We start from the raw sequence: 101,179 nt of genomic DNA, 5'->3' as shown, positions 1-101,179 counted from the left end.
CCCCCACGGCATCAATGTGGGAGAATCCCTCCTTGCAATCTGCTTGGAAAATAGATCCCAAGGGCTGATGGCCAAAGAGATAGACTAAATGAATGCAAACTTGAAAGTATCCTCCTTGTAAGGCACTTAAAGCAGACAGGATGTTGCTATCAGGGCTGGGAAAATCCTTTGGGAGCATTTCCTCTCCCCAGGTAGGTCCCAGAGGACACCGAGGGCAGAGGAAGCGGCCTCAGACACGTATGCAAACATTATTCACAGCAGGCAGGGAGCTGTGAGTCAGTCCTTGCTCAGCAGCAGTGGAGGAGCATGCCTGGGCACAGTTCCTCTGACATCACTGCTGGGGATGCAGTGAGCAGCACCCCGGTGCTGGGAGGCGGATGGAGGCTGCAGGGGAGCAGGAATGGTCTGAGCTGGGGGGTGAAATGGGGCTTTGGGCACTTTGGTGTCATGGAGTCACACAACCTGAGCCCATAGCAAAGAAGGTGCGCCAAGAAACCCCCTGTTGGGTTGGGTTGCTGAAGAGAAGTCTGTGCTCTGAACTGCTTTGAATGCACTCATATGGGAGAGTTTGCTAAAGGTGGGGTACAAAATGTCACCAACAGACCACCGAAACCATGGTGGCTGCAGGAATGGAGCAGAGCTCCTGGCCCACAGCGCTGCTTCAGAGTCTGGTGGTGCTGGAAGGTGCAATGAGACACAGATTGATGGGATCACAGTGTGCCATTGGATGGATCCACGTAGGGGGAAGCAGCAGAAGGGCTCAGGCAGATGGGCCCCTTTGTGCCATCTGATGATGGCACAATGACACACTGCTACTCTTCAAGGCACCAGGATCCCAAGCTCTACAAAAGCCTCAATTTCTGCCCACCCTGATAATGAGGGGACTGAGATCACCGCGACCGTTCTTTGGCAGTGCTTCCATGCCTCAGCACAAAGCCCCTTTGACCAGTGCTCCCAGCAAAGGGCCCTTCGTGCCCCACAGCCCTCCTGCCCTGCAAAGCACAGCACCCCAAGGAGCAGCTGGGGCTGAGCCCAGCCCCCATGGGGCACAAAAAGAATCGTCCCCCTCCTCAACACCCCTCAACCTTGAGAACACCCCGAAGAGGTGTGAAATGGAGAAGCAGAGCTCCACGTTCTCTTAGTGCATCACTAAGGATAGGTGCAGGGTGCTCCAGTGGGGACCAAAGCACGAAACAACACCACAAGTATCCAGGCCCTCCTCAGCACGATTCAGATCTGCAGGATTTTTTGTTATCTCTGCTAACAAGCTTTTTTGTTTCAAGGGGGGGAACGTGAAGGCTCTTAATGAAACGCTCACGCTCCAGCAGAAGTCTAAATGAGCCCAGTGTTCGGCTGAATGGCGTTTATATTCCAGCGAAGGCTGTTTTCCCATCAGCTCTTTGAAGTGCCCAATTAAGTGATTTTATAACTAATAGGATTTTCCCAGGAAAGAAAGACAAGAATGACAAAACGCTGAATGCTTGATTAACTCTGCCCCTAAAAGAACTTGGATCGTGTTAATTGACTGTTTCCCTGCCATATACAGCCCTTGTTTGCTCCATTTATGAAGGCATTTTGATGAGACACCGGACCCAGCAGAGTGGAAATAGAGTCCCAGCGAGCACAAATTGCAGATCAGACAGGCCCTAAAACAAGGCTGCATACTGGAAATATTCCTGGAGCTATGAATTGTTTGCTTCATTCAGCCCCTCACTCATTTTCATCCAAGATTGTTTTTAGCCCCATTCATAGTCATTAACGTAATTGCTTCACTGACTTTCCATCAGCAGCTCAGCAGCTTTGTGCTGTTACTTTTTTTCAGCTGGCAGCAAAGGGGCTCATTGTTCCTCGTGCTTCTGTACCTGGCTGTGTGTTTGGGTGGTTATTTACTGGCTGCTCACGGGGTGCCAAATTCCCCTTAGATGAGGAGGACTCCAAGGACGGGGCCACTGCCACCAGCAGAGCCTGGTGCTGCCAGGAGGGCTGAAGCACAGATCTGCAGGCACAGCTCTGGGCCTTTTTAGATCCTCTTTACCTTCTTGCAAAGGGGAAGATCAATCCAGAAGGTCCACAGCCTCCTGTCTCAGTCCAGCCCTTCCTCGCACACAGGAGAAGCTTCCCATTGGGGTGGCAGAGGAGGACAGGGACTGCTCCAACCTTCTGTGTGCCAGCATTCCTTACGGGCATCCAGAAGCATGCAGTGTGGGTTGGTGGTGCACAGAGAAGTCGATGACCCTCGTCACCTCCTCCCAGCAGACAACACACACACACAGCACTGCTGATGGAGGCTGCCTTTCTGCACCAGCCGTGGGCTTGCCTGGAATCCACCAGGAGCACAGGCTGGTCCTTTACAGCCACGCATGCTCCTACGGAGGGCAGCTGACTCACAGTGCCTGCTTTCAGAGCCCTGGCTCAGCACAGCACCAAAGCAACCAGCACAGCAGCAGTGGCTGCACTCATCATGCCCTGACGTGGAGCCCCAAAGCCCGGCTCTGCAGGACCAGCCCTCTTCAGCAGTGCCTCACCGTGTGCCAGCATCTCCTCACTCGTGCCACACGTTGCAGTGCAGGCAGGCAGGCTGCACAGTGACTCAGCTGCTGCAGAGCAGAGCAGTTGTGTGCACAACATCCTACAAAGCCGGCGTGACAGCTGTCAAGGAGAGGCTCAGTTACACTTTCCTTTTCACACGTCAGTCCCACCAGCAGCAGCTCACCCCTGGTCTGATATGAGCATGAGCTGATACGAGTGTGGGCGCACCATGCTGAGGTGGAGCTCAGCCCAGCCCCACCACAGGAGGAGGACAAGAGCTGGGAGTTTGCTGGTATTCATATAAATCCTTTTCCTTTTGGTTTCCTGGCTAGTTTCTTCTCTATGAATCCATATGGAGCCCAGGAAAGGTGATTTGTAGAATTTGGAGGTGCTGTCAGTAGTGAAGCAGTGCCCCATGCTTCACCTGCCAGCAGTGACCCTGTGCAGAATCCTCCCTGTCCTCCTGTAACAAAAATGAGTTTTGTAGACAACCAACATGCATGAAAAGGAGCAGGAGAGAAAAGAGGTGATGAAATAGCATGAAAACCTGACAGCCTCCATAGAATTGGTCAAAAACCTCTCCACCAATTCATGTCCAAACACCACAGTGCAGCAGAACTGCTCACAGCAGTGCAGGTGAGCCCTCAGCTCCAGAGCAGGACGTGTAGCCTGGATACCAGAATAAGCACTGACAGGAGCAGCGGCACACCACACCTGAACCCCATCTTCAGCTGTGGCAACCTCCTCCCAGAGAGCTTATAGTAGTCACACATGAGAAGCCCATCAATTCCCCACTCGGCAGCACCAGGAAGCATTGAGGCCGGGCTGCAGCAGAGATAACGCTCCTCACTCACAGCTGGTGGCAGCGATCTCCCAGCCAGCAGGAACGTGGCACCCAGGGTGACAGAGTGACAGCGTGCCCCACCCTGATACTGCTGCTCCACCCTGATACTGCTGCTCACCAAGCTGGCACGGACAAGGATGGAGGTGCAATGCTGGGCAGCTCCTCTGCTGCTGGCAGTGCTCGCGGGCCCAGAGGAGGAACGTGGGTCTGGTTGTCGTGGGATGAATCCCAGGGCAGCACGTGGGGTAACGGTGCTGAAAGCAGAAGGTGGCTGTGGAGGATGGATGCTCTCCTTGAAGGATTTCCTCCCTAAAAGCAAGCAACCCAAACCAGACAGCTACAATCGCTTTAAGGACCAAACGGAATCGAGTCAGCGTGAAGATTTGTTCAACTAATAGTTATGTCAGCTTCTAAATTATTAAATAAGAGATGAATGAATCACTTGGGAGCATAGCGTTCTTACCGCACAGACTATCTGATGTTTGCCTGGATCTGCTGTTTATTGCAGTCTGTGTTTGTTTGACCAGCAACAGAACATAACCAACAGCAGTGCCAGGGAACACAGAAGAGCCTGGGTGAAACTTCATGACCGAAATACCCAAACGGCATTTCTAGGAAGTCAGGAGGGTTCCTGCAAAGGCCACCACAGCTGGGATGCTCATGGGGTTCAACAAATCAAAGTGCAAAACGCACCCGGCTTACTGCAACACAACCCGTGTGAGCTGGGGTGCAAGGATGGAGCAGAGCCCCGCTGCGAGCAGCCAGGGCAGCGCTGTGCAGCAGCTGGACATGAGGCAGCCTGAGGAACCCCTCCAAGAGAGGAGCAGCTGAGAGCTGGGGCTGTGCAGCCCGGGGGACAGAAGGCTGTGGGGAGAGCTGAGAGCGGCCTTCAGTGCCCAAAGGAGAGGGTTCTACAGTCAAACCTGAGCTACCAGAATCCCGTTTCTCCCCTCGTTTGGTTTAGGAGGCTGTTGCTGCAGTTGTGTGTCCCAGCAGGATGCCTTGTGACAGCGAGCCTGCCTTGAGGACACGGCGTCTGCGGTGTGATGTGAGTGTGGGCACGGGGACACTGATCACAGCCAGCAGAAACGGGAGGAAATGGGGCAAACTGGAAACGGACGTCATGGGGCGTCACACGAGGCGCTGTGGCAGCCTGTGGTCACATGGGGACAGCAGCGATCTGCTCAGGAACGGCAGGGAGAGGAGAGAAGCACTCCTGGCACCGGAAGGTCAACACAAAAACCTCCCGGTTAATTTAATATCAGATTGATGATGATGATGATTTTCAGTGCTCTCCACCACGCTGCTCCCAGTCCTGTTACCCTCTTACAGAAGGGAACTGGAAGGCTGAAATCCCAGAATGCATCGTTGCATTAAAAACGACACTTGCCACTTAAGCCCTATGAGGAGGACTGCACACAGCTCTCATTTACCCCTTTCTTATCTCTCTCTAGAAGCTGCTGATTTTGTTTCTATCTAAACCCCTCCCATCAGTCCAAAGCAGTGGTATGCTCCATGGAAACCACCACTTCCATATATGTATGAAGCAGCAGTTCTGATCCAACTTCCTCATTCGAGCAAGCAGTAAGATATGAAGTCAACCACCTGAAACTGAGATATTTCCAGTTCTGCCATCTCTTGTGTGCAAAACCCACAACCTGCTGCTCCAGAGCATGCACTGTCTGCAGTGCTTCACAGTGCTTTCCCTCCTTTCCCCTCGGTTGTGGAAAATACTGAAGCAGGACACCAGCAGAGAGGCTAACTGCCAGGCAATGAGAGCTTCAACCCTTCCCCAAATGAAACCCTGGGAGAAGCACACATTAAACAAGGGAACCGAGCTGTGTGTGGCACAAGATGCCATCCCAGCCCGCGGCTGGACACGAACACAGATAACCCCACGGGAGAGATGGGCTGCCAACCTTCTGTGACCAAACCCAAACTGAAGAGCGGCTGTTTGCCTTTAGGGTGTGAGCAGCACAACAGCGGGAGCAGCCCGACCTCTGCTGGGGGCAGGGAGCGCACAGCACTCAGCCGCAGCCCAGCGCCTGCTGCCCCCTGCGCGCTGCTGCTGCCCTGAAGGGAACCAACCAACCACACATCCCTGAACCGCAGGGCTGCAGGTCAGCCTTCAACTTCCACCTGAGATGCAGCAGTCGTTCTCCACCACCAGCACAGCCCTGCGCAGTGGAACCATCACACCAAATTAAATTCCTCACAAAGCCAAACACGGACCCGTTTAATTCTGAAGGTCCCTACCATCCACGTGTAAAATGATTTCTGCATAACCCACAGCTTCTCTGCAGACACAACGCTGCTCCTTCAGCAAAACTCCCAGGTGAGATTAACTGAACAGCTGCAAAACAAAACCAAAAAACACCTCACATCAGCAGCCAAGGTCTCCCCGATGCCACTGACAGCCATCAGTTGTGCAGCACACAAATTACAGGACCTCCTTCTATCACAGCCCTGCGCTCCAGCCTGCTGCCATCCTGCCCCCAGCCGGACATCAGGGCTGTTAGGTGTGATGGATTGAATCCAGGTGCACACTGAGAACTGCTGGGTACAGGCAGATGCCAGGCTGTGTGGGAGCTCTCATTTCAGCCACGCCATGGCTTTACACTTCAACTGAAGTCTTCATGCAAAGCTTACAGATCAGCACTTTCAGAACTGCTGCTACAAATACCTCAAGATCACCAACCCACATCTAGGCTGTGAAAATAACAAACTTCCAAACCTCCAGCTGTGCTTCTCTACAGCTCACCTTTTGCCTACAGGCCAACCTGGCATTTCCCACTAAGCTAACCCTGCTTTCATACACGTGTTGGAGACAAGAAGTCCTGCCCCAGAGGTAAACTGGTAGGTGAACAGAGGTGAAGTAGGCAGCTTTGAGGTTAAAGATGGTCTGAAAGTGGAACAGCACTTTAACACTTCTCTGTTACACTGAGTGATGTAAGCTCTCTCCCCTGGAATCAAGTAACACCATAAGGTTAAACTGCGTTCTGTAGTGCTGATGTATGCGGCAGGCACTGGAGTTAAACGCTGAACAACAAGTTGTAACCAAAACTTTAATCCCAAGGATCTCACAAAAGACATTTTACAAGTGACATGAAAATTCTTGTACAGTAAAGAAATGTTTAATTCACAACTTTTACAATGTACCATTACACAGTCAACACATCCACTCCAGTCGTCAGTTCTGCTGTATATTTGGTCTATTCAGAGGTCCTGGAATAGATGGTCAAGCTATCAGCTATTTACGAAGCACTCTAGTCACATGAAGTATAAAATTAACTGACCCTACAAGCTAGAAAACTGTAGATCACAACACAAAGCAGCTCTGTTCCAGTAATGGAAGTCAGAACTAGAGCTGTGCTAACAGCAGCTCACAGTTCCCTTTAGCTCTGCTGGCTCGATGTGACTGCTGGTAACGAAGCACCTCCACACCTTGCTCTGCACCACCACCACCCTGCAACAAACAGCTCTGCTGCAGCTCCCCTCCACAAGCTGAACCCCAGCAATCACTGCAGAATGTCAAGACCAGAAACATCATCTACGCAAGACAAACTGGTATCCATTCAACACAGACAATTAAGTATAAGGGTACATTGTAAAAAGTGAGTAATATTACAATTCATATGATCTGCTTAGAACCATATACAGATTCACATCTTTACATTTGCCACCTGTTACAAGATACAAGGAACAAAGCAAGTTCAACAGCTAAAACATTTTAAAAATGCACCAAGCTTTATGAAATTCCAAAACAAAACAATGTTCTGTACATACTCCCCCCGTACTCAGATCTGAGGACTTCCTGTACACAGCTCCTTCTCAAAGTCTTATTTCCTCTCATTTGACCTGGAGCGACTGGAAAAAGCAAACCAAGCACACATCAGTTTGAGCATTGAGGGCAGCACATCCTGCTTCAAACCTCCCACCCCAACCCAGCACGTGGTAGACAAGCATTTCAAAATACTGTTCCAAATATTAAAACAGCATTTAATTCCAAGGTAAATGCCCTCAGAAGAGGCTGAAGATTGCCCTCCCCCACTGCACGTCTCAGTGTTACAAAGATGACTGTGAGCCACCTACCTGCGAGACCTGGAGAAGGAACGAGAAGGCTTATGGTTCCTCTCCCGTGAGAGTGATCTCTCTCTTCTTCTGTCTCTGGAGAGGGACCTGTTAGAGATGGCAACACAAGAGGGTTGTAACACCAGAACGAAGCTGAACTCCTTAAGATGACATGGCTGCCTCAAGAGATTGCCTTTAGGACGTTCAGGTTTCAGCGAGGGAAAACCTTTCCAAGGCTATGAGAATAACCAGCTTGTGCCATCCAGTACAAACCAAGCTGATGTGAACAGGCTATGCTTTACTCCACAGCAGACAAAATCTGCCCAGTCAGTTCCAACTAACAGTACCTCAGCTAGCTCACTGCATCAGTATGTGCTTAAGCATCCTTTACTACACCTTATCTAATGCTACAGAAAAAAAAAACACCACATAAACCCACTGTGCCTTCACTGCTTCACACACACACAGCAGCATGTGAGAGCTTTGCTCCTCATCACCTGTGTTTGCAGCACAGCACCTGAAAGAACTGGAAGGGACTCCAGTAACATGAAGTATATTAAGAGTGGAAACACTAAGCTGTCAACTGATAACTGTGGAATCTCCTGTAGCTGAATAAGGTCAAGCAAACCCGTTTCTCCTGTGTGCTGAGTTACAGTGATTATCTGGCATCTCTGCCCAGATTCAACTCCAATGTGAAGCCGCCTGCTGATCTCTTCCTTCATCTCAGAGCAGCCCACGGCCAGTGACAGATCCACACGTACCTGCTGCGGCTCCGAGAGAAGCTCCTCCTTCGCGGTGATCTAAAACCAGAAAGAGAATGTGAGGCTTTTTATCAATCCTTCCAGCATTAACGGGGTGAGGCATTTCCCAACTTGTCAAACTCACTGTTGGGCCCTGGGAACGTGCCAAGAATAACTGGCATCCATCATCCAGTAAAAGGCATGGAAAGATTAGGCAGTAAACAAAGCTCAGTGTCAACAGCACATTTCCAATCACCGTTTCACTTATAGCTAAGAATGCTTCATAGCAGAGTTGTCCAATGCAACACTTCCATTTCAACTAAATACACTGCCCAAAACACCACACCAAAGTCCCACAAGTGGTTCCAAAAAATAGCACAGACCAAATGTTTTGGAACCCATGCAAGCCAAAAAGGTCCATGACAAGACATAAAGAGATACCAAGTGGAAAAAAGTGAAAATGCGCTCAGTGTCAATATTGATAACGCCATTAAGTGCTACATTAGAACTGCATATCTGTGATTGTCATTCTTAATGCCATAGTGTGTTTAGACTACTTTTAAAAAGTAAATAACCTTAGCTCGGCCCAGTTCATCCCAAAAAGTAATTGTTTTAAGTTCTGAAAACTGTTAGTAAAACCGTTTAAAGGTGATAGGATTTTTATTTATTTTTTTTTTTTTGCAAGGAAAAGCTAAGTTTGTTAGAGCTTTATTAAAATTTAGCTTGGCATCTCACATGCAAATAGACTTGTTTGTATGTTATTTACAGTAAGACTTTCCATATCACCCTTAAAAGTTTCCTCAAGCAACATAGGTACGTTACCATTCAATTATGCACAGCCAGCCTTTGATTGAGAAAAGTAATTACTTATAAGCCGCTTACTCCTTATTTTAACCAGCAGTAAACTGTATAAGCAGGAAAAACTTACTAGTTTTTGGTTTCAACAAGCTAGAAATGGTGAGGTGAGGCTGCCGGACTGACTGCCAAGAAGAATTTGCTGAAAAGGTTTTGCCAGATGTTGCGTTGTATTTAGTTGGTTGGCGAAGGGGGTGTTGTGGATTTTTCCTGCTTTTTTGTTAGCCGAAGGCTGCTGCTGTAGTTGTTGTGAAGACATTTGGTAAATAAACAGCTGAGCTGATTGGCCGGGAATGTGTGGGCGGTCGAGGTGGCTGCTGCCGATTTGGTTAAGGTTGGAGAGAAGGCTGAGAGAAAACAGCATGCTCGGGAACCAAAGGGCGGTGCAACCTGACGACTGGCCATGCCTGGGTCATGTGAAACGACACCAGCCAAGCTGAATGGGGCGCGCTGGTCACATGACGCTGAAAGGGCTAGTTGGCTGGCTAATGCAGACTCAGAGGGTGGTGAGAAGAGACATGATGGTGACTCTGTAACGGGTTCATTTTTATTAATAGATGGACCAAAAAGCATAAAAAAAATGAAAAACAAGCCATCAGTACAACCGTCTATTAGCTAACAAATACTCCTACTGTGTTATTTTTCAACAGCAAAAGGGTAAGCTCGAAACCCTGACTCATGAGGACTTCACTCACCTGCAACAGGCAAATTCAGTCCTGCAAAAACCACGCTGCAGACTTAAGCACCAGACAGACTAGTCTGGGACCAAGAACGTCTCAGTTACCAAAAACGCTGCTACATTCTAGAGCTGGGTTTGCAAATCTCAAGGGACAGAATTGCCACACGATGCTTTAATTTCAAACCGACGCTAAGTGCAAAGGTTCTAGATGTTCAGAGCAACTGTTACTCCATCTATTATTAAACAGCTGCCTACTTATTAAGTATTTAAACTGCGCAAACAAAGCGGAGAAACACATCTGCATGAAAATGCTTAGCTGCTGTATGTCATGTTTTGCCATTATGGAATAAAGGAAAGGAACAACCTAAGTTGAAGTATGGGGAAGAAAGGGAAAATGTGACTAGAAGATGAGCAGATTTTAAGAGGAGCGAGGATAAATCCGGGACAGAGGGCGCTGACTACCAACTTGCATAGTGACCTAAGGACAAAAGCCAACATTCAACACAACTTCTGTTCACCTCCATTTTTGTTCCCCCCCTTTTTTTTTAATTAAAAAAAAGCATTTGGCATCTCCAATCTGTGATCAAATAGATGAATGTTTTCAACATGCTTTTTAAAAGCCTGCTCCTATGATGCTAAGTGCCAAGAGCTCTACAAGTGTACTTCGACCCCGGGTACCTGCGGCGGGGAGGAGGACTCCTCCTGCGATAGTCATCTCGAGGGCGCCGGCCCCACGATGGAGGTGGGCCGCGGTTCCGACTCCGTTTTTCACCGTTGGAGAGTTCAACTCTGACACGACACCCACACAGGGTTCTGGGAAGAGAGGTTGACATTGGTTACATTTCCACCAACAACTATCTGCAAGAAACAAGAAAGACAAACTACAGAATCAGATGGAGAAAAAGGAATAAACAATAAGGGTTAACATTGCAGAGAAGGACTCTGGTGCCCCTGTGGCCAACGGTACCCTGGAGTGAGGGAGGTTCTCCTCCCCTCTGCTCAAACAAGCTGCCCACACAGGTGGCAAAGTCTCCATCTTTGGAGATATTCAAAACCCACCTCGGTGTTCTGCTGGGCAACCTGCTCTAAAGAACCTGCTGGGGAGCAGAACTGGACTGAGGGATTGCCAGAAGTTCCCTCCAACCCCTACGGGTCTGGGATTCTGCAATAAGCAAAGTATGCAGAATTCAAAGGAGACTACAGCTTAACAGATAAGAAGTCTGACCACTTCTGAAAGGTCACCATGCTCTTCAAGCAGGCAGAGCAGGAACCAGGCAGAGTCTCACTGAGTTCTGCCGCTTTAGTAAGAAACAGTCCTGAATTTTAACTAAGTTGAAGTCGCATCTAACTGCAGTTCCACTCTAAAACATAAAACTAACCATCCCAGTGCTATTTCTGGACCACTAAATAGTCCTATTCTATATCATTGCTCAAATAAATACTGCAGAATGGATATGCTGCCAGCTGAAGCTTTCCAACCATCACAAGCCACATTCTCATTTTCACCAGATAAGCCCAACACACATTAAGCGCGTTTTACCTTCCATCAAGTTCTCTTACAGCATCAGCTGCATCACGTGGATCTTCAAATTCCACAAAGGCAAAACCGGGAGGATTCCTGGCCACCCACACACTGCGCAGTGGTCCATAGTAGCCAAACGCTCGCTCTAGTTCAGTTTTGTTGCCATTGTTCCCAAGGTTACCCACATAAACCTTGCAGTCCAGCGGACAAGAGTCACGATGCATGGCTAAGACAAGAAACAGGGAAAAAACTCACAGTTAGCAACATAAAATGTTGTTAAGGAAGGAATAATTCAGTTGCTCTTCTCGGGAGCTTTAACAGCGATATGGTAAAAACGTCATCCTCTGAATGCGGTGAGGGAAAGCAGGGATAAAACAAAAAAAGCTAGCTGATATCACGATAACTGAAGCTTATTATTACAGGGATATGGGTTTACTTCCGTGCTCCCTACTGCGGAAGAGGACGCGGCCCCGCTCCCAGCCCCGGAGCCGGGCCTGCAGGGGGAGCGCCGCGCGGGATAAGCGCTCCATTGTTCTCGGAGCGGGGAGAGCCGCCCGCGCCGCGGGGCCAGCAGCGCCGATCCCGGCCGCAGCCACGCGGAGCGCCCGGCCGATCCATCCGCACCTCGGCTCAGCGCTCCGCGTGCGGCGGGGAGAAGCGCCGCGCACCCCGGGACTCCCGCCCGGCCACGCCTCGCCTCACCGGCCGCAGCCGTGGAGAGAAAGAGCTGAGCGGGCTCCAACGCCGACCCGCGGCCTACCCGCCCTCTCCCCGCCCGGCTTCTCTCAGCGCAGCGCCGGCCCAGCTTTACAAAATGGCGGCGGCTCTTTGTTTGCCGCCGCCGGGCCCCGCCGCTTCCATCCGCCCTCCTGGGGAAACGGACTGCGGGCGCCGCTCCCAGCCCGCCCTCCGAGGATGACGGTCCTCACCGATGCTAAAAGGGAGGGCGCGCGAAGGGAGCCCGCGCTAAATTCGCAGCCGACTCGACCCTCAACGAGGCTCCCGTTCCGTTTTTCCTCACTGGACAAAATGGCGGCTGGCGCCCGCCCCGCCCGCCATTATATACAGGCGGTCCCTCCCACATGACGCCGCGCTGAGGCGAATCAGAGGGCGTCGTTCTTTTGATTGACAGGTCGCCGTGTGCCGCCCTCACTGAACGCTCTTGTTCCCGCCGTCCAGTCCAAAATGGCGGCAGGCGGGATTTTCCTCAGCGCTGGGGGCGCTGCCTAAGGAGATTTCCCGCCGCTCACCCCAAAATTCAGTTTTGGGTGCTGGTTATTGAGGGAAGGCTGCAGACACAGAATTAGGAAAAAGGCAACACAGCCAGGAAGTCTATTTCATCGGCTAAAAGGGACAGTATTTATTTCCTGGTTTTCTTTCCATAAGATACATTCAGGTCGTGCTTTTTAGGATGTTCCCCTCATAATTTGGGTTTTGCACCAAGGAAGAGCCATCGCTTTACGAGGGCAGAGACCCTAAATAAATGTACTGAGCAAACTGGTGTCTTTTTGGTATAGCTCTGTTATTAACTTCAGCACACAGTGTTTTATTTACTTCCTAAAACGTCACTTGGCAGCCATATCTGTAGGCTGTATTTAGTCCAGACTTGCTAAATGAGATAAATATATCTGGCACAAGTGCAATTAATAGTTTTCTGAGTAACGATGGGTGTAATAAAGCCTCCTGAACGCGTTAAAGCGTAAGCGGTGTGTTTCCAAGCGAGATTTACGCAATCCTCCTCCACCTGCTAGCACCGTACCAGCACGACAGAATTGCGCGGGTTAAGGACAGACAGCACGTCCAATTCGCTTCAATGTTCGGAAGCCCATTTGCAGCATCTCCTAAGAGCTTCTTGTCCGCAGAACGCCCCCAGGGCTCTGAAGCGCTCCCTGAGCCGACGCCAGCAGCAGAGGGCGGCATTCCCCGCTGCTGGGAACCTCCGCGCTGGGAGGCATTGGGCGATCCCCCTTCCTTTATGTTTTGTTTTCGCTTTGGGTGCAGGGCGAAGCTGAACAGATGTGACAGAGGTGGCACAAGGGACTGGAGGCTTTGTTTGGGCTTTTGTTTGTTTTGCAAGCAGAAAATACTTCATTTTGGGGAAGGGGAATCAGCCCTCGGTGTGGCTCCAGGGGAGGATGTGCAGGACACAACTGCCAGCCTTGCTGCTGTGTGTCTGATGCTTCTCCAGCTCTGGCTTGAAATCTCTAAATGGAAAGTTAACCTCTGAGCCCAACGAACTGCTGTTCGACTCGTGTTTTAATCCCCTGGAAGATGGGAGCGCTCTCTGGCATGATGTAATGGATTCGGCGATGAGATTTACAGCAGCCCACACAGTCCAGAGGATTGCACGTGGGATTCCTTTCCTCTCCGTCCCCTCTGGGTTGCACAGAATTCCCCACAGCCAGCAGAAAGAAGGAAGCCTGCAGCCCACTTTCATGACTCTCACCTCCCTCCAGCAGTTACCAGGGATGCTGCTCCATCCTCCTGGGGCAGAGGGATGGCGGCGGCTGCAGGTTGTGGGGGTGCAAAGATCTCTGTGGCCCCCGGGTTTGCTGCCAGGTGTTATTTCCTCTGATCTCTCAATGAAGAAGGCCAGGAAGGGAGAGCAGCCATTCATTAGCAGCTGCCTCACCAGCAGCTTGGGGGAACTATATTTACCATCCGACTGTGGTCAGGCTGTTTCCTCTAAGCAGGGCGGTGCCTTTCGTTCCACACACCGCAGTGAGCAGCTCGGGTGAATTTCAGCCTGGTAGGCTAAAGAGAGCACAGAGAAAGTGGATTTTTACACGACAGAAGCAGCAAGGCTTCTTCTATTGCTGGTGAATCATAGAAAATTGCACATGGGAAAGATGCACCTGACCTCTGTCCACCTCCCTGAAGACACAGGGTTCCTCCTGCAGTATTGAATTAAGTTTTAAAGCCCAGGCCCGGGTCCCCTCTTGCTCTTTGCACATTCTCTTTGTTTTCTGTTCCCTCTCCCCAGCTGGACCTTCAGCCTTTCTCTTTCCCCTTTCATGTTCCCTTCCTCCCGCACCTGCTGCCCTGCGAAAGGGCCTGAACAAAACAAAAGAATCCCTCATGGGGAAACTACAATTTGCACAGCTCTCCTCACCCAAAGCTCACGCTGCAAAAGGTGGCTGAGCAGCAAAGGCAGCGGCCAATGCAAAGCCAGGCCTGGAAATGCCATAAGGTGGGAGCAGAGGCCTCTGAAGCTGAAAGTAAAGTCTGCAGGGTGCCCTGAGGCCAGAGGGAACTGTATTGTCATCAGCTGGTAATTCTGTTTGCAATTTGTGGTTGTGGAATTAACGTTTCCATCATGATCAGAAATATTAGTGTGTGTGGCTGTGGTGTAAGCTGTGCGATCAAGGCATCTCATGTTTTGCTTAGAAATGGTGCAAACCATGGAATGAATCCCTGCAAGCATCTTCACTCACTGCGCTGTTCGTGCCAGTGTGTTTGCACTGAATGTTTGTGAAAACCTCACCGCTCCTGCAGTGCAGTCTGTTCTCAGACACCTCTCAGGGAGCTGGTAGGAAGGCACACAGGTTAATTTCTCTTCTTTGAGTCTTTGGATGGAAACAAACGTCAAATGCAGGCACGTAGCCACAGCAATGCACTTTGGCCGTTACAGAATGCTTCAAGTGCCCATTTACTGAGCCTGGCAGCGTCTCTGACCCACCTGCAGGCATTTGGCTTAACGCAGTGCCTGTTCTCCCACTGCAGACACCAGTAAGTGCAGTCAATGGGAGCCCATTATGTGACAGAGACTCAAAAAGTTCAGGGACAAATTAGACCAGATGTTTCAGTCCTGACTTCAGTCCCGACTTTGGCCAATGCTCATTAATCCTTGAGGATGTAACTACGAAACTTTGCCTCCATGGGCAGATAATTCAGTGACACTGCAGGCTACCCTGGAAACTTAAGATGAGAAGCAGGCCTCTGCTTTAGCCACATTTAACAAATGTCATTTGTAATTGGTGACACACTTCATACCCTTTAATGAGTGACACTAACAATTGAGACTCACGTCATCAAGAACGCTTATTTGATTGCAGGGCTCCCAACAAGCTGTCACAAGGAATGTAATAAAGAGCACCTGATGTCCACAGAAGCTGCGAGAATGAATGAGAAGGTGAGAGCGCTGCTGGCAGGGCCTGGCCTGTCTGTGTTATCAGAGAATGCATTTCCACTCACCTGACACTGAATTCAATGGGATGGTGAGGCGGTGCCTATGGGAAACGAACGAGTAGCTTATGGTTACACCAAGCAAATGGTATCCTCAGTTTTTCCAGGGATTCTTTTCTCACAGGAGACAAATACATTCACTTTCATTTGCTTGGAGAAATAGGGTCTGGTCCTCTAGAACAGATTTAGTGGTTCAGCCTGATGCTCCAATCCATCCATATCCTCAGTCCCCAAACTGTACTGAGCTACCTGACTAGATATCATAAAGTGAGTAACCAGACTTGCATCTCACTGAGTCCTATGGTTTCACATCAGAATTTGGCTTCTTGCCTGAGCTACTGCTCGCGTTTTTATCATCCACTAAGTCGATAAGGCCTCTCCATATCTCCCCACTTCGTAAAATCAAAAACAAAAACATCTTACTGTGCAAGCAATTTCAATGAGATTTGTGCTGAGCATTAAAATCCAGCGGGATCTTATTCACAAACCCCTCATGTTTTCTGCCAGTAACTCTCCGTTCACACTGCATGGAGATTTGCACTACAGACTTAAGGCACTGCTGATTCAGATTCCACCTGAACAAACACTGCGACCTATTCACAAGTCCAAGAACACAGCAAAGCATACCAGGGAACTTTTTCACGATCACCAGTGGAACAAGTTTGAACATCCCTTCTTCCATCACCTCGGGGCACAGTAACACTGCGTCAGAATGAAGGCCTTTAAAAAAAACCCAACACCCAAACAACAACAGAACAGGAGACAGCAGAAGAAAAACACCCTTCCCGCAATCTCGTCATCTTTTCCTTAGTCACAGCTGAACGCTTTAGAATCCGAGATTTGTTCTCATTGGAAATAGCCAGCTCTCTCCTTTCACTGACACGAGAGGAAAGGTCTTAGTCACAAAGTGCTGAAGTGATTATTGGTTCTGTGGTTCCTGGGCAGGTATAAAAGAAGGCGAAAGGCGCTCGCTGTCATTGCGACTGGAGCGTCACGAGAGGTTGGCAAGGAGAGGCAGCCGTGCAGACAGAGCCTTCACTGCCATCTCCGCGAGACCAGCGGTGAGTAGATGTCAGCCCTGCAACTCAGGGGTGCTCTGTAGTTATTACATGATTTTCTGTTCATCACAGTCTGTAAGCACAGCTTAACCGTCGTGTGTGAGCAGATCTACGTTTGCACAGCTAAGATATCATGCAGGATGTAAGCACGTTTGTACCTCTTATGTATCGCTATGTACTTTAATGGGAAATAGCATGTGTTCTTTCGTGCCTAGTTTAATGTGAACAAATTGTCCAAGGAAATCGCTCAGAAAGTAATTCTCTCAGATGAAAATAACCTCTGTACACTTTGCAGTTGCTTCTCTTAAGCCAGAACTCCACTTCCTTACAGACAAAATATCCACTATCAAACTAATCGGATCCTCACGTGCAGTGGCTGATTTGGATGTCCACAGCAGCACTTGTGTTGCTCATGGAAAAGGCTGCATTACTCAGCTCCAAACCCCAGGGCTGTGTCTGCATTTTCACTTTGATTTGCACGGTCCAGCCTTAAACTCTTTTTGAGTGTTGTGAGATGTTTTAAGCACCAATCCTAATCCTTTTGTTACATTTCTGCTAGGTTTTTATCTTTCCAGCTCCACACGAAAAAGTCTGTGCCTGCAAATGCATAAGAGTTGGAAGCAGTACATTGAGATGTGGGAGAGGGAAAGGAGATTTAGGATTCTCAGCAAAGAAATGCATAAATTTACCACAAAATCTCCTCATCTTTTACTGTTCTACAAGTCCACATGTCTGATGTTCTGGGAGGTTCTGGGGTGATGTATCACTTAATTGCTCCACTTTTACTCGTGCTTGAAGGCTGAAATTCATTTTATCAGGTGAATGAATGACGAGAGAAGGAAAGACTTTTGGTCATACCTTCAGCTTCTTGTCCTGTTGATCAGATTTGAAGAAGAGAGAAAATGTTCCTGCCCCAGAGATCTCTGCAGATGGTTACATTTTTTGCAATCTTTCTTCTTGCCTGTTTTGCAACTTGTCAAGACACTGAAAAGTAAGCAATATCACCCTTTTACTTAATATCATAAGCAGACTGCTTGCTTTTGATTTAAGAGGCTGTATTCTTCACTGTCATTAATTCAGGCGTAGCAGAAGAAAAAATGCATACATTTTACTGCTTTTATGAAGTACAGAATCATACCAATTGCATTTTCAGATGCATGGATTATACTATATCCAGTGCCTTTCTGCTGATGCTTTTGAGAATAGTGTAGCAAAGCATGCAGAGGTGTGCAAGGCAAGTCACAGAAATGGCACATACTACAATTCCATAATGAGGCTCCCACTCAGATCCAAATCTGTAGCTGCAGCCTAGAGCTGCAATGGCTCATGTGCAACGCCGATTTGGATGCCAGTAACAGCACTTGTATTGTTCATGGAAAGGGTTTTACTATTAAAGGTCTAATTTCCACCTTCAGGATCTGACTGCCTGCTGCCTTGCACTGCAGAGCGGGCTCTCATGGGTCAGGCTGCTGACTCTGAGCGTGGCATCAGGGCTGCCCTCCATATCCTACGCAGACCAGATCTCCTTCCTCAGCATAGAGAATCTAAGATTGATGGATGCAAAGCAGTGATTTTGAAATAGGAACAGAAAACCAGCTGTGCTTGTTTGCTAACTGAACCCTTTTTGCTGTTGCAGTAGAAGAGCAGTGACGGAGCACCAGCTCATGCATGATAAGGGGAGGGCATTTCAAGGGCTGAAGCGCCTGATGTGGCTCCACAACGCCCTGGGTAGTGTGCACACAGCCAGCAGCAGGGATATTTCCCTTTCAAATGCCATATGGGATTCACAGAAGACCAGAGATCCCTCAGATCTCTACAACAGCATCAGCAGTGATGAGACCTCAAACCCAATGAAGCAGCTCCTGAAACTGCTGGAAGATGAGCAAAGCTTCCCCGCACTGAAGAAGCAGTCTTTGCTGCAGAATCTGAAGACCCCAGAGGGTAACTGGAACCCACAAGATGGTTTTGATCTCCTTCAAATCAAAGAGTTTGGCAGAAAGAGAAATCCTAGCAACCAGCCACAGAACTTTTCCCACTAGCCCCCTTCCAGCTCAGCCTGTGCACAGCTTTAGATACGTGATGTTATAAGGAAAAGCACTCCTGCAAAGGTGAGCTGAAAAATAGTGTCTATTTGTTCCATTACCTATTTGTGAGTGTCGAACAGAAGTCTTTTAAGGACCTGGGTTCCCTCCCAAGCAGGCTGTGACTATTATGACTGTGAGATGCAGTGATTTTTAAGAGGCCAGAAATCTTCCTTTTCATGGCAAGGCCCTCCCTGTCTGTTAGCAGTAACTTGCAGGGCTGTGGCAGATTTCTGTAGCCCAGCCCAGGCAAAGCAGGACGTTCAGTTCATTAACTTGCACGTTCACAGCTTCACTTGAAGTTTTATGTTTTGTCTCCTAAGAAAGCCATTACCTCCTAATAACATTTTATTTCACACCTGCCTGCAGCTCTGCCCCTGCTCTGTAGTAGTAATGATGCTCCTTATGCTTTAGGTCCAAAGGTGGTGTTTGTTTTTTCAATCTATCTCATCTTTCAGCTTTACCATCAGAGTAGCAAACTTTTTGCAATGCCACAGGCAGATCCACCACTCCCCACCAAAGCACTGCACATTACCCCCCTGCTGGTGAAAAAGATGAGAATCACCCTCCAGACTCCATAGTTGAGCCTTTTATTACAAGAATTTCTACCTTTTCTGTGTTCCTGTGAGCCCACACAATGCATTTTCTGAGCAGAAAACCAACTTAATGAGGCCAGTTGTGTTTCCTCAAATAGAAGCAGATCGCTCACGATTGAGTTTTGTTATTCACCTTCAAGCTGATCAGCTCTAAGCAAAGCAACACCAGATTTAACTGCAAAATCAGTCTTTCAGAAATGAAATGTCAGTCGTGATACGAATATATCCGCATTTCCACCACGTGGGTCCCCATGCCTGGCATTTTAAATCCTGACATTCCTCTGCTGCCGACAGATTTCAACTGCGCGTGCAAGGAGTGCTCTGCAGTGCTAGATTCAAACCCCAGTAACTCAGTGTTGTAATAAAAACCGTCCCACCCTCTGAACCGCTTGTGTTCCTCTGTACAAATGTAAGTGAAATTACCATTTGCCAATCTCTGTGCGTTCGGGATGAACATGGAATCACCCACTAAAAGAGGCCATCCCAGCTAGTCCAACACATCCCCGTGCAGATGAGGAAAAAACAGCCCTCCTTGTAGCACACAGCGCTGTGAGACCACGCAGCGCCATTTTGGAGAGGTGAGGAGGAGGATGGAGCTCCCCGCGGCTGTACTGCAGACACCTCACGCTTACAGCTCTAACGCACAGGGCTGAGCCCAAAAGAGAGCAAGGTTAATTTCGAACAGAATTCGTGCATTTTATCGTTAGGAAGACTAAAACCAACAAACAACGCACCGCCCCGCACCACCCTCAGGACACGCGCCTCACACCCGCCCAACCGCCAGGCGACAGCGCGCATGCGCCGCCTCAAGCAGGGCGGGAGCAGAGATAGCCCCGCCCCTCAGGCCACGGGGGCGAGGCCGGGGGTGGTGGTGGCGCATGCGCAGTGCCACGGCGGTACTTAGGGTGCTCGGCCCGTGTGGGGGGCGGTGGGTGCGGCGTTGGGGGGTCCGCCGGCTCTCGAGGGGGCGCGCTCCGCTCGGCTTCGCTGACGTCCCGTCCCCTGGCCACCGGGTCCCTGCGCCGCGATCGCAGTGCTGCGGTCCGCTTTTCACCGCCCCCTTCCCGAGGGGGGACTCTGGTAAGAGCCGCCGTCCGCCGCTTTCGTGCCCGTGTGCGGGGCTGGGGGTGGCAGCGGGGCGGGCGGGGCCCTTTGTCCGCTCCGCGCTGCGGGAGCACCTGGCGGCACTTCTCCTTTCTCCTCCTTTATTTTTACCCTTCCCCCCTCCCACCTGCGGCTCCTGAATCGCTCCCGCTCCGCTCCATGGGAAGGGAAACCAAGCGGTGCTCGGGCTCCCAAATGGAGCGCCGTGCCGTCAATGGGAGCAGCGCTCGCAACGCTCCCCGAAGGCTGAATTTTTTGCCTCAAATCTCCGCGTTTTGCTGCATTTCGGTGAGCAGAGCGATGCAGCCCGGTGTGCGCCGAGGTGTTGCCTAAAAAGAGTCCCGGCTGCGGCTGTTGTTACGTTGAAGGACGTGGGTTAGGGAGTACTACTGGGGATGGGGGATGGCTGGACTGGATGCTCTTGAGGGTCTTTTCCAACCTTGGTGGTGCTGTGATTCTGTGTGAAGCAAAGTGCTGTGGGTGTTCAACCCGCTGGATCTGTGGGGATTCCAATGTAAATGGAGAGTTCTTTAAAGCAGCGTTGCCCCTCTCCCTCCTTGGTTGGCTTTTGGGAGTTGGATGAGATCACAGCGAGGGCACAGGAGCTCCTCAGTTAGCAGAGGAACGCTGAGAACCCATTGGGAACAATGCCTGCTTTCAGTGCTGCCTGAAATTGTGGTTTCTGGGGCACCGTGTTTCTTAAGTTTCCTTCCCTCTTATTCTCAGGTCAAAAATGTGCAAAACAGGAAGCTTGACTTTACCTTTATTTTGTAAGACTTTTTCCCTGCTCAATCTGAGCTCAGGCAGCTGTGCTGTTTGTGTCTCATTCACGTCCTCTCAGCTCCCTGAGATTCAGCATCTCCCTCCTGAGCACCTCTCTGCTTTGAGGGTTGTGTGCTGCTCCTGTCACCTGTTCCTCCTGTCCTCACAGCCATGGCCATGACCGGCCCCACGCCGTGCTCCTCTATGAGCAACCACACCAAGGAGCGGGTGACGATGACGAAGGTGACGCTGGAGAACTTCTACAGCAACCTCATAGCACAGCACGAAGAGCGAGAGATGAGGTAACGGCACGCAGGGATGGGGCTGCGAGCGAGCTTGAAATCATAGCATATCATAGAAATTATTGAGTTGGAAGGGACCTGCAGCAGTCAGCTGGTCCTGCTCCCTGCAGTGCACAGGGACACAGACCCCGTGTCCATCAGGTCAGGTTATGGGACTGAGTAGAAGACGTGCTTGGGTTGGTTGCAGGGTGGTTTGGAGGTAGAAAGCCCACGTCTTTCTGTTGTTCCTTTGCTGAGAGGGCTGTGAGGCTGTGGCACAGTGCTGAGACTGCACCACCATCACCTGTCACTGCTGTCACCCAGTGCTGCCTTTGTGTGTGTGAGTTAACTGAGTTAACTGTCGCACCCCCTTAAGCTGGTTGGCCATAATATACCAAGTCATTGCACTGACAAGTGTTAATTTTGTTTTCCTTTGGCTAGAAGCCTCTAATTTGCTGGGTACCCTCGAGTTGTAGCGCAGGGATGTCTGCAGTGCTCCCAGCTTGCCATGCAGCCTATAATCAGAATTTTCTAAGAGGTTCAGTGGTTATTTGCCTGCAGACTCGCTGCCAACATCTGAGCTCAATCCAAGAGGGCTGCTTGGTGATGACAGTAACTGCAGAAACGTGGAAGCAATTTAGAGATATTGTCTTCTGTATGCGTTTTCTTCTAAGCTTCACATTAAGGAGAGATTGACGTCTAATCCAAACAGAAAATATCACTGATTAAATTCCTGGCTTTCTATTATGAGTGCTGTTGTCTGCTCCCAAAACCATAATGAGGCTTTTTTTCTGTTTAACTCAACATTTTGAAAAAGCATCGTTCAGAAGTTCTGTGTTTGCTTTTCTTCCCACAACTGATGTGTGGATGCGCAGGTTGGAGCTGAAGCGCGGCTGGGATCTGCTGAGGTGCTCAGGGGGATTTCAGCATCGCTTCGTTGTGCTGAGCCTTCTTTATTCGAGGGTGAAGCAGCTGAAATGTGCCTGATGGTGGGAGCAATAGCCCAGAATGTTATGGCATCACAGCAGCTGTGCAGTGGCACAGGGATCAGAAAGGGATCTTATCAGGAATGACTTGCACGAAGTCAGGGAATTCAGCACATCTGTTGTGTTGCACTGAAGGGAATTTGCACAGGACAGGAGAAACCGAACCGAAGAAAACCCCAAAACTCCCAACCCCAGTTCAGCCAGCTGTAAATGTGCTCAGTATTGGGAAGGAGCTCCCAATAATCGCAGCATGTGTTCCCTGAGCTCCTTCTCTCTGAAATCTCGTTTCCTTCTCTGCTCCCAGTTGCTATCTGATTTTCCTTAGGTGGGAAGATACATTCTGGCAAGTTTCCTTTTCTCAAATATTTGCAGTATCAGGAAATAAAGAGTGATGTTTGGCATTGGTGCATCTGAGATGCAGAGAAGCTGTGGCACAGATCCACAGATGCATCCCTGGAAGAAGTGAGACTTTGGTGCTTAAGTGTTCATGTGGTCTCAGAGCACTTGTCCAGATAGGAGCAGGGACTGACCTCAGATCTCCTCGGTCTGTGTTCCATACAGTGAAAATGTGCACCTGAATCAGACACGTGAAAGGCAGGTTTGGATTATCAGAAGCAGAGATGTAAATTGCTGTAGAAGGGTAAAGCAGCAGTAGTAGTTCCTCAGAATTACTTCTGTATCTGATTCTGTTCTGGATCACACACGTTTGTTACTCCTTTCACAGCAGGCAGAGACCAGAGCTGTGTTGGGTATGTGCATGTGATTAAGGGAAAACGTTCAAGAATTCAACTTCTTTCTTCTGACATCTGTTTTTCCTTCAGACAAAAGAAGCTAGAACAAATGATGGAAGAAGAAGGCTTGAAAGATGAGGAGGTAATTAATATGGGAAGATCATTTTAATGGTGAAGTGATAGCAGTGAATTTTGTACAAATGGCAATCTAGCATCCTTCCATGGAATTGCTGTGACTGTCACAACTGCAGAGCTGTGTTTTCTTCTCCCTGAACTCCAGAAAAGGATCAGGAGGTCGGCGCATGCACAGAAAGAGACCGAGTTCCTTCGCCTGAAGAGAACAAGGCTCGGCCTGGAGGACTTCGAGTCTTTAAAAGTCATAGGCAGAGGAGCATTTGGAGAGGTGGGTCCAGGAAGGATGGCTACAAGCTTCTTCACGTGCCACTGCTGTTTGCTGAAGGCTTATGTAGTTTACACAAGTTGGAGGCTGTTAAAATGACTTAATCTCTCGGAATTAACAGAACTGCCTTGCTGTTGCCACGCGCTGTGTAGTGATTTGGGTTTGGGGAGTCTGGTACAACTGAATGAAATGGGAGCTGAGACCCAGATCTGTGGAGAGGTGTGGTGGCAGTGCTGTGTCTGAGTCAAGCTCTGTGTGCTTTCTAGGTGCGTCTTGTCCAGAAGAAAGACACGGGCCACGTTTATGCCATGAAAATCCTGCGTAAAGCTGATATGCTGGAGAAAGAGCAGGTGAATAGCTGCCTTAATGAGCAGTGCCACATCTGTGCCTTGGGTGACTTTGGGAGGTAATTGTGACGTGTGGAGGGCAGCGATGGGCATCTTAGGGTTACTGGCTAAAGCAGTGACGTGGTTTTTTCTTCCCTATTTTGCATGGAGGAAATGGGAATGCTGTCAGGCAGTCGTTTCTTGTTCAGCACTGCGATGAATCTGGGAGGTGCTGTGTGGTCATAAAACCAGGAACTGGATTCAGTGTCTGAACAGACTTGTACCAAACCCAGCAGCACTGTGCTTGCTTGGTGCAGCGCTGCTGAGCGGTGCTCTGCTTCCAGGCTGTTGGAAGGAGCTGAAGCAAGGGCCTGAAGGACATGCTGGCTGCTTAGAAAAGAGCTGGTTCTCAAGGTGCCCAGTTGTGAGAGATCTTCATAAACATGGAGATACTTCTGTATATACGACTCACTTGCTTATATAATCAACCATGTGTTTCCCCTTCTGAATTTTCCCATGGCAATACGTTGGGTTTTGGAGTGCTCTGTTATTGAAGTAGTTCTAAGATGATTGTTTTTAGCAGTATCCTTTACTGCACGTTGCACTTCTGACTTGAAGGCAACCCGAATCCCTTCAGGCTTGAAAATTAAAATGTAGTGTCCCTTTCTATAAGGGTTGGTTTACATTTCTCTTGCTTGTATCCTTGCTTAATAATGGGGTTAGTGCTGTCTTGCCCTCCTGTGTATGTGTTAGTGCTTGGCAGTAATTCAGGTACAAATGTCCAAAGGCAGCAGTCCTTGAAAGCTTTCCAGTGGGAACTTCTCTGAATATAAAAGGGTCTCACGCATCTTCCTGCTGAAGGCCAATGTGGAGTTGGTGCTCAATAGGATTCCCAGACTGGGGAAGAGCATGCAGGAATACAGCAGCATCAGTGTCATACTTGAATTTCCCGTGGCATTAAAGCATTAATAAAACAGGGGCTTGTAGTGAATGAAATGCATACATGTTTCCAGGTTGGCCACATCCGTGCTGAGCGGGACATCCTTGTGGAAGCAGACAGCTTGTGGGTCGTGAAGATGTTCTATAGTTTTCAGGATAAGCTGAACCTCTACCTTATCATGGAGTTCCTGCCTGGAGGTAACTGCATGAAGTCAAAAGGCTGCTTTCCTTCCCTCTGAGGGTTTCTAATCTCACAGTTATGACTGTGATCAGGGACTGAGGGTTGTGGATTTGTTCTTTTTACCTTTGCTGTTTTGTGGGGGGGTGTTGCTTCTAGGTGATATGATGACACTCTTGATGAAAAAAGACACGCTAACAGAAGAAGAGACACAGTTCTATATAGCTGAGACTGTGCTTGCCATTGATTCTATTCATCAGCTGGGCTTTATCCATCGAGATATCAAACCAGACAACCTTCTTCTGGACAGCAAGGTATGCACTGACAGCTTGCCAGGGGCTTGGTGGTAGGAGTACTGCTTGCTTCATAGCCTGGCCTTCACCATGTTGCTGGGGGGAGGAAAAGCCAATAAATCCATCCTCTGTTTTATCCATACCTCACTTAGGAGCTGCCTTGTGACTGTTGTTCAGCTGTTCTTGGTTATTTCAGCTGCAATTTGAAATACAGTTTCAGTTCTTCACTCTTGGTCAAAGATGTTTCCTTTCTGTCTCGCTTCTGTTATGCTCACCCTTGCCAGCTATTGGGCAGATGATCATATCAAATGTGAAGCATCTAACTGCTCTGTTAGTGAGACTGAAAGTGGAGATATTATCTCCCTCAGAATCAGGATGTCTTTCTGAAGGCTCGTCCTGTTATCAGTTTGCTTCTCAGTGGTTACTGCAGGCACTCTGCAGAAAGCTTGCTTGTCTTGCCACTCTGTTGCCTGCTGCAAGTTGCCCTAAGATTTAGCTAGTTTGTTAGTGTGCCAACAGTAAATTACATTTTGCCACCAGGCAGCTAATAGCATGCTGCTGGAATCAGTGCTGCAATTCAGTGTGTCCACATCCAGACGCAGATAAACTCAGGGCTTTGAAAAGGATTTGGGTTTTAGTTGCAGAAGGAAAAATAATGGCACCCAGTGGAGGTGGTGGTGAGTGCTGGGGGGATCCGAGGTGCCTTCCTGATCCAGCGGTGGAGGGGCTGCAGCTCCCTCTGGGGATGTTTGCTCTCACTCTGAAGCAGAGGGCTTGCAGGAGCGGGGGGCTCTTGAGCTCAATTGCTGCTGGACAAAGGGCTTTGTCTGGATAGTGGTGATGAAAACATGAACAGCTCAGTGCTGTGTATCGTCCAGTCAGGTTAAAACAAGGAGTGTACAAAGAGCACATCTGCTCCTTACCAAAGTAAAGGCACTGTAAGAAGTGTCGAGCTTCACTTGCCGTGATAATTCTCACACTGTTGGGTGTTTTTGTTTCTAGGGCCACGTGAAACTGTCAGATTTCGGTCTGTGCACTGGACTGAAGAAAGCCCATAGAACAGAGTTCTATAGGAACCTGAACCATTCCCTTCCCAGTGACTTCAGTAAGTGATCTGGCTTCAGAGTGGTGTCTGTGGTATCTGACTGGCTCTTGGTGCCCATTTCAATGTCAACTTAGAGAGCTGCTGCTTGGGTCTAATAACCAACATTGCATCTCAAAGTGTGGTTTTGAATGTCTGCAGAACTACTTCATAAAAACAGTGTCAGTTACTTTAATAGACATCTTCATTTCCAGGAGTTCATATTTCAGGTAGGCACTGCTGTAGCCTTTCTTAGCATGTGCAGTAAAACAAATGAGAGCTCAGTGTAACCTGTAGATGCTAGGTGTTATCTCAGATTAATAAATGTTTATCTCAGATTAATAAATGTGCATGCAGTCTCCTTGAGCATTTAATCACTTGCTGAGGCAGGCTGATGGCTTTGTGGCCCGGGGGTCTTTATCCTGTGTGAGCTGAATTCAGTGTGCACCCACCAATAAATTGGTGATAAACTTTGGCCATAGGGGACGGAGGTGAGCAGGTGGGGATGGTCGGAACCTTAGGGCACAGCTGAATGCAATGTGGTGTTGGAAAGGAGACTTTTAGCATCATGGTTTTGGAGTAAAAACTGCCTGTTGGGTGATCAGTAGGATTGAAACATCCCAATTCCCTTCAGCCTTCCAGAACATGAATTCCAAACGGAAAGCAGAGACGTGGAAGAGAAACAGACGGCAGTTGGTGAGTGCAACGCTTACCTGTTTGGAGCTGTTCTCTTTGGAGCTGCTGCTCTCAGATAGCACACCCTTGTACATGGCAGGCATTCATCCACGTGTGAACAACGTGTGAGATGAGATTGGTGGTGTTTCTTTCAAAAAGGAATGATTCCTGTTTGTCCTTCTGCCAGGCAGTTGTGACTGAGATAGCACTGCCCTGCTGGCTGCTGCCTGCTGGCTGAAACCATTGTCAGGCAAACAAAGGGTTAATGATGATGTGTAGACAGAGGGACCTCCCCACTTTCCCCAATGGTATTTTAAGACTCCTTCATGTAAATGATTCAATTTTTTTCTTTGCATATCTTGACAGAAAGCCTTTAACCAACTTTGTGAAGGCTCAGTTAGTCAGTCTGGTGTCTCCCTTGAAATCACTGCTGTTGCTCAAGTTGCGTATCAGCAAGTTCTATCTAAGATGTGTAATTTGTGGCATCCATTTCAGGCTTTTTCTACTGTGGGGACTCCAGATTACATTGCTCCTGAAGTTTTCATGCAGACGGGCTACAACAAACTCTGTGACTGGTGGTCGCTGGGGGTCATCATGTATGAGATGCTGATCGGTAAGAACTGAGCACAGCCAGGAGTGGTGCAGGGCATCAGCTGTGTCTGCGTGCTGGGGGTCAGGCTCTCAAAGCATCTCCTGCTTGCATGGCTTCTAAGCTGCATTCTGGTGCAGTGTAAATAGTTGATAACTAAAGGAATTATTTTTGCTTTACACAAGATGTTTTCTTCCTTTCCCCCCTCAGGTTATCCACCTTTCTGTTCTGAGACTCCTCAAGAAACTTACAAGAAAGTAATGAATTGGAAAGAGACCCTCACGTTTCCTCCAGAAGTCCCAATATCTGACAAAGCCAAGGACCTTATTTTAAGGTGCCTGTTACACAGTTTGCCTGTTCATACAGCACTAACTTTGTCTTGTAAGCTTACTATAAAGCTTCCATAGCCAGCTTCACATGGGGAAAAAGCCCTCATGACTGCTGCACAGTTTGTTATGCCCTTGTATCAAATGCTGAACTCCCTCATCAGATGCATTTCTTTCAGAGCTCTCAGTGGAGCACTGACTGCACTGTGCTTGAAAAGCACCGCGCTGTGTTCCCATGGCAGTGGGAATGTTTCTGCTTCCTATTTTGTTTGGAAGTGACTTTATCTCTTGGCCAGAACTAGCTAGGGAACATAGCAAGGTTCATGGCATGGATGTGCTGGAGCATGCAGCATCCCAACGCCTGCTGACTCCTTCATTTGTATGTGAACACCTGATATTTTCAATCACTTATCCATTTTAAGGACAAAAATATCCATGTTTAGCTTTCAGGCTCTGTATGTTTTCTTGCTCTCCACTTCTGTTATGGAAGGGTATCACATCTGAACTGCAGCATTTGATGTGATGTTGCTGAGCGTAACTTCATGTGTTGTCTTTGAAATGGGAGTCTTTAGCTCTCTCCATTTTATACGTGGGGAAACTGTGGTGCTGTCAGTTTGGAAAGCTGTTCCATTTCTGGATGGGATGCTTTCATTTTGCCTTCATTTTCATTCTTCCTTTCATCCCAGATTTTGCTGTGAATGGGAGCACAGAATTGGAGCATCTGGTGTGGAGGAAATAAAGAGTAATCCATTCTTTGAAGGGGTTGATTGGGAGCACATAAGGTAAGATGCTTTACAGAAGAACTCGCTGCTAGTCCTGCTGAGCATCACTGCAGCTTGGCTGGCATTTCTCATGCCTAGGTGTGGGTGAGAGTATTCTGGGCTGTGTCTGAAGCTTGCTAAGGTCTAAGTACCTTTGGTCCTTGATTGTGTTAAGAAATGAGAAGTGTCTGAATCCTGCTTTCTTCTGCCTTTGAAACCTTAACGCTCAATCTGTTCTTCTTGGCAGGGAGAGACCTGCAGCAATTCCAATAGAAATTAAAAGCATTGATGATACCTCAAACTTTGATGAATTTCCAGAATCTGATATCCTTAAGCCAACAGGTAAATGCTTGCTTTGTCCATGTGAGAGATTTGTTCCACGTGTTTAAAAAACACACAACTAAGAATGGAATTGACTGCTTAACCTGCATCTGTTTCTTCAGCAGCATCCTATCTTACCTGCAGTGTTTGGTGTGTGTGCTGGGGAGGGGGAAATACTGCAGTTTCCAAATGATAATTTGTTTTTCTTTTGTCTCATCAGTGGCAACAAGCAACCACCCAGAGACAGACTACAAGAACAAGGACTGGGTTTTCATCAATTACACCTATAAGCGTTTTGAGGGCCTGACAGCCCGAGGAGCAATCCCATCCTATATGAAAGCAGGAAAGTGATGAACCTTTTACCTGGGACAGCTTCTGAGCCGTGGAATTCATTTTGTACCCTGGGTTTTTACCCATAAATGAACTTTTTTTTAAGGAAAAAAAAAAAAAAATAAATGTTTTTTATTTTGTATTTTTTGAAGAAAACTTGAGGGCTATTACCTCTTGGAGAAGACTTCAGGATGCTGTTTTGTTACACACTCTGGCTGTTACTAAGGATTTGTTCTTTTTCTTGCACCATTGCAAACTTCCACAAACTGCCATCACTGCTGCAAGCACGTTCTGCTGCTTTGGGAGCAAGAGATACAGTTTTCTTTCTAAATTCCTCAGCAGACTGTGCAAACCTTTGGATCAGAGCGAGCCTCCATGTGACTCTGCAGTGTGTGATGTTCATGGAGGCCCTTCGCCAGCCCTGCATTAAGAGATACACTGCATCTGCCAGCTCTACCAGCAGTGTTTCCTGGTGGCAAAGGACTTCAGTACAGAGGAGACAAAGCAATAATTAAAGCTTGAGGCAGACAAATGTGTGGTAAAACTATCTAGGAGGAGACAACTTGTATTGCCTTAACTTTAGTTTGTAGTGATGGGTTTTCTTTTATTTTATGATGCTACTTGGAAGCCTCTTCAGCAGCATTTCTCAGCTCCGTAGCAGTGGCCTCAAGTTGCAGTGCACTTTACTTTTGGTACTGAAGCAGTGACCCCTCAAAGCCATTAAAAACAATTGCGCACTTTTGGTTTTGTTTCCCCAGACAGTGCTAAGAGAAACGGGCCGCTTCTCCCACCAGCCATTCTCAGTTCCTGTGTGACAGCACACCTACAAGCGGTGCAGATAACGGAGGCTACAGCTGGGGCTGCATTCGTGCAGGCGGATGGAGGAAGAACGGATTTCGGCTGCTCGGTGGTGTCTGTCTGCTTCCTGCTGCTGCCATCTGTTGGCCATTTTGACACGGCCATCCTTCACCAGCTGTAACAACCATCTTCTGGGGCTTTCTTGCTCTGGGATGGGAGCAGCAGCAGCTGTCCCTGTGGTCTCCATAGGACACAGTGCCTCACGTGCTCAGTTTGGGGTGGTTGGACCCACAGCCTACTCTACGTTTTTGCCTTGTGTCGTTTATACAAGTTCTGATCAGGCTGCTCTCTGGGAGAGCCCCAAAGTGCCTTTCCATGCCTGAACATCTCTGGGAACACGTCTGCATTTTGGGAGGGAGGATTCTGCCTCAGCTGAGCTTTTGGTAATTTCTTTTTATAATCACGAGCTCCACTTTGCCCCTGTTTTGTAGTCAGCTGCACTTCCAGTGGCAGGTAGCATCACCCTTCAGGATTGCTTGCTGCCACTCTTGCAATTTGCAATTAGATGTTTTCAACATTGGAATGAGGTCTCTAAAAGCATGGATCAGTTAGAACTGTCTTAAGGCTGTTAAACCTTTGTTGGTGCTGAATGCTAATGGCATGGCATGGCCAGAAGAGCTATTTGGAAACAAAGAGAGCAGTGTTTCAGAGTAATGGGAACGTTCTGTTATGCTTAGTTCTAACTTTCTAGATTAGGAAATAGAAGAAAATAGGGTTTGTTGTGAATTTTTTAATAGGTGCTTTTAAGGACTTCTCAGCCAGATGTCTTTTGAATTGAGTGCCATTGTGAGGGCCTGAGTGGGGGCTGAAAGCTGCCTGTATGTAGTTAAGGCTGGGTGGTGCCTCGCTGCATCCTCTCCATGGCCACCCCTGTGCTTTTAGGACGTGTCCCAGGAGTTGAACTATTTGCCATAAGCAGCTTAGATACCAGTTGGATCCTAGAAAAGCTGAAATGCAAGGATGGCCTTGATAGAAGCACCAGCACTGCAGCCAGGAGGAATTACTCATGAATAAGGGCTAACTGAAGCAATGATTACAGGATCCAGCTTTGTGTCAGTACCATGACATCCTACCTTTATTTTCAGTAGAGGGCTGACAGCTACTTGTCCAACTGTCCTGTCCTCATCCTGCAGTTTATTTTGAACCATTGGGAAATGTTGCCTTATGAACCACTAGGAAAGCGAGAGGAATGAATGCTTAGAAATTCCCAACAGCTTAGTTACTGCCTTAAGACTTCAGAAAGCAAAATCCTTTGAAGCTGCAGCGGATGAGGATGAAGGATTTGGGGGCAGCAGTGGCATTATTAGCCCTCTATTAAAGGGACCGGACGTTTTCTTTACAAATACCAAAGATAAGAGAAGCTGTACCACTCTAAGTTGTGACAACTTGCTGTGAGAATCTCTGTAATAATACATATTGTGCATTTTAGTGCGTGTGTTTTAAAGTCTGAAACCTCAGTTTTGAGTTAAAGCTTTCATAAGGCGCAAGGAACAGTTGGGTACCTCATTTCTGTGCCTTTCAGTAGGAGCCACAGGGCTGCATGCAGTCCTCTGAACACCTTGGGCATCCCTTTCCACTGGTAGGTTTTGGATCACACTTGCACCTGCTTCCTGCTACAGGTGCTAACCAAGCCCCTGTTGCTTCCAGGAGCTGTACTTGAAGATTGGTGTGTGATTGTTCCCTCCCCTCTCTGTCAGCCAAACCTCTGTATGAGCTGCTGGTTTGTGGATTGAGCTCATGTAGATCTCAGCTCTCTTTTCAAGCTGCTAGCAGGGCTGTTTTTATTGATTGCATTTTGTTACCCAGCTGGACTTCTAGGAAAAATCCCAATCTGAATTTCCAATGAATCTGAACCTGAATTTGCTGCCACTTTGTCTTTCTATCATGCCTAGCATAAACCTGCACCAAGTGTTTCTTATCACTGTGCCCTGGCTCTGCCTTAAGCTGTAATTTGAACAAGTGTTTTCTGTAAATATTTAAAAGCTGTTACTAAATTGCACTGTAAAACTTGGCAGATGGATCGTGTGGATTGATCTTTGCATTGGGTATGTAAATAAAATCCTCTTAGTAAACACACAGTTGTCAGTCAATCCATTAAATGTCAGCTGGGCTCCACATTACCTATAGAATGGTTTGGGGTGGAAAGGACCTCATCTAGTTCAACTATTATAGCAATACAATCCCCTACCTATTCTATTCCACATTTAAAAGAGCCCAAACAACCACATATAATTTATGCTTTAATACATAAAAGAAACCATACAGCTGCAGGAGTTCATGGACACCACAGTTAACACTTCAGTATATCTCAAATAAGACCAAACACTTCTGCCTGAATGGCGGGCAACTACGAGAAAAGGAGGAAAAGCAAATGCAAACTTCTTCACCTTGATGTAGTGTTCCAGCAGAACTCACTCTACTACAAATAAATCCCAAATGCACCCCCAGCTACTTGGGAACACCAATAGAGTGTCATTTCAGTGTCTGCAGAACAGTGCATGTACAGCACAGAAGCCAGGCCCCCAGAAGCCAGGCCCCCATCCTGTGCTGAAGGTCCCACTGGTTGCACAGCACCAGAAAGTTAACAAGGCAGTGACATTCTGAGCCTCCAAGTGAGGGCCTGCTTGATCCACACGCCTGGGGAATGTGTAAACCCCACTCCCAGCTGAGCACAGGTTTGCTTCAAACTCATACTGCTGTAAAAATAGAGACACCCAAAATCCACAGGGCCTGGAGCCAGGCTCCATCACTGCCAGGGGGCAGCCTCACCATTGCCTATGCTTAATGCTGGGAGCTGCTCAGTCCTTTGGCAGCTAATGGACTTGGCCTGGACCTCTGCTGGAAGCTCAATGTGCCATAGCCATAGCTTTTGTTCTCTAATACAACAATAGAAATCCATCTAGAACAACGGGAAGTGATTGCACATGACTTACACTGCCTCTGTGCAGACACTGAAGGACACTTCTCTATGCTGATCCACTAACACACAGAAAGGACTTTTCAGAAGTCAGGTGGGCCTCAACCCCTAAGACTCTCAGGAGGGCCTGAAGCACTTCTGGAAATCTTCCTGTAGGCACTTATAAAAGAAGAGAGATATTTGCTGCACTTAGGAAAAAGGAACACTGCTGATAACAGAACCCATATCCATACAAATGGGAACGAAACACATCAGCACAGCGCTGGCAGAGACGGTGCTGTTACTCTTAACCAGAAAGGCATTCATGTTCCTTACACAGAGAAGGAAAACAATACATCCATAGCAACAAAACAGGAACAGCAAAGTTCAGCACCAAGCCTACCTTACAGTTTGCAGACAGAAAATAATGAGAACTTGCTCGATGCAACCCTGACGACAAAAGGATCAAAGCTTCTAGGGGCAGACTGACACCTACCTCTACTTTACGTATGGCCAAGTAACTTACACACCAAGCAGCACAAACACCAGTCAATTACAAGAGCAGAACTGACCTGAACTTACAGGAGCTGTTTTCCTCTCATGCTTTTGGAGTGCGTTTCAGCTTTGCTTTGTACCAGCACAACGTCAAAGTTAGGAACAGCACTGCTTTGGGTCTCTCTGTGGCCCTCAGAAATGCTGGCTGTGTAAGGTAGGCCTGTGCTTGCTCACCTGCCTGCTCAGCTCTGGCTGTACTGAATGCACTGTGTGCTCACCTGTGGGTTAAGCAGCCTGTAGGGAACTGCACACAGCAGGAACAGGACAGCTACACTCCAACACGAGTGAGTTAAGCAGCCCGGAGCGTGTTTACACCTACAGTCACAGATTTGTTGGCCCTGAATCCAAAATGAATAGAATTAAATACAGAACACTGTACTTAGAGCAGCAGAGGGCAATTGTTCCCAGCTATGTGCATTTTTTTCCTGCTGAAGTCTCATTTATTGTTGATGTCTCTTATGTGCCTGACTGTGACAGAGTCCAGACGGTTCCAAACTGGGAGGAAAGAGAGCGGCCTTCAGAAGCTGAAAGGTCCTGTGATTGGAATGCTCCTTGGACAGCCTATGGAAATCTTCACTGATGAGGTTGATGCAAACAGATTTTGCTCAGCTCCAGCATTATTTTTTTTTCTTAGAAAGGACGAGGAAAGAAATTCTTTAACACACACAGCCACCTTTAGAAAGCTTCTTATATCTTCTATGCTACTGAACTGACTGACTTTGTTGCTAACAAATCAACTAGTCTTCTTCCTGGCTTTTTCCTCCAGCACAATCTGCTCATTTTAATGAACTTCACAGACAGTATCTCTGAAGTCACTTCATCTGATGCAGAAGTATTATACAGGAAGCTCCTGTGAAGAGTCTCATACTTCCTATTATCAGAGAAGGGCTTTGGTTGGAAAAGACCTCACAGACCATCCAGTTCCAGCCCACATCAGGCTGCTCCATCCAACCTGGCCTTGAACACCCCTGAGAGGTGCTCCCTAGAACAGCTGTACACACTGCATGCAAAGCCAGGTGGCAGTGTAAACAGATTCCCTCATGCAGCATTCTGCTGTCATTTCCCCACTCTCAGCTTTCTGCTGCCACAACCGTGCTACATTTCTGCTGGCTGATGAAAGAGCATCACCTGCCTTGCTTTGATGTCTGGTGCAGATTATCACAAAAGCAAACCTAAGTATCTAATGGCAAATAGAAGCTTTGTCTTGACAGGCCCACAGTTTCCTCTCTCATGTCATTTCTAAACACTTCTGCTCCTCTTTCAGAAGTTTACTTAAAATATTCAGCACCCATCAGTCTGGAAGCCTTTGTAGTGGAAACAAGCGACATGTTCTTTTTGTTGGAGATGTTGCTTTTGATTGCACAATTAGGCTAGAGAGCGTGGCTCTTTATTAACATGCTTGAAATATGACAACATAGTAAGAAGACGAATGAGGATAAAGCACCTTGCAAGGAGTCTGTGTTCCATTACTAGGATGAAACTACGCTGAGATGTTCCCACATCAAGCCGGAGCCATGACTAATCAGGTAGATCATTAACAGCCATTTGGGAGAATGGTGCATTTAGCCTATCCAGTTCATCTACCTGTGGGGGGTGGTGCATTATAACCTCATGGTCCTCCGAAACGTCATCACCCACAGTGACCAGGTTTGTTAGAGATTTGCTCCGGACGCACTGGAAGTCAACGTGACGGCTTTTGCCCTCCTCCTTTTCCCAGGACATCTGGATGAACGGCCGCTGGACGTAGTTGTATATCACCTCTGAGCGGCCACCCGGCCTCCTCTTCACCTTCTCTTTACAGGTGGGATATCCTGAGAACACAGACAGACAGTCAGTTGCACCACACACCTTCAACAGATCCTAAAGGACAGACAGGAGTGACTACAGGCACACAGGGGACTGAGTAGACAAGTGAGCTCCCACATTTACCATTACTGCCTTTCATACCCTTATTGCCTTTCATACCATTATTGCCTTTTCATGACTGCTTTCTTTTCCCTGGAAAAGAGGATGCAGCTCTATGTGTAGCCACAGCATCCATGGCTGCACAGCATTAGCCATGTCACAGGCACACGTGACTGGTATTCCCTGCTTCCAAACCCTGATAATATGCTTAGCATAACCAATGGTATGGCAAACATCCATGACTTTTAAGTAGTCATTTACCACCACCTCTCTCTTCCCTTCCTGGTGCCGGGAAGTGGGGACAGAATAATTAATCCATTAGCATTATCAGAGCCCAGGTGGTGACACAGGAAAGCACAACAGCACGTGAGATAGCCAATGTGAGCTCTCCTCTGATGCAAATCCAGTACAAAACAGGCTTTACACGCTATGGAGTCGCTCCTTTTAGCATTTCCCTTGTTGAGGAGATAATTTTACCTTCAATGCCAATGCGAATGTTCTTCAGGCCCCGCTCCTTCAACACAGCTTTTGCAACATCTCGGTTCTCAATGTACTTGAAGAATCTGTACAGCTTGGAGCTGTAAAGGACTGGAGAAATAAACAGCAATGAGAATCCACAGGGGAGACCTTCTCCCTGTTTTTGACATACTCAGCAGTGGGAGCGTCAAAAAAGCAGGTTTGGTTTCCAGAAACTGCTCACGTATCTGTTCTCATCAGTAGGATGAGCTCTGGCTCCTTGGTGGCAGTGTAGCCATACATATTACACTATGGATAGAAGGGAGGCGATGGGTGCATAAAGCAAAAAAGTATTCAGACACCAGAAAAAGGCTGAGGCAGTAAAGATATGGAAAAGATGCAGTGAATGCTCTCCATTACCACTGCAGGAAGTCAAAACAAAGCTGTAGCAAGACAAGTATCCTGCCTGCAGCAGCAGCCAATTCAGAAGGAATGCACAAAACAGAACACCATGTGCCAGCCTCCCTTCCTGGAGGAAGGCTGCTGTTTGGACAGTGGGTCCTTCCCTAGCAGCCAGATGGCTGGGAGCGTGCAGAACCTGAGGCAGGAGTTGCCTTACTTTGAGAATACTCCTCGCCCATGGGAGGAGGGTGATCTTCATCCCAGTCCACAGTGTCCTCGTCTGTCAGCACAACAATGTGGCATTCACGCTCCCCTTTCCGGGCACTGTCCACCATGATAGGCAGAATGAGCTCCTCCAGGTAGCTGTCAAACTGCTTGTGAGCACCATCATTGGAGAGCTCATGTAAAAGAGCACCTAAAGAGACACGACAACAGCATGAGCTGCTTTTAATCATGAAAATACAGGTGTGCATATATTAAGATACCACATGAACACACAGCCCAGCTCTGCATTTTTAAGATATTCACTCATCTTTAGACAAACTCCTCCATGTATGTTCAGTTGCACCAATAATCCCCAGTACCAGAACTGGAAAAAACAAATGAGTGCATTTCAAATGGGATGCAAATTACACCCCAGAACCACTGAATTACCATTAAAAAAAAAAAGCTGAATCAAGACAGCAAAATGAGAGAATAATCCATTCATTCTGATCTTTGAACTTCCAGCAATTGTCTCTGGACCTCCAAGCACATTTTCTGCCACCTGCCTGCTCATCAGAGGACAGCAGGAATTCCACCCAAGGTCTGTGCTTTGGTATCACAGGCCCCATTTCAGCACAGTGATCTTCACAGATTTCCTTATGTGAAAAGTTCCTCTTTGCCAGCATCCCCACCAGAATGCTGCTCCCAGTCAGTTTCCTTCACTGCTAGGAACTCTGCTACTTCACAACTTGTGTGTCTTCAACACCCAGTCTGCCTGGTCATCCCTCTGCTTAAATTACTCTCACTTCTCTGGTACATTTCAGACAGGGGTTGCAAACCTGCTTTTAGCCTTCATTTTGCCTGGCTGTAGCAGTAAGCTCTTCCAGTTCCCCCATAAAACAGAGGCTGAGAAGTTCTACAGTTTCACTTTGCTTTTCTGAGCAAAATGTCTTTCTTCTGCAGGGTTCAATCGGTGCATTTTCAGCTGAAGCAGCAAAGAAAAGGAAGCTGCCTACATGCAACACAGCCATCAGCCCTCGTGGAGTCCATACCCTTACACTTAAACTAAAGCACATAAGAAATGCACCAAATCAGGATGAGTGATCAACACCACAGCCATGATTTTCCTGAGAGCTGATTTTATCTTTATACTTACTTAAATCTTGACATTTGATTGTGTTGAAGTCAAAGTTTATGCAGAGGTAATCACAGGTGTCTCGAAGGTCTGGGATGGAAATCCCATCAGGACAGTTTATTATTCCAGTCTTGTAATAATCCTGCAGAGAAAAAAATTGGAGTGGAAAATAAAGAATTTGGACTCCAATCATTTTTCTATTTAGCTTTTTGTTTTGTTGACAAGCACTTGAGTTTCAGGAAATATAAACAGGCCTGTGAATAGCAGAAACACCCACCTGTCTGAGAATCTACAGTTCTCTGCATCCCTCTTGGCTCTGATCAACTGTGAGCCCCAGTCAAACCTTTTCCATGGCACTGGGTTTCCTAACACATGCAGTAATCATTTACATGCAGCCACAAAGTCAGAACGAAGCTCACAGGAAAGGTAAAAGGCAACATGAGCAAATAGTTGATGCGAGTCAGTATCTCAGATACATGCATACATATGTATTTATTTTCTATAAAATCACAATGCAAAACTGCAATAAAAGAGCCCATCTCCCAGGGGCACAGAGAGGACTCAGTTTTGCACATGATAAAACAACTACAAACATCATCTTACCAGCACAGTCCGGAACACAGCTGAGCTAATTCCTTCTGCAATTTCATATTCTCCCTTTTCATTTGGCCTGGTGAAATTATATTCTCTTCCTGGTCCAAACATTCTGAACAGATAAAAATACATTGAAATTCATTATTTCTAGAGAGCAAGAGGTGCACTGAGGTTACAGAAAACCCACAGTGACACCTGCACTCAGCAACCTGAAACCAGTACTCACATCCCCCATAGCAAACAAGCACAAGAGCTGTCTCACCTAAGTCCTGCTAGAGCTGAATTCCATTGCTATAGCTACTGTATCATATGCAACAAGGCACAGCTCAAAGAAACAGACCAGTCAAGCCTGAGTCAGAACACTCCTAGTCGACAAAGCCCTTTCACTGAAGCTATGCAAGGTAAGGATCACGTGCCTCGAGATCACTGGCTTTACACAACGACCTGTGCAATGTCAGCAGCCCAGCAGAAGCAGCCTCTCCTTGGTCACAGACAGGCTGGCAACACGGAAAATGAATGTTTCTTGTGGCATTAGAGACTGACCTGTACTTCATGCTACAGGGAGCTGAGCGACTTCTCTCCTGGGAGAGCATCAAAAGATAACAGCAGGGCAGGGAGGAAGCATTATCATTTTTTCCCCATTTTGTAAGGGATGAAGTTATCAGCTGCCAACAGGCACAGACTCACAAACAAGGCAGACACTCAGAAGGCAAAAGCAAGCTGCATCTGGTTAGAAGTGCTCACTGCTTGAAGGAAGCAGGCCATAGAGAGAACGTTACCTAGAGAATTACTAAGTCTCTCTACATCTACTCATGTCTTCAAGGCCTTACTAACAGCACAGATCTGAACGAGGTCAACGTTGCCCTGCATGTGTGCAATGATGAGATCACAACACAAACATGTTCATTCCGTTTCAGAAAGCATCTTACTCTCTTGAGATATATTGAAAATAGGGGAAATCACTCACCTTCCCAGCATAGTATCAGGGTGAGCAGTGAAAATCTGTGGATTCACAGCAAATCGAGTGCCATCGACCACAAGTGTCACTTTCTCTGGAGCCACTGTCTGTGAATTGATGCTTGAAGACAAAGCATGGCGCTCCTGGGCATTAAAATATTCTGCCTGTCTTTTATTTCCATCTTGGAAGTGACAACTGTGTGTCTCTTCAGAAGCAGACAACATGCTGCTGAACTGGGGGCTGGCTGGGCAGGCAGTGTGTCTGTAGTCAGAATCTAAACCTGGGAGACACACAAAGGGAAGATGCAGCTTATTGAAACATCATTCAGCAGTAATACTTCTTACTGCAGTGAGAAAAATGAGTCAGGCAATAACAAAGCACATTGATATACACCACTGTCAGAATAATGCTATCTGACCTGAGGCCAGTCTGCATTTTCAAATTTAGACAGAATGTGGCTTTCAGAGAAAAAAATCTCCCCCATGCTTAACACAGCTTGTTAAAGCAAGACACATCCCATGGTTAAAGAGCAGGAGCACAGAAATTAAACACTTCCTGCAGCACCACCCCCCAAAATCTCCCTTAAAGATCAGTGCAAGGTAAAGACATCATCCTCACCCTCGTTCCTGAGGCCTGCAGAGGGGCTGTGACCTCCAAGCACCACATCACCTTCTTCTGTCTCACGCACTGCTACAGTTCCATTTTCTACAGAGCAAGTGGACTCCAGATTCCTCTTCCCACCAGCACAGTTAATATTCATGCTGGGCCTCCGTGATGCAAGGTGTTGGTTGCGTTTCCTAAGAGAAGAGCTAGGAGAGAAAACAGCAGGTTGTTGGTTTTGGAAGAAGCTCTCAAGCAATGAAGAATTAAGGCAAACCAGGAAGGACAGCTTAAGGCCTGGATCTGGCTTGTATAACAGACAGCCCAACTGTTCAACACGACAAATACACTGCAGTCATGCACACAGCCCAGGAGGGAAATCAGTGCATCACAAGGCCACACTTGAGGCTGACCAGCTGACAAATGTCCTGCTTTCCTTTCATGCCTACAATCAAGGTGAAGCACCTGGAGTGAGACTGAATACCTATAAATAATAATTAGCACTGTTCACCTTCAAAGCTTTTCACATACATTAACAGCTCATGCCTCCTGACGGCCCTGGGAAACACTGCAGGGCAGCCTTATTAGAGAAAACAGGGACAAAAGAGGAGATCATTTTGGGATCAACTGCAGCCAAACGCTGATGCATCCACCCCTCCTGCTCCTGGCTGCACACAGGCAGCTATCTCAAGAGCAGGCCCACACTGAGCATTCCTAATCCCTAAAATGAAGGAAGAGTGCTGTAACCATTTCTAACTGGAGACTGAACTCTCATCCAAACCCGCTTTCCAACATACACAGCTCTCAGGAGTGAAATGCTTCGTTTCAAATGGCTCAGCTTGCTCATACCAACACAAAGAGCATAGAGGTGGTGTGCAAGAAAGGAATGCCAACAGCATAACCAGCAAAGGAAATCCAGGACAGATGCAAAACATTTCATCAAGAAGATAATAAAATTAGCAGTGCAGACTTGCTGGTTTCTAACATCTAGCATTAGTTGCTCCTTATAATTACCCTCGTGCTGTTCTTTCTTAATATTTATTTTTAAAAGCAATTCTAAAACAGCTGAGGAGCCCAGGTTTGCAGAACTCCATAGAAACTCCAAAGAAAAAGCAGTGCTGTCGGACTGTTCAAGAGCAAAGCCCTTGCCTGGAACATCCAACAGCTTCAGCACTGCTTTGCAGTCACCCAGCACAACGAGCAGCAACTCGGGAAGCAGCAGAAATAGCTGAAGAGAGTGATCTAAATTCATCCCATGGTTTAAAAACAGCAAAGGGTGACAACCAGACTGAGCAACCAAACAGGGCAGCTGGCAAACTGCTGCTCTTCCTACATCACAGCGTCACGATGACTTCAATACAACTCCCAACAACTCATTTTTAGGTGACGACGCTCCTTTAAATCTACAAAAACATTCCCACATACAAATTCTCAGAAACATGAGCAAGCAGGAAATGTTCATATTCAGGGTGTGCCTGACCTAATTCTGCAGTGTACCAGTTTGGAACAAGACGTATTTGTAACATCATTGCACGCCTTTCTGAAAAGTTTAGCCTGGCTTTCATTTCTGAAAGCGCATCCTTAACACGTCCAAAGCAGAACCACACGTCAGTGATGGCCGACTCCTCTTCTGCAGAACAAAAAGGGAAATCTCACCTCAGATAAATAACGAGAAGCATTTCCTGTGCGTAAGGATTAGGCACAGACACCCCAAGCCAAGGCCCTGCTGCCCACCTCACCCCCTGTGCTGCTGAAGCAGCTCTGCAGGGCTGTGCAGGACAGCACAACCCAGCTGCTCAGAAAGGCTACACTTGGAGTTTCTGCCCTGGCTATGAGAAGCTCGCTGAAAACAGCAGGGCTGAGCCGACGTGAGCAAGATCAGAATCAACCTGTGTGAGCTTTGGCCCCAGCTTCTGTTCGTTCCCACACCCTTAACCTGGGGATCTCTGCAGACTTAAATAAAATAATAAAGAAAATACAAAAAGGAAACAGCACGGAAGGGCACAGGAAGAAAACCCAAACCTGCTTGCCTGCTGTAGCCTTGACCAAGCTTCTCTTCTGCTCTGTTCCCTTCTGCACCCCCAGCAAGAGACAATTACAGCATCAACAAATTGTAACCAAAACCTCCCTATTAAAGCATCTTCATGCAGAACCACAGCGTGCGTCCAACACTCATTTGGAGTTTGAGCTGTCACGTACAAATCAGGCTCCTTACTTGCCACCTCTCTTTGAAGCTCAGGCCTTATTTACGAGCACAGTTCTGCTCTTTCAGAAGGTGAAATGCCACATGTGAAATGTCACATAGCAAGAGAGGAAGCCAGGCTGATGGGCTGCCCTGGGCACAGAGCACTGTGGCCTCCCATCACCTCTGGCACGCAGGGTTTGCTTACAGAGCAGGAAAGGCAAGCGCTGAGCCCCAGGTTCTGCCCTGTGGGGCTGAATCATACAAAGGATGCTCGAGGCCAAGTGAAATGCAGTGGGCCTGGTGCTGCCCACCTGTAGACAGGCCTGCACCATAGGAGAACAAAATAAAGTGCATTCATCCACATTGCATCAGAGAGAAAGTCTGCCTGGAGCCTTTGAGATGCTCATCTCATACCTACTAATGATCCTCGCCTCATTTTCTGTTACAGACACAAATGTAACCAGGCGATCCAAGAGTGCTTTACAGGCTCGGTTCACACAGACGCATTGCAAAGGCTTCTCCCCTCTCATGAAATATCTCTATCAATGTACAGTGCATTCATTTTCCATCTGGTTTCAAATTATAGATGGAAAATAATGTCCAGCAGGATTGATGCAATGCAGAGCAGCCTGCAAATTCTGGCCAGAGACAGCAAGGAGGCTGATGAAATGCTCGATTGTTTTCTCCTATTCTGTGCATAGTGCTCCACTGTTAGCAAAGTTTACAGACCTACTCACTTACTTCAGTCTTAACAACAATCTACTGTTTCTACAAGTGCAATTCAGAGCTCCAGCCTGCAGCACGGCTTTAATAGCTTCACATTGACCGTCTAACCCTGGATGTGAGCCTCGTGGTCTGCCAGGTTCTTCCTTAAGTGACAGGGACTGGTTCACACACACAGCTCCATCACCACCAATGGCACCGAGTCACCGCAGCGCCCCACGCTGCCACCATCAGCAGCAGCACTAACACACAGAGGAAGCTTGCTGTGATTTATTAACTTGCAGTAACACACGATGGCCTTTCCCAAAGCAGGAAAGTTACACCAAAGCACACTCAGCAGGGTGAGACGAATCCAGCACCCAGCACAGCCCTGCTGCTGGATGTATCAGAAGGAAACTGTTTGCTGAATAAGGCAGCAGGTCTGCATGTGCTGAAGCTCCTGTCCTCCCTGAGAGGCTCAACGAGCACAGCCAGGTGGCCTTTAGGAACCACTGCTGCTACCCACACTCAGGGTTAAATGCAGCTTTCTGAAAAAGCTCTTACAGCTGATCCTCACAAGGAGCTTCTCTTCACTGCAGTCACAGCAGCTTTGCTGGTTCTGCTCAACTACCTTCAGTCAGAACCTGGTGGAAGATGGGCCAAACTGCAAACACCAGCAGGATCTTCAGACTCAGGAGACACACAGGGTCCCTTTTTAATGTATGTTGTTAACAAGTGCCTCCTGTTCATGTAGGATTTCTGTGTATAAAAACAGTTAATAGACGTGCATGTGATTTTTTTTAAAATGCCTGCAACAATATTTTATCAAATGTAGGCATCCCATGGAGATGCAGTACCAGCATTGCAGCAGGAAGCCCTAGCTAAGTTCAGATGTAATCCTATGGTGCCTCAACTGACCTTAATATCATGTAACTATGAACACCATAACGCAAGTTTGTTAGAATCACAGAATCACCAAGGTTGGAAAAGACCTCAAAGATCATCCAGTCCAACACACACAAAAGACCAAGCCAGCTGAAGTTTTAAGCCAAATGACACCTATGAGTTTGATTTGTCTTCAGTTGTGTTAGATAAAGCTGCAAAGCACAAAATCCTCAACAGAAACAACAGCAACAGACAACAGAGTTCTGACTTGTATCCATTCTCAGCAGGGGAGCTGAGAAAAGCTTCAAAACAACCAAAAAGTTGAAACAAAAATAAAAGCAAGACATTCCTTCAGATCTTAAAACACCATTTTGTGCTGGGCAGCTAAATCTGACTTTGTTTCCCATTCACACAAATGCTTACACTACAGAATCCAAAGCTTCTCATCGTCAGCTGTCCTATAAAGCATAAAGACTTGTGACAATCCTGACACACCTGCAGCAAGCAGAACCGAACACAAATCACCTCCTTCCCTGCCGTAACCCCCGAGCAAAGCCTCCCCCAGCACCCACACAGCACAGCTTTACTCACTGGCGGCTCATATGTTCTCAGTGCTACCGGCTCCAGTCCCCCAAATCCTTCTTTATCAGAGGGAAGCACCGAGGCACAGCAGAGCTTCGGAGTTTAAACTGTTTGGATGGCTCTGGTCACTCCCCCAAAGCCCAGCTGTCTGATTCATGTAAATATTTCAGTCTAAAAGTCCCCTCCCACCTCAGAGCTGATTCATGACAGCTCAATGCAAAACCCACGTGGCAGCAAACAGCTTTTTATTTTCTTCTCTTTTTTTTCCCCTCCTTCTTTTTAAGCCTCCTATTTTCAGGGGGAAAAACAAACCAACAAACCTCACCATCCTGAGTCTCTCCCTCCAGGCTCCTGGCTCAGCCTCCTTAGTTTAGACACAGGGAACAGTTTGAACACGAGTGGGTTGGTTCTTTGGTAGAGTGAATAACCTGAATTCCAACTCCTCACTTGTAGTTTGCTGCAGTTTCTTGATGCTTCACACAGCCCCTGTTTGCCACGACTCTTATCTTGGAAATGCTGCGAGCAGCCCAGAACTCCACCTTCCTCCTCTGGAAGGGATCCCAGCAAGTAACTGCTAACTCATTCCCAGCTCATCTGCTACAACTCCAACTGCCATTCATTTTTAACCAGTTGCATGGCAGCAGCTTGAGCCAACTAATAACAGAGGGAAGAGTTTTGAAAGCAGTTACAGTAACTGCGAACCAATGAGAGTTCAGAAAAACAGAGCATGCAGCAATAAAAACAAAACGAGCAAAGACGATCCAGACCCACAGCAGGAAAACTATTGAATGAAACGCAATTAAATATCAAAGTGCCCTGCCTTGAGAAAGTGGTTAATCTGTAGTGAAGCGTGGAGGAACTCAGGGGTTACTGCTGTGCTGGATCAGCTCTGATCTGCCTACACAGCCCTGCTGGTACAGCTCACAGCCCTGCACCTCCAGCACAGCACTGACAGTGACCAGAGGACGGTGGCAGCTTGCAGCCAGCAGAGCAGCGCTGAGGACGTGGCAGAGCTCACATCAGAGCCCAGCACAGGAGGAGCTTCGTACCAAAGCTGGGCAGAACACAGGATCTCAGTCAGGGCGGTTATCTGGCAGCCCCAGCAGCACTGCCTATCTCTCCTATCTCACCGTGGCAAAGAACAGCTGGAAATGGCTCAGATGAATCCACAGAAGCATGGGGACACTCCTGCCGAGCAGAGGCACCGGGGCAGCATGCTCTGCAGGAACCAGAAAGTTTTTTAATACACGTTAAGATACAGACAACAGAAAGCAAAACAAACCCTGCAGACTGCGGTCACGTTAGTAATGCTAAAACAACCCTACAGCCAAACAAACAGAAGAGATTTATTTAGCACAATTGCAGCTCTTCGAGAAAGCTCATCCCGATTTATTTTTGGGATGGGAGAGGGGGGGGGCTAAGAGTTCTGCTGGGTAAAGCCAAGCATCAACACTGTTGGTTCATGTCAGCAGAGGACACGACACCTTACTTCCAAGAGCTGGAAAACATCTTGCTCAATGATGGTACACTGGCACAGCATTCCTTGCTGTGTTTACATGTCTGGGTAAATATTTTACACGTCAAGCATAGCTATAACACTTTCTAAGAATACTTCCTTGCATTCTTTCTTATGTGACTAATAAGGCTCTCGCAAAAATATTTAGCTAGTGTCGTGTTTCAGCAAAATGAACCAGGAACTGGAGCCGTATTTTGTGGGTTTAAAAAGGAAAACAACCACGCACACGAAAATAAAACTGAATAAGCAGAGACGGTGCCTATTTCAACACACATAACGAGGTGGTGGTGCAGAGGAAAGGCACCCATTGGGCACCGAGTGAGGATGCTCTGGGAAGTGGGAAGTTCTAAAGTGGCAGCCTGTTCCAGAAGAGCCCACTCCAGCCTGTTTGTAATTTGACAAGCATGCAACCAAAGCGACAGCTGGCTTCCACAGCACCCATCTCAAAGACAACAAGGGAAACAAACGCTTGGATTTTTACTGCCATTTATTTTAAGGAAATCCTTCCAAGTCTGTCCTTCGGGGGGGTTGGTTCTACTCTTCAGCTGAATAATCCACAAGACTCACAAATCAATTCCCCTGCTTCAGTAGAATGACTTTAATAAGCCTTGAGCACGTCTTAGTCCAGAGCCTGCTAATTAAAGGGCTGTTAATGTACAACCCAAGGATTTCATCTCAGCCCACAAGTGCCCAAAACCTTGAGACTTTAGAGCTCGTAATGCAGACTGTGTGAAACGAGCTGGCTGTTTCCAATCTGGCAGCCAGCTTTCTAGAAACCACCAGCACTAAGTGACCCTTTGGGTGGTAAAAGCAGAGCCCAACTCAGAAGCAATGGGCAGAAGGCCCAGCACACAAAGCACAGGCCCACGGGATGCAGCTGGGGCAGATGAGGAGCTGCTGTGCTCATCACTGCTCCAATACTCTGGGGATAAGCAAAGCCTGAAAGCCTCAGGGCTGCCAATCTGGCTGGCCCGAGTTCACAAGAGGTTTTGATTGGAATCGTTATTCTTAATGCTGTTGTAACAGTCTCCTAACTGAAGATAACAGTCTGCAACACAGCAAATGACCAAAGATCCCATTTTCTCTGTGAATAGCAGCTTCATCTTTCAGAAATGCATCAACTTCACTCTGCAAGCAGAGAAATGCCATTCCCTGTAGTTGTCTGCAACGCCTTCAAAACAGCACTGCAGTGACTTGAGAGCACAAAGCAAAGACAGACACAGATGCCACGGCATGTCAGACAGCTCTCTGAAAGCAACTGAGAGCTTCAAAAACAGCTTTTAAGAGGAGAGAGAAGCTCGCCCCGTGATCTTCTCAAAGAACATTTTGTAATAGGGACAGACAGACAGATGGGGGACCGTTTAAATATAGCACAGCCCTAATGCACTAAGCTCTGCAGCTTTATAATTAACAGTAAACAGAAATCCAGTTTCCCCCTCGCTCACCCAGTGCTCAGAGCAGCCATTAGCCTGCTGTCACTGCTCTACACTGCGCAGAACATTCAAAGGGAACCATCTCAAACCCAGCTGTTTATTGCTGCTCCTCGAGTCTGACAGCAAGCCCACACATCAACACATCCCACTGCCAAATACATTCACTTGGGCCTCGCTCAGTACTCGAGGGGAGCTTATGAACAGGAAGGAGTCTGACTTTTTGCATGGTCTGATAGCGATAAGACAAGGGGGAAAAGATTTAAACTAAAAGAATGAGATTCGGGTCGGATGTTGGCAGGAAATCCTTTACTCAGAGCACAGCGAGGCCCTGGTTCTGCTGCCCACATTTGTGCCCATGCCTGGAGGTGCCTGAGGCCACAGATGGGCCTCAGGGCTGCTGAGCGCCCAGCCCACAGCAAGGGCAGCGCTGGGCATCTTTAAGATCCCTTTCAGGCTAAGCCGACCTATAATTCTATGCCACGTGCAGCAGGCTGAGAGCTGTGACACAGAGCTGAGTCACAGCAACCTTCCTGCTCTGCAGCAGCCATAGCAGCACGTCTGGCTTGCGCTGACGTTTTGAAATGCACAGGTTGCTGCTGAGACAGGGGTAGGCGACGCTCAGTGCCCTGCATGGGATCTGAAAGCAGGGCTATTCTGGATGCTGCAAGAGCTCCTGTCCCACCTGCTGCTCACACATGCCCAAGGAATTTGCTTGATCAATACTTTCCCTCCATTAGAGAAGCAATCAAACCCGTGGCTTTCAGTCATGTTCCAAAAGAAGGTTTAAACTGCTGTGCTGCACGGCTTAAATCAGAGATAAGCAGCATTAAGGGTAAGAGATAAAACCTGTCTAGTCCAAAATTACTCAGATAGTGCCTAATTAGCACACTGCAAGAACAGGTCTCATTGAAACCGTGGAGATTAGCAAAAAACTGAACTTCTGTGGTGCTTTATTTTAACACTAAACCAGCACGACTTGCTTTGAAGATCACTGAATAACCCCATTTTCACATAGAAGTGGCTTCTCTGAAAGAACCTGGATGCTGCAGAAAACAGCCCATGGAAGAAAAAAAAGCAGTGCCCATACATCTTACAGAATCTCTGGAAGATGTAAGAAATTGAACTGCAAGAGGAAATCGGTGCCTATTGAAATCTAGGTCATCTGTACATTTCTCTTGTATTCCTTAGGTGGTGAACAGAGGCACAATGAGTGAGGTCAGGTTTTCAAAACCTCTCAAAGATCCCTCCTTGATAAATGCTACCCCCTGTTATTCCCATCCATGTTGGTATGGAAGGTTTGTGCCATCGTGAAGCTCCACCATCACCCATTGAAGGCCAGTCTTACCCCAAAGCATCAAGCTGTAAGGAGGTTTGCCAGAACATTTATGTCAATGGATTGGGGAACTCATTCATAACCACCAACTGCTGCAGCAGATAACGTTCCAGGCAGATGTAACCTTTCCAAAGCCAGTGATTATGCAAGGCCATGATTTTTAATCCTCTCATCCAGGGGAAGAAGAAATTAGCCAGCTTACACAAAGGCTAAAGCTTCCTTATTCAGTTTTCCTCCTTCATTTGTTCTAGTTACGTTGATCCAGTGGATGAAATTCACCATAAGCAAACTGGGGGAGACTTGTGAAACTCACCCAGCTAAGCTAAATCCCAGGGAATACCTTCAAAAATACTGCAGCTGTGGCAACAGAGCAAATGCAAAGGGTTTTTCTCCTCCTGCCTTTTCCCTGCTCCCCTCCTTTGTGGATCCTTCACTTCAGTTTTGACGACACGCCAAGTGAGAACTGCAGTCATTCAAGTGGCAAAACATAACTGAGAAAACACGAATGCCATCAGTTACTGAACTGAGGAAACTGCTGAAGTTGGTGCATGTGCTCCATCAGGACAGCTGGCAGGACATCCTAAAGCAGTGTGGGCACACAGATGAACATCACAGGAAACACGATCACCTGCTGTCCCAGCAGGCTGAACCAGGGGGGTGGAATCCCAGCAGTGTTAGTGATGAGAGCAGGCTGACACTGGCTTGCTTGCACACTGCTGCACATACAGCACAGCATCAGCACAAGGTTCACTTCTGTTACTCTTCTGGCTGCCAAGCTGTACTTCCTTCCTGTTACCCTCTGCTCTGATGGACTGGATTACTGCACCCAAGCACCCAGTTCAGGGTCACAGCACCGTCTTATGAGAGCCTGCTGCTAACTGCATTCATTTCTTGTAAGACACGTTTTTGCCACTGGAATTATGATTCATACATTTTAACCTGTGTTATTTGTCCACAAGCTGCAAATGCAGAACTGCCACACAACTGCACGCTCCTTTGTGCCATTATTTGGTTGCCCTCACCACCACTCTTCCCCTACAAGTCCCAGCTTCTCTAAACAGGCACTGCTAAGACAGAAGCCCTGCAAAGCAATTCAGCTCATCAGAACACAGATAGGATCAAACCGGGCCATGGGACAGAGGCAAAAATTCAGGAGTTTCCAAACTAGGAGACTCCTGACTGGGAATCAATGATCTGAACAGCAAGACAATCCAAAGATGTGTGAAGTTGTACTGACCTTGGTGAAAGCTGGCCCACAGACTCTACCCAATGGTCATGGGGCGTTCAGAGAGGATGCTGGAATCAGAAACCCAAAATCAGCAGGGCTTTCATCAGCAGTACAGCCAAGCCCCCCCAAACAGATACTACAACCACACTGCTTCTGCACAGAGCTTCTAACATCATCATTAGCTCTTCCTGTGCAATTTGTGAATGAAGTGGGTGAGAAACAGTGGTAGCTCCTCATTCAACTATGTTTCCCCACAGGAAAGAATTAATTGTGTTGCTTGTGTGCGTTTGGGTTAAGCCAGCTTACGTTCTAACTAATTTTATTTTCTATTAAGCAATTCATCTAAAAATCAGGATACTCTTTGGACAGCTGAAATCGCTGTTATCAGCAGGCACCAATTCAGCATTTGCCCTGGAAAGCAAGAGTTCATTACCACTCTGCTCCTCACATCTCCTTGGGACACCGCAGCCCCACAGCCTGCTTCCAAGCAAGCATTTGAAGGAGGTTCACTTTGCGTTATTCTCTACAAGGAAGAGTGGCAGCATTGAAGTCCCATAAAATAGAGGCTGTCAGTTAATAAAAGCAGGCATTGCTGGTTCTTCCCCACCCCAAAAAACCCAAACCATCACAACATCCCTAACAAAAGCTCAAAGCAGGTGATGACAAAACCTCTTGGAGTCTGAGGAGGCAAGACTGAACGTGTCAGGATGAGAAGGCAGAGCAAAAAAGGACTGAGGTGAGCTGGGATTTGTGATCAGATCAGCTGAAATAATGAGGTTTCTCAATCCTGGAGGTTATTTCCTACTGCAGATACCCAACAACTTGTCACACATCTCAGATTCCTAGATGACCACTCAATTAAAGCCAATAATGGCTCCCCCCAACTCCTTTCTTCCCTTCCACAGAACTGTGTGAAGAACTCCCAAAAGAAAGACGACCTTCAGCTCCAATCATAGGATTCATCCCCTCCAAAACAACACAACCCAAAGCAACAGCACAACAACAAAACAACCTACGAGCAGCAAGCAAGATAAGTCTGGTTTGAAATAAACACCAATTTAGCTAACTCAGTGCACACCTATTTCCATCAAAGCACAACTTACTTCATCCTGCTCTTAATTGCTTTGAGATAACGTGAGATAAGTCTGACACAGCCTTGTGCACAGGCTTCACTAATGAGTCTGCAGACATTGCTCCATCTCAGCAACAGGATCAGATCATTGAAGACCTTGTAATGTGGACATTATTACAGAAAATAAAGGCAACTGCACCACTGCAAGCAACTGCTCCACAATCTGCTCTGAAAAAGACAATTTTTAGTGATTTAAGTACCTATGAATTGTAATAGCCATCAGTCCATTTATTTTACTGAACTGACATTGTTTTCTTAAAGAAAACTGTAGCAAAGATATGCAAAAGCCCAGAATAGCTGATAACATATGCAACAAGCTTTGCTTACACATTGACCGCAGCTTTTGAGCCTTGTAACTCACAATTTGGCTGCCCACGTGACTATAAACACCTCCATGAACCAAAGGTGTAAGTATTTACAACCCATAAGTGCAAGTGACACTCAGGCTATGGGGTAAATAAGGACACACCTCGAAAGGGACAACCCTGTTTTTCCGTTAACTGCCCTTCCTGTAACTGATGTGTGACTGCTAGCAATGCCAGCAGGAAGGACTGCGACTCTGTGCTGAGGATAAGGCCATGGAGAGAGCAGGTGAACTTTCTTCTTTAGGGGCATAACCTGCTGCTACAACAGGATCCAGGTTTGTAGCCACCCTGGCAAAGTAATCTGTGACATTCATCCTACAGACGTGTGTCCTCAATCTCCCATGCTGAATTATTAACTTAGAATTATTGACCTCCCTTCCTGAATAGCTTAAGGTCACCAGGAAGGCAGCACAGAGCGAGCAGGATTAAAGACAGGGGGAAACCACAGCAGCAGCAAGGTGAGCTCTCACCCACAGCTCCTCTTCACAGGAAAATCCTGCACAAACCGCAGCTCTTTCAAAGCACTGCAGGGCCAGAAAGGAGGGGAGAAAAGGGACGGCAGCACTAACCCGACAGACACACCTGGGGATGCGCACAGCGCAGCACTGCGAGCAGGCAGCCATTGGGCACAGCAGATCCGTCACCCGAGGGCAGCGAGGCCTCGTGCCCAGCAACGGAGGCAGGGCTGACGCGCGGCTCGGGGATAACAGCCCCCGCCTGCGCTGACGGAGCCCCACAGGCGCGGAGATGGGCGCCCTAAGCCCCACACGGAGACCCCGCGGGGCTCCCACAGAACGCCGCGACGCGCCCGACCCCAAACCGCCCTCAGCGGCCCAAGGGAACGGAACAGACCAGGCCCGCACCGACCCCCACGGCCCAGAACGGAGCAGCACGGGTCCCTCGAAGGTTGAGAAAAGCCCTCAACAGCCCCAAGCTTCGCGAAAAGCCACGAAGGACCCCGCAGCCCCTTCCCCAGGCCGGCAGGAGGGCAGGACAGCCCGCACGCTGCGCGCAGGGCCGTACAGGCCGCACTCACCGCCATCCCCACCGCGCCGCTCCTGGAGGCGGCGGGAGGGCGGGATTTGGAAATGAGGCCGCGCCCCGCCTCCTCCGCTCTCTGATTGGTCCCGAGCGTGGAGGCGGCGGGCCAATGGCAAGGAAGGGGCAAAGAGAGAAGAATGGGGCGTGGCCTAGCACAAATGAGGGCGTGGCTTAGCAAAAGGAGCGTGGCCTAGCGGGAAAAGGGGCGGGGCTGAGGCCGTGGCGCGCGTCGGTGGTGCACGTGGGTCGGCGCGCGCCCGCTTTGCGCCCCACTTTGCGCCCGGCTTTGCGCCCCGCTTTGCGCCCCGCTTTGCGCAGCGTTGCCCCATCTCGGCTGTGCTCTGTGGAGACCGGGGCCGGTAGAGGGTAGAAAAAGTTAAAAGCTTTGAGCCTGTAGCCATGTTCCAGGAGGGGACTTCGGCACTGGCAGCGGGCGGGGTCAAAAAGTAAACGGGAACCCCCGGGGGCAGCGGGGACACGGCCCGGTATATATGTGTGTGTGTGTGGGGAAGGGGGGTTAGGGTACACGGCCCTGGGCACTCCCCCCGTCCCTCCCGGCTCTCCGATCGTTTCGATTTCGCTTCCCGGAAGGATCGCGCCGGAGCCGCGTTGGGGCAGCGCCGAGCGGCGGGGGGCGGCGGGGATGCAGGTAAGAGCCGCCCACCCCCGGTTGTGGCACCCGAGGAGCCCTTTTCCAGCGGACTCCTCTCGGAGTGGAGCAGTGAGGTTGGTCGTGCTCAGCACCGGACTCCGCGCTGCCCCTTTTCACCGCTCTCCTCCCGGTTTGCGGCTCCGAGGAGAACCGAGTAAATGCCATCTCAGATACACGCCCGAAAATAGCGAAGGAGGAAACAAAACAACGCCAAATCGACTCTGATAAAATAGGTCCAAAGTTACCGGAGTTAAGAGTGTGTCGTTATGCTCTAGAAACCCTTAGAAGTGAGGAGCAAAATGCACTGCTAATTCCCTTTGCTCTTATCTTCCTGTCTCTTATTGCATAGAATGAATCCAAAACACAATTTGCACTGCTGCAAAACCTCTCTAAATAGAGTTTATCCTGCTGGATTTGCTCTGGTTTCTTCCTATGATTCCATGCAGCTGCTTGCTTTGCTAAAACCAAATCCTGGACACAACAGCTAAGCCACGATATCACCTCCAGCAGAAAACAAGCTAACATTTGTCCTTCGGGTGAGGAAAACCCTTTGAGATGAAATCTGAGAGTGATTCAGTTCTTGCTGATCTGTCTCATCAAGAGACCAAGCAGTAGCAATAGTTCCTCATTGTCATCCGTCAGCAGTGTTGGGATATGAAGCACGTCACCAACTCTGGTGACCTTCAGCCTTTGGCTGAATGCTGCCTGCTGCAGCTCCCCCTGCCCTGGGGCTCAGCTTATGTCCCCCACGCTCCACCTTTAGGATCCATCAGCTTTAGGGTCACCACCTTCAGTGCCACCACCTTTGCACTGAGGCCACAGCCAGGCTCTGCTGTCTCTTTAGGTCTCAGCTCCCCCCCCCACCCCATTAAGGGGGCTGTGTTACCCCTCTCCCCCCAGAAATTTTCCCAAGGGCGTATGGAACTGCTTGGAGTCAACTGCTTCAGAAAACAGCACTTGCAGGCAAAACTCTTAATTTTCCAGAGAACGAAGCCAAGCAAACATTAACAGATTTTTAAGGGGAACCATTATCCACTTTGCTGCTGGTGGCATTTCAGGATGTGGGTGATGCTGCAAGCAGGACCTGAGCTGCATGCTGGCTCATGACCAGGGGTGATGTTGGAGAGGAGCTCCTGCTGATAGAGGAAGAAAAGGGGAAAAAGAGAGTGGGGGTTTCAGGCTCCTGTCTGGGGCAACCTGGGGCTGGTGAGGATCAAGAGCAAGAACACAGACAGCACATCACAGCACGAGGAAGGCAGCTCACCCTGGTGCAGGTGTGTCCAATGCAGGGGCATGTCAAGCTGGAATTTCCCTCCATCAATGCATTTAATTTCTCTTCCCCAGGGTGAAGTGACGCCCGGCTCTTCCAACCCAGTGGCTGCAGCTTTGCTCTCATCCTGGGGCAGACACACACACAGCGATGAGGGGCATGGCCTGGCACTGCCTGGCAGGCTGAGTGAGTGGGGTGGGTTTTGGTTCCTATAGAGGGGAAGGGTGGTGATGGAGACCACTGTACCTCTACATTGGGTTTGGGGGCGCAGACTGAGCTGTTTCAGGGGCTGTCACCACTTTCAGGAATCCAGCCCTCGTTGTGGAGTAAGGACGATGTCATCCACTGGCTCAGGTGGGCAGAGAGGGAGTATTGCCTTCAGCAAACGGATGAAAGCAAGTTTGAAATGAATGGCAAAGCCCTGTGCATCCTCACCAAGGACGACTTCAGGTTCCGCGCTCCTGGCTCAGGTTTGGTGAGGCAGAAGGGCATCACAAGGACCAGGTCTATCCCAGGCTGTGGTCTGCTGTGGGAGGGACGGGTGGGTGCTGGAGACCAGGAAAAACCTCTTACAGACCCCACGTTCTTAGGGATGGTGAGGAAAGTCTTTCTCTGTGAGCACTGCAGCAATACAAGCAGCAAAACCACCTGAGCTCACTTTCCTTCCCCACAGGCGATGTGTTGTATGAATTACTTCAGTACATTAAGACTCAAAGAAGAGCTCTGAGGTACAGTCCTTTGCTGAAATCACCCTTCCGAGAGGCCAAGGGCACAGGGGAAGGTATGGTGGGCATGCTGCCTGTATGGTGGGCATGATGCCTGTATGATGGGCATGCTGCCTGTATGATGGGCATGCTGCCTTTCCATGCAGCACAGTGCCTGCCCTTGGCTGCAGCACGCAGCTGAACCCATCCCACAGTCCCTAAACAAAGCTTATTTCAGGGCTCTGGAAGATGTCCTGGGATCCACCTCAGTGCAGCACGAGGTTTTCCCTTTCAGGGATGGACGACGGTGCAGAGGCTGCCCCGTCTGCTCCCTCGCCCTGCCTGGAACACACTGAGCTGCCCCCATCCCACAGCCTCCATCAGCCCCTGAACCTCTCCCATCCCAGCACTGAGGGCAGCTGCAGGGCAGAATCCATCTGCTTTTTTCCTACAGCCCCATTGGCACCAGTGGATGGGAAAATCGCAGGTGAATGTTATTTTTTTTTTCATCCTGGTTCCTTGGGGAAATGAGATTGTGCTCCATCCCCTCTGCCCTCCTGCCCCCTTCTGTTTATTCCATCCGTGTGTGCTTCAGTTTCACGGAATCGTAGAATCACAGAATGGCCAGGGTTGGAAGGGACCTCAAGGATCATGAATCTCCAACCCCCCTGCCACATGCAGGGCCACCAACCTCCCCATTTAATACTGGTTTCCCCACTTGAAGAAGTGTAGTTCACACTGACGCTTTGAGATGCAGAAATAAAACGTGAGCTCTGGGCTCTTCTTGCACTTACGTTTCCCATAACATGTTTAATGCATACATAATGACTGCTAATGCCCTGACACTCACCGACCTTCACTGGAGCCACAGTGGGAGCTCTGTCATGTCTCCTGTGTGCTCAGACTGCAGGCTGCTGTGGGATTACATCTACCAGCTCCTGTCTGACAGCCGCTACGAGCCCTACATCAAGTGGGAGGACAAAGAGGCCAAGCTCTTCCGCATCGTTAACCCCCATGGACTCGCCCATCTCTGGGGGAACCACAAGGTAAAGAGGGAGGTGTTAGCCCCAGAAACCATGGGACCTGTGGGCCCAGAGGCAAATGCGGGCTGCAGAGCTGTGCCAAGGCTTGCAGTGCCATGGCAGCCACCCTGATGGTCCTGCTGCAGATCCAGGCCAGGGATGGGCACTTGCTTTGGCTCAGAGCCCCAGATTTCATTTCTCCTTCCAGAACCGCATGAACATGACCTATGAGAAGATGTCCCGAGCGCTCAGACATTACTACAAGCTTAACATCATCAAAAGGGAACCGGGGCAGAAGCTGCTGTTCAGGTGAGCTGAAGATCAGAGAAGCAGTGTGGATGGGGCATGGGAAGGTGCTGGGCTCCAGGTGTTGGCATCTGGATCTCTGATGGGGCAGAGCTGAGCTGAAGTTGCAGCATTCTGGCTGTGTGCATTTGGGGTAATGCATGAGGACGTGGATTTGAAGCCCACCTATGGACAGAACAGATGGAAATAAGTTGTGAGCCCACTGTTTCCAGTGCTGGCTGCTTCCCTGGGACTACCCTGGGCTTAAAATACCGTGCTGGGCTGACATGTGCCATTTATTGCTTTAACACTGAGAGCTCTGTGCATCCTGAGGGCAAAGCAAGAGCTCCAGAGCTCAGCTCAGGGCAGGGGCTCCAGCATTCAAAGCCTGGTGCTTAGAACAACTAAAAACGACTTGCAGATTTCTGAAGACACCCGAGGAGATCATCCAGGAGAAATCCAGCAGGCTGGAGCAGCTGGAGAACGAGGAGCACGAGGAGCTCAGGGAAGAGCTGCTGGAGGTTTCAGTGCAGGACACCACGGAAGGCTGTGTGTGCAGTGCTGTGCAGGGGGACTTGTGCTCTGCTGGGAAGTGCCAGCACCTCCTGCTCCCTGCACAGAAGGCAGCAGAGGGGGTCCTGGATTCCAAAAGTTGCCTTGAGCCAAAGCTGTGATGCCTCGAAGCTGTTGGGAAAGGCTGCTTGGTTGTTGCAGTGAGATGAACACACGTGCAGGGTCACCAGTGCACTGATGTTGCCTTGACCTGCTATAGGACTCACCCTGCAGATGTGCTGTGCACTGTGATCTGTCTCCTGTGGAGCTGCGATTAGGGGTGGGAATGTGCTGAAGAGATGGTCTGAATCCTGGCTGGAGCTTCAGGCTGTACAGATGTTCTACTGGGTCTTGTTTTAACTGCTTTTAATCACGCTTTGTGTAACCATACTGCTAAATGATGTGACACGAAACAGGTCAGCAGCGAATGTGATCTCTGTTGGGGTACAGGAGTGCTGCCTCACAGCCTTGGTGAGGTGCTGGCAGGGAGGGATGCCAACATTTCTGCTAGGAGCAAAAGCTGGAGGTCACTCAGCACCAGCCAAGCTGCTCAGGGGGGCTCCCATGCTGGTCATGTGCCACTCCTATGATAGATACACACTCATGGGTGCCTTTATTCTGACTGCTCTCCCATCCCCATCTTGCCATGGAAGCAGCCCTGGTGACTCCTGAGCAACCCATGGCTCCCCAGGCTGGCACAGCTGGCTTCGTTGGAGCTGGTGGTGACCCCAGCACACACAGGCAGTGCGTGTGGCTGCCTTCCATCTGTTCCTCCAACGATGACTAAGGATCCCGTTGGACTTGGACGGGGATTTCCTCCTGAGCTTGGGAAGCTGCCAGGTGCACTCAGCCCTCCTTGAGCTGCGCTGTGCTCTGGAGTGATCTCAGAAAGCAAAAAAGCAAAGGGCATTTTTGCAAGGATGGGCTGTGCCATGAGAAATCCTTCCCAGCTTCTAGGATGAGCTCGTGTCTGTCTGTCCCAGGGCAATGCGGCCATTGCTCTTCCCACAGTGTATGCAGGTGAGACAGCCATAAACACTCTGCTTTCCTGGAACACAACCCATCCCTTTCAGTAAACAGCCCAGCAAATGTCATCTGCACTGGGGAATTCAATGTGTGCACGTGGGAAGAGGGAGTGAAGTGCTGGGGATTTCTGCTGTGGCTGTGCTCCATGTGGTAGCATGTGGGGAGGGGTCCCATGCTTCCCCCATGTGCCCATGCCCACCAGCACCTTGGAGCAGAGGTTTCATTAAGCCATGCAGGTGCCGTGAGTTGGCTGTGCTCTCTTTTCAGCCCATGTTGGGCTGCCTCCATCCTCTGCGTCTTGGTTCAGGTCTGAACTGCAGATATTTTTGTGCCCAGGGCTCAGAGGGATCTTTGTGGTCGGTGTCCTTACAATTAAAACACAGCATCTGCTTGGGTCAGTCAAATAGAAACACAGAATCATTAAGGTTGGAAAAGACAATTAAGATCATTGAGTCCAAGCACTGACCCATCCCCACTGTGCACATTGACCACATCCCTCAGTGCCACGTTTCCATGTTCTGGATCACCTCCAGGGTCAGTGACTGGGGCAAACCACAGAATGCAGTCATATCATAGAGCTGTAGAACAGACCCACAAGGATCATTGTATCCAACCCTTGGCTTCACACCAGGCCACCCAAAATCAAACCCTGTGCACCAGAGAAGGTTCACAATGGACACAATCCCTTACTCTAGGGATGGAGCAGGCCTCCATAGAGGTGGCTGAAGCCCTATGTTTGTTGTTCAAGAGGCACTGGACAATACTCTCAATCATATGCTTTATATTTGGTTATCTCTAAATAAACTGCCTTGGGCATCTTCAGGCTACATCCAGAAATGAAGCTACAAAGAGAGAAAGCCTGGAAGAGGCCCTAAATCAATGCTGATCAGTGCTGATCCCCGTGCAGCCATGAGAGCTCCACCACCAACAGGGATCGTTTACAGACTCATCCTGGATGACCTGCAAACAAGAGGTGGCCAAACTGTGCTCCATTCCCAGAGTGATGTGGCTGTTTGTTAGCTGGATGTTGAAGGGGAAAAGCAGACTAAGTTGATTGTGAAAGTTCTTATCACTCACTGTGGTCACGTGCCACTCGGTGCCCTAGAGCTCCTGCTGGATGGGTTGTTTATCAGCAGCAGGTGGGGATCCTGGAAAACAGAACTGGGTATTTCCTAATCGATAGCAGACTGACGCACCAGCGTTCAGAAGAGGTGGAGGGAAATGGGCTGTTTCTCTTCAAGCAGTAGGAAATGACAGCCCAGAGAAAATGTAGAAAGAGATTGAAAGGAAATAACTGTGGACACATTGAATTGTGAGCTGTACCGGTTATCAAGAAAAGACTGTTCCTATCCAGGATGGTTCTGGGCAGCACGTCATCCAGGCTGAAAGCTGGAGAAAACAAAGCACTTGCTCGCATGGAAACCCCATAGGACTTTCCAAAATCACCGTGCCAGTCATTGCACAGATCACCACCCAGCAAATGCATCCGTGTCCAGCGCCGTGCAAGGTGCAGTGCAAAATATTGCCATCAGATGGCAAAGTAGCAATGGGGATGGCAGGCAGCAGCCGGCAGGAGGAGGCAATGGACACAGGTGGATGAGGTGTGAGAGAGGCAGGGGGGCTGGAACCAGGTGATCTCTCTGGTCCCTTCCAACCCAAACCATTCTACGGTTCTGTGATTAAGGTCCCAATTCATGTTTGAGGGTGGGCAAGCAGGCTGCCTGAAGGGCCCCAGGGGGGGGTTTCAAGGATGTTGCATCCCGGCCATGTTCATTATGTGGCCCCCATGTCCTGAGTGTTGCTGGGGTGGCAGTGGGGAGATCCTGCCGCTGCTCTGAGGCCCCATTTCCCTGAGATACTTCGGTTTCTTCCTACAGAAGCAGCACACCAAAGCCTCCACGGCTCATCGGCCCACAAGAGATAAAAATAAATAAACAAAAACCACCAGCCGGTGGGCTGGGATGGCCGGTTCCAAGGTGCATCAGGTGACACGGATGCTTTGCTCTGTTTTGCTGCCGGTTATCACAAGGAAATGGTTCTCCTTTCTACTGAAACTCACGCACAGCGGTTCCCATGCGGAAGTGCCGTCCTGAAAGCTAAAAATAGGGCTGAGTCAGCGGCCCCAAAGGGTATAAAGCAGGCGGGTATAAAGCTGGAGGGGCCGGGGCTCCCCTTGCTCAGTGCTGAGGACTTGGCCTCCACACGCGTCCAGAAGAGCAGCGATCCCAATGGAGAGGTAAATAGCAAAGGAGCAAATCAAGAACGATGCTCCCAGTGGGAGTCAATCGGAGGATGGGGTTCGCTTTGCTGTGATTGCAGTTACGAATGGTGCTCACACGGGTGGGTTTGGGGTTGTCTTTTTGATCCGGAAAACAGCCGAGCTGTGTGGGGTAGATGTGTGTTCTGTGTGCCCAGCCCTGCAAGCAGCTCCGCGCTCTGCATGGCTCAGCCCACAGGTTTTGCTGTTGGCTTCCCGCGCTCTGCTCAGCAGTGGAAGCAGACTGGTTTGGGTCTGTCTCTCTGGAAGGTGCACAGCTGTGTTTGGTTTGGTTTTGTTTGTTGTTTTTTTTTGCTGTGGTTGGCTTTTTTAGCAGCTTCAAGGGGAGATGCTTGAAGATTTGGGCTTAGGGGCTGTGTTGTGATGGGAAGACACAGCAGGGCAATATGCCTGTTACACCTGTGCAAACCCAGCAGCCCCTCTGGCACCAGATGAGTTCATTCTCTCTGCGCAGTTTCACTTCTCCCATTAGCACTGTCTTTACCCCATCGTAAAACCCTAAGCGTGCAGCCTACATCCACAAACACTATAAAAGAGGTTGATCATTTACCAAGGGCACATACGCCCTTGGACACCTCAAACACCCTCAGCTTGCAGTCAAAACAGTAGCAGTTTCCATCATAGCCATCCCACCCACTCTCTGTCCTCAGGAAAGCAAACACCGGGCTGAAAATGTTGTTTTCCTCTGCAGCAAAATGCGGGTTGTGCCCACAGAACAGCAGCGATGGGACGCAGCATGGCAGCCATCGGGATCCATCCTTTCTCTGGACAGGAGAGGGGCCAAGAAAGTGCTGGAGATCTACGTCAGGCGTTCATTGAGCTGCTGTGAGAACACGCAGGCGGCCAAGGAAAGGCTTCAGGAGGGAGCCAAAGCACGAGGGAGGAAAGCAGCTCTGCTGCAAAGGTCAGAGAGCGACTTTGGCAAGTATTCGCATGCCAAGAACAGCTTGAAGAAGGAGCAGGAGGAGGCAGCCAAGGAGCTGGGGCTGGAGGAGGCTGTGGTTGAGGAGAGCAAAGCGTCGGCTCCTGGGGAGGAACTCAAAGAGGAGCTGGAGCCTAAGAGGAAAAGCACAAAGAGCTCCCCCCAGGGCAAGGCCCAGCGCACCTGGTTCAAGAGCTTCTTAAATCTGCTGTTCAAAAGGAGTCCTGAGGAGCAGAAGGAAAACGCTGGGCAAAAAGTGAAGGAAAAAGATGTCAGGACTCCTTACAGCAGCAAAACAGAAGGGCCCAGGAGACCCAGAGCCGACACCAGCACATCCCCTACACTGGGCAAAGCCTCCAGGAAGAGACCCAGCCTCAAGAAGGTCTTCTCCTTCAAGAAGAACGTGGAGGAGGAGCGTGGTGAGGTGGGGGCCAGGGCCAAGCGCCCCAGCTGCCTGCCCCTGCGGCACGTCCTTGCATCCAGCCCTACAGGTGAGAGCCCTCCATCAACAGGACCTGGGGTGTGGGAGTGCTGACCCTACCCAAGAATCACCCTCTTGTTCCTCTGGGAGCTCCAATCTTGACTCGCTGCCCCAGGAAAGGGTCAATTTTGCTTGAGCTGATTGGATCCCCTGGGTGAGGAGCACAACTATGCATTGTTATGGTGACTTGTGATGCAGCAAGTTACTGCACGCTGCTCCAAGGCAATTGTCCATGCACAGAATTTTATGTGCACCTGCAGCAAAAACAGTTCACCCTAGTTTAGTTTCAACCTGCATTTGAGACCAGACACTGAATCCAGAACCACCCAAGTGCCATCCCCTGCTGCTTTTGCTTTGCTGCAGGGAAGGGTGGGAGCCACCGCAGCAACAGCGCCTGTGTTACATCCTCACCCCTTCCTAAACGCCAACAGGAGAGGCAATCCCACAACCTGGGGTGGGTGCAGGCACCGTGCCAACGGGGTCTGCACCGGCCTTTCCATCAGTCCCTGGTTCTGACCAGTGCTCTTCTCCCTGCAGAGGCCGAGCAGCCGGAGGGTTACTATGCACGAGTCTCGGAGGAGGTCGGGCTGATCGTGCAGGGCAGTGGGGAGCGCAGGGCTGAGCGGCTGCCAGGGCCGACCTGCACCGATGGGGTCGGTGAGTGCTGCACTTTGGTATTGAAAACACTGTGGAGTGGGATTTGTCCCCGTGCAGAGCCTGTGTGGGACTCGTCTCTGCGTGCCAAGGATGCAACATAAAGAGCCATAGGGAACCACTGGGGGGATTTATGGCATCAGGGCTTGGTTTGGGGAGGGACAAACCCAAAGGCAGAGGGCAGTTCTTCCAGGCAAAGCACTTGGCTACAGGCTGGAATGGCTTTTATGGGAATGGGGGGTGATGTGTGCTGCTTGGGGGATCCTTAGGGGGGCAAAGCAGCTGTGCTGCCCTGAGAGCACGTGGGGATGGGGCTTGGGGATGTGGCTGGATGTGATGTGGGGCTGGAGGTGACGTGGGGCTGGAGGTGACGTGGGGCTGGAGGTGACGTGGGGCTGTGCTCTCTCTGCAGATGAAGCCATCAGAGAAATTGTGGCCCTGCTGCAGGAAGCTGGAGATGAGCTGGACAGGCAGGTGAGAGCCTATGGGGCCAGGGGAACCTTCGCTCTGACACAGTGCAACAACTGAGTGAAATCAAGGAAACGGTGCCCTCGAATTCCCCACCAGGGTGTGATCCTGTCTGCCTGCCCTCTCCCATCTGCAAACCTCACGAGATGCAAAGGCGTCAACCCGAGGCTGACGCACCGCGTTGTTTGCCCTCAATGAACCCGATTCTTTTGCTTCTCCAACAGGTGAGGGAAGACGTGCGGCTGCGGACGTTTTTCAGAGACATGTCCTACAGCTCCTTCAAGAACCTGGCTGATGCTTACGTCCGCCGGGAGATGACGGCCAGCCGACCCAACGTCAACCCCCAGGAGATCCAGTTTGCCTTCACGGTGCACCTCACTGCCAAAGTGGCCGGCATCTGCAACCAGGCTGTGAACAGGATCATGGGATTCGGCACCCGCTACTTGGAAGACTCGTTTGCGCCCTTGTCCTACAGCAAAGTCCTCCAGGTAAGGAGGGCTTGGGCAGAGGATGGGGTCAGGGTGTGATGACAGCCAGGGTGGGCAGTTGGATCATGCTGGGAGTGATGGGGCATGGAGACACAATGCTGGAGAGCGGGAGACCTGTGGGACAGGGGCTCTCCAATGGGAGTGCGGCTGTAAGAGAGGAGCCAAAGGCTGGAGCACTGCGCTGCGAGGGGGACCTGGAGGATGTGAGTCTTCTCACTCTGAAGAGCAGAAAGCTCAGGTCATGGCAGCATCAGCTCAAGAGGGGTTGTCACAGCATGCCAGCACTTAAAGTGTGGCTGCAAAGAGGATGAAGGCTCTTGGCAAGGAGAAAAGAAGAGGCGATGGATACGAGCTACACTGTGAGAAGTTTCATCTTGAGATATAGGAATGAAGTTCCTCCTTGACCAGTAGGGGAGACCCACAGCACCATCTGGTTTGGGAAGGGCCTCACAGCTGTTTCCTCTCCTGTCAGCAGGACAGAGCAAAGTTCAGCACAGACAACTGCGAGAGCCCGGACTGATGGTGACCCCAGTGATGGACATCAATGACTGGGACGCAGCCTCTGAAGGTGGCCTGGATCTCCTGCGGGTTGGTGGATTGAAAATCCACAGGGGAAACCCACAGCAGTCACCGTGGTGGCACGATGAGATGAAACCCCACCTGGCAGGGGGCAAAGGGTCTGAAAAGCCCACATTTCTGAGACTGCCCTGAATTTCCATTTTGGCTCTCACCAGATGCATGTGTGGAGCCTCACGGTTCATTTGTGTGTGTGTGCATGTATTTATTTACCAACTTTTCTTACATATCTGTGAATGCAGGCTATAATTTCTCCAGCTTCTGCTGTCAGTCAAGGGTCCAGTTCAGAAAAACCCTTAAAACTCAAATAAATGGGTCCCTGTGTGACATCCAGGCTTGTCTGAAGGCAGAGGAAATGTGGATGCATGTTATACATGGAATAAAGTTTGCTTTGCTACAGCTGTTGTGAGCTTCTCCTTTCAAGCCAACTCAAAGTGACACAAAGCAGGTTTTACAGCAGATACACGGCGAGCTCCTGCCCTTCTTGTCTATTTATGGCCATTCCCTTTCCAGAAAAAGGAGATTTATTTATGAAAGCAGCTTGATCTGAAAGCTAGAGCTGGGGGAAGCTTGTTCTGAGTGTCCCCGAAGCTGCACTCACTGCAGCTCCCTCCAGGACTCGGGGATTTGGAGCTGCCAGGGTCTCACCTATGAGGTCTAAGAAGATGTGAAATGTCAAAGGGATTAAACCCTAATCGGGGGGAATGTTCACAGCTAATCTTTATCCAGACCCCTAAGCAGGGCCCTGGATTAAAGCAGTGTGCTTGGCTTGGGGCCGGAGTGGCCACAGCTCCTTGCTGAGCTCAACCCCAGCCTGGGGCAAAAGGGACAACATTTGGGGTCATCAGCATGTGGAGGGGCAGGGGGTAAAGGGAATGGCTGTGGTTGGGGTCAGTGCCGTGCCAAGACATGGTCCTGCATGGGCATCTCCTCACCCTCATCTCTGCCCCTATAAAATCCCAATTAGAACAAGCCAGGGAAAGAGCCATTGCCAGATGGAACATCCCTATGTGCACCCCTCAATTTCCCCATTCACAAAGCCATAAAGGAAACGCTTCCAATGCTGGTAAATCCCATTCCTGCCCGGCGGTGCCAAAGGTTTCCCTTTGGGCAGATCCCAGCCCGTGGTGATATTCACTGCTGGAGAAACCAAAACTGCTCTGTCCTGTTTGCAGAGCAGCTCCTGCCTGGCATGCAGCGCCCGGGGCGGTGCTGGCGGGGAGAGGAGCTGGGTGGTACTGGGGCAATGGGAACCATGTACCCCATGTGCTTTGCATCCTCGATCCACAATCAGGGTCTGTGTGGAACAGATTTGGGGTTTGTCTCCTCTCTGTCTTCCCAGAGGACATTGCTTTGGCACATGGGATGCACCCACCAGGCAAAGCGCCAGTGAGGAAAATGAGTTTGATTTCCCATTCTCTTTTCCTGTGCTTTTCCTGATGGCAGCTGAACCAAACCTCCTCCTCCTGCGCTTGGTGCCATGGCGAACAAGGAGCAAAGCCTGTGCACAACCATCCTCAGGTCCTAAATAACCCAACCCCAATGGGGACGAGGATTGGAGCATCTCCTACAGCCCAGATCCCTTCACCCAACCAACCTCAGCATCTTGGCTAAACCCCTCAGTTAGAAACCCAAGACCTCCCTTGCCCGTGGTCACAGAAGGTATTAAAGGAGGCATTAAAACAGGACAAGCTATTAGCTCTGGGGATTTTGAGAGGTTTCCAACTCTATCACCTTCATCCTGCCCTGAAGTCCCCGCTGTGCTTTCCAACAGGCAATCTCCTCCCCCGAAAATCCCTGGGATCGCGGCCATGGGCCATATGGGCGCTGATCTGTGAGCGCTGCCATGAGGGGCTTCTCCCATCTGCACGCCTGGGACACCTCTGTCCGACTCATCAGTCCCAGCTAATCCTGCTCTGCTGGCTGCCAGGAGGGGGAGGGCAGCTTAGAAAATCAGCCCAGCACTTAAGGAGGCAATTAATGCCCAATTCGCTGTCACTAAGAGGATGATGACAAGGTTTCATCTCACGGGAGCGTGGCTCTTGGCCAAGGAGCATTCTGTCCATGGGGATGGCAGCAGGCAAGGGCAGATGTTGCTTGCCTTCACCCTTCTCCCATCTACTGAGGACCCCCCCTGTAATTCATTGCGTCCCTGCAGGTCTGAGCTGGTGGCTTTTGGGGTGCTGCCTCTGCCCTGCCGGGGTGGGTGTTCCCCGTCCTCATGTCCCTTGTCCTCTTGTCCATCCTGCCTGTGTCCCTTGGCTCTCCTGGTCCAGTCCTGGTTCAACAAGGAGTTCTTCTTTTCCATGCTGTGAGTCTTCTTGCACTCACCGTGCATCTCCCCATGTCACCATTTGCCTGCCCTCCTGCAGGGCTTGCAACATCCAAGATAAACTCTGCATGTTGTATGTATTTGGACAACAGAAGCAGCACAGTAGTTAGTAATATTTAATCAACCCATTTAAAATGGCATTATTTATTCTCTGTGTGAGCAGCAGCGTTAGGTTATGAAGGCTGAAAGGACACTCAGAATGGGCTCCATCTATCCTGAGTTGTAATGAGCAGCCCAGAGGCAGCAGCACTGCTGGGCATTGGGATGCAGGGAGTGCAGAGCCCTGAAAAGAGCAGAGCCCAGGGGAGAGGAAAGCAGATCCATCCCCTTGTGTTGCTTTTCCCCAAAGAATATCCAAAGCCTCCAACAGGGAGCAGTTGCCAGCACTATTTCCAAACTGAGCGGTGCTCTGCGCAACGCCCCGCATCCACCCCTTGTGTAACGCCCTCTGGCTTTAAGTGCCTTATACAAGCCTTTACTCACCCAGTGCTGAGCTGTGCCTAAGCCAGGATTGAAGGTGAATCCTATTTAGAAAAACACCCTTGAAGAAGGAAGCGTGAAGCAAAGGGGAAGAGTTGTGTGGCTGCACTGAAGATGGGGGCACAGCGGTGTGGGATCCATCTGCACCAGGTGCTGTGCGGCTGTGGGATCGCTGCATGTGAAAGGGAATCCTCCATCCAGCCCTGAGCTGCCGAGCTGCCCGTGCTGGAGGATTACACAGACTGTTTAGATAAAGGGAGAACTGTTCTTAGCACGGGCAACAATTAAAATAGCTGGAGAACATCCACACCTCCAGCCATAAAAAAGAAGGAGAAAATTCTGGATTCCACCACCAGCAGGGATGCACTCGGAGATGAGAGCCTGAGCTCCGCCAGGTGAGGAAGGCACTGAGGTGGACGCTTGCCCTGGAGATGGCTGCGGAGGAGCTGCGTGCTCCAGGCACCCCTTTCTCACTCTCCTTTTCGGGCAGTGGGTTCCTCGCGCTGTATCAGGTCGGGGTGGTTCAGTCCCTCCTGGAGTTGGCCCCCGAGCTGCTCAAATCTGCCTGCAAAGTGTACGGATCGTCTGCAGGATCGCTCATCGCCGCCGCCGTGGTGTGCGGCATCAGCCTGGGTAAGGAGATGGGAGACAACGAGCTGGAGGGTGGCAGTGGCTTCGTGCTGGTGGGGCAGTGGGATGTGTCACCAGAGCAGTTCGTACCCCTGATGAGACACAAATGTGCAGGTGATGTCACTTCTGGTGCAATTTTGGGTGGTGTCCCCTGAATAAGGCAGTCATTGCTGTCTGAGCCTTATCTCAGATGGTCAGGCGATATCGTGTGGGCAAATCTGGACGTACCTGTCTGTCCTATTGGCACATCCTGCAGAAGGAGAACCTCCTCCCCCCTGCTTCCAGCTCTGGGGAGTGCTGAGATGCGGCACAAAGCACACTGAGGTGGGCAGGGTGCACAGCCTCCATCCCCATGGATCAGAACCCGCAGCTCTAAGGGGCTGTGAGCAGCAGCTGAGTGGGTGCTGCAGAAATAAACCCCTTTAGCAATAATGTAGAATCAATTCAGAGCCACTGATCTGCCTGAACAACTGCATTCTACTGTGTGCAAACAAGTGTGCACAAGGCTTGGCTTTGAAGACCGACCCAAGTGATGCAGATGGAGGATTGTTTCGGGGTCAAAATACTGAAGGAGAAAGTAAGGAGGGAAAGCCCAGCACTTGGAACATCCATTGGATGCTGGAGCCATTCAGCTCTAGCAAAATAATTCAGAGCATTGGCAAATACATTCAGACAAAGCAATAGGTGATGTGCTGCCCTTTCTGCCCAGATGAGCTTGCCAAAAATCAGCGCTCAGTGCTTTCCCCTCTGATTCCTGGGGCTGTGGGAGGGGATGGAGAAGGGACACGGGATGGCTGCACTATCCCCAAAGCAGGGATGCTGCAGTGACCTCACGTGCAGGCATTGTCCCATCTCCAGCCCTGCAATGTCTGGGCTGCCTGTGGCTCTTTTGGCCGAGGTCCCTGAATGAACCCACCAAGCATTAATCATCGCTCCACGTGGCCGAACATCCGCTCACACAGTGATAACCCTTCTTAATACCCACGCTGCTCCGGTTGCCCTCAGGACACAGCCTGTCTGCCCCTACAAAAGCTGCTGTGGAGATTCTGGGAGCCCTCAGGGACCAGGAGGGCTCTTTGTAGAATGAGGGAGATGGAAAATCTTCCCAGGGCCACGCTATAACAGCCTGAGGATGGCTATTCCCCCATGCATCCTCTCTGTTTCTGCACACAGCGTGACTCTGGGCTGTACTGATCCTCTGTTCCCCGTTATTTCAAGCCCATGATCCCCACTGGGGCCGGGCAGTTCTGCTCCTTAAATCCAGCTCCCAGGATGTGCAGATGCCCATAATGCCCATTAATGCTGCCAGGAGGTCAGTGTGTGTTCAGACGAGAGGGGACCTCAGCCCAGGGAAGTCCCCAGGCCTTTGAAGACGTTATAGGGATTATTTTCCCCATTAGAATGGCACTGTGTGCAGATCCACAAGAACTGTGGGCATGTTAACAAGACCGAAAATACAACTTGTAGGGCAGCAGCGATGTTGACCATGTCTGTCTCTTTTCCCACCCCTGTCAGATGACCTGAAAGAAGTGTTCTATGCAAATGCAAGGGAAGCCCGGAAAACCCTGCTGGGTCCCCTGTCCCCCAAGTGCAGCTTGCTGGCCAACCTCAGGGCCGTGCTGCAGCGCAGGCTCCCAGAGGATTCCTACCAGGTGGCATCGGGGCGGCTGCACATCTCACTGACACGGGTGGTGGACGGCCAGAACGTCATGGTGTCTGAGTTCAGCTCGAACGAGGAGCTCATTCAGGTAAAGGATCATCCTTGGTGTCCATAGGAAGACTCCTACCCAGCCACTGGAGTGGAGGCACGGAAGCGTTGATGATGTTCTAAAGAGGGGTGTAAGAAAGAAGGGGACAGATTGTTCAGCTGTATGGGACGAAGGGAAATGGCTTCAAACTAAAAGAGGGGAGATTTAAATTGGACATAAGGAAGGAGTTTTGTACAACAGGGGCAGTGAGGCAGTGCACGGATTGCCCAGAGAGGCGGTGATGTCCCAACCCTGCTGACCCCCTGCTGTCAGGGGAAGGGGCTCTGAGCACTGCTGGATCTGTGGGTGCCCCTGTGCACTGCAGGGAGTGGGGCAGGATGGCCTTTAAGGTCCCTTCCAACTCAAAACATTCTATGATTCTATAACCTTAACTGTGCCATTTCCTCCCCAAGATGGGAGGGGATCAGGAAGGTCTCTTGGAGCTGTGGCCCCACCACCATCAGCTCCACCAGGAGGAAGGGAGATGCTGTGAGGTGCAGAGCAGGTTTGCTCCCAGGCTCAAGAAGCCAATGTTGGTGTGTTGGCTGTCTGTGAGAAGCAATGGCCCTTTGCAAAGAGTGGTGGCAATACTAACAAGTCCTCTGTGCTTCTTGGATAGGTCTCTCCCTGGCCAAATACTGTTGGCAGTAATTTTTCCTCATTCCCTTCAGCACTTCTCTGGGAGGAAAGGCCCAGGCAAAGCAGCCTTGCTACCAAACCCCAGATTGCTGCTTAACCCCCAAATTGGGGGCAGGATCCCAGCATCACAGAGCTCAGCCCACGAAGCTGCCCTGGCTGAACCCACAGCCTTGAACGCTCATTCTCAGCTGATGAGATGGGTGAGAAATATTTCTGTGCCCAGCAGGGTGGCTTTGCCTTTGCAAAACCCCCACAGAATGAAAATGCATCGTGAGGATGTCTTGGTATTTTAAAAAATAACCTCCAAGTTTCACCTTTTAGCAGCAGCTGTGTTTTACAGCAACATATGGACGTCCAGCTCTGACAGCGCTGGCAGCCATACAACAGAAATGAAGTGCTGTGCTGTGCCCAGAGAAGCTTTGTTGAAACGGGATGTTTTGTCCTTCTTGAAACCTTTCTTCTCAACGCAGCCACACGCAGCAGGAGGGATGGAGCCTGGCTCACACATCTGTCATGCCTGAAGGTTCAGGCACCCTGCAGAGCAGCCTGTGCTCAGCACAGCCTTGACAGGAACACTGACTTCTGCCTTCTCCTTCCCCAGGCTCTCCTCTGCAGCTGCTTCCTTCCTATCTACTGCGGGTTCATCCCTCCGTCCTACCGAGGTGTGGTGAGTGATACTCCCAATAAAACCTACCCTTGGAGAGCAGGTTCCTGGGCTTAATTCCTATGTCCCCAGGAGCATGGAGGGATATAGGTGTCCAGACATCTTCTTTGGTTAATGGAGGATGATAAAGGCTTTTAGCACCTCTTCATCCCATTATAGCTGGGTGAACTGCCACCCTGAGAGCCCTCTGCTGCTTTGCCCATGGCAGAGCCTTCCCACAGCCATCTCCAAGCCATCATCTGGGCAGGATCTGTCTGCAGCACAGGCGATGTCCTCATTCACTCAGGTGCAGGCTTGCAAAGCTGAAATACTAAAAGTTCGTGGGAGGATCCTCCCCCAGCCACGTGTGCATTGCCACTCTGCAAAGCGCTGCACTGAAGGCAACGTGTGCAGTCTGGCTGCTTGCTACATCTGAGCGAAGGAGGAGAGCAGCACCTTGTATTTTATATGCAGTCTGAGCAGGACATCATGATCCATCGGTGCTGGTTTGCAAGCAGGGCTTGTCCTGCCCTCAGGTGCCAGGTCAGCCCTCTGGCTGCACTCAGTGTGCAGAGCACAGCCTGCAGCCCACAGGTCCCAAGGCTCAGAGACAGCGCTGCACAAGGCTCCTATGCACCAGTATTTCATGCACATCTGCTGCAGTGCTTGCAACCTCGAATCCCACCAAGGTGGGTGGCACATTCAGCTTCCTTTCAGAATACAGCCACTGGTGTTTTCCTTGCCCACTGAGCGATTCTGTCGATGCTCATCCGATGAGGGCACCCTACTGATGGAGCTCACACCAAGAGCAGAGCAAGTCCCAGCCTGAAACGCAGGACTTGAAATTCATACAACACTGCTTGGAACAATTTTACAAAGCCTTGTGAATGGAGCTAATTATATTTCAGTTTTAATAACCACGGTGTGTCACAGCTGAGACTGGGAGAAAGGCGAGGGGTGGGAAGCACGGCCATGTGGGGCTGTCACAACCTTCTTGCTCACCTCCTGCTGATGCTGCCCATGCATAAACCCAATTTTGTCTGCACTTCCCTCTCAGCGTTACGTTGATGGGGGATTCACGGGCCTGCAGCCCGTCTCCAGCCTGGAGGAAGCTGTGATCACTGTGTCCCCATTCACGGGAGAGCTCGACATCTGCCCACGGGACTGCCCTGCCATCTTCTACTGCTTCCAGATCTTCAATGGCAGCATTCAGATTTCAGTGGAAAACCTGTGCAGGATTAGCTATGCTCTGTTTCCACCCAGCACCATGGTAAGCCAGCCAGTCCCTCTTCCTTTTGCTTTGATAATATATTGGCATGAGCTGCCCAGGGAGGTGAGCGGGTCACCATCTCTGGAAGGGCTCAAAAGCGACGTGGCACTGAGGGAAATGCTCAGTGGGCATGGTGGGGTGAGGTTGGACTTGGGGATCTTAGAGGCCTTTTCCAGCCTTAATGATTCTATTTTAGTCCATTCTAAACTAGGGCTGGATCTGCCTTCCCCAGGGCTCATATTGACCTCCACCATTAATCCACCAGGTTCTAAGGGGAGGCTCAGACTCCGGGGCTGCCCCCACTCTGATTTTTTGGTGGGCAGTGCTGATGGGTGGCCGATCTGGGACAGAACTCACCCTGCCCTGAATACCCACAAGGGATCAATGCCTCTGTAGCTGGAAACCATCAGATGTTGACGGTGCTCCCAGGCCATCCATCCCAACCCACACATCCAAACAGCCTGGGGCAGATCTGCCTCTCCCTTGCATGGAGAGCTCTGCGGTGACCTCTGGTGTTTCATTTTGCAGGTCCTGAACGACATTTTTTCCCAAGGGTACCAGGACACTGCCCTTTTCCTGTGCAGGAACAGTAAGTGTTACCCCAAGACCCAAAGAGCAGCCTAAAAACACGACCCAACGTGTGGCCAACCTCGCTGTTATCTCACAGATGCCTTCGGTGTGAACTACTTCGACGGCAATTTCCGCTTTGCCAGCATGTGTGGGAAGAACGACTTCCCACAGCCCAACAGGATGCTGAACAGTCTGGGCAAGCGTGTCCCACAGTACCTGGCACCGCGCTTCCTCCCAGGTAGAGGACTTGGGGCACTCACTGTGGGTTTTAGGGTGGCTGAAGCTACCGAGGGCTACAGCAGGAGCAGCTGGACAGGAAGAAGTGTTGCATTTATTGGGTTATTTCTAATGACGGGTCTCTATTTACTCTTGTGTTGTCCTCTTGGGAGCAGACCTGGCTCGGTGGAAGAAGCAGCAGGTGTTTAAACTGCAGGATCCGCTGTCAAAGGTCCTCCTGCAGCCATACAAGCTGCCGGCGTTCGTCTGGAAGGGGTAAGGACATCTTGATAAAGGCACCAAAGCTGAGAGTGATGCATAATCCATTTGTGCTTTCTGTGAGAGGCTGAAGGGATGCAGTGTGAGGTTGGCAATGGGCAGGTTGGCATCCCACAGGCAGCACTGGGGGGTGCAGCAGGCTGCAGCATCCTTCAGGCAGCAGCTTCATGGGAAACACCCAGAGCAGCCTCTGGGGCAGAGCAGGTTGCTGTGAGTCCCTGTTGTACTGTGAGCCAGGAAAAGGTGATGCACACCTACTGCCTTTGCAAGATAAGCTTAGCAGCAGCCTCTTCCATTGCAGACCTGAAGACAAGCTCTTAGAGAGCAAGTGAAACTAGCACAGGATTGCTTGAATCTGGAAAGGAGCATTACAGTGTACATCTGCTGTTAACACTCTCCCCCTTTTGCTGCAGTTACCAGACCTTCAACCTGTTTACTTTGCATTTGCAGGCTGGAGCAGCTGTGGGGGCTGCTGGAAGACATCAGCTCCATGGCAAAACGGTTCCAGAAGCTCCTCCGAACAGTGGTGCCTGGTTTGCCTAAGAGAGCTGGGGCCAGGAGGTGAGATATGGAGCAGAGGGGAGTCAGGGTACAGAGCTGGGAAACCCCGAGAGAGCTCTCACCCATCAGTCACTGATACTGAGCTTGGCTAAAAGTTCCAAATCTGTGACACTCCACCTTTAAAGAGCCTATTTTTCTTTTCACCCCTGGAATGTTTTGCTACTTATTCAGTAACATCTGCAAGAAGCTACAAACCAGCCTAGTGCCACCTCCCCACAGCAGTGTATTCCAGAGCAATTACATGCTGGCCTCTGTCCTAGTGGAACACAAGGAATCTCCACCAAGTGATGTTTTGGCACTAAACTCTCAGCATTCAAGGCACTTACCCTGCTAGACAGAGTTCTCAGCCATGCCTGCCCAAAGCTTGCTGCCCATTACCTTGCACTCAACTAGCAACAGGACTTGCAGATAATGATTTTATTCCACAGGCAGCTATCCCTATGCAAGTCCAAACGTCCCTGGGGTTTCTGATTCCCTGACTCAATGACCCACCTGCTTGTTCCCTTAGGTAACCATCCCAGGTGGGCCCTGGGGTGCTCCAACACCACACAGTTTTGCCATCCCAGTAAGCAGTGGACAACAATGGAGATCGTTTCACATGGTTGCATGGCTGATGTCCTCGTGGAGTTATTACAGGGGCTGGTTTTTTCACTTGCAGAAATGGGCTGATTTTGTTTTTTGTGCTACTGCAGCAGTCTCCCCACCCAGGCCTGACCTGCTTTAACATGATGGCCAAGGAAAAGCACTGCATCTGCAGCCAAGTTGCAGCCTGTGCAGGAGGGATCAGGCATCTTGCATGCACATACAGCCCAACCACTGCTTTCCCCAGCCACTCCACTTGCTGATTACAAGAATCATCCCTCCTCCTGCTCCAAGCCTGCAGAAACATGCTAAGATGTAATTATTTCATGACTCAGCACATGTATCAGCTGCCTTACACTTTATTCAGCCCTCATCTTTTCAAGCAAGCACCTGATGCTGTCTCCTCTGCACAAGCTTAGGGCTAATGGCACAAAGGAGACAATGGGTAAAGTCTGGCATTTCTTTGAATCACCTCATGGAGCTTTTTACAACCTGGAAAACTCAGCTGCACCCAAACCAGCTGCAGTAGATCCTGTACTTCTGAAATAGCTCCATTAAAGGTGGGTGATGGGATTCATATGCGGCCTCTGGGAGTATAAGGAGGGTTGTGGCTCTGCCTGTGCTGCTGATGTTCTGTCAGTGTGCTCTTCAGTGCATCTCAGTGGCTGTCTGCAGGCTGTGTTCTGAGTTGTTCTTTTTTTCTTTAAAACATGAACTGGGGCCAAAGGCAGCAGCTGTGTGAAAAATGTTCTTCTGTAGCTGGCAAGGCCCTAAAGGCAGTAGAACCACGTTGGTCAATCTGATAGACTCTGCTGATCCTTGTGTAACAAACTGGGTTCAAGCACCCGATCGGAGCTGTTTTCTTCATTGCTGTTATCTACAGCGTAATTAAAATAAACAGGCTTTGAAATCCTTAAAATAATGTTCCCATGCCAATGCCTTGCTGCTTGGCCCAGTCTGCACTGAACCCTGCAGAGCCATGAAGCTTAAGGAGGCTGAGATGGAGGGCTGGACACAGCCCAAGCAGTAGGTGCTTGCTCTGAAGCTACATCCCCCAGTGGATCAGGCCCCAGACTCTCCCCTCCCATGCAACCAAGCCAAAACAAAACAAACACATTCTATCCTGTTTGTCTCCAGCTTTTTGATGCAGGTGTTTTATCTTGAACTGACTCTGTTTATAGGCTAGATACTGAGGACTTGCAAAATGTCTTGCTGGGCAGATGGATAAAGAGGTAATGTTTGTGATTAGTCCACCAGCATCACCTGAGCCTCGCTCCTGTGCAAGCCCTAACAATGCAACAGTCCTTTCAGAAATGTTCTGGCTTAATAAGAAAATGTGAGAGTTGTGTGTGTGTTTGTACTCTTGCTTATTTAGTACCATCAGTGTGCAGATAAACTGTGAAGTAGCCTTTTCTTGACCTAGATCAGCACTTTTCCTTCCCAGACATTAAAAAGGTGCTTCTCCTCTAAAGACTGAGAGCTCTGCTTAACCTCTTGGTTGCTCTCTTGGCCTAACAAATAAGTCTGATTCCTTCCACAAGTCTTCTTAGAATCACAGAATCATAGAATCTTCTGAGTTGGAAGGGAGCCCGGAAGCTCATCTGGTCCATCTTAGGTTAGTGAAAAATGTGAGAGCCCAGCTCCTGCCTTGGAAAAAGCTCATTTTCATTCCTTCCCTCCAAACAAGAGACCAAGTGATTCCTGACTGCCCACATCCTGCCAAACCTCCAGAGAAACCTGGGTCCTCCTCTGCTGTTTTCAAAGGCTACATGCAGTTCAGATTGATGAGGCCTTTACACAAGCAAATATGAATTACTCTGCATTTCCACAGTAGGTCTCTTCCCGTTGGTAGAACTGTCAGTGCTTCACAGTGGTTTTCAATGGAAATGTCTTGATTTCTTTCATTTTGGGTATTCCAACATTTTGGTTTTAGATCTGAAATAGTAAGAGTTTTGCTCTTTTCCCTTCATGCTTAGGATTTGCTGTGGTCCTCCTAGATACATAAGAACCACATTTGGGTCTTTTTTCATCTTCAATGTATGTGGCAGCATTTTAAGTCACAACGACGCAGGAAAAGCTGTGCAATTTTCCTTAAGTGACATGTTTTGAATTGTTGAAAAACTCAGAAAAAGAACCAATAAAAGCAAAAGCAACACTGCAGTCCAGCACATACTTTACCATATTCTGCTAGTAACAAAAAGCCAAACTGGAATCTGAAATGCTGACAGCTCACCAGTTTTCAGCATTATTTTGCACAGGATTTAAGAAAGCTAGAAGGTTGGGATTTAAGCCTACCTTATTTTGCTTAAAACTGAGTCAGCCAGAGGTTTATCTGCAGCTCCAACTTGCTTCTCTTGCACTTAAGCATTCATGTGTGGTTGCATACTGGAATTACTAAGTAGAAGCTTTGGTTTGACTCGCACAGCAAAGCCAGCCTCAGAGATTGGGACACACTGCTCCTTCCCTCACCCTTAAGGAAACAATGTGTGGGCACAGCCTGTCATTACCTTGCACCATAAGTCACTTCCTGATAAGAGCTGTGTTTCTAAAGGGCCTCTCTGATGTGACTTCATCTGTGAGGAAATGATAATGTGGGTAGCTGGGAGTTCAGGTGGTGTTTATCAGAAATCTGCTAGGAAGAGGCAGGGGAAATGTGTTCCTGCCATCAAACACCATAAATAGTAAGCTCAGCTCATTCAAGAGGGGAATCCTTCTCTTTCCTGACATTTTCACCTACCGGTGCCTTTAAAAACCCCGACAGCCTATGAGCACTGGGCAAGGGTCACACAGTTAATGAGAACTGATGGGATGAAAAACGTGTTGGCTCTGTACCTTTCTGAGGGTTGCAGGAGGTGGAAATATCTTCTTCCTCCAGTTCATCTGCTGAACAAATGCTTGCTGTATTCTCCTTGGTGATGTCCTGAGAGTCTGTTGCTCTGGAGCAAGGTGCTCCTGTTCCTGGCTTCCTGTGCAGGGTCCCTTCACCTTTCTGACATGATTCTTTGTGCAACAAAAGTGTAAAGTTCTCAGGAAGGAATTTGATACCAAATGCATCTGGGGGAAGAGAAGGCAATTCTCACAGTCTGTGGATCAACTACCAGGTTCCCGGCAATGTAAGGCATGTGCAGGGTGAACTGGAAGATAAAGGCACCGAGGACCACAGTTTGTAGCTCATCCTAATTGGGTTTTTAGGGTCAGGGGCTGCCAAATATCACAGCTTTGTGGATAACACATCAAACATTACACAAGGCACCAAGGCTACACTGTTGTCCGGGTCATTGAGACATACTTTCCCTGGAAAGCTCTGACATTCCCAGCAAGCCCTTCCTTAGAGGGCAAGGGATGAACAGGGAGCTCCAGTGCTGGCCACAGAGAAAACAGGAATGAGAATTACCTGACCTACCTGCTCCTTGTTCCCAACCACTTACTCAATCTGTGTAAGAAGGAGACTGCATCCTGGTAGCCATCGTGATAAAGCTGTTCACAAACCTGCAGGAGGGAGATGGCAGTCAGGAGAGGTGGGCCAGCAGTAGGGGCCTCGTGGCTCTGGGTACCTGAGGGGAAGCAGCTCACTTTTGCTGAAGGACACTGGAAAAGACACTGCACACGATACAGGTTTTGTTCTGATACATGTAAAATCCAGTCAACTATTTGGAAAACGAAGAAGGGAACTGGGCAATCTCTGGGACAGATGTCAAATTCACCAGCTAAAGCAGACACGGTGATGGTGGTCTGGGACACGAGGTTGGTCTTCCACATGCCGAATTCCCCATCGATATAACGCTAGAAGAGAAAACAAGGAACCCTGAGCCTTCTTCTCACAGTGAGCTGTGTCATATGCATGCATATGGAATTTCCTCCCAACTCAGTCCCAAACGGGCCTGAAGGGTTGGGGCTGGGGAAATCTTTCAGGCAGCAGCCCTGAGCAGCGCCCCATGCAGTCAAGGTCTACACCCACCAACTCCTCCCTCCCCATTGTGGCTGTGGGGCACCTAGGTTCAGTTCCTCCCTCTGCAGACACTGTGCCACACAGCACAAGCAACCTGGGGTACAAAAACACCTAGTGCCACTGAGATGAGCCCTTACCCTGAGCCACAGTGTGCTCTCCTGACCACAGGAATACTCACCACCCCATGGTACAGAGGAGGGATAAAGCCAAAACACAGAGGGATGAAGCAGCTGCATAACACGGCCTGTGGGAAAGACAGCAAATGACCTGGAGGGCAAAGTTGCAAAAAATCTCTTGCCTTTGTGAGTGCTGACTCATCTGTGGCTGCTGAGGTGGGACCCACAGCTGGAAGGCTCTCACCTGAATGATGTCCTCCTTTGAAGCAAACTCTGAAACTGTCACGCAATTCCAGTCACGCAGGCGGGTGAGGATGATGTGCAGCTTCCCAGATGCCAGCTGGTGGGCATTGGCAGGCAGAAATTTACTTAAGGCTTCCTTTACAACAAGCAGGACTTTCCCCCGAGCTGTAAGGAGCGTGGTGAAAAAGAGTTTCCCAGCACTATGGAGGTACTGCTGCATCTCACCTAAAGGCAAGGCAAAGCAATTATTAGTTATGTACTTTCTTAGCTGCATTTCTGTCTGGTAGAGGGACGTTTTAGCAGGTAAAGGCTGGTAAAGAGCCACCATTTTCAGCAGGGCTGAAGCTCTCAAGGGCAGATCTAGATTCTCAATGACCGTATTCAGTATTTTATTTCCTACATGCTTTAGGAATCTATAAAAACCCCAAAATGTCTCCTAAGGCACTTCTGTTTCTTACATTAGGTAGAGATACATTAATTTAAATTGATAAGACATGGAGACTTATTCCATAACTACACCTGTACAGTTAGTTTATCCACATTTTCCACTCTTAAAGAAGTCAACAAAATAAAATTCAGAGGAATTAACCACTGATTAAGGGCAATAGTTTAAAAAGATCTTTTGCAGCTCTGGCACCCTTAGATGCTTGATCTTTCCATGCACAGAACACCCTTACCTATATCACACTCGCATGCTGCAAATGCAGCCACAATTGATCCTGAAGATATCCCGTAGATCTTGGATGCAGATTTCAGTATCTCAGGTGCCAAGTCCTGCAAAGCCTTTACCACTCCAGCTTCATATACCTGCAGGAAACTGCAGCCTCTGAACATTAAAGAGAAAGGTCGCTCATCTCCCTTTATGTCCATAACTTCTGCTAAAACCAAGAGCTCAAAGCACAAGAAAGGAGCTGCACAGGACAGGTTTGGAGGTCTCTTCTAAAGCAAGGCAACACGTAGCTGTTCCCAATCTGCTCCTGTTTGTAGCCTCTCTCACTGCATTTTATCTCTCTGTTTGACACAGATCTCAAACCCGAATGTCCAATGAAAATAAAGCAATGGCAGGAGCATGTGATGTGTGATCCTTTTAATACCTAAGGCTACTTGTGAAAACAAATGGACTACACTGCAATACATTCCTAAGGTTTGCACTTAGCAGCTGGGTGAAAGCCCCAGGCTGTGTGGAGGGCTGCATGTCTCACTGATATTGGGGGAGCAGCCCCTATTACAACAGAGAGAAAAGTTGCTTCCCTGAGCTGATGAACAGCGTGAGCACTACCACAGGGTTCCACTTCTTTCCAGACCATTGGAAGGTAAGAAGCAGCAATACTCCCTGGTACACCAGTGTCCTGCAAGATGCTGTTTACAACTGGTTTGTCTCATTTGTCAGAGGTTACCAAACCCTGACCTAGGGAGTGGAGAACCTGCAGAAGGTATTTGGACTATTGAAGAAATCAAAATCCAGGTTGTTCACTCGGTTTCACAATTTCAGGGTTTTGAGTTTGCTCACAAAACCAGGTGAGTTTGGGGGTCTGGATCTACACAAAGGGGCTGCAAAGTACTCTCATGTCAGCATGGCAGCTGTGCTGCACATGTGGTGCTAAAGGCTGCTGTCTCCACTAAACCCTGAACTCCTGCCTGAGCACCACTCACACTCCTAATCCAACCCCAAGCTTACATGGGATCAGCATCACCGACCAGCTCCACCCAGCAGCCAAGCCACTAAGCACCTTGCACACACCTTGCGTGAGCTTCAGATCATATTGCTGAGCTGCAAAGAGGAAAGAGCAAAGAAAAATGGAAAACTTGGGATGATAGGAATACACACATTCCTGGAATAGTCAAGAGAACAGATACAAGGGAAATAATTTTCCATCTACCTTTAAGTGTTGTCCTACAAGTTAACTGCAATAAGAAGAGTCTATTCCCAATGCTGCTGTTTACTAGATGGAAGAGGGATTTAGAGTTTGCAATCCACTGGTCAACCACATGAAGAAAGCTCCCGAGATTAAGAAAAAGTGATTTGTAACTCTAGGACAAAGGGGAAAAATAACTCTTGTTTTGCAGAAGCAACAAAATTGCTATTGCTTCAAGCACCTGGTTCAGCCCTATTACTGCACTACTTTCCATACACTGCTCCAATCACAAACCAAAAGCACAGATCAGGCTACCCCAGGCCATCTTTTGCTCAATTGCATTTCTGCATTACTGAGGAAGTTTGTAAATCCATTTGTTTCAGCTTCTCATCCAGTCTTGTAGAAAGAAGTAAACAGTGCTTGGAGTTGAAAAGTAGGGATGGTGGTCTGTGCCTGCTTGTGTGGGGGAAAGGCAGTTTCTCCCACTGTGGTGATATGTGCCATGCTCACCTCATGCACCTTGTCTGCCTCTCAGTCAGCTCGTGTTGCATCAGCACACAACCACCTTTCACAGACCCTTGCAGCTCCGTGTCTGGACATGCTTCAGGTCCTCTGTGTCTTTCTTGTAGTGAAGGGCCCAAAATGAACGCAGCACTCCACCTGTGGCCTCACCAGGGCTGAGTACAGAGGGATGATCACCTCCTGCTGCTGCTGGGTGCAATTCTGCTGATACAACCAGGACGCCTTGGCTTTCTTGGCTGCCTGGGCACACTGCTGGCTCACATTCAGCCAGCAGAAAGGAATAAAAGAGATTCATAACCCACCCTAGAACCTCGCCTCACAAATTGCAATTCCTGTGACTTCAGCAGCTCCCTGAAGGTGCCATGTCACACTGTCTTTTTTTTTCTTATAACAGGAACACGACGCACAAAATCGCAGCCTGTGCTGTATTTAGCATCAGCCACAGAAACCCTTGCCCTGCTCATGTGACAAGCACTCATCCAGGCACGTGGCATGATGTCACCATGTATGACGTCACCATGTATGATGTCACCAGCTGGGCCAGGTGAACCACAGTACTGAAAGCCACAGCCTTTCCACGTGCCCCACAGCGGGCAAAGGGCGCAGTGCACGCAGGCAACAGGCTTCTGTTGTGGCAAGGCCTCCCCTGCGCAGGTGCTCTCATCTTACTGGGGCACACGGCGTTATTTTACGACTGAAGAAGCCAAAAGTCGTGGACACCGCAGCTCCCTGTGATCCAAGTGACCAAAACCTGGCCTCTCACTGTGGCCCGCAGCCCTGAGGGCACCTCAGAGGCAGGCCCAAGGGATGAGGACCCCAGCGTGACCTAGACCCGCAGCGCATGAGCCGGCAGCACAACGGGACTGAGGAAGAAAGCCGCCGCTCAGCGCTGCGGGCAGGACAGGCCCAGCACGGGACGGGCCCAGCACAGACCAGGCCGCACCCCGGGCCCAGGCGGACCGGAAGCCGCCATCTTCTCACGCCCCGCCTCGTGATGACGTCACTCGCCCACCCGCTCTCTCTTTCCGTTTTCCCGCCCTCCCCTCTGCCCGACATGCGCATGCGCAGAGATGGCTTGTCCTTGTGCCCGCCACGTTTGAAAAGGGCAAAAGTGAGGGCACATGGCCACGCCCACCCCCGGAAGCTATAAAAGGGCCGGGCAGGAAGTGAATGCTCAGTGTGCTGCGCGGCGTGGGTGGGGCGGATTGAGTTGCGTTTGTGCTTTATGCTGCGCGTTAAATGTAGCGCTTCTGCGGCTTTGTGCCTGTACGTGTTGCAGATGAATCAGAATCTGGCCTTCTGATGTGGAAACGGGGGAAGTAAAACGGCCTGCTGCGATTTGGGGGGGTCAGTTTGGACTCGGGGCTCCCAGGTGCGCTGAGGGGGTGGGGGAAGGGTTTGCTGCTCTGTGCGTGGCTGCTTTCTGTGTGTGGTGGTGGTTGTCCATGAGGGTAGGGCAGGCTTGCAGGCCTAAGTCAGGTTTTCGGGGTTATTCCTATGGGAAGAAAACCCAGGTTGTTGGAGGGAGGTTGGGAGGCAGTGTCCAGTTGCTCTCTGGCAGCCAAGGGGCTTGAGATGGGGTTTGGCTGTGTGGGGAAGCTGGGCTTTTGAAATAAAGCTTGCTTGGCAGAAGGGGTTGATAAACATCAGTCAGTGGGCCTGTGTGTCTCAGGGCTCCCCCAAACACTTGGCAGCAATCGAGGTGTTATGGTATAACAGCTGTGAGGAGAGGCAGCAGCTGCTTTACACGGGGAGGGGATGGAAACAGTAGGGAGAACTCAAAATATTGTAGCAATAGGGTCTTCAGAAACCTAAATAATAAAAACCAAGCATTTTGCCTGTTCCAGGCTGTTCTGGCTGTGTCTTGTAGCACGGTGCCTTAAAGTAGCAGCGCAGGAAGGACAGCAGCCCTGCTGATGCTTGTGGGCGTTTGGTGCTTTCCTATTTCAGTTTTGGCTCTCCAGCCAAAGCTGCTCACTCACAGTGACTGTCTGGGAAGAAGCAAGACTAAAGTAATTACATAATAGGGAAGCCTAAGATCAGCTTTCCATTCTTTAAATGCTTTGCACTTAAATATGGCATTGAGCTCAGAGCAAGCAGATGGTTTGACCTTCCTCCTGCCTTGCCTGTTGGAGTGGGTTGGGCTGTGAGGAGCTGAGTGTTTGTCTGGGAGCGGAGCAGGGTGGCAGTGCCATCTGGCTTGTAGCTCTGGCTGCATTGAATTGCACTGATCCTCATCTTTTGGGATGAAGCCGGCATCGATATGAGCAGCACCTGTGGTTCAGAGCCCAACCAATGAAGTGTGGCTCTCGGGAGGAGGAAGACTTGCGTGGTGCAATCGCACAGTCCAGAATTAAACTACGTCTGAAGGAACATTGTGGCTGTGACAAATAACTGGAGGAGACCAAATAGTTTGTTCCTTTTACATCTGTGGCATTTAAAAGCCAATGGGTTGTGCCGTGTCATATATTGCGTCATTGTGCCAAAGTCAAGTAATTGATGGGACCAGTAACAGTCTATGAGAACATTAAATGTCTCGGGAAGATGAAAGGAGCCCCGGGGAGCTGTTGGCATCTGTCACTGACACATTTGGGAAGGAGGAGAATACAAATTGCTCTGCTGTTTGCCTCAGAGTGGCTTTCATAGCCAGAGTGTGTGGATAAATGTTGTGGTCTGTAATGGGGGTGGGTATTTTGAAGTCACAGCCCTTTCTGTGCCTCAGTTTCCCTTGTTGTAAAGCAGGGACAGTGCAGGCTGCAGGCATGGGAGGAGCTGCGGATTCAGGTTTACACTGGGTTGGTGCAAGAAAGCATTTTCTCTGACCAAGAAAATGACTTGCAGATCAGATGGTGGGGCGGTGGGGTTTTTGGGTGGATGGAAGGGGGTGTGCTTAGTGTGAGCAGCAGGGCAGCAGGCCCCTGCTTTTCTCCATAGTCTGTCTCGATTCCTGGATGAGTCATGTCCCTTCTGTTCATAAATGCTGCCAATGGGAGAGATAAGAGTTTGAAGTGGAAATATGGCCCTGCTGGTGTGGCCCATCCTGGCACAAATGGTGGATTAGAGCCAATGTTTCCCTGCTCCTTCTGGACAAAGAAGTGTTTTGTCTTCAGCAAGCAGGAATCTGCAGAGCTCAGGCTGCTTACTGCATCTTTGTTTCTCAGGTTAAACCTGGAGTTAAACCGCCAAATATTAGAGCCCTGTGGAGGCGATACCCAAAATAGGGCCATAAATAGGGGAGGAAGGGGAGAACCCCACAGTGTGCCAGCCAGCGAGCCTAGAAAGCTGTAGGTGTTCCAAAAGGCTGCTAGGATGTGTCAAAGAGAACTGCCTGAGCCAAGAGATAGGCAGCCCCACCAAGGGCAATGCAATGCTAGGTGTGTTACTAGGTCTGTTTGCTGCAGGGGAGTTGGACTAGATAACCTTTAAGGGTCCCTTCCAACTCAAAAGGTTCTGAGCTAGGCTGGATGGAGAGGATAAGAATTTGTCCCACCAAGGCCAGCAATGCAAGGGGGAATTAATCTTCTGGCTTGGGGCTTTAAAAAGTGATCGTTGGTGGGATAAAATAGGGTTGAGCCCAGTGCAGGCTGTTGCAGGGGATCTGGTCTCCCTTTTTTAGGAGGGATGTTGGTCCTTGAAGCCTCGTGCTCAGAAAGTGTTGACGGATGTGGGTTAGGGACAGAGCCAGACTCAGATCTCGGCCCTGCAAACAAGCCAGCGTGGGTTTGCAGGAGCTGCAAGTTCTGCTCTAGGCCTGGATTTCTGCAGACCTTCACAAGAGGGCAGAAAACAGCTGCAGAAATGCGTGCAGCTCTGGGAGCCTGACAGTGACTTTGATGGGAAACTCTTGGGGACTTTTTGCTCTGCTTTGAGGCACAGTATGGATTTGCTAGGAGAGCTGGTGTAAGTATGCAGCAGGGAGCAAAAATGAGCAGCAGTCCTGTGGGCATCCCAGTATGGAAGGTTGTGTGTTTTGTAGGAGCAGAGGAGCTGCTGCACTCGTTTTTCTATTTCCTGGGAAGAACACTGGGATCCATCCTCACGAGTGGGGATTTATTCTAGATATAAGTTGAGGAGGGAGGAGAAGGAGAAATGAAGCTGTGGAAGGAGATGGAAGGGCACTTGATTGAGATTGTGGGATGCTGGAGAAGGGGTGGGTGCATCAGCTGGGCTTGGGGTCAGCATCATCTGTGCTGCAGCAGGAGGGCTTGTGCAAAGATGGGTTTTGTAGCTTGGGTTGGCTCTGGAGAAAAAAGGATAGCTTGCACAGGGTGGTTTTGATTCCTTGCATGGTATTAAAACCCAGAAGTCTCCATGCAGTCAATGTTCTTTGGTGTAACCAGCAGGTTCTGTGTTGTAGGGCCAGGTGGCAGCTACGTATCCTGCAAGACAAAGCCTGCTCTTGGAAGCCCTATTTATGAGATGGGGTTTTCCTGGGTGTGCTGGCAGCCAGGCTGACTCCCAGGGGGATGCAAAGCCAGAGCTGGGGCTGATGGCAGCTGGGCCTCCAATTTTCCCTTCCAGTTTTCTAGTCTGGAGATGGGACATACTCATCTGCTTCTGTTTTAGCAAATCAGTGCCAGAGCATTTACAATAACATTCAGGCTAGTTTCACTTTTCAGCTTTCTTTTCTTTTTTTTTTTTATAAAGGAACTAAAAATAAATCTTTAGTTGTAAAGCAAAATAAAAACAGTGCCATCTTTCATTCCAGTTATTATACAGTAGCTGGCATTCTTTAGACAAAGCTTAAAATAACCGTGAACATACCAGTGAAAATAAATGGGTGAGTCATGTTTGTTAATGCAGGATTAGAAGCGTTGCTCTTGGCTCTCTGTAACATCGCGTGCTCTCAAGCAGAGGTTTTGCTGGAAGTGAAGAATTTGGGCTCCATCCATTCCAGGTCCTCCTAAGCAGAACCTGTGTGCAATCAGTGAGTGTTCTTGCTGTGTTCATTTGTGCAGTCTTGATTTCTATGGCACTGTGGTGTCCTGAGCATTGCTGTCTGTAGTGATGAGGCTTGTGCCTCGTTCTTTGGATGTGGTTTTGAGGGTTAAACTGGGAAAGTCACTCAAATATACCTGTGTTACTTCTTGAGTTCATGACCATTTCTAGGTAGAAGGAACCAAAAGCATTGCTGCGTTGCGATCTTCCCTCTGAGGATGGAACCTCTGTGGTTCCATCATTCCTTTGCTTTTGTTCCTGCGGTTCATGGAGGCTGAAAGGACTTTGGAGGTGGGTGCTGCCTCTCCTCTCCCAGAGGGCAGCTGCTCTGTCTGCATGCACTGCTGCTGGCCCCTGAGGCTGTCCAGAGCCTCTTTACTCCTCCAGAGGTGGACATGAATCTGAAATCCTGCTCTCAGCGTGGATCCTGGATCAGATGGGGCAACACCTCAGCATTAAAGCCAGCAATGCTGGCTTCAGCTGACCCTGGGTAACCCCCGCAACAGGTCTGGGGGCTGTTTCCTCAGTGATGGAGGGACCTCAAACCTGAACTCCCTCAGTCATTTTCAGCTGCAGTGCCTCATGAAACGATTCCTTGCCTCTACTTCCAGCCTTTATCTCTTTGGAGTTCTGCTGGTGTGTAGAAAAAGCTGCAAGAAAAGCCAGGGCAGCCCAGCTTGGCTGGACAGGGTAGCAGAACATCTTGGAATGACCAAATGGCCTTTGTAATATTTCCTCCCTAGCGGAGGAGAGCTTGTCAGCAAGGCTCTGGCTGCCTGGCCACAGCCACCTGGCATCCACATCTGCTTGATGTTCAGAGCACATCAGGCTGCTTGTTCTGTGTGCGCCACCACCTCGCTGGGATCCATGGCCAGAGGGGTGAGCAGCTCCTGCCTCTGTTTTCCTTTGGCTCTGAAGCAGAAGGGGAGAAACCGGAGGCTGCTCTGCAGTTGCAGTCATTAAGGCTGTTCTCCTGCTTCCTTGACAATGTGTTAATTGCTTGCCTGGCCAGCAGGTCTGCTGTGCTGCTTGCTGCAGAAAACTGCAGGGACTTTGTTTTGTTTTCTGTTCCTATTAAAAAAGAGAAATAAATATCTGCAAGGCACCTTGTGTTCTTCCCCATCTCTCCTGGGGTCAGTGAAACATGGCGCATGTCAGACTCGTGCTTCAGATGCTTTAATGTGAACTACTGAGTCCTTTGCATCCATTTCATGTGCAAATAAAATGAGGAGGCCAATTCCCCCTTGGCCACAGCTGAGGATGAATGCTGCTCCCTCCCCATACCTGGGATCCCTTTGCGGGATTCCCTCTTTCCCCTTCTCTTAACCCCTGCCGATGAACAGGAGCAGCACCTTGCAGAAGGGGGATTTGAAGCCTGCTGAGCAGCTCTGCCTGCAGCCTGTGTGTGCTCACAGCCCTCTGCTGATGCTGCAGCTCAGAAATCACCGGAGCTGCCTCCTGTCCGCCTCTGCAGGGCTGCATGCTCGCCTTGGGTGGCTGTCACACACAGCAGGCAGGGTTATCATGGGTGACAGCCTTGTCACCCCTCTGATAAATCACACACCAGCGTGGTATCGGTCGTGCTTAAATGCACAGAAGACAGTAAATGAGCCATCTCTCTACTTAGTGTTTGGTTTTTTTTTTAACAGAGAAAATACTTTTGTGTTTAAAACCCCATTTTGGGGCCGTTTGGGCTCAGATCCTTGCCTGGGCTGGCAGCACACAGAGCAGTGGTGGGGCTGGTGGGTGGCTGTGTGCCACCTGCAGCAGGATGGCAGAGCCCTGCTCTGCCTGTGGGCAGCTCTGATGGACTTTGGCAGCCCAGAACAGCGGCCTCTGTCTCCTTTCCAAATGTTTTCTTTCTACTCCATGCAGTTTGACTGGATTGTAGCCCCTAGAGGTGGGGGCAGACAGAACACTGCAGGAAGTGGGAGTATGTGAGTCGGGTTGGTTTGTGTGTCTCCTCTTGCTTTTGTGTCAGCACATGGGTATCATTTGTCCTCCTGATGGGGATTTTCTTCTCCTGACCCCACTGCAGGTGGTGAAAATGCTTGCCACTTACTCCTGATGTTGGGTTTGGGGTCAAATTCTCATGAACCCTGGTAGCCTTAAAAATCCAGGGGAAATGGGGAAACTGCCTTGGTTGCTTGGAGCTCAGAGCTTCTCCATTGTATTGAACTCTTTGAGGTTTGCAGGCTGTGGCACTGTATGACTGGGAGGTCATGAGCTGGAAGGCTGAGGTTGCACCCAAATCCCACAGAAACCATCAGCACTTTTTTTGACTGCAAGATGGGCAGTATACATTTCTAGCAGGATCTGGCAAAGCAAATCCCCTGCTGGGAAACAGAGATTGGGGTGCAGGCCTTTTCCCTAGCCAAGGGCTTTGATATTAATCTCTACTGAGGATGTAGAAGCTTGCCCCACGTAACAGCACTCTGCTGAAGGAGATGATGTGGTTTCCTACTTGATTCTTTCATCCTGCTGGCCTATGGATTTTGATAGGGCATGCTTGTATAGCTGCTACTGAAAGGTTGGCATTGGTGAGTGGATAAAGAGATAGAAGCCACTAGCTCCCAGACTGCTGGTGAATTTGGATGCTGGATGGTGAGTCTGGAGGTGGATCCTGTGTAATCCTTGCACCTTGCACTTACATCAGCCCTCCTGAGCATGGAGTGGCTGTATAGAGGGTGACTCTGCCCTGTGCCTTGCTGGAGCCATGTGTCCCCATGGCTTGTGGTGCAGCAACAACAAAATCCTCAGTGGGAGGAGATGCGTGGTGGTTTTCACTCACCAGGATGCTTGGTGCTTGTTGACTGGTCTTGTGAGCGCTGGTGTGGGACCTTGGGACCTCCTTCCTCCATCCGCGCCCCTGCAAGCGTGCATGGGAAAGTGTTTCACAGAGGAAATAGAGCAGAAGGAATTGAGCATAGCATGTGTTCCTTCTAAAGATAGCACGCTGGGGCTCACATCAAGGATGTCTCCACACTCGGCATCCACAACATCTCCATCTCCCTCCATCCATGACGGCTCTGGGCGCGCTGGGAGGGCAGCAGACGTGGCCAGCCTGGGACTGCTGTGCCCTGCTGCAGTGTACTAGAAAACGTATACACAGAGCATTCCATTGCAGGTGGAGGTGGCAGCCCGTGCTGCAGGTATGGTTTGGGCTCTGCAGCTCTCTGCTGTAGAGAACAGTACTGTGACATCCCTGTCCAGCTGTGTATCCCAGTACTGGATGCAGCCTTTGCTGGAGGAGAGCAGCCCAGCCCTCTGGTATGGCTGTAGTGCTGGCTGGTGGCCCCAGGTGTCACTGACTCAGCTGCCACAGCACGTCCTCAGGGTGCTTTTCTGGGAATAGTGGATTTCCTTGCCCAAGCCCTCTTTTTCCCTCACCATCCGGGTGTTGGTGTCACGCTGGGATTCCCTGCGTGCAGGGAGCCCTGCGGAGGCTGGCTGCAGATGCCAGTGGGCTACCAGAGCAGATGGAGGATCTGGGTCCAGGATTTCTGTGGGATTGCTCAGTGCATTAAACCTAACCGTGCTGACTTGCCTGGAGGTCTCCATCTGGCACACCGAGCCTGGGCTTATTGCTGAGAGGGGGCATGGTGAAGGGGATGGGAGGTGGAACTGGCATTTGTGGTCAGTGTCCTCAGAGACAGGATGGGATCAGGTGCCAACCCTCCAATTGCAATTAAAGAGAAAGAAAAGGGCATCTTATAGATCTTCCTCTCACATCCTCCCTGCATGCCCCCGTGCATCGCTGACCTCTGCAAGCAGTTGTGATGGCCCTGCTGCGGCGCAGGATGAGGCTGACAGCTTGGCAGCACTCAAGGAGCAGGAAAGAGAGAGGAGCAGACAGACAGTGTACCTGGGAAAAAATCACGTCAAGTCACGTTAAAGTGAGAGAATTGTTTGCTCAAGGCTTGAATGGAAAGCGCTGTCTGGGCTTTGAAATGCAGCCAGCCATGCCTGTAGAGGGGATTTGTATTGGTGGTGTGGCCACAGTAACACAGGGCTCACAGAGCTTTGAGAGCCCCAGTGCTGGGATGGAGAAGGGGTGTTTCTGGCTATGGCTTTAATTAGGGGTGGCACAGGATGGGGTACAGCAGAGAGCAGGGTGTGCTGGAGCCCATCGTGGGGATCAGGGACGTCCCTGGCGTCGTCCATCAGCTCCCTGCCACACCAGGAGCTCTGGGCATTGCTGTTGTTCCCCATTGAAACGTGCCATGTAGTTTTGGGGAAGTGCCTCGTTGGCTGTGTCTGTGCTGCAGCCCCACCTGAACACATTTCTGGTGGCCTATGGGGCCAGTGAACTGCAAGTGAAGCCCTCCAACCCATTTCTCTTGTTTTATGATTGCAGAGTGTTAGACACACGATTGGGTGTAATGCAACCCTGAAAGCTGCCTCCATCTACCTCTCAATTTTGAGTTGGATGCCAGATCTTAGTGTTTATTACCACCACCTCTCCTGGCTTCTCCCTGTATCTGCACCTCCAGTTTTTGTCCTGTTTTTTATGCCTGGTTGTTTTCTGAATCCAAGCACGGTGCAATAAAACTGCATTTACCAGGGATTAGCTGAGCTAAACCCATAAATGTGCTTTTACTTCATTATCAGATGCAGCATACAGGGCTTTCTCCTTAGCTGTACTGGGTCTGCAAGAGGGTTTGTGGATCACCCTGCAAATGAAAGGGCAGGATGCTGGGGAGACAAGCTTCTCCTTGTGTCTGGGATTATGTTGATCAGGAGAAGGAAAACAGCAGAGCTCCCTGCCTGGGCTCCAAGGTTCAATGTCCCCTTTTTTAACTTTCCTGCTTTCTCAGCCCCCAGTCAGTGCAAATTTAATGGAAGAATTAATATTAAAGTAAACACAACCCATGTTAAACAGAGCAGGCTTAACCGAGACTGGGCTGAAGTCCCAGGATGGTTGGGAAGAAGGATTTCTAAGTTTCCTGAACCAACATGTGCTGTGACTGTAGCACTGTGGGTTTATTGTCTGCTTATTTTTGCTTCTGCTTTACCAACCTTTCCAAATTCCTGTAGACAAATAACTGCTGGGCAGGAAGAAGCTCAGCACAATGAACCTTCTCAGTGCAGGGCTGGTGGGCTGTGAGCTCAGCCCTGTGCTGGGTGTGAGTTGGGGTGGGCAGGAAGAAAACTGATGGGTCTGGAATGGGGTGGGGGACACCTCAGAGCTGGGCACTGAGAGCTGCTCCTGCAGTTTGGGTTCGTACAATAATCTCGAGTTGGAAAGGATCACAAGGATCACAGCTCCCTCTCTGTGTGGCTCACATCCCCCATGCTGTGTGTGCACCTGGGGTTGCAGCATTGCCAGTGCAGGATCCAACCCTTGGGGCTGATCTCCCCTGGATAGAAGAGGCTGAAGGCAGTGATCTCTAGGATAGGAGTTAAAGAAGCAGCTGAGCACCTGGCTGTGCTCTGAAGAGCACACCTTCCACCTTCTCCTGGTGCTGAAGGTTTTTGGGACAAGAAAAACACCTCTGCAACTGTCACACAGCAGCACCTGAAAATAGAGGTGTGCTGGTGTGTCACACATCCCCCATCACATCCCTCCTGGGGAGATGCTGGTGGCCAGGAGGCTGGGGTGGGAGCAGATTCTGCTGCAGTGCAACTGGTGGAACTGGGCAGGATTCAGCCATCCTTGGGCAAAGGCAACAAAACGAGCAGCTGTGTGTGCCTCACCAGGCCTGGAGCTGCCTGAGTTTTGGTGGCAGGGATGCTGGGGTGCAAGGCAAGAGATCTGCTGGTTGTTCTGCAGATGAAGCTGTGGGAGGAAAGCTTGTGCCCCAGTTTCCTCTGTCTAGAATAGGGTGATTGCTGTTGACTGTGGCTTTCCAGAACAAAGATGGTGTTTCAGTTGTGTGTAGGCAAGATTGACACAGTGCATGGCAGAGCATGGCAGAGGGCTTTTGGTACTGGGTGAAGGTGGGTGCACTCCACTCTTGCTGTGGTGGGGCCACCAGCAGCACCCCACATGAGAGGACATTGTCCCACTGCTTGTAGGACTGTGGAAAGGCGAAGAAATGCTTTTAGCTGCCCTGTTGGGTATTGCTGGTGATGCAGCGCTGGACCTACGGCTCCGTCCCAGGCTTCTGAGTTGGGGCTCTCCATCTGGGCTGCTGATCTTTGCAGAAGTGATGTCTCTCCAAGCCAGTGCTTGGCTTTCCCAGGCTCTGGGAGCTCGAGGGCACTGGGGCTGGCAGTCAGCAGTGCCAGCTTCGCTTCATCTTGACTTGCTGAATGGAATTTGTAATTCATTTTCTAACAGCCTTGTGTCTGAACAGCCTCCTAAGGACTTGAATGCTGGAAGTGCCTATTCTCTGAGCATCCCATGTAGAACAAAAGCTTGTCATTCTCCAGCAGCTTCCTTTGCAAAGTGAAAAACAAGCTGCCTTCTCCCAGCTGTGACTCAAAAACGAACAAGAAGCAAGGTGCAAAACATTTTGTCCCGAATCTTCTCATTAATGATGCTGGGAGAAATGACAGACTCGGAATAGATCTGAAAAGGAGCTGTTAGGGCTTGGAAGGATGCAGCTGGCAACTTGCACAATGGAAAATGAGCAGGCTGGCAGCAGGCTGGCCGTGGGGTTACTGATGAGAAATGAAAGATTCTATCTGCTTCCTTCAGTGCTTCCCTATCAGCTGCTGCAGATGGACACTTGGGGTTCGACCACCTCCAGATAGCACAGAGGTTAAACAGGCATTTCTCTTAAAGAAAAGCATTCCTTAAATTGCAATTATGCCTGGGATGGAACAAAGGCTTGTATCAGTTGGATGTTTCCCTGGTGGGGAGATTTGCATCTGAATTTAAGGTGTAAGGCTCTGGAGGAGCCTTCGTGGGAGCTGGAGGGGTCGGGGAAGGCTGGGGATGCCCTCTGTGATGGATGGGCTGGGAATGAGGGCTGGTGTGAGTGGGGAGGGCTGAGGAGGTGCCCCAAGCCCTCGGTGTCTGGGAAAACAGGGAGGGAAAAAGGAGCAGATGAGATTGTGAGTCTGAAGCCAAATTTGTAACGCATCACCTGGGTGTATGCTCACATGGCTGAACAATTTACAAGCCTAATCCCTGGCTTTCCTAGATGGGGAGTATAGGAGTGCCTGTGTAGCTGGAGGTCAGCAGAGCAGGATAAATGGAGCAACACAGAGATTATTAGGTAAAATGGAGAGAGCGGGGATTAATGCAAGAACCAGAGAGGATTTGAACACTGCTGAGCTTGCTCTGCTTCTGCAATGCACGGAAGCACTTCCTGGCAAGAGCTGTGCTGCATCTTCATGGGACGTTTCAAAAGCAATAGTGCAGAAATTAAATCAGTAGCTTTGGCCAGCTGCATTGGTTCTGTCTTTCCAGCTGGTGCTAAAATAGGACAAGAAGCAAACTCAGGCTCACGCTGTTGTGTCATGGCTTTGTTGCATCTTGCACAGTTTTCCTCCTCAGCAAAATTACGTCTTCCATTCAAACTCTGCACCTGGAGAAGAATGAATGCGAAGCTGGGCCAAGCTGTGTGCCTGAGGCTGTGTCTGGTGGGCTCACCCTGTGATACATGGCAGAGAGATGTCCCTCCTCTTTTCTTCTTTTAAATGATGGCTCCATTTCTGTGAAGGTCTGAGCTGGAACCTTAGGGTCCACAACTCAAAACCTGTGCTCTGCAGCCATTAAGGAGCTCCCTATGCCTGTAGGATGCCACTAAGGAATGTGGGGATTCAGCTGTGGGATAAGGAGGAAATGGGAAAAACAGGGGAAGTTTTGCACTGAGATGTGCTGTGCTGTTAATCCCCAGCTCTCCTCCACGAGTCAGGACTGATTTGGGAATTACAGGCCAAGTTGGACATGGAGAGATGCAAGAAGCCTTCCTGCTGGAATGAAATCTGTTCTGCCCTAACATCAAACCAGATGTGGGAAAGCCCAGCTCGGTCCCTTAAAATCATTGTCACATAAGAATGGATTCAGCCTGAGCTCTGGGGATGCAGCCTGGGGGATGTTTCCCAAGAAACGGCTGCACTGAAACTCTTGGCATTGCAGAGCAATCCTTTCCCAGAGCCAGGAATCGTTAGCAAGGCAAAGCTCTCTGGGGATGCTTTAATAGCGAGTCAGTGTTTTAGGAGAGCTCACTGCAGTGGTTGGTGCTGTCATTTTCACCCCTCCTGGATCCCAGTATGGCTCTGTGCCACAGCTGGGTCTCCAAACAGTGTCACCTCCCTGCGTTGCTCCAGAGGGGGACAGTTGGAAACCAGGTCAGCAATGGCAGAGCGCATCGATCTGGGGTGATGGGGGTGGGAAGGTGCTGAGAAGTGTTGGTAATTATTGCTCTCACGTGTGCAGCTCTGACCTGACTTCTCCCAGCATTTGGGATCCGGGGATAATTCAGGGTAAATGCAAGAGACAAAATCTGTCCTGATCATCCAGTAAATTAAAAGAAAAGCCAAACAACCTGCATTTTGGGGAGCTGGTGTGCAGCGCTGCAATCCGTCCTTCCCCTCCTGCCTTTCCCAGCTGCTGAGAGGGACATCCCATAGAGGTGGTTGTGTCAGGACAGCTGGCTGGGGACACCTGGGACAGGAGGCTTAATGAAGCCAGTGAGAGACAGGCTGGGTGTCCCTGCGTGTTGGGTTTGGCCCAGATAACCCATCTGCCCACCAACATGGTGCCCTCTGCCATAGGAACGCTGCGTCAGCAGGGGAGCCCCTGGGGGCTGCATGTCCTACATAGGCACAGCATGGCAGGAGGGGACGTGGCAGCTTCAGGATGAGCTCAGGAGCATCCATCCTCAGCATGGGATGGCCTCCAACCGGTGTCACCTCATGGCACCCAGTGCTTGGTGCTGGAGAAGGCAGAGCTCCAGAGAGCAGCAAAATCCTGATGGAGAAATGCCACTGGAGTGCATTAATTACTCTCTTGCTCTTTCTTGCCCCATTTACCAGGGAGGGTTTGGTGCTCTGTGGGCACACTATGCACACACGGCTCCCTCTCTGCCTTGGATAACCCAGCTCACAGCTTTCCAGCCAAACTCCCCCACCCTCCCAGAGATGTGCTGGAGATCTCCTGTGAGCTGTGCTTGTGCATTTTGCACGTTTAAAGCACGGACCTCTATGGATTCACCTGACCCAGGGGGAGATAAGAGCAAACAGGAACCTTAATTTTGCCTTATCCCTGTCCTTTGTAGGATAAATTCTGAACCTCTAAGGGCTGAAGCATTAATTAACAATATACATATGTAAAGATGTCCTTAAGGCGAAAGTAGCAACTCGATTGCTTACAACACACCACAACTTTCCATAAGTATTTTTTGCACAACGCTCAACTGCTCTGAGTTCCCATGCACTGGTGCTCCTGTACATCCCTCCAGAGATGGATTTCAACCCCAATTACCCCCATCCAAACGATGCTGCTGCCTTAAACCTCATTTGGTTTGTGTGCACAGTGCAACGGAAGAGCATTGGTGCTGCTCCTGTGTGCTTCTGCTGTCTGTTTGGGTAGCACTATGTCAGCTTCAGGAGCAGTAGGAACATGAGATATTTTTCCAAGTGTGATTTACACTGTGATAGAGGGGCAAAGGGCTGTGCCAGCCTTTCAGGAGCCCAGCAGCTAACTTCCCTTCCTTGTCCTCTAACAGCAGCCCTATGTCACTGGGAATTGCTGGTGGGGATGGGCTAAGGATTGGGCTCAGTGATTTCAGAGGTCTTTTCCAGCCTCAACAACTGGATGATTTACCCCCAATTTGAAGGTGAAGCTGCCTGTTTGGAGACTGAGAAACAGGAAAGGCTGAAAGCTGGAAACTGCAGCACCCCAGAAATCCCCAGTGATGTATCCTGGGGATGCAGTAAGCTTGATCAGCAAGGGCCTGCATCCTGGCAGGAGCCTCTTGAGCACATTCCCACAGTACATCATATTAGTCATCCTGAGTTATTCAGCTCTTGTTGAGCAAAGCCTTGTCTCTGCCTTTATTTTATTTTATTTTTGCTGTTAGCCTGGAAACCTATATTTAAATATGAAGGGATGGGAGTAGTTTTTAATTGTGGCTGTACAGTTCCTAAAATGCAGGGAGGTAAAGCCTTCATGGGCGGCCACTTGGCGAGCATGCTGCTGGTTCCTCCCCTGCAAGAGAAGAAACTGGGTTAGAACTGGGGCTGTTTCTTCAATAGCAAGAGAGAAGGAGATGCAGTGCAGGCAGAACCACAAGCAGGGACTGCAGGCCGACCTCAGAGCTGGACATGAGGTACCTCCTGGATCACAGATGCCACCCGTGCCATTTGGGTGCAGGGTCCCGAGCTCTGGAGCTCCAGAAGGATCCCACTGCCCCCCAAGGCCATGCAGGAGGTAAAGGTAGAAGCACTGAAGTTTGCACCGTCCTCTGCCCCCCAGCTCACCCATAGCAGGCTGCCTCTCCATCCCGCCTTCCTAATCTCAACATGGAGCTTCATTGTGAGTTACTTCAGTCTCAGGTGCTGTTTCAGATGGATTCGTTATGCTATTTGCCAAATGCATCAGGAGGGGCTAAATTGGTCTGCACATAACGAGGCAGTGATTTAATTATTGCTAGCACTCTCACTCCAACAAAAGCCCCGGTTGCTGCTGTCACTTGTGTTTTGGGAGCTTCACACACACACCAAATCTGTCAGAGGCACTTGGGGGCTTCAAGCACCCACCCCTTTATTTATTATTACTATTATTATTATTATGATAAGCATTGCTATTCTCAGCTTCCTCACACGTGAGTGCAGGGCACTGCACCCTGCATCCTACAGCTTTTCACGTTACTAATAGGTATTGAAATCCATCCATTCACAAGATGGGATCTGAAGCAAAGTCAGGGTGCTTGTGGTGTCCTGGTATCCTCTGGGATGGAGCTGATTTTCTGTGTGGAGGTTTGTATGGTGCAGTCGTTTGGATTTCAGATGAAAGTAGTGGTGATAATAGAGCCGTGTTTTGGTCACTGCTGAGCAGTGCTCACAGAGGCAAGGATTTTTCTGCTTCTTGTGCCAGTGAGGGGCTGGGGGCACAGCCCAGAGAGCTGAACCCTAACCAAAGGGGTGCCCCATTCCATGTGGGTCGTGTTAGGGGAAAGAAGGGGGAAGATGAGGGGATGTCAGAATCCTTCCCTGGGTTTCAAGGCACTCCACAAAGTTCTGTCTGTACCTGCAGCCCATTTTATGGATGGAGAGACTGAGGCACCACTTGCCCAAGTCCCTGCAGCCCCTCGGTGGCAGGGAGAGAAGGGAACGATGGGGGCTTAGTCCTTATTTCCAGAGGTTTTGCATATCACCTTTGGGAATAGTCCTGAAGTCTTGTGTTCAATGGACTGAGCCCAATCCAGATGTTTGCACTCGGTTGAGCCCTGCAGCTTTTCCCTGACCCTGGGAGCAGAGCACAGGCAATCATTTGGGGTTTAGGTCCCTATAAGTGTCAAAGCAGCCTCCAAAGCACAGGTCTGGGCACTCCTCCTGCCTCTGCTCTGTGGATATCTGCTTGTTTAATGTTAACTGATGGAGAGGATGGCTGCACATCACCTTTTGGGGCACTCTTACAAACTCCAGAGCCCCCAAACTCATTCGCTTGATGGCTTTGGAGATTCAGAAGAGCTTCAGGTGCAACTCAAAGCATTGCTCAGCCTCCCCTCTGTGCTGGGGAGCCGTCAGCTTTCCTTCCCAGCTCCCTCATGATGAGCCGCCAGCACAAGCGCTGGCAGCAGAACCAGGAGCTGCCATGAATCATCCTCATTAAAAAGCAGTTACAATTCAGCTTTGCAGAGAGGCCTCGCACTGTCTTCGCTGGCATAATGGAGCTATTAAAAGCTCCCGTGTCAGGCAGGTGGCAGACAATAGATGTGCACAGGTACAGCCTGGAGCCCCACTGCACAGGGCGTGGGGAGGGCCAGCGTGTGCCTTCAGCCCATCTGTGTGCTCAGGGCAGGAGGTGCTGCTCCCATGGAAGGGAAGATCCTATGGATGTTTGCCTGTAGCTGATGGAGAGATGGGGAGAAAGAATGGGTGTCTGTGAGTGTGGGACAGCTGGTGTTCCACAGGGGACCCTATGGGTGTTAATCCTATGGTCATCACTACAGGGGAGGCCATGAGCACAGGAGCACGCAGGAAACTCCCACATGTTGGGAACAGCTCGACAAACTCCTTGTGGTGGACTGAATGGATGAAACCAAAGCAGAAATGAATGCTGCCCGTTCCAAACCCGTCACCACGATGTGAGATGGGCCTCAAAGGGCGTCTCTGAGCTTTGACATCTCACCTGGGATGTGCTGAGCTCCCGTTGCTCTCTGTCCAAAATGTCTCCACCGGGAGGAAAAGCCACGAGAAACGACCTCAACTCAGACTTCCTCTCTCCTGGCTGTTCTGGATCTCATTTCACACTTCCCCATAAGAAAAAGGGGAACAAAGCAGCAAAGAGCGAGATTTGCATTAAAAAGCAAAGCGAGTGGCAGACAAAGCAATGAGGTCAAAGGCAAGGAGGGAAGCGAGAGGTTTGCAGTCATTTCTGGGTGAATTCCTCCTTTAAGATGGTCTTCTCAAACTCCCCCCTCCTTTCTCCGCAGACCCAGGCCGTTAATAATTCAGTGCTTTATATTTGCAGCAAAACCTTCCATCTCGGGACTCGTTTCTCTTTGCAATGACCTCAGCGAATGAACAGAGGGTGCTGCTTTTTGAACTGGAACGAGTTCGTTCATGCAATTAAACTCACCCTGGTGCGCACGGGTATTTCTTTTATTATTTGTTCACGTGTTCATTTATAATTGTGGTTTCTTCCGTTTGTATGGGGGGGGGAGGAGGGAGCTGGGGGGATGCAGAGTGGAAAGGAATAGCAAGACTCTTCCGGCGATGCTTTTCATTAAGGGTGAGCTGCGAAGTCGAGGCGGGCAGTGAGTCAGCATCCTCTGCTGCCTGTGTCGGCACGGAGCTGTTGCTGGGGTTACTGGCGCAGGTGGCAGCGATCAGCCCTGCTGCTGTCCCCAGGCTGAGCGCGGCCCCGGCTTCCCCCAATGCACCAAAGAAATGAAAGGAAGTGGCAAAACTCTGAAAAGCCCTTTTGCAAAGGAACTCCTTCTCCCCCCCCCCCCCCCCCCCCCCCCCCCACCACTGTGGCTGTTTTGTCATTTGGGGTTTAGAAATGGGGAAAGAAGAAGCAATCGCTTTTGCTTTTGCTTTGGAAGGGGATGATTTCGGAGAATTCATGTGTTTATTGCCAGCAGCTCCCTTTCGTTATTTCTCCATCTGCTCATGCCTTGTCCAAATGTCATTGGCCAACACAAGGAGGGTCACTACGGCACCCATGGGGCAGGATGGTGTCACCCCATTGCCCTGCAGTGTCACCCCATCACCCAGCATCGCACCGCTGGACCCCAGTGAGGGGTTTTGCTCATTTTGCTCCCAGTTTATACACAGTCACTCATCAGCACCCCTATTTCTGCTGTCTTCCTCATTGCAAACACCCCGTGATGCAGAGGAAATTTCAGAGTGAGTTGCAAGAATTTCTCAGAAATGGGCTCTGAAAGAAGGGGGATCCCAGGCTCGTGCAGCTACAAAACAGGAATCATATAGAAATAAAGTGCAGAGCTCAGCACCAGAGCTTGGGTCATCGAGCCCTCCTGCAGCTTCTCCATGATGCTGCACAGGCTCCTCTGGCCCAAATTTCTGTTGGTTTGGGTTTCCCTGCTGGAAATGCAGAACAGCCTTAGGGCAGAAGTGAATTTCCCCAGGAACAATGATAATATTATCAGTTAGCTGGGTCTGGTTGGATCCAGGCTCCCAAGTCCTGCTGGGCATAGGGACTGGGATGCCATGGTTCTCCCAGAGCTGTGCTAGCATGGAGCTGAGCTCCTCAAGCAGCCTCCATCCTGACCCCAATTTTCCTCAACTGTTGCTCTTCATTCAAGACGTTTGACATAAATCCCACTCCTCTGAACATAACACAACACATCATTCCCTGTTAATTGCTCCTGGGCTGTCATGATGGCATTCCAACAAGCTCAGAGTTGAGGCTGGAGGGACGGGATGGGCTCCCATCCCTACCATCCCTCTCATCCCTTCCACCCCTCCTACCCTTCCCATCCCTTCCATTGCTCCAATCCCTTCCACCCCTCCTTTCCCTCCCATCCCTTCCACCCCTTCCATTGCTCCAATCCCTCCCATCCCTCCCATCCCTTCCACCCATCCCATCCCTCCCACCCCAGCTCCCCAGCACACATACCAAGGAAAACCAGGCAATTTCCATGACACAATTTATTTTTCTGAGCACGACTGGCTGAGCAATGGGAGAAAGGTGAAGAGCACACGTTCTGAAAATAAACACTGGAGCCTTTACAAGGGCGCTTTGTGGTGCAGCAGCGACTTGTAGATTCTCCAGTATTTCTGTGCAAACCAAGTGGAGCTATTTAAGAACAGAACTGTTTGTGCAGCTGAGCGGGGCTGGGCACCAATTCACCCAAATATCCTGAGTTTCCCCTTGAAAAATCCACTTGAAATATTGTTGTGAAGAGGCCCATCCCGTATTTTAGGGCAGATTGCTCCAGCTGTGTTTGGATGGAGGGCAGTGGTTGGGCTTGGCTGTCAGAGGGGCTGCTAGTAGAATTTTTGCAGCTGTTGGCTTCGCTTGGCATAAGTAGGCTGAAATGCTGCCGTGTGCCAACTCGGATGGGGACGAGTGCCACCAAAGCCAAGCAGAAGTGACATTCCTGGAATAAATTATTCAGTGAAGCGCAAGGAGTGACTTCTACTGCCCCAAACGGGGGCTGCTGAGCTCTCATCCAACTGGGCAACGATGCTCATCCCGCATCCCTTAAGCACCCACCCCGCATCCCATGGACATCTGCCCATCCGTAATGAAAAGGCAGCGCCGCTGCCACGCCGTCTCCATGGATTTGTGGTTAAGTTGCTTTGTGGATGTAATCTTATCGCCTAATGACCAAATAATGGCGTGCAACAGGAGCTGCGTAAGAAGCCTCTGGATATCATTTTGCTGTCATTGTGAAGGCCTTGGAATGTGATCCCCATTAAAGGGGGAATTTGCATTAACATTGTTTGGCCAACATAATCCCGCCCTGTAATCACATTTTTAGGATATTAAAATAGGCCTGACTCTAGCCTGAGTTGTAACCCCTTGGTCCCCAGAGGCTTGGATGGGATTGAGCTCCAGCAGATCCATCACAGCCAATGGAGCCCCTGTGTGAAGGCAGCAAGCAACAAAGAGGAATTTGGGGGATCTTCTACCCCCCAGATCTTCCCCACTGATGGCAGAGTTGCCTACTTCTCTTGCTACATCCATAGATCCTATCCATGCACAACTACATGGGGTCAGCGATTCGATTTTCACTTCCCCCACCTATTGAGAGCAATGACCTCTCTATGGAGACCACCTCCACTCACTCTACTGCAACAGAGACGTCCCCATGTGCCTGCTGCCTGTTGTGTTTGTGCTCAGTGCCCTGTTAAAGGTTTGCCATCCCCACGGAGCTTGCAGCACTGAGCTCTGCCCGTGTGCTGACTGCGAAGCAAACCTCAGCAGTCAGAAAGCGCTGAATTTTATTTCCTATCTCGAGTTTCTGTTTCTCATTTTTTGCAACCACGAGCTGGGCGAAAGGCTGGCGAGGGATTTAAATAGACTGCAGGTGGGAGGCGAGAAGCGTCCTCCTAATGTACAGAGGAGAAACTGAGGCACGGAGAGACTCGAGGCTCTGCTCCTACGCAGCCAGACGGCTGTGGGCGCATCTCAGGGCTGCGGTGCTTCTCTGTGGGGTGGCTGTGAGCCCGAAGGCTGCAGGGTGGTCACTCCTGGACCAAAGGCAGCTTTGTGCTGCTTCATCCCTAATTGCAGAGCCAATAACCGTAATTAAATCGGAGCTGAGTTTGCAGGGAAGAACCAGCTGAAGGTTACGGGGAGAGCAAGCGACTAAACGTGGCTGCAGAGAGAGGAGCAGAGTGCCAGCTGCCCATTTGTTTGCTGTGGCTTTGTGTTACTGGGACTTAATCACGAGAAGCTGGGTTGATGCTGAAGCCCTATTTAC

At 49.8% G+C, this 101,179-nt stretch overlaps 6 protein-coding genes across 20 annotated transcripts; 4 read left to right on the top strand and 2 right to left on the bottom strand.

Annotated features, from left to right (window-relative positions):
- Positions 1–6,413: 6,413 nt before the first annotated feature.
- On the bottom strand, positions 6,414–12,303 carry SRSF3 (serine and arginine rich splicing factor 3). Its single transcript, XM_048926198.1, has 6 exons — positions 12,170–12,303; positions 11,259–11,466; positions 10,397–10,531; positions 8,206–8,244; positions 7,466–7,552; positions 6,414–7,240 (listed from the first exon to the last, which is right to left on the bottom strand). The coding sequence occupies exons 2-6, from the start codon at positions 11,462–11,464 to the stop codon at positions 7,213–7,215; spliced, it is 495 nt and encodes a 164-aa protein (XP_048782155.1). The 5' UTR covers positions 11,465–11,466; positions 12,170–12,303; the 3' UTR covers positions 6,414–7,212.
- A 7,739-nt stretch (positions 12,304–20,042) lies between these two features.
- Positions 20,043–32,175, top strand: STK38 (serine/threonine kinase 38). 2 transcript variants are annotated; one of them, XM_048925830.1, is made up of 14 exons: positions 20,043–20,240; positions 21,196–21,328; positions 23,115–23,166; positions 23,305–23,427; positions 23,691–23,774; positions 24,764–24,887; positions 25,027–25,181; positions 26,163–26,265; positions 26,876–26,937; positions 27,412–27,529; positions 27,716–27,839; positions 28,518–28,613; positions 28,840–28,934; positions 29,134–32,175. In XM_048925830.1, exons 2-14 carry the CDS (start codon positions 21,198–21,200, stop codon positions 29,262–29,264), a joined length of 1,398 nt encoding a protein of 465 aa, XP_048781787.1. In that variant the 5' UTR covers positions 20,043–20,240; positions 21,196–21,197; the 3' UTR covers positions 29,265–32,175. The 2 variants fall into 2 exon arrangements, with proteins under 2 accessions (XP_048781787.1, XP_048781788.1); XM_048925831.1 differs by lacking the exon at positions 20,043–20,240 and adding an exon at positions 20,377–20,552.
- KCTD20 (potassium channel tetramerization domain containing 20) lies at positions 29,353–61,736 on the bottom strand. Of its 6 annotated transcripts, XM_048925836.1 has the most exons (9): positions 52,204–52,220; positions 49,680–49,738; positions 39,825–40,015; positions 39,216–39,486; positions 38,258–38,360; positions 37,676–37,796; positions 36,533–36,730; positions 35,935–36,045; positions 29,353–35,363 (listed from the first exon to the last, which is right to left on the bottom strand). In XM_048925836.1, exons 3-9 carry the CDS (start codon positions 39,964–39,966, stop codon positions 35,071–35,073), a joined length of 1,239 nt encoding a protein of 412 aa, XP_048781793.1. In that variant the 5' UTR covers positions 39,967–40,015; positions 49,680–49,738; positions 52,204–52,220; the 3' UTR covers positions 29,353–35,070. The 6 variants fall into 6 exon arrangements, with proteins under 6 accessions (XP_048781793.1, XP_048781794.1, XP_048781792.1 ...); XM_048925837.1 differs by lacking the exons at positions 49,680–49,738; positions 52,204–52,220 and adding an exon at positions 61,733–61,736 and having other exon boundaries at positions 39,825–40,016; XM_048925835.1 differs by lacking the exon at positions 49,680–49,738 and having other exon boundaries at positions 52,204–52,298.
- ETV7 (ETS variant transcription factor 7) lies at positions 50,919–57,091 on the top strand. 9 transcript variants are annotated; one of them, XM_048925845.1, is made up of 8 exons: positions 50,919–51,625; positions 54,205–54,316; positions 54,436–54,600; positions 54,804–54,911; positions 55,073–55,321; positions 55,738–55,880; positions 56,065–56,165; positions 56,563–57,091. In XM_048925845.1, exons 3-8 carry the CDS (start codon positions 54,537–54,539, stop codon positions 56,813–56,815), a joined length of 918 nt encoding a protein of 305 aa, XP_048781802.1. In that variant the 5' UTR covers positions 50,919–51,625; positions 54,205–54,316; positions 54,436–54,536; the 3' UTR covers positions 56,816–57,091. The 9 variants fall into 9 exon arrangements, with proteins under 9 accessions (XP_048781802.1, XP_048781805.1, XP_048781803.1 ...); XM_048925848.1 differs by having other exon boundaries at positions 51,572–51,625; positions 54,205–54,325; XM_048925846.1 differs by lacking the exon at positions 50,919–51,625 and adding an exon at positions 52,615–52,857 and having other exon boundaries at positions 54,205–54,325.
- LOC125684097 (apoptosis facilitator Bcl-2-like protein 14) lies at positions 59,779–63,931 on the top strand. Its single transcript, XM_048925839.1, has 6 exons — positions 59,779–59,955; positions 60,689–61,410; positions 61,938–62,057; positions 62,467–62,528; positions 62,747–63,010; positions 63,486–63,931. Exons 1-6 carry the CDS (start codon positions 59,948–59,950, stop codon positions 63,528–63,530), a joined length of 1,221 nt encoding a protein of 406 aa, XP_048781796.1. The 5' UTR covers positions 59,779–59,947; the 3' UTR covers positions 63,531–63,931.
- A 2,898-nt stretch (positions 63,932–66,829) lies between these two features.
- PNPLA1 (patatin like phospholipase domain containing 1) lies at positions 66,830–73,466 on the top strand. Its single transcript, XM_048926285.1, has 9 exons — positions 66,830–67,031; positions 68,544–68,776; positions 70,017–70,082; positions 71,116–71,328; positions 71,857–71,917; positions 71,996–72,136; positions 72,291–72,390; positions 72,844–72,954; positions 73,463–73,466. The coding sequence occupies exons 1-9, from the start codon at positions 66,830–66,832 to the stop codon at positions 73,464–73,466; spliced, it is 1,131 nt and encodes a 376-aa protein (XP_048782242.1).
- Positions 73,467–101,179: the final 27,713 nt, after the last annotated feature.

The sequence above is a fragment of the Lagopus muta genome, chromosome 24, assembly GCF_023343835.1.
Source record: "Lagopus muta isolate bLagMut1 chromosome 24, bLagMut1 primary, whole genome shotgun sequence".
NCBI classification, from domain to species: Eukaryota; Metazoa; Chordata; class Aves; order Galliformes; family Phasianidae; genus Lagopus; species Lagopus muta.
This window is presented reverse-complemented; position numbering and strand designations above follow the sequence as displayed.

Coding starts and splice junctions, on each gene's coding strand:
- SRSF3 (XM_048926198.1), bottom strand. CDS start 11,464: ATGCATCGTGACTCTTGTCCGCTGGACTGCAAGGTTTATGTGGGTAAC. Junction 7,553..8,205: donor TTCTCTCGGAGCCGCAGCAG/GTACGTGTGGAT, acceptor CATCTCTAACAG/GTCCCTCTCCAGAGACAGAA. Junction 7,241..7,465: donor TCCTTCTCCAGGTCTCGCAG/GTAGGTGGCTCA, acceptor TGCTTTTTCCAG/TCGCTCCAGGTCAAATGAGA.
- STK38 (XM_048925830.1), top strand. CDS start 21,198: ATGGCCATGACCGGCCCCACGCCGTGCTCCTCTATGAGCAACCACACC. Junction 26,266..26,875: donor TTCCCTTCCCAGTGACTTCA/GTAAGTGATCTG, acceptor AATTCCCTTCAG/CCTTCCAGAACATGAATTCC. Junction 27,840..28,517: donor GCCAAGGACCTTATTTTAAG/GTGCCTGTTACA, acceptor CTTTCATCCCAG/ATTTTGCTGTGAATGGGAGC.
- KCTD20 (XM_048925832.1), bottom strand. CDS start 51,790: ATGGCTGCCTGCTCGCAGTGCTGCGCTGTGCGCATCCCCAG. Junction 38,361..39,215: donor CCTGATACTATGCTGGGAAG/GTGAGTGATTTC, acceptor TTATCTGTTCAG/AATGTTTGGACCAGGAAGAG. Junction 35,364..35,934: donor CATTCGCATTGGCATTGAAG/GTAAAATTATCT, acceptor CTGTGTTCTCAG/GATATCCCACCTGTAAAGAG.
- ETV7 (XM_048925840.1), top strand. CDS start 54,154: ATGTCAAGCTGGAATTTCCCTCCATCAATGCATTTAATTTCTCTTCCC. Junction 54,326..54,435: donor TGGCAGGCTGAGTGAGTGGG/GTGGGTTTTGGT, acceptor CACCACTTTCAG/GAATCCAGCCCTCGTTGTGG. Junction 55,322..55,737: donor AGTGGATGGGAAAATCGCAG/GTGAATGTTATT, acceptor CTGTGTGCTCAG/ACTGCAGGCTGCTGTGGGAT.
- LOC125684097 (XM_048925839.1), top strand. Junction 62,529..62,746: donor GAGATGAGCTGGACAGGCAG/GTGAGAGCCTAT, acceptor CTTCTCCAACAG/GTGAGGGAAGACGTGCGGCT. Junction 63,011..63,485: donor CCTACAGCAAAGTCCTCCAG/GTAAGGAGGGCT, acceptor TCCTGTCAGCAG/GACAGAGCAAAGTTCAGCAC.
- PNPLA1 (XM_048926285.1), top strand. CDS start 66,830: ATGGCTGCGGAGGAGCTGCGTGCTCCAGGCACCCCTTTCTCACTCTCC. Junction 71,918..71,995: donor CCTTTTCCTGTGCAGGAACA/GTAAGTGTTACC, acceptor GTTATCTCACAG/ATGCCTTCGGTGTGAACTAC. Junction 72,137..72,290: donor GGCACCGCGCTTCCTCCCAG/GTAGAGGACTTG, acceptor TCTTGGGAGCAG/ACCTGGCTCGGTGGAAGAAG.